This window comes from Hakea prostrata, unplaced genomic scaffold (genome assembly GCF_041222555.1).
Source record: "Hakea prostrata isolate BN-2017 unplaced genomic scaffold, UWA_Hpros_2 contig_41, whole genome shotgun sequence".
In the NCBI taxonomy this organism is placed as follows: domain Eukaryota; kingdom Viridiplantae; phylum Streptophyta; class Magnoliopsida; order Proteales; family Proteaceae; genus Hakea; species Hakea prostrata.
In genome coordinates this window covers 127,648-271,826 of record NW_028291160.1, presented here as the reverse complement: position 1 = coordinate 271,826, position 144,179 = coordinate 127,648, and the positions used below count along the sequence as shown (strand labels likewise).

General features: G+C 38.0%; 2 protein-coding genes across 2 annotated transcripts; one reads left to right on the top strand and one right to left on the bottom strand.

The window, feature by feature from the left end:
- Window positions 1-49,456: 49,456 nt before the first annotated feature.
- LOC148999113 (uncharacterized) lies at window positions 49,457-50,515 on the bottom strand. The gene has a single exon (XM_089141461.1). It carries the CDS (start codon window positions 50,513-50,515, stop codon window positions 49,457-49,459), a length of 1,059 nt encoding a protein of 352 aa, XP_088997587.1.
- Window positions 50,516-56,494: 5,979 nt separating this feature from the next.
- On the top strand, window positions 56,495-113,746 carry LOC148999112 (uncharacterized). Its single transcript, XM_089141462.1, has 15 exons — window positions 56,495-56,863; window positions 56,966-57,043; window positions 58,120-58,169; window positions 58,285-58,338; window positions 66,619-66,671; window positions 73,808-73,880; window positions 87,068-87,129; window positions 88,247-88,315; window positions 88,699-88,786; window positions 95,845-95,915; window positions 106,654-106,754; window positions 108,258-108,353; window positions 109,128-109,195; window positions 112,787-112,832; window positions 113,348-113,746. Exons 1-15 carry the CDS (start codon window positions 56,660-56,662, stop codon window positions 113,426-113,428), a joined length of 1,194 nt encoding a protein of 397 aa, XP_088997588.1. The 5' UTR covers window positions 56,495-56,659; the 3' UTR covers window positions 113,429-113,746.
- Window positions 113,747-144,179: the final 30,433 nt, after the last annotated feature.

Sequence of the window (144,179 nt, the reverse complement as noted above, 5' to 3'; positions counted from 1 at the left end):
TGAAAAATCCTTGCTGGGTGGTGAGAATATAGGCCAAATATACAAATTTCCTTTGTGATCTTAACACAAGACGACAGTGGTGGTTCGGGTATGACCCTACGAATGGAGATTATCAGCTAATCGACAATTCTCCCATAACTTAGTCAAATATTAGACCTTGGAGATTCATCTTCTTCAAGTTAAGGCAAAAACAAAATGGAGATTTAAGATTCTGTTAAATGGAGGGGTTTGATTTTGTAAATTAGTAAATTAATAAACCCTTAGAATGTAAAAAAAAAAATTAATATTAACAACTAAATCCCGCCACTTGATTTTGCACTGTTCGATTTTATTTTGATTACGTAGCATAATCTACACCATTGGTTGCATGTAACAATGGCTACTGCAAATAAAAATCCGTGGTTACAAGCTTGCAGCGTTGCAGGTAGTTCTAAAAGCTACGCAACCATGTGGATTTAATGCTGCTTAGTGAATTTTCATTGTGGGTCAACAGATGCATCTTAACGTGATGATATTGATCAGACAGTTTTATTGAGGTGGGTCTAGAGTAGAAATAATAACGGGTCGACCACATAATAAAATTATTTTCTACATAACATATATCATGTATATGAACCCCAGATCACCTCACCATCAGGGAGCACATTGAACCACACGAACTCAATTAGGAGTGGAGTCCATTTATAAAAATTAGATTTTTTTTTTACAGATGGTTTATTTTACTAAGGATGTAATATTTGACACTTAATTAGGGTGTCTAGAATTTTTAGTGATTCTAAAATTACAGATTACCCACAATTAACAATTTGTGTTTGGTTTTATTAAATGATTCAAATTTTGAAAATAAAATAACTATAATGCACTTAGAGGTAGTATAATAATCAAATTATCCTCCCATGCCAAACCCAAACCTTTAGGTGGGTGAAGAGAAATCTTCTTTCTACATCTCGTTGAAAAGAGTCCATCGCCACTGAAAATCACTACCTTCCTCCCTCCTTAGTGAAATTTCACTTTCCTTCGCTTTACTTTGCTTTGCAACCAAACAAAGCCCATGATAAAATTCCAATTTTGAATTTGTGTATCCTCACATGCTAGTGCTACTTGTCCTAGTTTTATGTGTATCCTCGTATTTCTCCATCAATCAATATTATATCCCCGGTTGGAATTTTAACACAAGAATTCCAACGAAAGTTACTCTTTCCAGATGGATTTATTTAAATTAATTTGGTTTCTCTTTTTCTTATGTGAACATATCTTGGCAGTAGGCCCTGAGTTTGAGGGTTAAAATACTAGTTTTATCCCTCCAAGACTGTGTCCTTTTCCAATTCTGTAACAAGTTTTGGATGGAAGATTATCACGTCTGAGCTTCTCTGTATTTACCATAACTTGCCATCTCATTTAGTAGTTTCATACAAAAAAGTATAAAAAGGAGTCACACAAGTCAACTCCAAAGGCTTGAGAAGAACATAGATTTAAACTCCAGACCCCAGCCAAGTAAGTAGTTAATAATGATATATATTTACCAAAAAAAACGTACTTAGTAATGATTAGGGGATTTTTTCTTTTTGGTATCTGAGGTTCCTCCATACCCCAGCCAAGCAAGTAGTTAATAATGATACTTACCACAGAAAAGCGTACTTAATATCAATTAGGGGATTTTTTTTCTTCTGCTTAGGGGATTATTTACTTTACTAGCCCACCATTTCGCATGTATATGTACATGATATAATACAATAGCTAGTTCACCTTTGGGAGAACAAACACGGTTTGGATTGAGTTGAACCGGGTGGAAGATACAAACAGACAGAGTTACAAGGAGAATGTTTAGAAATTAGATTAGTACGGAAGAACAACTCCCCCCCCCCCCCCAATTGGTCAAGGTTACTCAAACGGGAGTGGAATCGTACAGCTCGCTGCTTCCCTAATCACCTCGGGAAGTGAAATGCTTTCATCAAGCTTGATTTGTAGTAACCAACATCTCTTAGTGAAGAGGTAGTTCTTGTACCACACAAAAGAAGATGTTGTCGTCTGGAGTTTTTTCGTGAACATTTCAAATTCACCTCCTCACTGGGAGAGCACTTACATTTTTTTCACCACACTGTGTGTGTGGGGGCACATGTGGGAACCACTGAGATTCTACCTCTAAATTGTTTTTTTATCAATATTCAGACGCGAGTCCCATACAATATGAGTGGTGAAAAAATGTCAAAGGCTCCATGCAACGTTAAAATATCAACACCTGTTTGTTAAATCCAATGGTTAAGAAAAGGGGTTATTCACGTAAATTTACATTATATTTTTTAAAAATTATATCAAATTCACAACTTCTACCTCTCTCACTCAACTTTTTTTATTCACTTGCATAACCCTCGTTAACAATTGATTTCGTAAAAACTTAGATGAAACCCTAATCCTCCAGCTTTTTCTCCCTCTCCAGTGAAAGTTGCCTCATTCATTCTCCAGCAAAATACATCTTCCTCATTCTCCCTCAAAAAACCGAAAGAGCTAATCCATCGCATTATCAGTTTTATGAAAAGTCTTCTACGAACATTCCATTATCAGAGAAAAGGAAGATTACCTATCTGCTTAGGTTTTCTTAGTATTAATTTTCATTTTCTATGATGCATATTTAAAAGAAAGGAGTACAATAATTTATTCTTTGTTAAAAATGAAAAGTGATTTGAAAATTTTTGTTGATAATAAATTATAGAATGAAAAATAAGTTTGATATGTCAAAATGAAAAATAATTAAAAAATGATAATAATGTTATAAAATGAAAAAGATATTGAATACAAAGAAGAAAGACAAGATGAGTTCAACTCTTCTATTGAGTTAGTCATTACATATTTATAATGGAACTAACATTTTTTCTTTTCTTTTCTTTTTTCGTCCAAAAACTAACATCTTTTCTGATATGATAATATCAGAGTCTACAAAGAAATATAATATATGATTTTCACACATAATAAGATAACCTTGATATGGAAGAATAGATTGTCGCCCAAGATAGAAGGTGCATAGAATAGAAATATTGACTGCCAACATTGTGTGTTGCGATAACTGTGATCTTCAATTAAGATGGGAATGTGAATCACCAATGTTGCATCCTGAGATAGTTGATATCTTCAATTGGAAGTACAATCTTTTTTGGGGTAATGAACATCCATAAATAAATATTATTATAACACTCCCCCTTGGATGTCCATTAATAGATAATATACCTCGTTAAAACTTTACTAAGAAAAAACCATGTGGGAAAAAAATCTTAATGAAAGAAAAAAAGTATACATATCTAAATAATACATATTGGTAGCTGCTGCTTCATTAAAAACTTTACCAAGAAAACCCAGTAGGATAAAACCTTGGTGAAGGGAAAAAGAGTGTAGCACATATTTTACTTTCCCTGATAACAACATCATTAAGTATCTTTGAATACACACATTCTAATATCATATACCAGCTTCTCAAAAATTTGAAGTAATCAATACCTCAGTAAATAAATTCGTCAAATTATCAATTGCACGAATTCAATAAACATCGATTTCACCATTTTGTTGAAGATCATGAGTGAAAAGAATTTCGATAAAATATGTTTTGTTCTATCTCCTTTGAGGTATCATCCTTTCAATTGAGCTATACATGTAGAATTATCTTCATATAATATTGTTGAAACCCCTTCTTCTAGTAGAAGACTACATGCTTTTTGAATGTGTTGTGTCATTGATCTTAACCAAATATATTGTTAATTTACTTCATAAATCACTATTATCTCTGTATGATTTGAAGAAATAACAGCTATAATTTATTTTGTTGAACATCATGAAATAACTAACCTTCACTTATGAATAAATAGCCTGTTTGAAATCTTGTTTTATGTAAATCTGATAAATATTCTACATCTGCATAACAAGTTAATATCCACATTCATAAAAAACATCATATCAACAATTCCTCGAAGATACTGAAATATAAACATAATGTCAACAATGTCTCGATTGCATTAAGATATGATACTTCAAAACCAATAAATTCTTCATTGTTTCCTTGGGGTTGAAATGAATATTTCTTTATATTGAGCGATCTCACAACCATTGGGGTACTCAACGAATGTACTTTATCTATGTAAAATTACTTCCAAATATTCTCTGTATAAATTGATTGATGAACGAATATTTTATTATTTAAATGTTCAATTTACAAGTCAAGACAATACATTGTATTTTCAAAATTTTTCATTTCAACTTTCTTAAAATAATCTATTACTTTTGAAAACTCTTCTGGAGTTTCGATGATATCAACATATATACTTATTATAACAAAATTAGATCCATATCATTTAATAAAGGCACAATAATAAATTGGATTATTTTTATACATTTTATTTGGTAAATATCCACTAAGAAGATTATACCATATATGCCCTGATCATCACTGAATCCTTATTGAACAAACTTCCTAGGAATTTTTATATGCTTCAGGCATTTTGAATCCTTCAGGCATTTTCATATAAATTTCATACTCGAGTGAGCCATATACATAGACTATAATAATATCCATCAGACGCATGTCAAAATCTTCATATACTGTCAGACTAATAAGATATGTAAAGGTGATTGCATCAATCACAAGAGAACATACTTCCATATAATCAATACCAGGCTTTGCAAAAATTCTTGTGCCATAATTCATGCTTTATATATCACGATTTCATTATTTTTTTCCATTTCATTTTTCGCACGAAATCTCATTTGTATCCCCACTGGCTTTATACCTTCAAATGTTGGACTGCAGGTCCAAAAACTTTATTTTTTTCAAGCGAATTCAATTCTTTTTTAATAGCGTTTTTACATTTGGCCAATCATTTTTTCATTTATATTCATCAACAAATTTATATTCAAGATCCTCGTCTTGTTGCATTATTTCAACCATAATATTATATACAAAATATTGTCGATAACTTTATATTTTCGATTCCATCTTTTTCCTGCAATGACATAACTAATCGAGATCTCTTCATTATTTTCAGGGAACTGAACCTTTTCTGGAGTTTCTTAGAAAGTTATGTCTTTAGGATTTTCATAATCCATTGTCTCATATTATGATCATCTTGATCATTTGCTCATTTCCTATTTAATAGTATTTTATCCTTGGAACCAATTGATCTTCTACGTTTTAAACGTTGTTTAATTTCATTTGCACTGATATATTGTCCTACTGGGACATTAATCCTAATTGGAGCATTTGTAGCTGCAATATGAGATTTAATAACTCTTATTAGGTCAGTAAATCTGACAGTTGATTCATAATATTTTGTAAATGCATTATCTTTTGAACTTCAAGTTCACATTGCTCAGTGCGAGGATCTAAATGAAATAATGATAATGCATTCTAATCAATTTCTCTTTCCAACTGTTTATCTTCCCCTCCTTAATGTTGGAAAAAATAATTCATCAAAATAATAATCAGAAAGTCTTGCTTTAAATAAATCTCCTACTATTGGCAAGATATTGAATTACATAAGGAGATTCATATCTAACATATATTCCCAACTTTATTTGGGGATTTATCTTTGTGCGTTGTGGTGGAGCAATTGGAACATAAGCCACACATCCAAAATTTTTAAGATGAGAAATATTTGGGTTCTGACCATAAGCAAATTGTAATAGAGAGAATTTATGACAACCTTTTGGCCTAATGCGTACAAATGATGTTTTGTTCTCATAAACAATGGTTTAACTATTAATTTGAGACATTTAATAAATGACTTTATCAAATCATTTTAAATATAAACATGAGCAACAAGCTATTCAACTGTAATATCAACTGTTATACAAAAATCATAAAGCCTTGGATGTAAATTCACCAGCATTATCAAGATAAACTATCTTTATCTTATAATCCATAAATGGTGCTCTTAATCTAATTATTTGAATTAACAGTCTCGCAAATACCAAATTGCAAGTTTATAATGAACATACAAGTGACCATTTTATAAATGCATCTACTAAAATCAAATATTATCTGAATGGTCCACATAATGGGTGAATGTGCCAATATATTTTATCATGTATACGTTTAAAAAATGCAGAATGTTCAATCTTAACTTTAGTTGGTAAAGATCTAATAATAAATTTTCCTTGAGAACAAATAGCACGAGAAAAATCCACTTAATTGAAAAATCTTTTGGTCTTCAATAGATAACAAATGAATTTTTAATAATTTTTTGCATCATACTTGATCTGGGATGGTTCAACCGATCATACAAAATAATAAAAGGGATAATTATTGTTGTCCCCTTGTACTTTGATTTTATTACTACTTTATCCCCTGTACTTTTTTAAATTACTATTCCAACCTTTAACTTTGTCTACAATTACTAATGCCCCCTATCATTAAGCTCTGTCAGTTTACTGATGATGTGGCATTTATATATTTTTTCAAAATCCCAAAAATAACTCTGCAATTATCTTTTTACTTATTTGCTCTTTTTTTAAGTTATAATCCTACCCTTAATAGGAAAAAATTAATTTTTATTTCACTTTTCTTTTTTTAAAAAGAAACCACCAAATAAAGGAAAGATGTAATTTTTTTTCTCTAAAAATAAATCACCAAATAAAGGAAAGATGCTGATGGTTGTTTATTTTATCCCCCGGTCCAGCCCCCGCCCCCCCCCCCCCCCCCCCGCCCCCCACCAAACACACCACCCCCCCCCCCCCCCCCCCCCACCCCAGGGGGGGCTGCAAAAAAAAAAAAATACCCCCCCCCCCAGCGTGCCCTAATCTTACTTATGGATTAGGGTAATCACCCTGATGACAACAGACTCAACTGACGGCTGCGGATAATCGTCATCAAAGGGATAACTATCGCATAACCTAACGGTTATCTCAGGAGTCCTCTACTAGCCCGAACTAGTAGAAGTCTATCGCTCAACGGATCTTATTGATGAGATCCAACGACTACCCGAAGAAGGCTCGAGTGCATCCAACGAAGGAGATTCAAAGGTACACTCTATATAAACCTCACTACTATACAAGGTGAGGGACGGATCAATCGATCAAGGAGAATACTATCTGAGACTCAGGTTCAGATACATACTGATAGACCTCAACTATCAGCGTCTTGCTATCTAGATCACCTTTCCCGTTTCTTCATTCATTAGCTCTGTGCTTCTAGCGAGAGCCGTTTGTGATTAAGTTCATCAACTGACTTAGCCCTTCGGAGGTGGACTCCCGACCCCAGTGGTCGGGCCACATCTGACGCTTTTGGTTTGCAGGACATTACGTGGAGATCCAAGGGCTGAGCAGATTTTGGACGCATCATTTGGCGCCGTCTATGGGAAAGACTTGAAAAAGCCATGGTGACTAGATCAGCAGCCGCTGCACAACGCAATTCCGGTGTTTAGATACCTGGGGTGAATAATCCAGATATTCCCCAGGAAAGCCAAAATCCTATAGAAGTGGATAAAGGCCAGGGAGGACGTAATCTTCCTCCTGATACAATCCAAGATCAATTGGATCAGGTAAAGATTCAACTCTTGGAGGTGAGCCAAGCACTCCGCTTGCTCACCAGACGAGTGGTTTTACCACAAGAACCTGATCAACACGATTCAGGGAGACGTGCATTGCCACGTGACCAAAGAATGGCTGAAGACCGGAATTTTGATCAGAATTTTCGTGAAGGAGACCGAGGACTTCGGAGGATTGATGATCAACTAAGGCGAGGCGATCGGTTAGATAGACCGCAAGAGAGTACAACCGATTCAAATACAAGGTTGGATTCTGGGGTAAGAACTCACTCACCCACTGTCAGAAGAACCGTTCGTGATGATCGAGCAGTTCGTGACGAGAGAAACGTTCGTGAAGGATGGGTTGTTCGTGATGAACGAGTGGCACGTGATGATCGTGTTAATCGAGGTCGTGATCGTATTACTGAAGACCACCCGACCCAGATTGGTCAAGAATTGGCCAACATCAATGAGAAGTTAGGGCAATTGGCTAAGGGAAGAATAACTGAGGATATTTACTCAGTCATTCGGAAGACTCCTTTTGCTGAGCCAATCGCGGGATATCGGTTTCGCCATAACTTCCGTTTACCTACCTTCTCAACATTCGATGGCTCCGGAGATCCAACAGCTCATATTGGCTATTACCAACAGACCATGGCGGTTTCGGAGTAATTCGATGAAATTTTATGCGGGTTTTTGGTTCATCTCTAACTGGAGCGGCACAAAAGTGGTTTTCTAACCTTCCCTCGGGAAGGATCGTAAACTTTGACGAATTGGCACACCAATTCATAGGGCGATTCTAGAGTGGGATACGAGTCAAGAAAACGGAAGAAACCTTGTTTCTTGTCAAACGGGAAAGAACGAATCGATCGGAGAGTTTCTAAAAAGATTCAACAAAGTGACGATGGAGATAGAAAACTTGGATGAGCAGTAGCCGAACCGCTCTATTCACGGGACTCACAAATCGGAAACTCCTGGAGTTATTACTACATGATATACCCACGACTTATCTTTGAGTTGGTACGAGAGATGCCGAAGCGGTGAAGTCATGGAAATTCTAGATGCGCGCCAAGGAGATAATAAAGTCTCCAATAAGGAACAAAAGGCTCTGAGCGAAGGCGAAGCCAAAGAAGAATGTTCGTGATCGGGTTGGAAGGTCCCAACCTTGGCGCCAAAGATCCCCGGCGGAAGTGAGTACACTCCATTGAATGCTCCTCGGGCCGATATTCTGAATATCCTCAAAAGAAAAAATATTTTGAAGTGGCCGCCTAAAATTCTTTTGAAACCCGGAGAGCAGCAGGATCGGGAAAAGTATTGCCGATTCCACAAGGACTATGGTCATTACACTAATGACCTGTCGTCATCTCGAAGGCGATATATTGAGAGATTGATATCTCAAGGACATATGTCCGATTTTGTAAGCGAGAAGAAGGGAGGAGCCACGCGGGCCACGTGCGGCTGCCCCTAAAAGGAATCGTTCGGTCGGTTTAGAACGATCAAGGGAGGCCCCGAAGTCCAAAAAAGGCAAGGAGGTGATTGAAGCTGCTACTCGGTCACCGATCCTTACCATCTTCGGGGGTCCAGAGCCTGAATCATTCCGGAGTTTAAAAACCAAATCCAAATTTGTTGGAGCCGGAGAGGCGCGAAGAGCGGAAGAAGCTGAATGGTGAAGATTCTATCACCTTTAGCGAAGAAGACGAGAGAGATGTTTGTTTACCTCATGATGATGCTATAGTCATCAAGGTAGAGATTGCACGGCGGGAAGTGCATAGAGTATTGATTGATACGGAGTCTCTGCAGTGACCTAATTTCTTACGAAGTGTATCAAAAATTGAAGGTGGATCAAGATTTGATGAAACCTTCATCAACACACCTATATGGCTTTGCGGGGTCATCTGCGGTGGCGGAAGGATCGGTTCGATTGGATCTTTCCATTGGAAGTTTTCCCAAAGAAACAACTGTCCGAATCAACTTTCTGGTGGTTCGAGAACTACCAACCTATAATATGATTCTTGGGCGACCATCTTTATCCAAGATAGGTGCTATTGTTTCGACAAAGCACTCCGAAGATAAAATTCCCGGCGATATGGGAATCGGTCAAGTCTCCTCGACCGGAAGATCTCTCGGCGGTGTTATGTTGCCTATTTAAAAGACAAGGAGGGTCCGAAGAAGGTTCTTGCCCTCCCCATAGAAGTTCGAGATGATCGGGAAGAGATAGAGATGCAAAGGCCCGAACCGGTGGAGAAAGCTGGAGCAAATCCAGCTGTGTACCGAGGATGCGAAAAAGATTACTTATCTCGGGTGCGAGCAGTTTGGAAGAGTTTAAAGATGAATTGAAGTTATTTCTTCAACGAGAATAAAGATGTATTCGCATGGTCTGCCGAGGACATGCCAGGGATCGATCGGGCCATTGCAGAGCACAAACTCGGATAGACCCTAAGGCGAAACCGGTGATACGAGAAAAGAAGAAATTTCTCTATTGAAAAGTATGAAGCCGTTCGGAATGAAGTTGAAAAACTTAAGAATTCTGGTTTCATAGAACCAATCGAGTGCCCGACTTGGTTGGCCAACGTGGTGATGGTGAAAAAAGCGAATGGGAAGTGGAGGATGTGTACGGACTACACGGATCTAAACAAAGCTTGCCCAAAAGATTGCTACCCGTTGCCTCGGATTGACCTCTTGATAGATGCTACTGCGGGTATGAAACTTTAAGTTTCATGGATGCCTACTCGGGGTACAATCGGATCCTTATGAATAAGGAAGATGAGAAATATACGGCTTTTATGACTGATCGTGAAAGCTATTATTACAAGGTCATGCCTTTTGGCACTGAAGAATGCGGGAGCAACATATCGAGAGGGCCGTCAACAAGATTTTCAAAGAGCTGATAGGAAAGAATGTTGAAGCATATGTTGACGACATCTTGGTGAAAAGCTTTACAAAAGCAAATCACATTGCAGATTTGATTGAGGTTTTCTCGATCGTGGAAACATCAAATGAAGTTGAACCCCGAAAAATGTGCCTTTGGAGTCTCCTCGGGCAAATTCTTGGGTTTCATGGTATCACGAGAGGGAATTGAGGCAAATCTGCCAGAAATACAAGCTCGGTTGATATGGAGGCTCCCAAAACCGTTCGGGATGTACAATGTTTGACGGGGAGAGTTGCTTGCCTTAAATCGATTTATCTCCAAGTCCGGAGAAAAATGTTTGCCTTTCTTCAAGGCACTTAAAGACCTCGAAGGGCGGTAAGGAAGCAAAGTGGATGAAGAGTGCCGAGAAAGCTTTTGAGGAATTAAAAGAAGCACTTGGACAACCACCGATCTGTCCAGGCCGGAGAAGGGGGAAATATTACAGCTATATCTAGCGACATCCCTTTCCGCGGTCGGTGCGGTACTTGTTCGGGAGAAAGATAAGAAACGATGGCCGATTTACTATGTAAGCCACGTGTTGCTTTGGATGCGGAGACGAGATATTCGCAGATTGAGAAGCGAGCTCTGGCTCTCATGATGGCCGCCGGGAAGCTAAGGCCATATTTTCGGGGCTCATCCAATTGAGGTATTTACAACTTTTCCTCTTAGTAAAGTTCTTAATAAACCCTGATTTGTCCGGAAGGATGGTATCCTGGTCGGTTGAGCTAAGTGAGTTCCAAGTGAGCTTTAAACCCAGGACTGCAATCAAGGCTCGGGCATTAGCCGACTTTGTAGTAGAAACTACTTTGCACCAGTGGAACCCACCATTGAAGATCCTATTATACCAACCACTTGGGAGGTATATGTCGATGGTTCGAGTAATAAAGATGGAGTAGGGCGCTGGAATTCTATTAAAAAGTCCGGCGGGATTCATTATTCGATATGCTTTGAGATTCGCATTTGATGCGAGTAATAACGAAGCGGAGTACGAGGCCCTAATAGCGGGGACTTCGGTTGTCAAAGGCATTAGCTATTGCAGATGTTACTATTTATAGTGACTCTCGGCTTATAGTCAACCAAGTCCGGGGGAGTATGGCATTAAAGAATCACGCTTGCAAAAATATCGGGAGATAGTGCAAGCATTTCGAACCAATTCCGGAATTTGAAGATATCTCGGATTTCGAGGAATGAAAATTCGATGGCGAGATGAGCTATCCCGACTAGCCAATGCCAAGGAAAAGAATCTAGACCCTTCGGTCTACATTGAAGAGGTAACTTTTCCAAGTTATCATGAGAAAGAAATTTCTTATATTGAAGCGAACGTTGCTTTGGATGGATCCAATAATTGAATATCTAAGAGATGACAAGTTACCCGAGGATCCGGTAGAAGCAAGGTTGATCAAGATTCGATCAGCTAGATTTGTCATTCGGAATGGGAGACTATATAAAAGATCTTATGCTGGACCCCTTATGAGATGTATAGGCCCCGAAGGAGCAAACTTAGCTTTGGTTGAGGTTCATGAAGGAATTTGTGGCGCTCACATGGGTGGCGAGCCCCTGGCCCACAAAATTCTAAGATTGGGGTTATATTGGCCTAAGATCCAAGAAGCTGCTATGGACTACGTTTGTCGATGTGGTAACTTGTCAAATTCATGCTACGATGTCGAAGCGCCCGGCGGAGATTATGACTTCAATTCTAAATCCCATTCCCTTTGCAATGTGGGGAATTGATATCATGGGCAAATTCACCAAGGCATCGGGCGGACGGGAATATCGATAGTAGCAATTGATTACTTCACAAAATGGGTAGAAGCCGATTGCACCGGCGACAATTACTGAGAAAAAAGTGGAGAAATTTGTGCTTGAATCAATCATATATCGCTTTGGGATTCCAAAGATAATTGTCATGACCATGGTACTCGGTTCGATTGTCCACAATTTGAGCAATTACGTGGAACATATATGATCGAGCATCGTATGTCCTCGGTGGCATACCCCCAAAGCAATGGCCAGGTAGAGGTTACTAACCGAACGCTACTGGAAGGAATAAAGAGAAGACTCGAAGTTGACAAAGCTTCTTGGGTCGAAGAACTATATAATGTCTTGTGGGCTTATAGAACTACGGTTCGAACACCTACGGGAGAAACTCCATTCGAGGTTGGCATATGGATCCGAAGCATTAGCACTTGTGGAGATAATGGCGGGGACGTTGCGGGATCGTGAGTTCGAGGAAAAAGCAAATGAACAAGGACTGCTGGATAGTCTTGATTTGTTGGACGAAGTTCGGACAAAGGCAATAGCACGAACTCAACATTATCAAAGAAGGATAGCGTCTCATTATAATACTCGAGTGAAGAATCGTCGGTACTTAGCCGGAGATTTGGTGTTGAGAAACACCCTAGCTTCCGACCCGCGTCACCAAAGAAAGTTGGACCCTTCCCGGGAAGGACCTTATATGGTTGTGAAACCGGTCGGTTCGGGGAGCTTACAAGCTGAAGAACATTGATTCCCGTAAAGAATTGGATCGTTCGTGGAATGCTAGGCATCTCAAAAAGTTTTATCCTTGAAGATGATTTCAATTTTGTTCGCGATGTAATCATTTTCAACTCAATCAATGCAATTTTTGGTTTTCAACAAACTATCTTTTGATTGGGGGGCATCATACACCACATTCAAGAACAGGATCCAACTATAAGGCATCGGTTTAAAACCCGAGTGAGTTCCTTCTCAGACTTATTGTATTTCTCCGAAAATCCTTAAGTATAAGGCATCGGTTTAAAACCCGAGTGAGTTCCTTCTCAGACTTATTGTATTTCTCCGGAAATCCTTAAGTATAAGGCATCGGTTTAAAACCCGAGTGAGTTCCTTCTCAGACTTATTGTATTTCTCCGGAAATCCTTAAGTATAAGGCATCGGCTTAAAACCCGAGTGAGTTCCTTCTCAGACTTATTGTATTTCTCCGGAAATCCTTAAGTGTAGGCATTGTTTCAGACAACTAAGACCTAATGCAACGGCGATTCAAGTGGCTAGCAAAGTTCAAGATAAAGTAATTTCTTATTTCTTCAGAAGATCTAAAGAGGCCAGTATTAAAACAATTACAAGAGCTGGATACAATCTCTGATCAAAGAAGAAGGTCATTACAGGTGATCGTTAACAAGTTATACAAGATCGATGCGACTTTGCTAGAACAAACATATGAGTCAACCATTGGAGAGGAGTCAAGGAAAAGAAGAGAAGAAATGAGGATTACAAAAATATTCTAATATTCAGAAAATCCTCTGCAATTTCATACTCTTTGCCCAGCTTGTCCAGAGAAGAATGGTCCTCGACCAAACTCGCATTCGGCACAAGCTCGTCATAATTGACTTCTTCCAGCTGGAGAATAAACAGAGAATCTTCCGATATTGCATAATATCCGGATCGGAAGGTGGAGGATCAATCTTATCCTTGGTCCAATCGGGGAGGAGGAATACCCAGTGTTGGTAAATACTTCAGGATGGCAAACAAGACCGTAGGGAGTCGTATCAAAATGAGGATCTTTCCTTAATATTGATTCCCATACTTCGTTCTCACCATCCCTAAGACGCCTGCAAATTATAAGCATTCAGCATATCAACAAAAGGCTTACTGTGTAAATACTTGAAGACGCAGCTCTGCGAACATCGCTTGGAAGGGATTTGGGCAAAGGAACGACGGCTTGCCTTTCGGGTAATGTTTCAGATCCTTTAGCTCCCGACTTTCCAACTATCCGTTCCATCGCCGGATCTTCTCCCCGGCATCATCCAAATCCGACCGAAGACGACCAATCATCGAATTCTTTTCTCCTCGCCACCTCCCAAGCTAGATTCCGAAGGCGAGCAATCTCAACATCTTTAGCTTCGGAGATTCCCCGAAGCCTAGAAACTTCATTGCTCAACCTATCGAGTCTAGTAACCGCTTCCACTTGGTTGTGGAAGTTACCAAGCAAGCCTCCCGCAAACAACTTTCGAGTTAGCGAGGAGCAGAAAAGTAATTTTTCAAAATCGAGAGGATAATGAAGAAAGACTTACATCACCAGTGACTTCGTAAAGACTTCACCCGGAAGTTTGGAAAGAACTCGCGCTCTCGTAGTCATTCGAGCAGCAAGACACCATTCCAACGCTCTGTCAAACTCGTTTGACACTAATTCAGCGAAGGATGAGAAGGACGAACTACACCAAGAGAAGGATGAGCTTCATCACTTGTCATCCGACGACGCTTCCCGGTAGCAAAATCCTTCAACTCGAAGGAGAGGAGGAGGATGCCAAACAAGCACCGGAGTTAGAAATAGGAGCAGCACTGGCTGGGGCCACGCCTTCATCGACGCCAACATAATTGCCTCGGATGCCCAAAGAGTCTCCTTCGGGGGTGCACCGACAGTGCTCACCAACAAAGCTCACCAGCCAGGATTGCCGCCGGGACCATCGGCAACGGAGTGATCAAGATCTTCCCGGGAAAGACGAGCGGTCACTTCGGGCAAAGGAGGCGCAGGACGGCATCAACGTAAGCTGCAGGAATATGACTTGAAGATTCACCGCCAGAGCCGCCTTACGCTTGGAGGATTCACTAGCTGAAACCACCGCACCGGCCCCAATCACCACCGACGGAACGCTATTCTTGCGAGATTTTGCTCCGATAAAGTCCGGTTGATCTTGGGAGCCACTATACAAAAAAAAAAAAAAAAACAACAAGCCGTATCAAGATAGAAATAAACGACAAAGAACAATGGGGAAACCCTAGTTTTCTAAAGCATCCGACGGCACCAACAAACTAAACCCCAAGTAATAACTACTGTGCAGTTTACTTTGGGGGGAAGAGGGAAAGAGAGATGAGAAATCAAAAAACTCACTCGTTCAGAAATGGATAGAGCTGTCGTCGAAGTACGAGGAATACGGAGGCAGGCCGAAGGACGAAAGGTTGCTTTGGCACTTTAGCAAATCTATCTTGCAGAAGTCAGGATAGATGGAGGGTACCCACGAAGGCTTTAAATAGCCTCAGGTATAAGACGACGGTTGAAGGCTAAGGACAACCGACGACCCGATCGAAACGACGCTTCGAAATCCGTAAAAGCAAGATCAACGGTCGAAGGGATGCCACATGGAAACATGTGGAAGCGAGCACCTGATGCAGAGAAACCTCCAATCGTCGCACTGCCATTAAAATAATGGAGGTATTTCCGATTCATTGGAAACAGTGAATGGTACACAAAAGCAGGAAAACGTTTGAACTTCGCAGAAGGGAAACGTGCGGACTTTGCAATAAATGAAGTAGTGGGGAAGATTAACGCATCTTCCCGAAAAAATATCTTCACAATATTTCTACAAGATCATTATTCGGCGAGGAATGAAGAGTTAAGTGATAAGTTTTATCATTAATACTTTGATATTCAAGGCAATACTTCGGCAAGAGATGGGGAAATTTTGAGGCCAACATGAGTAAAGAAATGTCTATTCATTAAAATGAGGGTACATCTTTACAAAGGAACAACACCCTAAGCCTTTTCTTCATTGTTGCCCGAGGGACCCCTGGTCGGGATGACTTTTCTCAGATCCCGAGAAGAGCCTTCCTCAAGAATGGCATCGGCTGAATCCTCTACAAGCAACAACTTGAGACTCGGCTTGTGATTTCTCCTCCGGAAGTGCCGGCTCGTCATCTAGATATGCCTCATATTGAGGGTCAGCTGGAAAAGGATCATCTACTCCCTGGGCCCAGTCTGGGAGATCCATACCAACTTTCCCGAAGACCTCCGGGTGGCATACCTCACGAAAAGGAGCAAGAGTTGAAGTCGTGGATCGTTCCAAGGATCTGCTCCCAAACGTCGTTCGCCCCCATGCGATAAGCCCGAATATTGTAGAAACCTAGCAATTCGGAGAAAGGTACGCTGTCCGGGTATTTCCGGATACACTCCTTCCGAAGGTTTGGCTTTATATGCTCAAAGCTTGCTAGGGATTGCCAACTTCGATGTTCTTCGAGATCCCTACTCTTAATTTCAAGGCTGTCACCAAACAACGTGGCAGCTGCCTTTTGCTTCCCGGCTCGCGCTCGGCAAAGCAGAGACACGAATTCTTGAAGCTTCAAGGGCTTCCTTGAGGGAGGTCACTTCTTCCTCATGCTTTTTCTGCAGCTCCACAAAGAGCTGCAGCACACTGGTCTATTTCAGAATTGGCCTTGGCCAATTTCTCTTCACAAGTTTGCAAGCAAGGAGCCGGTGCGACCAACACGGCTCAAAGCTTCCATGTGTTGATAAAAGCTCAACACAAAGATTCCCGGGAAGACAGAAGATATCGAAGAAGTCATAAGAAATTATGAAAACATAAATAAGCAAGAAGACCGTTACCTTGTAGATTGACTCACAAGGGAGGTGTCATCCAGGGCTTCAAACTCCCGGCGATCGAAGGAGCAAGACCGAGAGAGCTCCACTCTGCAGCTTTCTCAGATCCCGAGTGACCCCGTCGGTCATCTTCGTGGTCCACCGGGGGAGGAAGACTTCCTCACCATCCGTCGAAGCTTTGGATTTTTTGTTGGAGGGAGCATCAATTATGTCATGCCTCCTCTTGGTTCGGACGGAGGAGGAAACGGTGGCCCTCTCCACCATTGGTTTCTTCCCTTTACCCGAAACATCAGCTACATGCCCGATATTCCCGATACCCCCGTAAGAGGGGTCGGGAGAGGGAAGAGAAGCCTCTTGATCTGCAGTCAAGACCCCGGGCGATCGTTGTTCGGCTGTCACAACGGCTCTAGCGGCCTTCACCCGCAGGCTTTCGGTGGTTCGCTCGGGGAGGCACCGCAAAGAAGAAGGACAAGAATCGGAATTCAAGACATATCACTTCACCAAATCAAAGGATGATGGTTAGAAGCTCACAATGAGCCAAGCCCCAAGATCGAAGGATGGAGTTATACTCCATTTCATATCCATGTATCTCTTGATACCACGGAATGGATTTGATCTTCAAGATGGCCGCCTCGCCTTCTTTGGATAAGGGAAGGCCCCGGTTACTTTCGGACGAAGAAGTAAACCTCCTCCGGTGGTCGGGAAGTTAAGATCCGATGGAGGCGCTCGACGTAAAAAAAATATCGTTCGCGCCATCTTTTGTGGTTAGAAGGGCAAGTTCCTTTGGCGAGGATGCTGCCCCTCCAATCAAGTTCAGCCCTATTGCGTTTGGAAAGAAAGACCCATCCGGGAGGATGGGAGATAGAAAGAACATGAAAATGTACAAAAAGAGAAAGAGATGGCGTGATGCCAAGCTCAAAACACAAACCCAAGAAGCCGACGATGAGACGCCAGCTATTGGGGAGGAGCATTCCGGGACAAATGTTCCAATGATTCAAAACTCATGGAAAATAAAGGATTAAAAAAGGGAAAGCGAACCCCGCTTTCCAAAGGTATCTATGTACAGAGAAAATTCACCCGAAAGGGATGAATCAACCCTCTCATCGTGGTGGGGAGCCCTAACTCGATATGAGGAAGGAAGGTCAAAATCTTGGACAGCTGAAAGAAGAGTTTCTCCATTATAAATGGAGGGAACAGAGCTAGGCCCACCATTGGACCCGGAGGTTTGAGGTTGCCTAGAGGAATCGACGATCTTGGAAGATCTAGACTCGACAAGAACAGGAGAAGTTTCGGTTTTTCTTTCAAAACCTTTTTGAGAAACTTCAGCGAACTCCCGCGAGGACGGTTAGGGTTTTGTTATCACTATCCGACTGTTCGGGGAGCAGGAGAAGCAAAAGCATCACCGCTATCACCAATATGGGGTACTAAAGAAGCCCTATCGTCCGCCATTACTCGTTTCAAGAAACTACAAAAAGAAAAGATCAAGAAACTTACCGATTCAAGGAGACGGAAGCTTGAGAGCAGGAAGGGGCGAAGCAGACTACAAAGGTTCAAATTCCAGACAGGAAGAATGAAACCTACGAAGACAACAAACCGCTTTTAAAACTCCCGCACGAGTGTTCGGGAATCTGAACGATCGAGATTGATTCAAAATCAACGATCAAGATTGAAAGACGTTTTGAAAGTTTGAACTCAAGAATCCGAAATAGGCGTTCGGAAACCGTCGCTTGGATGACGTGAGCCACGACAGATCAACTGCATTGGAGACATGTGGCCTTACACTCACAACGCTCGAGGAAAAGTGACCACCGCATTAAATGTGATATGACATTTAATGAAGCACGCAGAGATCATCACTCGACGACGAACCCGAGCTTAAAAACCAAGCCCTCGGGATCGACCGAACGCTTGGTCCGGGGGCTCGTGATATGGAGAGTTTATGATCAGACCGGGTTCATACCTGGTCCGACCCTCGACCCCGGTCGAGACGGAGAAAACCGAATCGCTCCCGAGCGAACCGGATCCGGAGGGATGGCTTGTCGAAGAAGAAAGATTATCTCGGCAGCAAGCGTGCCCTAATCTTACTTATGGATTAGGGTAATCACCCCGATGACAGCAGACTCAAACTGACGGCTGCGGATAATCGTCATCAAAGGGATAACTATCGCATAACCTAACGGTTATCTCAGGAGTCCTCTACTAGCCAGAACTAGTAGAAGTCTATCGCTCAACGGATCTTATTGATGAGATCCAACGACTACCCGAAGAAGGCTCGAGTGCATCCAACGAAGGAGATTCAAAGGTACACTCTATATAAACCTCACTACTATACAAGGTGAGGGACGGATCAATCGATCAAGGAGAATACTATCTGAGACTCAGGTTCAGATACATACTGATAGACCTCAACTCCCCCCCCCCCCCCCTTTCTTCTCCTCTCTCCTCTTTCTTTCTTTCTTTTCTCCCTTTTTTTGGCGGGGCGTTTGTGATTAAGTTCATCAACCGACTTAGCCTTCGGAGGTGGACTCCCGACCCCAGCGGTCGGGCCACATCTGACGCTTTTGTTTTGCAGGACATTACGTGGAGATCCAAGGGCTGAGCAGATTTTGGACGCATCAGATGCAATTAAATAGAAACTAAAATATTAAGAAATATCAAATTTAATTGAAAGCAAAGTTGAAAATCACCTAATATATGCTGACCATTATGTATGTTACCAAATTTTCTATCAATTAGATCTTATATGCTAATTTGTTTGTAAAACTTCCATCATGGTGATTATGAAAAATTTAAGTGGAATGTGAAAGTTTCAACAATCATAAGTATGTGGTCCCACCAAATCCAAAACTAATTTTAAAATATAAGATTTTAATAATATAAATTTACATGCAATATAGTTTCTATAAATGAGGATAATGCCATATTTTTACTTCTTAATTTAAGGGCAAAATAGACATATCAAATTGGATGTTAACAGCCACTTAACACCATTAGAAGTGAGGGGGCAATAGTAATTTCACAAAGAAGGGGGTTTGATTAGTAATAAAACCAAAGTATAAGGGGGCAATAGTAATTATCTCATAATAAAACTATTAGAATCAATGTTCTTTTGATTTACTTAAGCATGTGTTTTAACCATGCGAATATTCATGTAGTACAAACTAGGAGAAAATTTCTAACACTTTTGTAGTAATACATAAATATTCACTTTACCATCATTTATAGTCTTAATCATTTTGACATATATTCACTACAAAATAATGTATTATCTATTGCCAATTGATCTCCAATGTAATAATAGATTAATCATTCCAGAACCTTTAATCAATATTGTGCTATTAATTCTTGTATGAACATTAGCTTTTGTGTCATCAGATAAGATGAATAAAAAATTTTTTCTATTTTTTAATATACTATTTATTCATTTTTTTATATCATATGCATCGTAGCATATTAGAAAATATTCACATTATTCATAAAAATAAAACAAAATACATCAAAAGATATAGAAATCAAATAAAAAAATTAGAAAAAAAAATATTAAATTTAAAATAAATTAACATATAAAATGAGATTTGAGGGGAAAAGAATTACAAAGTAACATAATATCAATTTTATTTTTATTTGAACTCCAGTAATATAACCAAATATTCAATTATTATATTCAAATGAGTCTGTAGCATCTAGATGTGCTGTAAGATCATCAAAATCATCCACGTTATGGACATAATTTGCTTCAGTATCATTACTTTGAAAAGTCATATTCATCTCCACATTATCTTCATTCCTTTAATTAAGTCTTGACAAAGCTTAACAAAATATTGTGGAGTACGACAGATACGTGCCTAATAACATTTCATACCACATCGATGACGTAAATTATCTTTACTTATTGAAGAGTTACATTGAGAATCTTATTATTCTCTTATTTATATCCATCATAAAAACGGTAATTATTCCGTCTTTTCCTTGTCCACTTCCATAGTCATGCTCATAATTATAATTTTGCCTTCTTTTAGACATATCATGAATTGTTGTATTCACTTCAAGGAATAGAACTAAACCAATAAGACAAGCTTCATGACTTTTCATTAATAGTCCAATATTGTACTCAGCCACAAAAAATACATTATATCATTCAGAGTATTTTTTTAAAACTCTTTTTAATAATATTGCTGTTATAATAGCACATATGAAGTATCAAAAATTGGAAAATGTTTTTATTTCCAGTAAGTCATCATCAATAATATTTTCTCCACATAATTTCAATTGAGAATTAATTTTAAAAAATTGTAGAATTGTACTTATTTACAATTTTAAATCTTGCAACTGCATGTGCATCTCCAGAACTGTATTCAGTTACAGTTTTAAATCTTGCAACTTCATATGCATCTGCAAAACTGTATTCATTTACAATTTAAAATCTTATAGCTTCAAGTACATTGCAGAATTGTATTCATACAGTTTCAATATTGCAACTTCAACTGCATCTGCAAAACTGTCCTCTTTTATAGTTTCAAATCTTGCAACCTCAAGTGCATTAACAATATTTGTGCTGCAAAACTAACAATCATTATATACAATAAATAAAATCATTATGTTTAGATTGGTTAATGACAAACCACAATTGTTAATGCAACCTAATATCTTTTTTGATTCTTAGATTCAATAAAATACATATATTTTTATCACGATGCACTTACATTACAAGATGGATAATTTAAAATCCATTGTTTACAAAAACGCGTGAGGAGGTTGATCATTCATTTCACTTTAAAATAAAAAACATAATGATACATAGTCTGCTATATTTCTTCTCAAAACATTATACTTTGAGCGCAATTGTGCTGATACGTGTTATAAAATAAAAAAGATATTGAATACAAAAAAGAAAGACAAGATGTGTTCAACTTTTCCATTGAGTTAGTCATTACATATTTATAATGGAACTAGAATCTTTTCTGATATGATAATATTAGAATATACAAAGAAATACAATATATGATTCTCACACACAATAAGATAACATTGATATGGAAGGATAGATTGTCGCCCAAGATAGAAGGTGTATATAATGGAAAGATTGACTGCCAACATTGTGTGTTGAGATAACTATGATATTCTATTAAGATGGGAATATGAATCACCAAGATTGCATCCTGAGATAGTTGAGATATTCAATTGGAAGTACAATCTCTTTGGGGGTAATGAACAGTCATAAATAAATATTATTTATAACAAATAAAAAATAATATAAAAAATCTTATTAATTAAAATATTAACAATTAATTAATAGCAAATTGCACTAGCACCCCAAAATGGAGGCCTTAAAGCACTGACACCCCCACTTTATGTTTAAAAAGCACAGAGACCCCAAAATTGAATTTTCATTGGATATATTTGTCAAATTTATCATTGAAAACAGTTAAATCATTGTTTATTTTAAAAAATATCGTGGAATGACATAAAATTTTGAAGAAAAATTTTCTCAGAAAAAGAAAATTAAGCTAATAAAAAACAAAAGTAATTAAATTACATTTATAAAGAAAATTATTCAATGTACAAAAAAAAAAGTTAGTCAAAGTTCTCGTAAGAATTTTTTCATATAAAATTTAGATTATCTCATGTAAATTTCAACTTGAATAATTTCATGATCCACTTAATTCTGAATCAACCAAAATTTCATATATGCAATATATATGCAATATATATGTATATGCAACCCAGGAGAAGCTAGGAGTTAATTCCATATGGGCCTAATCCAATAGATTTTCTTTTGTAAGAGCCTTATCCAGTAGATGATCAAGGGCTTATCAATGATAACTGGGTGTGTCATATTATTTTTTCCAGTAAACTCAAATAGATGATATATCAAATTTTTTTGAGCAAATTGCACCGGCACCCCAAAATGGAAGCCTTGAAGCACTAACACCCCACTTTATGTTTAAAAAACACAAAGATCCAAAATTAGATTTTTATTAGATATATTTATCCAATTTTATCACTGAAAACAGTTAAATGGAAAAAAAAATGCTCTACTATACACAACTCTCTGTTGTGCACAGCAGTGCAAGTGTGCACTTAAATGCCAAACAATAGGCTGAAATTTAAAGCATGATTTGACATTTAAAAAGTTTAAAATAGACTTGTATTTCTTTTTTGTTTTTTCAGCCTATTATTTGGCATCTAAGTGCCTCTATTGCAGGCTAGAGAGGCGATATGTCTGCAGAGGATGTTTTCCCCAGTTAAATCAGTGTTTATTTTGTTTCAATTTAAAAAATATCCCTATAATAAATAGTATCTTGACTGTTTTTAGTGATAAATTGGACAAATATATCCAATGAAAATTCAATTTTGGGGTCTTTTTGTTTTTTAAACATAAAGTGGGAAGTCAGTGTTTTAAGGTCTTCATTTTGGGGTGTCAGTGCAATTTGCTCTTTAATTTATGGTCTCTTTAAGTTTTAACGTATAAAGAAGCAACAAGAAGTCAATTAATTAAAATTTGTCATGCAATTCGTTCAATAATGGTGAATTAGTGAACATTAAGTCAAGTGACTCTAATGGCATCTTACTGAAAAATACTCTAACAACTAAGAAAAGATGGAAAGCGGAAAGAAATTGAAAGAATTTATCGGTTCTGTTTATGATTTGAAGGCAACAAGACGAACCCACCTTGACACCCTCCTTAAGGAAAAAATAAATACTTTAAGATGGACTTTTCAACTCCAGATCTTCAACAAATCCCAATGAAGACCTTTTCTTTGTAGTTGTATGTTTTTTTCTTCTTTTTTTCTTTTTCTTTTTCTGGTAAGCCCTTTGTAGGCTTTTCTCACAGTGAAAGAGGAGCACAAGTTGTTTTGTGGGAGGCTTCATTCCTCTGCACAGGGGCGGACCTGCATTGGGGCCGGGGGGCCATGCTAATTCCTTTATTTTTTTTCAGCTTTTTCTCTTTCTACATGTGAAATGTCACTATTTGGCCCCCCCAATATTGATAACCATTTTTTAAAGGTAGTATAATGGATATAAATGTCATTCCAAATTAAAAACTAGTTCCTCAATCCCTATTTATTCTCTCCTTTCTTCTCTCTCATGTTTTATTCCTATTTATTCTCTTATCTTTTTATAAACGTGGGTTAAGGAAAATTTTTGAAAAAAAATCTTATTAGGTATTCAAAATTTCATTCCTAATTAAAAATTAACTCCTCAATCCATATTTATTCTCTCCTCTTTCTATTTATTCTCTTCCCTTTCTATAAGTATGGGTTAAGGAAAAATTGGAAAAAAACTTCTCCACAATTAGGTATTCAGTATTCTTTCTCTTTCTCAATTTATTTATCGTTTCTATTTTTTTATTATTTTTATTTGATTTTATACTATTTGTTTCTTTATTTCTTCTACAATTTTTGTTATTTGATTTTATACTGTGAATAAAATATCTATAGTTAGTAAGGTAAAACTACCATTGGTTTGCATCTACTAACAAAGAAAATTTTGGTTTGCGTATGACTTTCTAGGGTTGAATTCATTTTTTTTTTTGGCTTTAATTTATCTATATTTGTCAAAAAAAATTATTATCAATAATGGGCCCTACAAAATAAGCATTAGTGCTTCCCAACGGAAAGGTTATTTGGACTTTTATTCTTCGGCCCCCCCACTTTTGAATCCTGGGTCCGCCCCTGATAATATTATTAGGAAGTATTAGGCATACAGATGAAGCCTTCTCCAATCTCTTCGTCTTTCTACCGTACCTCTTTTCGTGTAGAGAGAAGACAACAAAAGAACTTGAAAGATTGGAGGGACCTCATCATAGTTATTTATAATAGCAATCACAAACCCTAGTCCACTTACACAATGGACCAGTTTGGCCCATCTCAAACCTAATGGCAGTGCATAGACCCGATCTGTTGAGACCCATCAATTATTAACCCCAGTAATTAATCCAAACCCATATATTGGCTAGGATAAACCTAACAGTCTTGGCCAAAGTTTTTGAAGATGATGGCATTCATTTGTTGGCAGCCGCTAGTTGATTTGAAATTATCTTCAGTTCTCTTGGATATTCAGAGAACGATTTGTCACCTTTGGATGTATTCTGAAGTTGCATGTGTAACTGCAATATACTGGTATGGGAGAGAGTACCAAATGCGATTTCCGGGGCATCCCAAATAGCAGGTGATGTAGAAAGACCAACAACGTAAGGTAGTGTTTCAGAGGACAAGCTAGAAATAATAAGACTCATAACATGCTGATCTTTTCGAAACCATTCTAAGTAAGCCGAATTATCAACAATAGTTGAAGTTTCAGATAGGTGATGGTGGTTGCTGGGCATGCATGGTATGGTTCCTTCAACATAACTGAGAAGATCTTGAGAATTTAAGATAGATACTATTTGAGTCTTCCGTAAGAGAGTTTTCAGGAGTAAGTTTAAGGGAAAGATGTTGCTGAAACGATGGGAGGGACGCAGACATTGAGGAGAAGAAGAGAAGGATCGGTAGAAGAAGTTGTGAAGCAGAGGAGATGATCATAGGTTGGAAGATTCAAACCTGGTAACTGATACCATGTTAAAACAAAGTTTAATGGAAGAAAATACAACCTACCCAACTTTTGGTTGTACTTTGCTTCTAAATTATGAAAAGAACAAACGTTTGGTTGTATTTTTATTTTTTTATTTTTTTGGTACAAAGGGGCTTTATTAAGCCTGTGAATGGGGATATTAATATTGCCTCAGCGAGAGTCGAACCCACGACCTCTTCACTAAAAGGTGTTGGTTTCAACCAAGGAACGAAAGTTCGTTGCTATAAGTGTTAGAATATTAATTAAATATTCCACATAAGTGTTGGGTTTAGGTGTCTTGTATTCTGTGGGCCCATGTAATTATGGTTTTGGTTGTATTTGTAATTGAAACAGGGTTTGGGTCAATTATTAGTACTGGGTTAAACTTGTAATTACATTGGGGTTAGGGTTTTAGGTTTCCCTATAAATAGTCTCTGTGGGATAACCTATAGGCATCAATCTCTGTAGGAGATTGGGGAATCAATCCCTGTAGGGGATTGGGGTACCCATCCTGATAAGGATGGAGTGCAAGCAAAGGGTAACACTTTGTGGGTGTGAGGTTTCCTAGAAATAGTGAAACTCTTTTTCTCTCTGGTGGACGTAGGCATGGTTTTGCCAAACCACGTTAAATTTCCCTTGTGTGCTTTGCTTGTGTTCTTCTCTGTTCATGGTTGTGCATCCATTATCCCTAATAAATGGTATCAGAGCAAGGTTCAGTGGATCGTCGTCAGAGGTGTGTGAAGATTCAGAAAGAAGAGGATAGGTGCCAGGAGAACGGAGAAGGCTTCGACGGATTGATCGAATGTTAAGTTTTTTTTTTATCTTTTTTATTTTTCTTATGCTTTGAGGGTATTGGATCAAAGAAGAAGAATAAAAAAAAAAAAAGTTTGAGCGGTGGAAAGGTGTCGACCGTGAGGAAGAAAAGGTTTTTTTTTTTAAGTTTTTTTTTTATTATTTTTCCTTGGTTTTAATGTAATACTCATTACATTGGTTTAAAGAAAAAGAAAAATAAACATTTAAAACTGAGAAGTGGAACGTGGAAGAACCGTAGAGAAAAAAAAAGCTAAGTGGAAAAGGGTTCCGTTGGTTGGAGAAAAAGACGAAAAAAAAGAGGGGGATATTTTTTTTGTTTTTTTTATTATCAGATCGTATCGTACAGATTGTTTCCACATGATTTTGTGTGAAGGTTTTTTTGTACAGAGTTAAGTGTTCCTAAAGTTTTTGGGCGTTCTGGACTTAGTGGAAGTGACGGATCGAGGAGATTTTGCTCTGTTGGTATTGATTTTGTGAGTTCGTATGGAGATCAATGGTGAGGTTCTTTCAGTTGATTGATGGGTACGAAAGCTACAGATTAGGTAAACTGTACAGGCTTGCAGGGAGTGTTAAAACAGGTGGAGCTCCAGTTGACACTTTGGCAAGGGGTACAGTAGACAGAATTTGCAGGTTGTTCAGGCGCAAAACAAGGGCAAATTTGGAAAGAAGCGAGTGACTTTCGCTTTGGATTTGGTGAGTGGCAATGATCTCTCGGAGTCGGTTGGGACAAGAGGGATGGAGCCACGTCACATCGTATAGCAGTGATGAGTTGTACGGGACACCCCAGGTGGGGGTGTGTGCCATGCTGGTTTAGTGATGGCGGTAACAAAAGCATTCCTGGAGGGGATGTAGGTCATGCGTGTATAGCGGCAATGAGCTGTACGAGACACCCCAGGTGGAGGGTGTGCGCCATGCTGGTTTAGTGATGGCGGTAACAAAAGCATCCTTGGAGGGGATGTGGGCCATGTTGTAAGGTGTGGTGGATACACAGAGACTAGTGATTGCAGAGAGACATCATCAACGGTTTTCTTCAAGGTGGTTTACAGAATTCTAGCCAAGGTGGAGATTGTTGGGTTTGGGTGTCTTGTATTCTGTGGGCCCATATAATTATGGTTTTTTGTTGTATTTGTAATTGAAACAGGGTTTGAGTCAATTACTAGTATTGGGTTAAACTTGTAATTACATTGGGATTAGGGTTCTAGGTTTCCCTATAAATAGTCTCTGTGGGATAACCTATAGGCATCAATCTCTGTAGGAGATTAGGGAATTTTTTTTTAACGTGGTTCGGCAAAACCATGCCTAAGTCCACTAGAGAGAAAAGGAGTTTCACTATTTCCAGGAAACCTCACACCACTCTCACACCCACAAAGTGCTACCCTTTGCTTGCCCTCCATCCTTATCAGGATGGGTACCCCAATCCCCTACAGGGATTGATTCCCCAATCCCCTACAGAGATTGATGCCTATAGGTTATCCCACATAGACTATTTATAGGGAAACCTAGAACCCTAATCCCAATGTAATTACAAGTTTAACCCAGTACTAGTAATTGACTCAAACCCTGTTTCAATTACAAATACAACAAAAAACCATAATTATATGGGCCCACAAAATACAAGACACCCAAACCCAACAATAAGATAGACTTTATCGATTGTGTTACACTTTGATTTGGTTTCTTATTAGTATGATATGGGTAATATACGGTTACTAAAACTCTTATATAGACTGGCTAATGTGGGCTAATAGGGACCGTTAGATCTTGATGGACGATCTAATGGATTTGCCTATATAAAGGATGCTAGGTCCCTCCTCTAATCCTAATCATAATCACATCTGCTTAGTCAGAAAGGATATACCATCAAGCCAATGAACAGGGAGGAGTTTAGAGGAGAAGATCCAACATCAAGTTGATCATAGAATCAACTTCCACCTCAAGTTCGTTCCTAGTGGGAGACATAAAGAAGATATTCCGCTGCGCTTCGTCTCCAATGAATCCTAGAAAGGTATGTTCATCATCATCTTGTGTCATTATCATACTAAGGTGTTTTTAGTCGATCTATGCAATCTTGGATAGAAATATTCTTACAATAAGTACCGTTTATGCATGATTATTTAGAATATGTGAATCATGAACATTTGTGATTGTTCTTTACTTAATTACATGGTGTGATATGATAAATTGTGTGATTTTGACATGAGGAATGCATAGGTTGGTATTTTTAGCCTTATACATCAGCGGCTATGGTCTAGTCCATTGTCTTTGGTGCCTTTAGTGCATCCATTAGCTGCTTTATTTTTTGGGTAATTTTCATCTGGACCCCTTGAGGTTTGGTCCAGGTCACTTTTAGTCCAGTTCAAGTTTTCTTTTGTATATGGCTCCCCTGTGGTTTCAATAAATGACTAAATAAGGACAAGCTTAACAGAAAACCATTAGTTTAATAATTTTGGTGACGAAAATACCCTCTCTTTTTTCCATTTATTTATTTTCCCTGCTTACATGTACAGGGTCTGTCGTAATCCTACACTCCTCTGCTTCTTTGAAGAATATTGTTTGAGAGAACTGAATTCTTTTTTAATCTTGATTCTCTATTACTCAAAACGTAAAACCCATTTAATGGTATCGTGTTTGTGACTTACAAAAAGTGGGTGACGTGAATTTTGCAGAGGGGACAGCGCCTTCTGCAGCTCGAAGTGTCGGCAGCAGCAAATGAACAAAGATGAGAGGAAGGAGAAGTGCACAGTGGCGTCAAAGAAGGATTCTCCAAATACGACCGGATCGGAATCTTCCTCCAGTAAAGGAGAAACAGTCGCGGCTGCATAGATTTCCAGGGGTGGAGAGAGTGCATCTAGTCTGAATTCTCAATGCATGACTTCGAATTTCATGGAAGCCAATTCGATGCAACATCTGTGTTCCCTTCCCTTTAGTCTATTAATAGAAAAAGGAACCAAAATCAGAATTTATTAAGATGTATTTCAATGGGAAAGAAAAGAGTTTGTGTTTGAGAAGGTAAGAGTGCATTTTTTTTCTTCTTCTTTTTCATCAACATGTAGAGATTCTAGGGTTTCTGGACTGGAGGAGGAAGGAGGTGGAAATATCTCTTCTCTGCTTAGTTCATTTGAGTGATTTTGAAATTGTCCCATTTCAGCAATTGTCGCTGCTACTTCCGTTTTCTCTCTTTCTTCATCTTCATGCTTTTCCTCTTCTTCTCCGAGCTCGTCTTCGTCTTCTCTTCTTGTAGGTATGTATGGAAGCGTCTGCGGCAGCTCTCCCGGCTGTCTCACCAGTGGATTACCAGGATATTCACTTACGTTTGAGAGGGAGTTATTTGTCACAAAATTTATTAAACTAACAGTTTTTGCTAAACTTCAGGGGGTCCAGATGAAAATTACCCTTATTTTTTTATGGTACTGGTGATTTTTTAATACTGGAAATGAAATGCCCTCCGCAAAGGTCGAACCCAAGACCTCTCCACTAAGAAGTATGAATTTTTACCACTCAACCAACCTTGCATGGCACATTAGCTACTATTTAGGAAGTTTAGATACATGGTTAGTATCACAGCCACCCAATGGGTATCCATTTACCCGAATACCTGAGGGAGTGATCCATAGTCACAAGATCTGGTTTCATTCACATCACATACCATTTCACATATAACATAATCATAAGCAAGAATAAATCAAATGTTTTAATATTAAAGAATGAAATTACAAGTAACCAAGGATCTTAGAAGGATCTCCAAACAAATAAGTATAAGTGAAGTTTAAAACTATCAAACAAATTCTCGAAGGAAAACTAACTGCAAAGGAATGAATCAATCTCCTAAGGAATTATATTAGGTAGGTATCTTTAACTAAATGGTAAATATGAAACTCCAAATGTTCACTCCCTCAAATTGTCTCTATCTTTTGAAGCGTGGGGCTAATCACGGTATGTGTCGTCGTAGTATGCACTCGTGTCATCATGCATGTCGTCATCCCTGTGCTCCGGTTCATAGTACAGATCGGTCGCTGGTGTTTCATATTCTTGAATTTCCGTGGCTTATGGATCTGCAACAAAATCTAAAGCATGTATCCACGAGGGTGAGTTCCGAAGAACTCAACGAGTAATTCATATACATATGCATATGTTAATTTAAACAATAAGTGATAACAGTAGTATGCTAACATAATATGAGAAGACATGATTATGCAATGACATGTGATAATGCTCCTATACTCTAGCTAGTGCAAGTCTCTATCTAGGTAGACACACATTAAGATATGACACCAGTCTCCTCTGAATAGGTCTTGTCACTGTGATCTCTCATGGGTTGGTTACCGGTCTTAAGATCCTGGGTAAGGAGTAAAGTCATCCCTCTTTGATCATCACCATGGTCGGAGTTTAGGTCACCACTCTCTCACCACTCCATTGGTCTGAGTACTAGCACGTTTCAGGGATAATCCTAGCCCAATGCATAGTCATCTATTTTAACATATTACTCAAGGTTCAGATACCTCCCCTCATGCTTCTTGCCTTCTTGGTTCAGTATCCTCCCAAGTCTAGGGTTCATGTATCTTATGGCACCAACCAACTAAGACTATGCTCCCGTAACCCTATTGGTCATCCACATAAAATGGGCGGGAGCTCTAGTATCCCTTCATGTTTCTCGCCTTCTTAGGCGCCCACGAGCCCAAGCCTATTGTATGCAACCCTACCAATGAATGGCCCTCACCGGAATGTTATGTTCCCTCATGTTTTTCGCATTCTTGGGTGCCCACTAACCAAATACCGCTACCATGGGTCACTTGGCCTCAATTCCCATGCCAATAAAGTCATAACATGTTAGGGGTATTCCTAACCATGCAAAAGACATCCTAAGAATGCATTTTATGTAACATGTCCATACTAAGGTTCCTAGGACAATGGTTGTACCACAACCCTAGGTCAAGTCCATCTTTATTTTGACACAACAAGGCACCAATAATTCATGTAAACAATCATAATTTATAATTCAGAGCATAACACAATAGGCTTCGAGATTTGATTCTAAAACTCAATCAAAGCAAATAGAAAACTTTAAAATCATCTAAGAACAAGTTCTAACATTGATAGACATTCAAATTATCTATTCAAAACAAAAAACTATTGAATCTTAATTTAGATCTTATTCGAAATCTATTCGAAAAAGGAAAAAAAAATGGATGAAGTAGAGTGATTGGGAAATCACTCTACAACAAGATAGGGATGGGGTTTGGGTCTCTTTCAAACAAAAACCCACAAGGTTTTTGTAATAGCGAAGAACAAGAAGGAAACATAATTAGAAGAAGAAAGACTATACTAACCTTAAAAAAAGTTCAGTTGAGGAATGGAAAGCTCTTTGGAAGATCTCCACAATGTTCTCCCTCTTTGCCACAAGTTCTCTGACATTCTCTGATGGCTTATGAGTGAAATAACATGTATTAGTTCGAAGAAACCATTAAATAGGGGTTTAAAACACCAAAATTTGCTCACGGGTAGTGAGTAGGGGTCGCTCGGGAGACCCATACCCCAACCGACTCAAACCCCTGAAATTAATCCTGGGCGGTTTTGGGGGTGGTTCTTCCCTTGGGTCTTCTCCAATATTTAAACCACATTTGGGGGGGGGGGACTTGGTCTCTAGGACCTTCCAAACGTGTCGCCATTGAACTCATGATCCACCTTCCATATCTATCAGTGTTCGAGTAAGATCTTCTTCCAAACTTCAACAATTCTCTAGCTTCATCAAGAACACCATCCACCTCCATTGGTTGTGGTCCATTCCAATTGTATCTATTTGGATGGCCCACAATTGCCTTCTACCCGCACTCCAGGTTTTCGGACCTACAATATGGATTTCTGCATCAAGATCACGGGGAATTTCAAAGTTAGGTTGTCACATCCCCCTAGCCAGTACCCTAACCGCGATACCCAGAGGTGTGATCCACAAGTCCCATGGTCAATTTTACGGCGATCATATACCCACATTACACAATAACATAATCACGAGCAAAGAGTAGCCAATGTATGAATAAATTAAGAAACAAATCAAAGAATAAATCTAGAAGTATAATCAGAGTGCGGAATAAAATGATACCAATCAAAGAATAACTATAGAGTATAACGGAAAATAACTCTATAGGTCAAATGCAGAAGAGTAGATCAAAACTCAAAAGTAACTCTAAATCTATTACAATTGAAATAAACTAAGAACAAGAATAAGACTATCCCATTCATACAACTTCATAATCTCAATTAGTGTATCTCTAAATTCAAAGACTTCCGTATCCAAAAACGGATGCACTAGCTCCAAGATAGGGCTAATCCTGATATGCTCCATGGTCACATGGGAAATTTTCACTGTTATGTTCGTCACCGCCAAGATCTTGCATGTGATACGAGTCACTCAACGTGGCCTCGTAGTTCTAGCTCTCACAGTCATAAATACTTGTAACAGAATCTAAAAACATATCCCCCTGAAGGGTGAGCTCAACAAAACTCAGCAAGTAGCTCAATCACAATGAACCACTACAAGCAGTTCGGAACAAACAAGATGTAAATGATATGAAACAATGAATGCAAGTATGCTTCTAACTCTATATATGTTGGTCTCTAGTGGCAAACACGCATTATGATAGAACACCATACTCCTCTGGGTAGTCTCAGTTACTCTTCCCTCACGGCTCTGATGCATGTCATTTGAGTTCTCCACCGTAATTGGGTAAAGGCATCCCTCTCAGACATTTCAATTATATATATATATATATATATATATATATATATATATATATCATACTTCTATAATAAAAGCATGTACTCTACCTTTTTCGCAAATCTTTTTCTGTCCTTTTCTATCCTTATCATTGTTCTAAATACCAATAATGTTTTACTATTTGCTATTTCTTTACTTATTTTGACAAGGATAATTTAGACATTTTAGTCATAAATTATTATTAATTTGTCATTAATTTTAGTCCCTCTCTTAATTTCTATTTCGATTTATCTCTCGACCTCTTTCAATCTCTCTCAAAGTCTGTCTCTCTCTATATCCCTTTCCCTCTCGAACTCTCTCTGAATCTCTCTCTAAATCTCTCTGACGACCTCTCTCTCTAAATCTCTCTGACGACCTCTCTCAAAGTCTGTCACTCTCTATATCTCTCTCCCTCTCGAACTCTCTCTGAATCCCTCTCGATCTCTCTAAATCTCTCTCTCAATCTTTCTCTTCCCGTTCTTCTAATTTTTCCGAATTCCCAGCTTTGGATTATTGCAGAATTTACATCTACGAGGGTCAAGCAGCAATTCATGTGTTAGAATTTGGATTATTGCAGAATTTACCTCTACAGAGGTTCAACAGCAATTCATGTGTTAGAATTTCTAGAGGTTCGAACGTCTTTCTCACTTTCAAGTTTCAATATTATAGGGTTTAGGCGCTCGGATGGTGGAGCTGTTCCATATAATATTTAAGAAATCTCCTGCAAATTGATATTCGGAAAGGCTGTATACCTTCAATTTCTGTATTTCGTCTCAAACTCGTCGACCGTTAGGTATTTTCCTCCGGTTCACTCTCGTTCTATATTAGTTATTCTCTTCTGCATTCTTTATCAGTTAAAATTCGTCTTCTCTGTTTCTTCTTCTCTTAACCATGATCTCAGAAGCTTAATGGACGGAATATACACGCTTGTGATGGTCTGTCACGAGCAAGAGCATAGACAATGTTAATTGTTTTAATTCAAAGTGCCAATGTTACTCTTTCTCCAGTGCTCCTAGATAATGGCGGTTTTGAAGGTCGACATGCATTGCGAAGGATGTGCCAAGAAAATAAAGCGGGCTGTCAAGGGTTTTCAAGGTATTAATCCACTCTCTATGTTCGTTTTCTACATTATTTTTTGAATTTCAACGGAGGAGTTTCTTATTAGCTCTTCGAATTTGCTACGGAACTCAAAATTTGGATTCTTTTGAATGTTTTCACTGATTTATTGGTTTCCGGATTGCAGCGGCGGACTTATAGAGGGGCCGAGGGGCCATGGATTTTTTAAAAATAATGTTAATTCTCTTATTTTCCATAATTTTCTCAGTTTTTTCTCTTCCCACATGTGAAATGTCACTATTTGGCCCCTTCCAAATATTGAGAACAGTTTTTAAAGGTAAAATAGTGGGCATAAATGTCATTCTAAATTAAAAACTAACTCCTCAATCCCTATTCATTCTCTTCTCTTTCTATAAACGTGGGTTAAAGAAATTTTTGAAAAAAAATCTTATTAGGTATTCAAAATTTTATTCCTAAATTAACTCCTCAATCCCGATTTATTCTCTCCTCTCTTCTCTCTCATCTTTTCTTCCTAATTATTCTCTTCTCTTTCTATAAAGGTGGGTTAAGGAAATTTTTGAAAAAAGAATCTTATTATGTATTCAAAATTTCATTCCTAATTAAAAACTAACTCTTCAATCTCTATTTTTTCTCTCCTATCTCCTCTCTCCTTCTTTTCTTCCTATTTATTCTCTTCCCTTTCTATATGCGTGGGTTAAGAAAATTTGGAAAACAATATACTTTACAATTAGTTACTCTTTCTCAATTTATTTATCTTTCTCTTTTTCTCCCCTTTTCTTTCTTCTTCTTCTTTTCTTTCTTTCTTTCTTTCTTTCTTTCTTTCTTCTTCTTCTTCTTCTTCTTCTTTTTTTTTTTTTTGTTTTGTTTTGTATTTGTATTCGATTTTATATTCAATGATCTTAGATGTAGAGTTAGTTACATTTTTGTTTGACACTTCTATGCATCTGCAATTTTGGAATGGAAAGATGGGATGGAGAAGAAGGAAGGTGAAGGAGGCCATATGCAAAGATGAAATACTTCAGAGGGAAGAACTGAAATTACAATCAAATTGAAGATGTTACCGTTAGAGTGATCCATGGTTGTTCCTATCAAAAAAGAGAAAACTTACAATTAACTGTCTTTGCATTGACTAATTGGTAAGCTGAGAAGTTTCCAAAACCTTTTGCAAGGACCTCCTAGCCAGAAGCAGGAAAACAGGGGGATTTCCAAGATGTGCTTCTACATCACTGAATGATTTGATGTGGATTAGTTAATTCCTCCAGAGTGAAAGCTGAATTAATTTCCTGGCTTATGGTGTATGATTTGGAAACAAATCCTCACATCTTATTTTTGGTTGAATTTTGGCTGTTAGAGGGTTTGATGAGACTGATATAAATGATATTGAAATACCTTTCTTCAGTCACCTGATATTGATACTAGCATAGGCTTTGCACATTTTTTACAACCGAGACTAAGGAAAATACCTATTACTGTTCCTTTTTTTTGTGGCCAAATTTAAAAGATTTACTGTTACTTGAAAGACCATAACAGATCTGTTATGGTTTGAATTCAATTTTTGAATTCAAGTTTGTAAATTTACAAGCAGCAAAACGTATTTTATGTTATGTCAAGCACACTATTGGTGCTGGTGTTCCCTTGAAACCAACCCAACTTTCTTTCATAGCTGCTTACACTGATGCAGATTGGGCAGGATGTCCAGACACACGCCGATCAACTAGTGGGTTTTGCACTTTTCTTGGGGATAATTTGTTATCATGGTCTTCCAAGAAACAACCTACAATATCTAGATCAAGTACGGAAGCTGAGTACAAATCCCTTGTTGTCACAGCATCTGAATTACTATGGATTTCTTATGTTCTACGTGATTTGCAAGTACAACTTCCAAGAGGAATGGACATTTATTGTGATAATATGTCTGCAACACAAATGGCTGCAAATCCAGTGCTACATGCTCGCACAAAACATATAGAAGTGGACTATCATTTTGTTCGAGACTTGGTTCAGAACAGCACCATAAAAGTGCACTTTGTTCGATCAGATGATCAAATTGCAGATGTGTTTACTAAGGGCTTAACATCACAAGCTTTCTTCAAGCATAGAGACAAACTCTTGCACCTGCCAATGCAGAGTTTGAGGGGGGATGAAAGACCATAACGGATCTCTTATGGTTTGAATTCAATTTTTGAAATCAAGTTTTTGAATTCAAATTTAAATATTGTAAACGAATCTTGTACAATAGCCATGTTTATTTATAAATACATAAGACTTACCCATCAAGTAAGCAACCTATTTATCAAAATTAGAGTTTTTCTTTGCATTCTTTCATTACTATTATTGATAATATGTGATGGAAGGTTCAATGGAACCTATGTGTAAGGAGTTGGCAGTAAAACTGTTGCATATTTGAGTCAAGAGGATTATGCTAATTTTGGGTGTGTAAGATTGATGCACTGCTGCACTGTTAAAATGCAGATTCCACTAAGAAATTAAGGGGGGGGGGGGAAGAAAAGGCATTTTCTTTTATTCTATCATTCCTTCTCCCTCAATTGCATATGTCTTTTTTGTTTTATCTTCTTCTCTCTCTCCCTTTTTCAGGTAATCATTTTTCAGACTTAACATAGGCTACTGAGGAAATCAAAGTGCCATAATTCATTCATACACAAAAAATTGGGTTTTGTTGGGTTTACCCAGCAATGGCTTTGACAGCCTCCATCATGATCCATATGCTCCATCGTCTTTTTTAAGGTTCTAGCAAATCCTACCCTTTCACTGAAGTTGACAATTATCTCATACCAATCCTTTCTTTTACTAATGCCTGTTTCATAAGAAGGGTTTTGGGGTGTGTCATGGCAACAAAACTTTTAAAGCGTGCCTTCAATAAAGCGAGCCCCTGGGCCTTAGGAATGAAATTCCTATAAGATCTATTGTTTCTACATGCATGTTTTGCACGTTCATGCTTTTGCTTGGTGGGATTCTGTTGAAAGGAGTGACAGAACAGTGTCTTGGGGAAGAGACAGCATGTATCAGTGGACCATCTGCATGAGGAAGATCCGGAAGAACCCACACAAGGGGAGATTCCTTTCTGGTGACAAAGAGTGAAGATGGAATGCAAAACTTGTCAAGGAATGCTCAGAGGTCCATTGGCAGATTCTTTTATGAAACTGGTATTGATTTCATCTTGGCCAAGTCACTTAGCTTCTGGAGAATGGTAAGTGATATCCTAGGTAGTGGTACTATTGCCTATAATACTCCTAGTTCTCAGGAACTTAAAGGGTGGATCATGTGGGAGGAGGTAATAGAGATTCAGTAGTATGTAAAGGAGGTGAGGCATTCATTGGGAAGTACAGGAAGTAAGCTTTTTATAAAATTTGATTGCTCTTATATTTCATGAAGGGTTTATTGCTAATTACCATTTGATTGTTCAATAATCAATATCTTAATCCAACTCTATGATTCACATATCCAAGACTGTCGTTTTAGTAGGGAGCATGGAAATGGGTGAATTTTTGCAGATTTTTCTCATGTAACCTACACCATTATGAGGTACTTATATTTCTATGTCTCACACATGCACTGCTGCACTGGACATGCCGTTTTTAATCCGTTACAATTTCTATTGCTCTTAAGACCATTTTCTGTAAAATATTTAGACATGGAAGTGTGGAATTATGGATTTCTGTCAATCTATTTACAGTGTTTTATGGGGACATATGGAGCTATCATAGTCATTGACAATGCTCTGTTTAATTTACTTCTCATGGCTAGGCCTCCTAGATTAAATTATTCCTCTTTTCTCTGAACTATTTGTCTATACTTTTTTGGAGAGTTTATCTTTCTTATGTGCTGCAACAAACTCTCACTCTACTTGATCAGGGTTTTAAATTTTTTCATGGATTCGACCTTATATGATAAAAGCTATGCTAGGGCGTTCCCCGACAAAAGAAGCGACGCGCTACACTATGGCCCGGGTGTAGTGATAAGTGGGCAAGGGTTAGCTAGGGCGTCCCCTGTAAGCGACGCGTCGCATCGGCGCCCGGATGCGGTGATAAGTAGGCAAGGGTTCCCGCGCCGTGGACGAGTGCGGGTAAAGAAGCTAGTCCATAAGCGTAGGATTAGATTGGCATCTTGGAACATAGGATCTTTAACTGGTAAGAGCTTAGAATTGATTGATGTTATGAGGAGAAGAAGGATTAATGTAGCTTGCATCCAAGAGACTAGATGGAGGGGTAAAAAAGCCAAAGAGTTGGATGACTTTAAACTTTGGTATACTGAGGATAAAACAAATAAAAATGGAGTGGCTATAATAGTGGATAAAGATTTAAAAAATGATGTGGTGGATGTTAAAAGAGTGGGTGATAGGATTATTGCTATCAAGCTGGTAATGGAGAAAGAATGCATAAATATAATTTGTGCATATGCACCTCAAGTAGGATTAAATGAAAGTCTAAAGCTAGAATTTTGGGAAAGTATGGATGGATTAATGCAAGGAATTCGTCAAGGAGAAAAGATTATCATAGGAGGTGATTTAAATGGACATATTGGAAAAGATCAAAGAGGATATGAGAGTGTTCATGGAGGATATGGTTTTGGAGAAAGGAATGAGGAGGGGATTTCAATTTTGGATTTTGCTACTGCTTTTGATCTATCTATATTAAATACTTACTTCAAAAAGAGAGATGAACATTTAATTACTTTCAAAAGTGGACAGCATAGAAGCCAAATAGATTTTTCCTAACTAGAAGGACTGATAGATTGTTGTGCAAGGATTGCAAGGTGATACCGGGGGAAAGCTTAACTGCACAACATAGACTTGTGGTCTTGGATATGTGCTTAGTCCCAAGAACACATAAAAGGTCCAAGGTAAACTATCCCAAAATAAGATGGTGGAATTTGAAAGGAGAGTACTTTAAATCCTTCATTAATGAAGTAGTCAAACAAGGAAAATGGGATTTTAAAGGGGATACCAATGCAATGTGGAATGAGATGGCTATGTGTATTAAGAAGGTGGCTAAAGATGTTCTAGGTGAATCAAAAGGAAAGACTCATTCTTATAGAGAGACGTGGTGGTGGGATAGTGAGGTTCAAGTTGCCATTAGGAATAAAAAAGCTAGTTTTAAGGCATGGCAAAGAACTAAAGATGTTGAGGATCTTCATAGGTAGAGGTTGGATAGAAATGAAGCTAAGAAAATTGCAAGAAAAGCAAGGGAAAGGAAATATGAAGAGTTGTATAATAAATTGGGCACAAAGGAAGGGGAAAAATCTATTTATAAGATAGCTAAGATGAGGGATAGGAAGAGTAGAGATCTTGACCATGTTAGATGTATTAAAAATGGAGATGGTAAAGTATTAGTTTGTGAGGAGGATATTAAGAAAAGATGGGAAACCTATTTCTCTAGTTTACTAAATGAGCATTCTTCAAGCACTTATGTTTCGGACGATTACACTTTTCACCAAGGCACCAAGGTCCGAACTTATATACGTAGAATTTCGATGTCCGAAGTAAAAGAAGCTTTAAAGAGGATGAAACTCGGCAAGACACAAGGTCCTGATGAAATCCCAATTGAAGTATGAAAGAGCTTAGGAACCCATGGACTAGTTTGGTTGACTAAGTTGTTTAATAAGATTATGAGCACAGCGAAAATGCCAGATGATTGGAGGAGAAGTGTTGTGGTTCCAATTTACAAAAATAAAGGAGATATTCAAAGTTGTAATAACTATAGGGGCATTAAATTGATGAGCCATACAATGAAATTATGGGAGAGAATAATTGAAACCCGTTTGAGACACTTAACTACAGTTACGGAGAACCAATTTGGGTTTATGCCAGGAAGATCTACAACGGAGGCTATTTACTTAATTAGGAGACTTATGGAAAGGTATAGAGAATGTAGGAAAGATCTTCATATGGTATTTATTGACCTAGAAAAAGCTTATGATAGAGTCCCTGGAGCGTTAATTTGGCAAGTACTAGAGAAAAGAAGTGTTGCAAGTAAATATATAGATATAGTTAAGGATATGTATGATGGTTCGGTGACTAGCGTTAGAACAGTGGGGGGACAAAGTAATGAATTCCCGATAACAGTTGGGCTACATCAAGGGTCAACTTTAAGCCCATATCTATTTGCACTGGTAATGGATGAATTAACCAAAGACATTCAAGATGAGGTCCCCTAGTGTATGCTTTTTGCGGATGATATTGTGTTGATTGATGAGACCCAAGTGGGGATTAATACCAAATTAAAATCATGGAGATTAGCTTTGGAATCAAAAGGCTTTAAACTTAGTAGATGGAAGACAGAATATTTAGTTTGTAACTTTAGTCATGATTGGCCAGATGATGAGGTGGTGATACTTGACGATAAAGAGATTTCTCAGAGTGATTGTTTTAGGTACCTAGGTTCAATCATAAGTAAAAGAGGTGATTTGGAAGATGAGGTTTCCCAAAGAATTAAAATAGGGTGGATGAAGTGGAGAGGTGCGTCCGGGGTCTTATGTGATCGGCGTATTCCATTAAAGCTTAAAGGAAAATTTTATAGGACCGTTGTTCGACCAGCTATGATGTACGGTGCAGAGTGTTGGGCTGTTAAAAAGAATCATATAGATAAACTCAGTGTAGCAGAAATGAGGATGCTAAGATGGATGAGTGGCAAAACTAGGATGGATAAGATAAGAAACGATCATATTAGAGTTGGGCTGGGAGTTGCTCCCATAAGTGATATAGCCGACCCCATTTAGTTGGGACAAGGCTTATTGTTGTTGTTGTTGTTGTACCTATCACAGATATTTGCTGTATGATTATATTAGATAATCCTAATGGCCTTCAACTTTGTTTTCTTTTCAGGGAAACAATTTGAGGTTGCAGATAGATCCAGGGCTGCTTAATTGGTTTAAAATCAAGTCTTACATTGTTTAATTTCATTTAAAATTGTAAAATAGTTCAAATATATTGTGGATGTGCAATAAAATATGGTTGATGTAGCATGACAAGACCACCATTGGAGTTCATACTGAATAAAGAGCTGGAGCTGGAGTTTAAAATCATGCTGAATGTGTTCTCCATTTTGTTTTACCGGTTCAAAGCAACTTAATAAAACACATTAATTGTACATATCCATTAATTGCACACAATGTTTCAGATATTAATGTAATGGTAATTAGTCTTTCCGAGCTTTTCTTTCAATGGATAATTGTGGCTGGTAATCTACAAAGATTGTAGATCCTAAGAATTTCGCATTGCAGTGTTGCTGCTTGCCTTCAAGTAAATTAGCAACACGCAAAGAAGTTAGATGAGTTTATAACACCAGAACTCCAATCACATGGACGTTGCAATAAGCACTGCTAGAGCCATTAAATGGCACCGATGTTGAAACCATGACCTCAATGACACTACACTTCACAGCTTTAATCCTTTCATGGTAAAACAACACCAGTTCTGATTCAAGTTCTAGCAGCAACCTGAGCCATGCACACGCCCCTGAATCTTTTTTTCCTAGCTTTCAGTTTCATGCGTTCATCAAAGAATCCAAGAACCGGTCCTTAAAAGGAACAATAACTTTTTAGTTTTTACACAAGGCAAGACTTCACAACACACATTACCCCAGAAATAAACTGACCCTTAGTTGTAGAACTTTCTAATGGAACTTCCACTTACAACGTTCAAAAGCTTTCCTTGTTCAAACTGAACTGCAATTACAAAATCCAATTTAACCCTGATTGTAAATACAAAGTGTCTTATGAATGCCACTAACTTAGCTCACTTATTAGTAAAATTACAAGCTGGCGGTGGTGAAAGGTTCCAGTCTGGCAAAAAATGACAATTCATAATATGTTCTATTTGTAGCCATCAGGAATATACATGACTAAAAATTTTAAATGGTAAACTCCTGATTTAAATTATTGTACATCAGCTGGGTTGGTAATAGCTCGGAACATTGCCTGTTTGAAAAGTTGACTTACGGGACATAGGTACAAAACTTGGTAAAACAACTGCATATCCATCCTCCAATAAGTGACGTGCATTTGCACTTCTTTTTTATTTTGTTTTATTTTATCTATCGCCCTCTCAAGCTTAATAGAATGTTCACAAAAGGCCTGGACGAAAGTGATATTCAGTGGATCAAGAAGGTATCCAATATGTGAATGCTTCAATGGCATTTTATGAAATTTTAATTTGCAAATGCCTTTTCTTCTAATCATCTCTGTAATTCTTATATGGGCTTTGATCTATTGTGTTCCATTTGAGATCTCTAATATTTAATGTAAATCTTGGTTGTTTGCATTCTTCCCGAAAATGAAGATTCTTTATTAGAAGAGAAAAAAGGAAAAACTTTATATGGCCTTTCGCTTATGATTCTTAGTATTTATCATCTATCCAAGGTTCATTTCATGAAGTTCTTAAGGAGCATTATTTTTATTAATTTGAAACTTTATTGGTACTTTGATATAATACTTGCTGAATCTTGCAGGGATCAGATGAAGACAAGCAGCTTCAATCTCCCTTAGCTAAGAAATTTACGTTTGGTAAAGCCCCACAATCTCCTTTGCACACAACAAGAATTATCTCTCTTCACCAATTCTGCCTTGATTGAAGTTCTATTTTGGATTATTAACAGCTAAGACTATATTTACTCTTGGCCTGAGTGATGACGATGATGAGAGTGGGGCATTGGTTAATATGGATAATGATTGCTTTGATGAATCTGACGACGCTTATGTTCTTTGCTTCTTCATCTATTGCATCATGCATCTAGGTTTTATGATTTATGTTTCTGTTGGTGGATTATTCTTTGTTTTTATTCACTTTGTTAATTATTTAGAGATAGAGAAAAAAACATGTCACGTTATTGTTCCTACAATTTTAGCTAGGATATTGAATTTAAAAATGGTATTCCCAATATTCGATTAGAATGAAGTGTTAGAGATTATAGAATGCACGACTCTATATTTCCTTTAACTATGATGCATGCCATTTTCCTTAGAAAATTATCGTTTATCCACTTGTGGTTGCTTTTATTTTATTGCATATCAAGATATCTCAATTACACAATTGCCATTATTTTTGAACACAAAGGAGTGAAAAAAGGATATTATTTTGAATGAAATTTCAAAAATTAAATTTGTTTAGTTTATTGGGGTGAATTTGTATCTTTTACCCATATGAAAAGAAAAATTTTCAATTCATATAGTTAGATTTTTTTATACATGTCTAATCTCAAAGTAAGATAGTTTGCTTTTGGTATAAATTAGCTAAAATACCATGAATCATCGTTTAACTAAAAAGAGAAGATTTTTCTTTAAGATTGAACACAGTGGATTTAAAATTTTCTTGTCCACATGGGTAGAGGATTTGAATTTTTTTCTTACCTGGTCTCATCATTTTCAAGGGATTTTATAGAAAACATAAAGTAAATTTTTTGAACCCACATTATGGGTTTCAATTTGGTATGGAAAATTGCCCATATAAAATGGTACCAATCCAAATTGTTTCATAAATGATTCATACTAGGTATGTTATATGGTAACAGTTTTGGGTGCAGTACTACGTATATACCCAAACCATACTACATAAAATCATTTAATATGATTTTTATGTCGTTTTGTACTGTTTTTGTATTATTTGTACTATAACCACACTCTAATGTTACATACCCCCCAAAAAAAAAGAAAGAAAAAAAAAAGTCATACTATAATGTAGAATACCATATATATATGAGCCCGATCATTCTAGCTTCTCCACCTCTACTCTGATAACTTTGTGCTTTTCCAATGAGAAGTTTCATCTCTTTTGGATGACCGGAATAGCCGATAGCATCCTTCTGAATCCGTAGTTTATGTTTAGCTACCTGTCTGTAGATCCCGGACATGTCCTCTGCTGACCAGGTGAAGACGTATGAGTTATCACACAAAAATCTGGTTAACTCTTGTTTGAAGGGTTTGGGCTGCTCAGACCTAATCATTGTCCCGCGGTCTGAGGAGTTTGGGTGTAATTGGATTCAATCTAGTTTTTCTACCAGCTCAGCTCTTTGCATGTTGTCTTCATCCAAGTCATCTAGAATTTTGACGGTGAGTGCATTTCCCGATCCTTCAGACCTTCGCCTCTTTTTCAAGTAGTTGACATAACAATGCCGACACATGGACTGGTCAAATTTGCATTAGCCTACTCCTGCCTCAGTCGGGAACTTGAGCTTCATGTGTCTGGGTGAGACCACCGATTCCAACATATTGAGTGTTGGCCGTCCGAGTATCACATTGTATGCTGATAAGTCTCGGGCCACCATGAAGTTTACTCGAATGAGTGCTTCCTTAGGTGATGTCCCGATCCTAAGGTCGAGCTAGATTGTCCCTTCTGCTATGGTTGAGACCCTGCAAACCCAAATAGGGGGGTTGCGCAAGGGGTAATCATCTCGTCCTCTAGCTTCAACCTTTTGAATTCTTCATATGATAGCAGATCAACCGAGGAACCGGTGTCTATAGGACCCGATGAACCTCCCAGTTGGCTAGTTTTACTTTTATGATGATTACATCATTGTGAGGAGTGGCTATCCCATCCAAGTCTTTGTCAATGAAAGTGATTGGCTCGAGACAAGATTGGTTCCTCCTCTTCCTCGGCAAATGCATGGCTCCTACTAGTTGGGATTTTTGCTTTGCTTTCTTGACCGACTTAACGGTCGGTCCCCCATATAAGACGTACATCAGAGTCTCTTCTCGTTCCTTCCCCTTTTCTAGCTTTTTGAGGGTTTGCCCGGGCTAGTTGATTGGGTGACTTCTCTTGGTTTCTCCCAGAGCCTTTGATGAACTGACTAAGTTTTCCTTCTTGTATTAATTTTTCAATTTCAGATTTGAGGCTACAATAGTCGTCCGTGTTGTGGCCATAATCTTTGTGGAAATGGCAGTACTTACTCATGTGCCGATCTTCTAATCGGAAGTGCATCTTTCCAGGCCACTTCAAGGATTTCTTATCCCAGATTTGCATGAGGAATTCTAAGGGCTTGGTGTTGAGGGGGGTGTTGGATTCTTATCCAGATCCCGAGTCTCTCCTCCATCTTCCTTTGGTGCCTTTCTCCCGGGTATTGAAGTGCCTGTCTCTCTCACCGTCCGACTTGCGCTTCTTGTTAGCTTTTACCCGAGTATCTATTACTTCGTAAACGCTCGCTTGTTTTTGGCACTTGCACAGCAAGGCTCCATAAGTCTTCGGTTTGTCTAAGAGCAGGACCTCCAGGAGTCACTTGTGTGTGATGTTGCTCCACAGGGCACTATATGCCATTTGATGGTCTAGTTCTTTGATCTTGATGGCTACTTCATCAAACCTTTTAAATAGTCCCAAATGGACTCGTTCCTTCCTTGTCTGATGACAAATAGGCTGTCAGATTTTTTTTTTCTCCCGATCGCACTCTTGAACCGAGCAATGAACTTCCTAGCCAATTCTCTAAAGTTGTTGATGGAGCATGGCTTCAAGCAATTGAACCACTTTATTGCCGGCCCCTTCAGTAAGGCTGGGAAGTGTGACAGAGTAACTCGTTTTCACGGCCCAGGACAGTCATGATGGATTTAAAGTAACTTACATGCTCTTTCGAGTTGGTCTTTCCCTCAAACGGGGTGAAAGTCGGCATAATAAAGTTTAATGAGAGTGGCATGTTTATTATCTCATTCGAGAAAGGCTCCTGGTCAACCACATCAAAGTCTTTGTCATGGTCCCGGTCATCTAATTTTCTCTTGTACCCTTTTTTGCAACCTATTATGTCCCCATCAGTTATGCTTGGACGACATAGTACTTGCCCTAGCCGAACGTAACCGATACATTGACACTTTTGATTGGGATTTGCCCGAATGTCCTCGTGGATGACTCTCTCCTCCTTGGTCATCTTCGCCCGGTTGACTTCTTTGGGGGGGATCTTGGGTTGTTTAGGGCCTGAGTGTGAAATCCAGCCCTAACCTTGACCCGGAAACCCTGTTGTTTGCAGATCTGAAGACCCGAAGTGAAGGAAGAAGGCAAATATGGGCCATCTTAGTGGAAGACATGGTGTTTGACCCATAACACGTGGAGATTGATGATGGTGCTCCATACTTGGAAACTTTGGCAGTGTTTGAGAAGAAACTACACCTTGATGAAGGAGTGCTTAGTTGATGGACCTAAAGCCTAGTTGGACATGGTTTGAAGGCATTCCTCTATGCTAGGTGAGTCATTTGTTGAGTTGGGAGAAGCCCACTTGATTTTGAGGAGGTTTAGGCCTTCATTTCCCTATTTGGCCTTGCTGTCCATGCCTAGTCGACTGGCCAGTCGACCAGCCAGGCTGCCAGCTACTGACAAAATTTGAGTAAGATCTTCTATTTAGGGTTTTTGGAACTCTATTTAATAGGACTTCATGTTTCTTAGCCTCTTTTGTTTCTAAAACCTCTAGAGAACGTGGAGAAACTCTCTCAAAGCCTCTCCTTGGTATTGTTAAAGGACTTGCAAGATCTCAAGTTCTTCGTCTCTTGTTCATCTTCAAGGTTAGTAATCTCTTAACTTCTCATTGATCTACTCCTATTGCTGTGATTATGTAAATGACATTGCAACCTTGCAAACACCTCTTTTACAATCTCCAATGTTGAGAATAAATCTCCATTCATTCCATTGATGCTATGATCTTCATGCTTGATTCTTAGCCATGATTATATGATATCTTCATGAAGCCATGATCATTCCTTTAATTAGATTTCTCTAGCATATTAGATTTGATTTCATGTTAGTATTCATCTCTGATCTATTGCTAATGATCTTCTTAAGTGAATTCTTAATTCTCCTTTGCATCCATGGTTGTTTTCTTTGAAAACCATGTTTTTGATCAAATTAGAAAGTCATGTTTTAAAATTAGAAAGTCATGATTTTGATCATTGTTGGTGTCTAGTCTATGCTAGATAGTCTTAGATTACTATTCCTAAGGTTCCTTTGAAATTTTGGAGTGTTTTGAATCTCGAAAGATGAGTTTCGGATCAAAATTCAGTTTTTGCCCCACCAACCCCCCCCCCCCCCCCCCACACCCCACCCCCCCACAAAACAAAAACTTTTTTTTTTTTCTCCTTTTTTCTCTCTTTCCTCCCCCCCCTCCACCCGCTCCTCCCCATTTTTTTATATATACTTTTCTAGGATTTTTTTTCTACCTTTGCACTTCCTCTCCTCCCCCCCCCCATTTTTTTCAATCTTTTAAAGTAAGGTTTCCCCCCAAACCCCGTTCATCCCATTAGCCGGTTGAACCTGCAAGAATGAGCTCGACCGTGGAGGTCGAGTTTTCACCTCCGACGATCTAGTTAGGAATCCGACTAAGGAAGACAAGAAAGTAATGAACAACAATGATACGAATAGTGATAGTTCTATTTAGCATACCTTTCTTTTGTGCTCCCTTACCTTTTTATAGGTTTTTCATGTATGAGTTCGTCTCGAACTAAAACATTACTTGGACTGCAATACGAACTTTAGTGATTGAGTCTTACTCAAATATGAGTTATTGAGTCCCAGTCGAATACTTTGTCTTCGGTTATCAATTTACTAGGATTCACTTTGTTATCCTACCTTTACGCTTGTATAACCGACCTTGACTTGGTATGTTCGAACTGGGTGTATCCGACCTGGTTCGACCTGGGTTTAACCGACCTGATTCGACCTGGGTTTAACCGACCTGGTTCGACTCCGGGTTTAACCGACTCGATTCGACTCTGGGTTTAACCGACCTGGTTCGACCAGGGTTTAACCGACCCGATTCGACTTCCGGGTTTAACCGACTGGTTCGACCTCGGTTTAACCGCCCTGGATTCAACTTGGGGTTTAACCGACTCCGTGCGTTCGGGTTTAACCGACTCGGTTCGACCGGGGTTTAACGGCTCGGGTCCGACCGGCTGGGTTTATCCAAACTGGTTCGAGCTAGTTTATTTCTCCCTTATCATAAGCCCCCCAGTCTCTGAAGTCCGAGCTCCATGCTGTTCGGATTTTAGAGATTTGTTGGCCGAACATGCTTGAACTTCCGACTAACATATTCAATTTTGGGAACAGCCCATGCTCATAGTTTGAGCAACGGGGGTTCAATTTTGGGAACAGACGAGCTTATGAGCAAGGGAGTTCAGTCTAGGAATTGGCCGAGCTTATAAGCAAGGGAGTTTAGTCTAGGAACTGGCCGAGCTTATAAGCAAGGGAGTTCAATCTGGGAACTAGCCGAGCTGATAAGCAAGGGATTTCAATCTGGGAACTAGACGAGCTGATAAGCAAGGGAGTTCAATTTGGGAACCTGCCGAGCTGATAAGCAAGGGAGTTCAATCTGAGAACCTGCCGAGTTGATAAGCAAGGGATTTCAATTTTGGGAACTGGCCGAGCTTAACAGCAAGGGAGTTCAATTTGGGAACTGGCCGAGCTTAACAGCAAGGGAGTTCAATTTTGGGAACTGGCCGAGCTAATGAGCAAGGGAGTTCAATTTTGGGAATTGGCCGAGCTGATGAGCAAGGGAGTTCAATTTTGGGAACTGGCCGAGCTGATAAGCAAGGGAGTTCAATCTGGGAACTGGCCGAGCTTAATAGCAAGGGAGTTCAATTTTGGGAACTGGCCGAGCTGATGAGCAAAGGAGTTCAATCTGGGAACTGGCCGAGCTGAACAGCAAGGGAGTTCAATCTGGGAACTGGCCGAGCTGATAAGCAAGGGAGTTCAATCTGGGAACTGGCCGAGCTTAATAGCAAGGGAGTTCAATTTTGGGAACTGGCCGAGCTGATGAGCAAGGGAGTTCAATCTGGGAGCTGGCCGAGCTGAACAGCAAGGGAGTTCAATCTGGGAACTGGCCGAGCTGATGAGCAAGGGAGTTTAATTTTGGGAACTGGCCGAGCTGATAAGCAAGGGAGTTCAATCTGGGAACTGGCCGAGCTGATGAGCAAGGGAGTTCAATTTTGGGAACAGCCGATGCTCATGATTCCGAGCAAGGGGGTTCAATTGGAGTTTCCTCGAGGCTTTTTTCGGACTTCTAGGAAAATATTTGCATTTCTATTTGAAAAGGTTGAATGTAACAAAACTTGAAAAAACTGAACGTAGCACATTTATAACAAAAATTCTGAAAGAAACAAAATTTGGAAGAAGATCCCTCTTTTTATCTATTTTGCTACTGATAATATCTCCTGAGGTTGCTCGCATGCCATGTTCAAGGAATTGTTTCTTCACTAACTGGATTGCATAACTTGTAAGCCCCGGGGGCTGCTTGTTGTATTACAACGTAAGGACCTTCCTAGTTGGGAGCTTAGTAAATAGGAGGTCGTTCGTTACTTCCTTCGTCTTTCTCTGATTGATTTCTATTTAGATCCTGATCGCTCTCCTTAACTGGGGATCTAGCTCTTTTTCTTCTTCCCATTGGTGGTTGGTAAGGTTTTTGGTCTGATTGGACATACTTCTTTAATTGTCCCTGAGATATTAGTTTTTCAATTTCATCCTTCAGTTGCCTACAATCATCAGTCCGATGTCCATGATCTTTGTGATATTCGCAATATCGGCTTCAGTCACGCTCCTCTGGTCGAGAATATAATTTGCTAGGTCTTTGAAGTATTCCTTGACTCTTGATTTGCATCAATATTTCGGACCTTCTTAATTTGAGAGGAGTATATTCTCCCTCTGGCTGCTTCGTCGCTTCTGGTCGTCTTCCTCTGGTCGGAAACTTGCTCGGTGATGAGTCACGACGACCACTGGTATCAGGTCGATCGTTGTTGGTCGACTCTTTCTTCCTCGACTCTAAAGTTTCTGAGATTTCCGCTTGCCTATTACATTGCTCAAGTAACTCAGCGTACGTTCCGGGCATGTTCAGCAGTAAGCGCTCGAGCAGTCCTTCATGAATGAGCCCTTGATATAGAGCATGAAAGGCTATCTTCTCATCTAGGTTCTCAATTTGAATGGTCGAATTGTTGAATCTTCGATGATAACTTCTGACCGATTCAGTTTGACCTTGCTTAATGGAGAACAAGGAATCTTCTCTTCTTTTAGCACTGATCCCGCTTTGAAAACGTGACAAGAATATTCGTCCCAAGTGGTCGAAATCCTCGATCAAACCGTTTTGGAGCCCCAGGAACCATTCAGATGCTGATCCAGTTAAGGATGCTGGAAAGATTTTGCACATAGCAACTTCACTGTGCTCATAAGAAGACATTACTGATTTGTAATGCATAATGTGGTGCCGGGGACATGTTGTTCCATCGAACATGGTGAAGGTTGGACATTTGAAGCTCTTAGGCCTCTCTGCCTCAACAATAGCTTTAACAAAAGGTTTTCTTTTCAGAACTGAGTACAGAGTATTTTTACCTGAATCTTTCATTTTCTTTAGCTCTTCCTTTAATTCGTCAATTTGTTTGTTAACGTTCTTCGTACTTTCAGCTTGAGCTCTTTTTTCTCCTTCTTCGCGTCGAACTTTATCCACATGATTAGTGCTGCTATGTTGATCTTCCTGCTCGAACTCCGGAATAGGGTCTTTTGACGTTCCTTCTCCGGGTGCTCGGATTTTATCTCCCACTTTGTCTTTGCCTTTGTTCACATCTTTTGATGGTCGAGGAGTTTGGTCGGGCATTAGTGGTTGGTCTTTTCTGGTTCCCCCGCAATGGCTGGGCTCTCCCGATTATCTCGCTCCCGGTGTAGTTAGATGACGCATCGTCACCCTAACCAATTCGTCCAAAGACGAGATCTGCTTTTGGAGTCCATTAATTTGATTTTCGGTCGATTTTTGCAGTTCATCGATCTGATTTTTGGTGACCAATTGCTCATCAACTTGCTCGAGCTGATCCTTCTGTTGAGGGTTTTCCGTGGTTTTTGGAGGAGGATTTTGTTTGTCGACCTCCTCTCCGTTCTCCTTGCCTTCCCCCAGCATTGATCTTGTTTGTATCACCATGACTTTTTGATGCGTTTCCCACAGACGGCGCCAATTGTTGCTACACAATCCTGTTCATCCCTTTAGCCGGTTGAACCTGCAAGAATGAGCTCGACCGTGGAGGTCGAGTTTTCACCTCCGACGATCTAGTTAGGAATCCGACTAAGGAAGACAAGAAAGTAATGAACAATAATGATATGAATAGTGATAGTTCTATTCAGCGTACATTTCTTTTGTGCTCCCTTACCTTTTTATAGGTTTTTCACGTATGAGTTCGTCTCGAACTAAAACATTACTTGGACTGCAATACGAACTTTAGTGATTGAGTCTTACTCAAATATGAGTTATTGAGTCCCAGTCGAATACTTTGTCTTCGGTTATCAATTTACTAGGATTCACTTTGTTATCCTGCCTTCACGCTTGTATAACCGACCTTGACTTGGTATGTTCGAACTGGGTGTATCCGACCTGGGTTTAACCGACCTGGTTCGACCTGGGTTTAACCGACCTGGTCCGACCCGGGTTTATCCAAACTGGTTCGACGGTTTTTTTTTTTTTTTTTTTAAGGAAGGGTTTTTTTTTTATTTTTAAAATATTTTTTTTGTTTTTTTTTTTTTTTTTTGGGATTTTTTGGATTTTTTTTTTTTTTTTTTTTTTTCTTAATATGATATTCTGCTGTAAGTACTACAAATACAGTAGGACCTTGTTCATGTATTCTTCATATTACTTTGATCATGCATGGATACTTACTCTTGTAATTTACATATTCGATTGATCGTGTTTATATGATATCTTTCTATATGTTGTAATATCAATTGTGTATGTTATGACTGAATTGGGAATATGATTGAGTAGGTATGATTTGGGATTGGGGAATGTCTTTTTGACATCTCTATCCTTAGACATTAGTGGAAGTGGTATGGGACATTTCCGATGGTGCCCTTTGACTCTTTCCCAGATTATTGTTTGTTATACCTAGGGCTTGTCTAGCGGTGTTTGGCTAGGATGTCCCCATTATATCAGACCCGATTCGGAAGGGTATTGAGACGGAGTAACCCGTGGTAGCAATGTGGATTTGTGGGTGCTCAAGACCGGTAACCAACCCGTGAGAGGACATGGATCACATTGTGAGAGCCATTCATTGGTAGGGTCGCAAGTAGTAGACTTGGGCTCATGGGCGCTGAAGACCTGTGTGCAATCCATGAGAGGACATGAGAGCTTCCCGTTTATTATTTGTGGATGACCAATAGGGTTGACGAGTCCGTAGTTCGAGTTGGTTGTAGCCATAAGATACGTTGACTCTAATGAGAAGGATACCGGAAAGAATCCCGAGAGGGGAGGAATGGAAGTATCTGACTCTAACTTGATATAACCAAGTAGATGACTTGCATTTGGGACATGCGCCAATACTTAGACCAATGGTGATGTGAGAGAGCAGTGACCTAAACCCCAGCCATGGAATGTCCGAGAGGGATGTAGGCCCCAATTACCACCGGAGAACCCAAGATACCCAGATGGTTGAGGGAGAGTGATTTGAGACCTATCCAAAGAAGTATGGTGCTATGACTTAAAGAATGTTTGCCTATAGAGACCAACATTCATAGAGTTAGACTCATACATGCATTGTCTGTCTCATATCATTTTGCATCATGCTATGTTTCTGCTATCATGTTATTTATGTTGTTATGGAATAACTTGCCTTGCTGAGTTCTTTCGAACTCACTCCTTTTTGCAAATATCTTTATTAGATTATTCTGCATGTACTGATGAGTATGAAGGCCAGTACTATGAAGCACAAACCGATGATGCATACTACTCTCAAGGTGCTAGCTGTTATGAAGATAACGGTGAAGATTCCGTTTGTCATCATGTTGCGTACTAGGATTAGCCCTATCTTGGAGTGGAAGCGGCCATGCTTAGTTTCTAAAGTTTATATTTATGAAGATATTCTTTATAAGTTAGAAGAGACCTTACTTTAGTTTGATTACTTATTTCTTTCCTTTCATTTTGGGAACCAATTGTAAGATCTCCTTTTTAGTTTCAAGCTACATTCCGTTGTGTTATGTGGAGTGATTTTCCGCACGCTCTACATGTGATTATTCAACATTGATTATTATATTGGTATCATTCTTTCCACACTTTGATTATATTGTTATTCTCTTCATCTTATCTTGATCTCTTTGTTTATCTAATGTTACATTGATTATGTTATTGTAAATGTGGGAGGATGATTTCCTTGAATACTGGATCTTCGGGGTTGTGGATCACACACTCGGGTATGCTAGGTAGGGTACCGGCTGGGTGGATGTGACACTGAGAGCCGATTGAAAGCGCTAACCCTCATACTGTCCTCGAGTCTATTGTCCACCTGGGTCTTGTGCTGCACCTCTTGCCAATCGTTAGCCTGATTTGTGCTCGGTGATCGAGTACCCCTTGCTGCTCTAGCAACTTGTTGCAATCTCCCTGCCTCGGTGTTGCGTGGAGGTCCCTGTTGAACTCCTACCTGATGCACCAGACCACACAACCCTCCCTGTAGCTGGAGCATTCCTCTTTGGATCTTGTCCAGATCTATGGCGATAGTAGGCCCTTGAGGCTCTACCAACGTTCCTTCTACTAAAGGGTTCGGGACAGCCCGAGTGTCATCCCGATCAACCTCCCCATTTGAGTGTTGGCCTCCATCGTCTTGGAGGTTTTGATCGTCTGGGTTTTTATCCCCAATTCCGGTGTTTTGCCGGGTAGTTTGTCTAGCATTGTTCGTTCGTCTTGTCATGTCTTATTTTTTAAAGTTTCCCACAAACAGTGCCAAAGACTGTTGCGTCTCAGATTTGACCTTAGTCCTGACTGAAGTGGCTTCATTCTCGATCGAAGTCTCAAGAGAACAAAGATGAAGCCTGCAAAAGAAGTTAGACGCAAGCCAGCTAGGATGTTGGGCAACCGCCTCCGGTGGCTAAGTCAGTCGGGGAATCGATTAGGATTCCAAGCAAATACAACTTATAGATTATCTAGAAAATGTTTGTGTCCTTACCCAATGATTGGGACCTTATTAAATAATGTGCAAGTTACCTTTCTTGGAACCGACAGAGTCCCATATATCTGTTCGTCCAGCCAATTTTGAGATGATCTCCCGATTAGGAGTTTCCATTCGTGTTATGTCCTATTTCATCTTAGCGTGTATGCAACATTCCTTATTTGTTCAACTCAATCGGGGAATGTCTCGACCATCCAGGTCAGTGATTGCCTGAGTTATATGCCGATCCAATACATGTGTGTGTCCACATGTGTCTCATTTGTAATAGCTCTAAAATGGAAATTTTTTCTCAAAATTGTAAGTATAAAAAGGGGAGAAAAAAAAAAGTTTCCAACATTGCTTGGTTGGGGAACCTAGCACCTCTTTTTCTCTCTTTCATGTTCATAGGAGACAGCCTCGTTATCTTTCTGTTTATGCCAATACTATCTCATGTACCTCACTGGATTAAAATTTTCTACAAAAGCAATATATAAAGAACACTACCATTTTGTGTGGTGAATGATGCCATTGCAGTTATATAAGTGTAAGCAGAATGTCTGTCACACCTTATAGATAGACAAAACGACTATGGTTGACTTAGTTGGCAATGATCAACACCTCTTAGTGAAGGGGTTATGGTTTTGATTTTTGCTAGTGATATATATAAATTAGTCTCCCCCCTTGATATGTAAAAGTTCCCTCGTACCAAAATGACTAGAAAACACTAGTTATTCCTTTACCTCTATGTGTGGATGCCATGGATTGAAAATGAGATGAGAGTGACAATGATATTGAAAGAATTCTGATATTTGGTTTTGAATGCTCAAGACTTCACATTAGCTTGAGTATTATATTTATAGTGTAATCAATTACATGAATAGGAAGTTGAGATATACAGGGAAACAAACTTAAACAGAATACCAACTCTTAAGTAACCAAGTGAAATATAATTCAAATTTTAAACTAAAGAGTTTGTCTTTCACTCAAACTCTGGTTTATCATCCCCCCGCAAACTATGGGGTGGTAGCCACAATAGTTTGGAGCGTAGCCGGAGAAAAGTTGTTGTAGGTAGACCTTTGGTAAAAATAAAAAATTAAAAAAATTAAAAAAATAAAAAAAATAAAAATGTGATACGCCCATGTTGTTGTTGGTAGTGCTACTGTTGCAGAGAAGATTGCGGTTGTTGTAGCCAGCGGTGCTGTGGTTTTGGTTGCCGAATCGGTTGTGGTTGTGGCTGCAAAGTCTGTTATTGTTGTAGCTGCATAATCGGTTGTGGTTGTGGTTGCATTGTCTATTGTGGTTGTAGTTGTGGCTGCATTGTCTATTGTGGTTGTGGTTGTAGAGTATGTAGTGTTTGTGGCTGCATTGTTTATTGTGGTTGTGGCTACTGCATAGTCTATTGCATAAACCAGTTGTGATATGATACCGTGAAAGAATGCAAAGAAAAACTCTAATTTTGATAAGTAGGTTGCTTACCTTGATGGGTAAGTCTTATGTATTTATAAATAAACATAGCTGTTGTACAAGATTCATTTACAATATTCAAATTTGAATTCAAAATTAAAACTTGAATTCAAAAATTGAATTCAAAAATCAAATTCAAACCATAACAGATCCATTATGGTCTATTATGGCATCTCTAGTAGATTGTCTAGCTTTGTTCATACGACACCATTATGGTTTTCACGAGAAACTACTGCCATTGAAAAGTTTGAAAGGGAAGAAAAAAAATTGCAGGGTATCAGTGGTTGTGATACCATAAAAGAATTCTGATATTTGGTTTTGAATGCTCAAGACTTCACATTAGCTTGAGTATTATATTTATAGTGTAATCAATTATATAAATAAGAAGTTGAGATATACAGAGAAACAAACTTAAACAGAATACCAACTCTTAAGTAACCAAGTGAAATATAATTCAAATTTTAAACTAAAGAGTTTGTCTCACTTAAACTCTGGTGTATCAGATATAGAAAAACTCGAAAATAAATAAAATCAATGCAAGTAGGATTTTTTTTTGGCCAAATAGAAAATACATGCAAGTAGGATGAAAGAGGAATATAACCTAACAAATCAAGAGAATCTCACCTAAAAGGTTTCCAATGCATAATCCATGCCATTCGACAAGCTCGATTTGAGATCATGGTAAGGAAAAAAATGTAAGTTATACATGTTTTCCCTCACAATTCTTCTGTGGTTGCTTGTTCCTCGTTCTTTTTCTCTAGTTACGTACTTTCCCCCTTAATTGTCTACTTGCCTTATTCAATTGAGAGCATGATATACTTACTTAAAGGGTGTGGTCCTCCACCACATTCAAGAGTGTCACCTCTGAATAAGTGGACACTCCATAATAGATGGTGATGGAACTCAAATAATGTTATTCAGTACCCCCTAGATTCAATGACCATACAGCACTTCAAATGATTTTTTTTTTCTCACCAAAAAAATTGATTTTCTTAGAACTTTGTCATTGATCAAGCAAGGAACTCCCAAATCAGTTACAATGCCTTCACTCTTCACTTTATCCTTCTGAGAATTTCAAGGGGCAAAAAAAAAAAAAAGTGTGGCTCAAGTTGGACGGTCTGGATCTTTGGCGTTTCGCGGCAAAAGATGCCCTGGAATAAAAATTGAAGTCGTACAGAAAGGAGCGCTAAAATTTGAGTCCATTAGTCTCAGGACTCTCAAGTCTCAACTGCTTCTTCTGTGGTTCCGTGGCAAATCCAAACTTCCAAATATATCTATCAGAGAAATATTCGATTCTCAAAACCTAAATTCTGATGTTAGGCATCTTTCCATAATCCATAGATGCGTTGTTGGGAGTGCCAGTAAACGAAGGACTCATGAGTTCCCAGCTTTCAAAAACTCCGATATTCTCCAATAAATCTTCTGCGTGTATATTTCCATCACTTCCTGCGCGTCTCCCTGCATCGTTCTTGCCTTGCTGCAGTTTTTCTCGTCGGATTTCGTGGCAGTATATGTCTTGCTCTTCGGAAGACGTGCCTCCGGTACTGCAAACTGTCAAAATCTCATATACGGAGCTCAAAGTGCGTTTCGTTTTCGTATTTCTGTCTCCATCAGTTTTTTTTACTCTTTTGATCACCTGAACTTATGTGACTCCTGTTTCTATTTGAATTCGGTGGAAATAGGACAAGAATGCTAACTTGTCAACGAAGATTGAAGATGGCTTTGGTCCAAATGGATTGGGGATACTATCTGTTTCACAAGTATGAACTGAATTAGTCAGAACACCCTCTGAAATTTGTTGACTTTTTTAACCTGTAAATCATTAATTATGTCTCTTAGCAATTATAATATGACATTTCAAATTTTCGATGACTAAATTATGAATACTTAAAATATATAATTTCGTATCTTTGTTGGCCTTTTGAATTTGAATTGACCAGCTACTATGTAATGCAAGCTACTTGCGTTACAATTTTAAATTGCATTCACCATTAATGATATAAAACCAGCACCATTGGAAATTTTGGTTGATTATTCGTTTTTATACTTGAAGGTGCTTGGATGAATATGGTAATAAGACTTCTGAAGCTGATATACAATTTTGTGGTGGCTGTTTTTGATCAGTTTGTTTTTTTTCTTCCGTTGTAATAATTAAAAATACCTCAAGAATAATGACTGAATAGATTGCCTATGGAGGGGAATATATGGAAGATGTGAAAAAGTTTTCTAGCATAGCATGTGAAAAGAGAATATGGATGTGAGTACTTATGAACTGGTTTTGGACTAAAGAACGACAACAATAATAAAATTATGGGTTTCTTAAGCCAGTTATCCTCTCCCTTCTGATAACAGTTATTCCTCTACTATCTATAACAAACAGTAATCTACATATTAATGAATAATATCTAACCCAATTTTCCCCTCCTAAGGTTTGTGCTGCTATTGTCAGATAATATTTGATTGAGCTATGCCATGTAAAGAAATAATTGGCTAGCTGGGATTTCTTTCTCTTCCAGCTGGGATGATGTGCTTTATGACTGATGTATCTAGTTTTATTTGGTAGTCTTTTGATGCACAGTTTTTGTATTTCTTGTATAGGGCCTGGGGTTATGATCTTATTCAGTCTTATTCAATACTCTGATGCATATACTGATTTAATGCAATCACAATCTTTTGTCATTGCTGACTTGAAAAAGAGAATCTTTGCTTTAAGCTTTAGAGATTTGTATATTGTTTCGATTGGATATGATGTTTCTTGGTTCATTCATTCACAAACAATTTCTGGGTATTCATGTTTGCCATCTCTCATTTATTTCATGGTGCTTCTTTTCATTAGGTTCCTGGCTTTACTTCATTACGTCAAAATCTTCTGCATCTTGCTCCAAGGTATGATTCTATTCAAGTGGAATGCTTGATTTACCACGTGTATCTAAGGGTATATTGATAGAAGAGTGCTAGGGAAAGAGATTTGAGGTTAACATAGCCCCTTTTCATTGACCAGGTTAGCAAGACTTCCTGAAGAGGTTAAGAAGGAACTTGAAGATCCTGATAGCAGGTACATCAAATGCTCTTCATTTACTTTATACTCAGAAACATTGATTATTTCAACCTTGCTTGCTCTCTTATTTATCTTTTTCATAGAAATAGAACCAACTTGCGTAAGAAACAGATCAGGAAATCGCAAAAAGGATGACCTTCAATATTGTGATCTGTGCAAATACAGAGCCACAATTATTTAGCAGAAAAATTAAATTCCATCCCAATCACTACTCCCTTTTTTTCAACATTTTTCTTTTGGTAAATGGATTTGTAAACCACATTGAGCCTTTGCACTAGACTGAGCCACTATAGTCTGTTTTTCAGATCCTCCATGAAACAAGATTACCACAAACAAACTCATAGGACCCTAAAATCTCTCCGGTAACCACCAGCACCATCCTAGTCTGCATCACCAACAATATTAATATGACTATGATGTCTACAAGTAAGTCTTTACGAGATGCTGCTTTATGGTGAACCTGTTTAGGCTTACCCATTACTTGACAGATAACACCAACAACAAACAACATGTCTGGTCTGGTAAGTATGAGCTATATTAGTTTCCCAATCCCTCATCTATGCTGATGTTTGTTCAAAATTTCCTTCCACAAATTTCAAGTTTGCTAGTATCAATATCAATGGGCTTACAATGAAGTATGCTAACTCAGAGAAAAGATCAAATACAGACTCTCTAAGATAAATTGACACATACCCTGTAATGGTGCTAGTTAGAGAGATCTGCCTTTCACAGAGATAGTCCAAATGCCTCCTGTGTTGAGAGAGAGAGAGAGAGAGAGAGAGGGAGGGAGAGAGAGAGAGAGAGAGAGAGAGAGAGAGAGAGAGAGAGAGAGAGAGAGAGAGAGAGAGAGAGAGAGAGAGAGGAGGGAGGGAGGGAGGGAGGGAGGGAGGGAGGGAGGGAGGGAGGGAGGGAGGGAGGGAGGGGGAGGGAGGGAGGAGGGAGGAGAGGGAGAGAGAGAGAGAGAGAGAGAGAGAGAGAGAGAGAGAGAGAGAGAGAGAGAGAGAGAGAGAGAGAGAGAGAGAGAGAGAGAGAGAGAGAGAGAGAGAGAGAGAGAGAGAGAGAGAGAAACTTCTTGCACAAGAGGAGAAAAAGGGGGGGGGGGGGGGCACAGGTGAAGGAAATCTCCAAAAACTTCTTGCACAAGAGGAGAAAAAAGGGGGGGGGGGGGGGGCACAGGTGAAGAGGAATTGAGGTGATTAACAACAAAATATCAGCAGCAGGCCTTGCAGGTCTTTGATCCTCTAAAGTTCTTACTCGTCTTTTGTGCATTTAACATAATCAGGAATAGTATCGTCTGAAGGTTAAGTGAGGACCATCCTTCAAGGAGGGAACAAAAAAGAAAAAAGAAAAAGAGTTTCTAATGGCTGTCTGACTTCATCAAACCGATGCATGAAAGTCGGAAAACCATGGAAGGTCTTCAATATGTTCTTTGATTTATTTGCAAATCATGATGCATGAAAGTCAAAAACCCATGGCAAGGTCTTCGATATATTCTTTGATTTATTTGCCTCACCGATCAACTTTTCACTTCAATTCATTTGCTTGGGTACTTTTATTTGGAAATCTGTTGCCAAATAACCTGTACAGAAGAAAGGTAAAGAAGATACAATTGATGGAGAAGAGGAATGTGCTTTAATCTTCACATGATATTTCTACTTAGTAGCATGGTAAAAAATTCGAGGGAAACTCAAGTTCGACTGGGTGAAAATGGGAAACTTAGGTGGAAACTTGGAAAATTTCGAGGAAACCGAGGACTTTTCCGTACAAGTTTCGACAGGTTTTAGAGAGTATTTTGGGGTGGAATCTTGTATTTAAGCTAATTAGAGTATAAAGAATACATTTGTTCATAGTTGTCAAGGCGTCGCCTAGGCGACGCCTTGGCGTCCTGGCGGCCTTAGAGGGCCTGAGGCGATACTCGCCTCAGTTGGAGCCCATAAGGCGGTTGCCTCAGGCTCTGAGGCGTCGCCTCGGGCTCGCCTCGGATGCCTTGGACGCCTCAGACCTTGAGGCGACCGCCTTATGGGATTTTAAAAAACCACCATTTTTTATTCCAAATCAAAGGCCAAAAATAAATTGGAAATTAGATTCCAATTGGGAATAATCTAATGGTTGAATGCTTATACAAATGTTACATGGAATACATGGGATCATTTGTAACATTAATTCATTAACGTTTTGCAGTGGCCTCCGGTGATTTTGTTCACCATCTTAGGCGACGGTATGTCGCCAGCATGTTTTTTTTTCCTTTTTCTTTTGAGTTTTAACAATGTTATAAGTTGCTACTCGTCGTTTAATTTTTGTTTGGAGATTATTAACTGATTATTTACTTCTTTGTGACTTGCAAATTGCAATTAAAGTTTCTGTTGTGGTTCTGGTGACATAGCTACTTCTCTGTGACTTTCACGTGGTTGTTATTCATGTAATGTTTTGATGTCATACTCTGAACCTGCTATCTGATTACTGCATCCTATCCTACTCCAAGTAGTATTTGATTACTGTTGTTTAAAGGTCATTCAACATCTTTCATACTATGAACTTGCTATCTGGTTACTGCATCCTATTCCTACTCCAAGTAGTATGATACTTGGAATTTATTTAGGACCTACTATGTGTGGTTTGTAGTATGTTGGATGACTTGAGGTAGGCTAAATGGCTAATATTAGTTTTTTTTTATTATATATAAGATATATTTATAATGAATTAGTGTATGAGATGTACACTAAAAAGTAAAAATTTCACTTAAAATGCCTCGATCGCCTCAAAAGCGCCTCGATCGCCTCAAAAGCGCCTCGGAGGGAGCCTCGTCGACTCATCGCCCCAACTAGCTAAAACCGCCTCGCATCGCCTCGTCACCGTGACAACTATCATTTGTTGTATTTTGCTAAAAAAATCAATTTAGATATGTCATTCAATGTACATAACATCAATGTAGAGTTGTCCAAAAAGTACATTATAAACTTAACTACTTAAGCACATAACATTCAATATATAATTTTAACTTCAAAATAGTTGACAATAAAAGGAAAATACAACTTAGTGTTAAGAGGAGTGCCAAGAGTGGATTCCTCCTGTGAGCTGAGTAGTACTATGCCTGTAACATCCTCTCCTCCAACCAACGAACATAGACATCCTATGACATTTTATGCCTATGGTTGTCAAGTTAATCGACAACTGTAACTTTATGAGTCTGGTCATCAATATGCTTAAGATAACCAACCTGAGGGAATACGCACTTTGGATAGGGGAGTCTTGATGGAGGGGGTATTTGGGGAAACATAAAATAAACAAAAAATTGAAAATTTGGGAAAGCTACAAAATTTATAGGAAAAAGTCCCAAGTTTCCACAAAATTTCCTAGGTTTCCACGAAATTTCCTAGGTTTCCATGAAATTTTCCAAGTTTCCACAAAATTTCCCAAGTTTCTACGAAATTTCCCAAGTTTCCCACGAAATTTGGGAATTTTTTTTCCTCATGAACCAGCTGGTCCAACTGGGTTGAACCAAGTTTCGACAGGTTTCGAGGTTTTGACAAGTTTCGACGAAATTTTGACAGTTTCGATCAAAACCGAGGACTTTTTTTTCGGTCCTCATAAGTTTCGTTTCGCATTTTCCAAAATGGAAAATTTCGGTGGAAATTTCGCAAGTTTCGATGGAATTTTGTTCTATGCTTAGTAGGCTTTATTAATTAGGATTGGTTATCCAAGTACCCCTGCCAAACAATAAAGATAAGATGGATGTTCTGTTGACCATCACACCATTTCTTGAACATATATAGAGAAGTACAATGTTCAAACTTAGGAGTAAATGAGCTCTAAGGAGGATGAAAGTAGGCAAGGCACAAGGTGCTGATGAAATTCCAATAGAAATATGGAAGAGCTCAGGAACCTATGAGCTAGCTTGGTTGACCAAGTTGTTTTATAAGATTATGAGCACAAAGAAAGCACCAGATGAATGGAGGAGAAGCATTGTGGTCCCAATTTACAAAAATAAGGAGATATTCAAAGCTGCAATAACTATAGAGGCATAAAATTGATGAGCCATACTATGAAATTATGAGAGAGAGTAATTGAAACCTGTTTGAGTCAAGATTCCATTATTTTGGAGAACCAAATTGGTTTAATGCTGGGAAGATCTATAATAAGAGCTATTTACCTTATTAGGAGACTTTTTAAGAAAAGTCTTCATATGGTCTTTATTGACCTAGAAAAAGCTTATGATAGAGTTCTTAGAGCATAAATTTGGGAAGTACTAGAAATGTTTGCAAGTTATTATGCGGACATAATTAAAGATATGTATGATGGTTCAGGTGAGAAGTGTCGAACAACAGGAGAGAAGGTAGTGAATTCTTGATTATAGTTGGCTACATTAAGGATCAGCTTTAAGCCCATATTTATTTGCACTTACAACGGATGATTTAACCATGGAACGCAATTTCGCCGAAATTCGGCAGTTTCGGTGAACAGCGAAACGATAGCTCCGGCGAAAACGAGATTTGCGGGATATCGCCGATATCTCGCCTTTTTCGCAGTTTATCGCCGAAATCGGCGATATTTCGTTGCTGATGAGGCCGGCGGCGGTCTCCGGCGTGTGTCCCATGCTTGCAGAGTTGGTGTAAGCAATTTTTGAGTGTTCCTAGAGAGAGAAAGAGAAAATGAAAGAAAGAAAGCTTGGTGTTGAGATTTGCTCTTGTTCTTGAGAAGAAATAGTTGCAGAAAGAGGAAAAAATAGTTGCAAAGATAGTTGCAGAGAGAAGAGAAAATAGTTGCAGGAGATACTTGTTTGGGACGAAGAGTGGGAGAGAGAGAGTATTTTGTTTGCACTTTAAACTTTGAATATGAATTTATTATTATTTTCAAATGACTGATTGATGTATTGCAACTTTTGCAAGGATATTTAATACTTTTTTATTAGCTTTTGAACTTTCACATTTATGGTGCATAGGGACTCGTACTCGATGTTTGATATATTTGCTTATTAAATACTTTTATTAGGGAAGTGGAACTGTACACTGCTGTAAAGGTCTTTTCATATATTTTTATTGTTTTTTATTGAACGAAATTGCATTTAGAGGTAGCGAAATCTCGCCGATATTTCGGCGAGATTTCGCCATATCGCCCAGTTCGCTGGGTAGCGAACCCATCGAACTGGGCGAACATTCGTTCCCTGGATTTAACCAAACACGTTTAAAATAAAGTTTGTTGGTGTATGCTTTTTGCCGATGATATTGTTTTTGTAGATGAGACTCTATTAGGGATTAATAACGTTAGGATCATGGTGAGAAACTTTGGAATCAAAAGTCTTTAAACTAGGTAGAACAAAGACAGAATATCCAATGTGTAACTTTGGTAGTGATCAAATAGATGATTAGGTGGTGAGACTTGATGAAGAGACCCCACAAAGCAATTATTTTAGGTAACTTGGCTCAATTATAAATAAACAAGGTGATACAGAAGATGATGTTTCCACATAATTAAAATAGGGTGGATGGAAGGTCCAAGGTCTTGTGTGATTGATGTATTCCTTTAAGGGTCAAAAGAAAATTCTATAGGACTGCCATACAACCAATTGTGATGTATGGTGCAAAGTGTTCGACTGTTAAGAAGCATCATTACTCAGTGTAGTGGAAATGAGGATGCTAATATGGATGAGTTGCAAAACTAGGAAGGTTAAGGTAAGATATGATCATATTAGAGCTGGACTGGGAGTAGCTCCGGTAAATGATAAGCTGTGAGAAAGTCGATTGAGTTGGCATGGCCACGTTTAAAGGAGACTTTTAAATGCCCCTTGCGGAGAAGCGATTTTAATCCATATCAAAGGAATTAAAGAACTAGGGGCAGACCTAAGATAACCTTAAGAGAAGTGGTGAGAAAGGATATGTTAGCTTGGGTCTTGCATCTAGTATGGCCTCAAATAGAGTTGATCGAAAGGCAAGGATCCATGTAGCCGACCCCGTTTAGTTGGGTAAAGTTTTGTTGTTGTTGTTGTCGTCATATGGATGATGTGTTGAGACAATTGATCTTATTTAATCATCCCAACCCTCATTTACTTTAACCCTCTTTTCCATCTTGAGTTCTCCAAGACTCCTACTCCTAGCATGGTCATATTGGAGCATTTATTTCAAGCATACCTAGCTTGTTACAGTTACCATGAAATTTTAATCTCTCTTATGAAGTTTCTCTTCCCTGATTGTGTGGATTTACAATAATTGTGAGGCATCCCCTCCCATGCACCAATTGACTTGCGACATAGATGCAATTACATGCAAGTGCCCTGTAGATCCTGATGTAAACCTAGGTTTAGGGTTTGTTAACCAGGACCCTCTTTAATAAGAACCAGCACTGGTTAGGGTTTCTAGGTGTTTAGCTTAGGGTTTTTAAAGGTTCTAATACTGTTTGGATATGCTGGGATTGAAGTTCCAGACCTGAATTTGTATTGGAGCTCAAGATCCAGATTTGAAGAGTCAAATCCTAGACCAGGTAGGAATAGGAATAGGTTTTGGTCAAGGCTGGAAAAGGGCCTAGGGTTGAATGTGGGTGGAGACTGAGCTGGAAACTACTCTGGCTTTAATTTCAGAAGTTATCCTAAGGGTTTAAGGGTTGAAATTTGAGGTACAAGAAATCCAGAAAATCTCAAAAAATTCTATAACTCCCTCACAAAGGAGATGAAGTGCAGGTTTTCCTTAACTCCAGAACTAGGGCTGTAATGGGTAAACTGAAATTAGAAGTCAATCCTATAGGCTAGGCGACTCCATTGAGGGTTGAATGGGGCTGATTTGATGAGGTAATAGATGAATCCTATTAGGGTTAGGACTGAGGATGTGGGGAAGAAGAAGGGTTGCAGGAACTTCTGGTTTTTAGGGCAAGAAGATTTATTTGGGAAGGGAGCTGTAAGGGGATGTTCCAAGGCTTGGTGTGACTCAAGGGAAAGTGGATTGGGGTCTAAGGGGGCTGGGGAAGTAGGTTTAACAGTGGGGGAGGGGTGCTGATATTGCAGGAAACAAGAAGAGGGGAGGGGAAGGCTACGGTTGTGTCTGGAGTACTAGGGGAAGGTTGGGGAAGGGATTGTACTTACTTGAAGTTGATTGCTGTTACAGGAGCTGCAGAAGAGAACTTGAAAAATTGCAGAAAACTCACATGAAGCCAGCCACAGGTTTCAAGGGAAACCCATGACCCTATTTCTCAACTTTAACTCAATTCATTAATCCAGACTGAAAAATTACATCAAATAACTAGGCTCTTTATAGTCTCCACTGACCTTCTTAGACTAATAGACTTAACTAATGAATTCCTACTAAATTGGGTTCCAATTACCTACTTGAATAGAACTTAACTAAATAGAACTCCTTTTAAGATAGGGTTCCTAAAATTAGGGAACCGTATCCTCACCTACTAACAACTCTCAGTAACAATCAAAAACCATCATTAACTCAGCAATTAGGACTCGAAAACAGGAAATAAAAACAGAATTATTTTCCCAAAATAAAACTGGACTTGGTCAACCAAATATGACTTGATTCAGGGGTAGGAAAATGACCACTCTACCCCTGGATAGAATTTGGGCCCCTTTGGTTTAGGTCATGTTTCAGATGGGCTTCGGCCCCTTCTAGGCTCTTTTGGGGCTTGGGGGCTGGATACTTCGGATCAGTTTTAATTTATTCAAGGTTCTAATGAAGCCATATGGAGTTAACCACCTTTTTGTTCAAAGTTGATTTTTTGATAAAAATCACAATTCGCTTTGACACATTTTGTCCTTTCATGGAATGCTGGGCTACTTGCTATGTTGATTGCTGCTTCACTTTCACAAAGACAGATATAGATACTCTCTTTGATCTCCTTTTCTTTTTTCTCATTTCTTGAGAAGAGATTTTTACCCCAATGTTTCTTCAACCAGTATGGGTGCCTTTTTTTTGATACAAGTATGGGCCATAGCCTTACCAACTCTGCACTTGACTCAGTGACAGAGCCTTGTTTCTTACTTTTCTAAGTGACAAGAGGTGCACCAATAAAGGAGCAATATTCTGAAATAGTACATCTATCATTTTGTATGCAGTCTAATCTGCATCTGAGTATCTTGTAATTTCAATTTTCAATAGATTTGTAAAAACTGTTCTTGCCATAAGTTATTTCTTTCACAGGGCCCCCTACGACCAGATGTTATTGTTTTACTTCTTATTAGTGTTTGTTTGATGTATATCCTTTATCTTCAAGTGTATTACTTGTACGGCAAGGTGACAAACATTAGAGTCGTAATATTGTTATCCTCTTTTTTCCAATTCATAGGTACAACTTTGGGTGGAGTCATGGGAAGGAGAAACTGGAATCTGGCAAACCTGGTAATATTTTTTGCATATTCCAAGCTTCAAGAACTTCAATACTCCATCAACAAATGTGCATGTCCTATGATAAAGTTGCATGCTTTTGCTTGAATATCAAAAAGAAAATAGTCATAGCTGGAAATCCAAACAATTTATGGGGGAGTAGTGATAACACAAAATAAAACACAGAATTTCATTAATCTGAAAATTATAGGCATACATAATGTTGGAAGCAATTTTTCTTTCCTGGTTGGGGGGAAGGGTTCCTGTATGCTCCTTAAGTTGGTGCTGCATTGTATGCTCCTTAAGTTGGTGCCGCATTGTAATTTGTTGAGGGCCCAAATTTGTGGATAAATTGTTCAGACCATGATATCTGTATATGGTTGAAATTTCCAGGCTAATGTGACTACCACAGAATGTCATTGCATAGGGAATGCCTGAATAAACATGAATATGCTGTGGAAAGCTATATGGTTAGATTTGAGGTTCAAAACCAATTGGATAAACTTATAGATTGTAGGTCATATGGGGTAAATCGGCCACCAAATTTGATAGGCGTATTGGAGAGGTCCTAAAGCCATCCAATTGTTAGCTCATCAACTTGTTGGTCCATGTTACCAGAAAGCTGGCCTATGTGCGGGAAAACATGCCAATAGTTCAAGTGAACAGGAATATTTTGCCTTTTTTTCCTTTTCTTTTTCTCTTCTTCTCCCTGTGGTGCAACATGCGGAAGGAGGAGTAAAAATTTGATCAGAGATCATAATGTTGAGCTATTTTAAGAGTAATTTAATCCCAAAACCCACAAAAATGTGGAGTACGACAAGGACATAATTAGAAGAATTGGATCTATAGCCAAACCTGTCTGTAGAAATTTGATCAGATATTGTTGGCATATTGCTGCTAGGTAGAAGCACCGCTGTGAATTTGGTCCAATTCCAATGGTTGGTTTGCAAGATATGACACGAAACACCAGATTAACTCATCTGCTTCAGGCCAAAATAACACTCCAGTTGATCGTTTGACTCCTAAGTTCCTAACTTGATTGAACAGTTATATAGGTGAGTTGATTTGATTTGCCTTGATTTCTGATGGTCAGAAATGCTGTTATGAAGATGTTGCCAAAATAGAAATAAAAGGTTGAAGATTTCCCAGTGAAATGAAGGGATGCACAGAGAGTTGAAGGGGAATGAGATGGTATGGAATTTTTAGAAACCCAGAAGGTTGGTTGACAGAAGTTATTGCTTACTGGGCAACAACGGCATCTGGATCTAATTGGAGAACCAGCATCAACTTCAACATAGGAGTTGGAGATTTGTATGTGATCACCAAGTAAGAAAACTTGACCTAAACAGGAATTTTGACCTTGCAAAAGGCTGAAATTTCGATGTTTCAGTCGAAATTTCGGTCGAAACTGGACACTTTTCTAGAAACTGAAATTGAAATTTCGGGCCTCATATAGACTCAAAATGATTTAGATTCTTGCATATTACCTATTTCAAGCATAATAAACACAATAGATCTAGTATTTTGCCAAAAAAAAAAAAATTATTGAAAATTTATTATTCAAGTATACTAACAAATGACTGGTTCCGACAAGTGCAAACTTTATTGCATACAGGCATAAAATCATCAGCATACATTAATTGTTTGGTAGAATGGTCACATATACAACTAGTCAACAATAAAATGATTGACTAGATCAAGTGATGGTGTCTCACATATATTAAATTGAAGCCTATATATCAAATATACGTACAATAAAAATACATAATTTTAGAAAATTATTATTAAAATCAGAAAATGAAAAAATGGTAGGAAATAATAAAAAGATAAGTAACAAACACAATCATAGATCATAGTACTACGCTAAACATATATTAATTTCAAGGCAATACAAGATCATTTAAGGCATGAACAAAACAAAAATAAAAAAAGGGGAAGTTTGGAACTGTTGGGTATGGCTTATGCTTCACATTCTATTGTTGCCGGAGTTTCCTTTGTAGCTGTTGTGGTTTAGGAGGCTGGAGGTGTTTGGATGTAAAAAAAATGAGCAAAAAAGGTGTTTGAAGGCAAAGGAGTAATGAAAATGGGATAGAAATCAACAAAAACTAAGGAAAAACAAATTGGAACGTTGAAATGTTCGAAATTTCGGTCGAAATGGTCGAAACCTCCAAAATGGTCGAAATTTCCGAAATTTAGGTCAAAATTTGACACTTTTCCGAAATAATTGGAATTTTGTTTCGTTTTTTAAAAAATGCACACATTTTGACAATTTCGGTCGAATTTTCTTCTATGGTGATCACAACCTATTGGCCTCTTCCAGCAGTAGCAACAGTTTCAAATCTTTACACATAAGGTTTGAATGAGAGAAGAAAGACAAGTACAAATAAGAAAGCATAGAATAGCAAGAAAAAAGTGTGCAGTTTTTTTTTGCAAGGTTCTTCCACCCTAAGAGCTTAGCCCTCTCAGTAGTGCCCAGGCTTTCTTATCACTCATGATGGATAAAAGAATATCAGGCTCCAAAAAAGAGAAAAAAGCTCCACTCGTTTACTTATTAAAATTGTGGGGTCTGTAAATAGCCTGTTATATATAGTCATAGTGTCATACAGACGAGGGCTCAAAGGCTTGCCTCAAATAGAAACTTTCTCTTGCTGAGGAATATAGATAATAACTCTTGTTGAGGAACATAGATAATCTATTTGGCAGACGCATGGGAATCAATATAGAGACTTTTGAAAATTAAAAGAAGAAACTACTTTTCTGAGAAATATGAGTGATAATTTTATCACAAAATCAAAATAGAGACTTTTGAAAATTAAAAGTAGAAACTACTTTGCTGAGAAATATGAGTGATAATTTTAACACAAATAAAACAACCAAATGTGGAAACTAAATACAATTTCCATTCTCCAAATATGCAGTTGAAATCCATGTAGGGCTCACCAAGATAAAGTATGGGTGTGACTGTGTTCACATGAGCAGTGTTTTGGCCTAAATCAGAAAATAAAAATTGAGTGAACTACCCCAGGATTTTGGGATTTTGAGACCTAGCAACTCCCAGCTCTGTTGGGCTGACCCAACCCGTCGTTGGTTGGGCCCATGGGGCTGGTTCAACAGTGTAGAAGTGAACCAGCCCATTCCTATGGGCTCTTCTCTCATACTACTTGCCAAACAGATTGGCATCTGCATCAATGGCAATAATGAAAATGAACTCAAAGCGAGAACAAGACAATTAGTAGATGTGATGCTTTTTTTAGTGGGAATTTAGATCATAATTCAACAGCATATATGTTCTGAAACTATAGGGATGCAGTTTGCGGTGAAAATTTTATTCTCTTCCAACGGTTCTGGTGAATGGTGATAAGCATAGACAGCCTGCCCAGCACACACTGAATTTTGGATCTGCTTGTTTACATTATCCTTGGTCCAATATTTGACAAAAAGATTTTCTGGCGCCTCTTCTCTCAGGTAAATCAAGGAATATCATCTAAGCAAGAAGCAATGCTTCATTGTCTAATAGTTTTTAATTGTGCATTTGGTTACTTAATTCCACCGATGTTTGCACTGATTCCGATTTCAATTACACAGAATCAGCATCCATAGGATTATAGTTCATTAAAATTAACTGTTTGGTTACCCTGATCCTGCAAACTGTTTCATCTTGAAAAACAGTTTGGGTACCCTGATCCTGCCAACTGGTTCAAGGGTTTTTATACTAGAATTTGGGGAATCTATGGATTTAACCTCAAACCATGAAATCCAAATGACTCCAATTTTTACGCAAAATTCACAACTCCACATGATTCTTGGTTCTGATGCGAACTACTTAACAAAAGTAACCAAAGCGTTGTTAAAAATTGGACTCATGATTCCATGGATTTAAAATCCGTCTAATTATGTACCAAACACACTCTTAATAAGCCCCATTTTCAGATGAATGATGTCAAATGAGAGAGAGAGGGAAAATGATTTTGGTCAAAGAAAAGAGAAGGACTTTCCTTACTTTGAGTGCTTCTTCAGATATCACCAATCTCAGAACTTCTACTGTAAGTTGGAACATATAGTCTAAATCAGAATAAACAACATGGATCTATGAATTAGAAGAATGTGGATAAACTGTTACAAAGACCTAAATGTGTTTGTACTTGAGAGTTGAGATCAAAGGAGATGCAGGTGATGAAGAGGATGCATCTAGTGTTTGCTTTTTTCCGTAGTGTGGACATTGTTAGATGGTAGGTTGTACCTTTTTGGTTGCTGTCTTTTCCTAGGTTTAAGTATTGTTATTGGGTGATCATATTAGAAGGGTGATCTTGGAGATGTATTGTATTGTATCACACATACATATTGTATGTATGTAGATATGCATGGGAATGGTCAAGATACACATGGAAACAAACTTTTGGGGCAAAAAGTATAAACAAGCAGTCATGAACACTAAAATGGAGAACATCGTAACCAAGACAAGACTTTCATTGATTTGAAAACAAATCCTTGCAAATGAAAAGGGTTGATGCATCAACTAAATTACTTATCTAAAAGTAATTGCTATGTAGCCCCCCCCCAACCAAAAAAAAAAAAAAAAAAAAAAAAAAAAAAAGAAAAAAGAAAAAAAAAAAAAAGAAAAAAAACTATGATTTAAACACAAAAATCAAGTTTTTCTAAAACCTACATTTTCCCTAAGAATCATATCAATACTTATCAAATCGAGCTGTATCAACTGATACAACATGATACCAGTTGATGTTCCCTCCTTTTATCTACTGGATTGAAGTTTGCATCTCCACCCCCTTCTTTTCAGTCATTACTAATGGCTTGCCGGTGGGATTTTTTCCCTTCAGTGTCGGTATCCGCCAAGGTTGTCCCCTCTCTCCCTTTCTCTTCTCTCTGGCTTTGGAGGTCCTATCCCGTCTCCTTCAAGCCAAGACTGATCAACTCTTGATTTCTCCCATTCCCAAGTGTAAAGCCATCAATTTGACTCATCTCGCATTTGCCGATGATCTCATGATCTTCTTTAAAGCTGACCCCAGATCCATTTCCACCATCACCTCTACTCTCTTTTTTTTCGAGTCTTTATCTGGCCTTAAAGTCAACCTTGATAAATCTACTCTCTTCCTGTCTGGAGTCTCGGAGCCCCTTCGTTCTAGCCTCCTGAATCTTTCGGGGTTCAAGCCTGGTTCTTTCCCTGTTAACTACCTTGGGCTCCCTCTCATCCCGGGCAGACTCACTCGTTATCATTGCTCCCCTATGTTGGATAACATTCTGAAAAGCCTCCAACTTTGGAAAAGCCGGCTTCTCTCCTATGCTGGTAGGGTTGAGCTCATCCGATCTGTGCTCCAATCTTCCTATCTTTACTGGTGTGGCATTTTCCCGATCCCTAAAGCCATCTCATCTGCAATGGAATCTCTTTTCTGTGCCTTTCTCTGGAAGGGCCAGGATTCCTCTCGATTCCTTCGTCCCATAAGCTGGTCCAAGGTATGTCGGCCCAAATCTGAGAGAGGCCTAGGAATCCGTAGGATTCAAGATGTTAACGCCGTTGCTTTGCTCAAACTCATTTGGAAAATCATCACCAAGGATGGTTCTATTTGGGTCAATTGGGTCCACTCATACTTTCTCAAATCCAACTCTTTTTGGACTGTCTCTATCCCCCCTAACCCCTCTTGGACTTGGAGGAAGCTCCTCCTTCTCCGTCCCCGAGCTCTTTCGGCCATCACCACCCACATCTCCTCTGGCTCCTCCACTTCTTTCTTGCAAGATCCGTGGCATCCGATGAGTATCCTCCTCTCTCTTTTTCCCGCCCGCACAGTCTATGAAACCCGAATACCCAAATCCACTTTGCTTTCGGAGTTTATCTCCAATGGTTCTTGGGTCCCTCCCTCGCACCATAGTCTCACGCAAGTTTGGAATTCCCTCCCCCCTATTTACCCCCTCCCTCATGATACTGTTATTTGGTCCCCCACTACCAAATCCTTTACTACGGTTTCGGCTTGGAACCTCCTTCGCTCCCCCTCCCTAGCCCCTCCATGGCCTCCTCTGGTATGGTTTAAAGGTCATATTCCCCGTCATTCCCTCATCCTCTGGAGAGCCCTAAACCTAGCCCTACCAACACAGTCTTTCCTTATTTCCCACCAAATCCCGGTGAACCCAAATTGTATCCTTTGTTGGAATGGTATTGAGGACACTGAGCATTTGTTCTTTTCTTGCCCTTTATCTAGTGCCCTGTGGAGAAAAGCCCTTAGTTACATTTGGCCCCGTTCCCGTCGTTCATTTCGGTTTACACGTGACTGGTCTTGGATTCTGAGCAAATTCGCAGGTACCTCTATTTGTGATCGTATTGGTAAGCTAGTCTTTGGTGCCACAGTCATCTATGGTGGGAGCGTAATCTCAGGCGTTGGAACTCCAAATCCCGCACTATCGATACCATCTGGAATGCTATTTATTTTGATGTTTCAGCTAGGATTTCATCCTCTCCCCTCCCCCCGGTTGTTGATTCCCCAAGGAACAGGCTCATTGTTGTCTCTTGGGGGCTCAACTCCCAAATCTCCCCTTCTAGCTAACGTTTGCCCGTGACTTTTTGTATTTTGTTTTCATCTCTTTAATAGATTATTTATTCATCCAAAAAAAAAAACATGATACCAGTTGAGTCATGCTATTTTCTAAAAATTATACATAGAAATTGTTCTACTGACCAGTACTAGCGTATTAGCTGATACGATATGAATATGTAACTAAACATAAACTTGGTTCCTGTTTACTATTCTCCAATTTGATCCTTTAGTTATGGACAGAAATGTAATACTGTCTGGTAATTTCATAGTAAACCCTCTAATGGTCGCTATAGATTCTGATGTTGGGGATTTGGTGGTTATTGGTTAATGGATTTATTAAAAGGAGTATCTTGTAATGAATTGGCGGGGAGAGCATTATATAACTGTTCAGAATATGATTTAAAATGTTGAATTAAAGTCTGAAAATGGAGATAAAAATTGGTGGAATCGGAAAAATTGTACTTCATTCCTCTAATACCAAGGAACAAAGTTGGCTACTGATTGTTTGTTTATCGTTTCATGGAGAAAGTTTGATGGGGATATTTTATCTACTGAATCTTTTTATTAGTCGAGTTTGAATTTTTCTGAAGTTCTTTTGCTTCTGGGCAGATATGTTGAAAGGTTCTTTTTATGCGAATCCAGTGTTAGATTCACCCACTACTGAGGGTTCTCTCATCCAACGGTAAAATAAATGTTTCCCTTTGTATATTTTGATTGTCCTACAAGTGCTGTTGTTTTATAAGTGATCTTATGTACGAACTTCCAATAAATGATTGTTACGTGTTGAATTCTCAGTATGTTCAAGATCTATTATTTGGATGTTTTATGGACTATAAAATTGGTAATTTGTAAAGAAATATGAGTCCCACTTTTGAGCTGAAAATCCCCCTTTTTTGCCCTGTTTCTGGATTTCTTATGTTTTTTTTTGGGAGACAGAAATGAAACAAAACCTTTTTATGTCCTGTCCCCCTTTTTTTTCTTTTTGTGTATTTTTGGATTGGAGTGTTAAGAAAAACTTTTTGGCTTAGTGTTCAGAAACATAACCAAAAAAACAGAATCAGAAATGGAAAGCTGGCACAAGGTACCCATGGAACGGCCACCACTAAGGCACTAACCATCACCACCTTCATTGCATTGCCACCACCACTTCCATTTCCACTTCCACTACTGCCACCAGAAGATATACTTTTTTTGGATGAATATATAAATATAATACAAACACCCTGAAGGGAAAAGAAAGTACAAGGGGGAAGGGGGGGGGGGGCAACCAGACTAAGAGCACCTCGAAGAAACAGGTAATGAGCTCTCAAGACCCCCATGTAAGAACAATGTGTCTATTCCTTAGGGTATCTACTAAGGGTCTAGGGTTCTATAATATAAAAGGAAAATTTTGGAACTAACGTCATTGTAGATGGCTTTCCAAATCTGATCTATAGAGCGAGATTTGGTGGTCCATCTACGAAAGTTACACTCCCATCCAAATGTGCGAGATGCGGTTTCTGAATTCGTTCGATTACTAATAGGATGCAGCTTTTGTGATACCCTTTCTGACCAATTATTATCTATCGGATAAAATTATCCGATTAAGTTACTTATTTTGATTTGTTTTTATTTTTTATTTTTATAAGTTTTTTACTTGAAATATGTGAATATTTTTCTAGATTTTCTACTAATATAATTACCAAAGTTTTTAAATTCTTAAATTTCAAACCTAACCCTCACAAATAAAATAGTAAAGATGTCAATAGGTAGTCAAAAACTTGTATTCAATCTGTATTTATATCCATTTAGAAGAATTTATTTAAAAAAATAACTATCTGATTATTATCCAGTAGCCCCACCCACTTCCTCCAATAGTGTAGCATACTAGACTTAGGTAGTGTCTTCACCTTTATTTCCTTCCAGTTTATCTCTAGACCTGAAAATCTTATAGCAGATTTTCTAGCCAAGGGAGTAAAGTCTCTCTCTCTCTCTCGTTCAAAAGTGTGGTGGCTTTAAGCCTTCAACCACCCCGGCCCCCAATGTAAGCTTCCCAATAGTATCGGATTGTAGAGCCTCTCAAAAGTAAAACCCTAGCAAAAACACTCTATATCCACAGGCTGGGGTGATGTGAACATATAGACCACCCTTGGCCAAACCGGGGCCCACTAGATGGCTCCAAGAAGCTCCCTTGAGCCTGTCAGACCCCCTAGTAGGCGTAATTAGGGCATTTTCAGCCCTCTTTTATTGTTGGAATTATTTCTAGCTTTATTTCTAGAGTTTAAGTTGGTTTTTACTTCTCAATTTGAGTTGTGCTTGAATTGGTTAGGTTGTGGATAAGATAAGACTCTTGTACAAAGATGGTTCCTATCTTTTAGGAGGGTTCTTATCTTGTAGGAGTTTACCTTTAATTACAAGTTGTCTTTTAAGTAATTGGTGGTTGAGTGTCCTAAGGAGTTTTCTTTCAAGTGAACTTCCTTAGCGAGAGTCTTAATGTTATTTAGTCTTTTATTTTCAGCATGTGTCTAATTGTTTAGATTCCAATTCAAGAGTCCAGACTATATGGTGGGATCCTTGCTTGTTAAGGAATCCCACATGGTGTTAAAGTCTTTTAGTAGGCAATAAATAAGCCTGGTGTTTCTTTGTAATCTCAAGTTTGATTGAATAAAAAGTTATTAAGGACCGGGGTTCCTGTTTTGAGGGGGCCACGACGGATTTAGAAAAGTTATTCAATATTCAGCACCTTCCTTCAAGTCTCTTCAAAGATCAAGCAATTCTATACAGTCTTCAACCAATTCCAGCAATCATTCATCTTCTACGGCGGCCATCTTCACTATCCAGCTGCTTCACCAAGTAAGTTTGTAACCCCATCCCCCTTTCCACCCCCTCCCCCTCCCCATCCCCTTTCCTCTCTTGCGCCACCCCTAGGAGTCCCTCCCCCCCCAACGCGCCCACTCCCTCTCGTTTTCCCTGTGGTTACAGCAGCATCCCACCCTTCTCCCACCTCCCCAAGAACCCCACAAGTCCACCCCTGCCCCTCCCCTATCTTGCACAACCCTCCCCCTCTCTGCCACAACTCAGAAGCAGCCTTCCCAATCCCCCACGGAACCCCTATTCCCTTTCCCTACCTCCTGCACTCTCCCCAGCCCTTCCCCGAATCATCCCAGCCCCTGTTAGCCCCCTAACCCCCACTCTCTTGGTTCTCTGTTTCTGACGGAAAAACAGAAACAAAAAAATTCAGAAAAGAAGAAAAAAAGAAAGAGAAGAAGAAAGAAAAATATAGAAAGAAACAAATATAAGGGAAGAAGAAAAGAAGAACAGAAAAGAAAAGAAGCTGGGAAAAAGAATTCAAGAGAGGTTCAAGATTTTTCCAATATTGTCCATTCCCTAATTTTTGCTTCAACCAATATCCATGTTTTCCACAATCCAAAACTTATTTACTTTCTTTCTACCAATCCTAGGCATTCCATAATATATTAATATTTTTATCATTATTTGCTAGAAGATTTTGGGCAAATCCTAAATTCTAGGGAATCTTCCTAAGAAACCCTAACCCTAGAATTGGATTCACATCAGAGGAGCGTCTGGATCTAAGCCAAATAGAGGAGAGGGCAAGGAGCTAGATGGACTGGGAAAAAGGGCAGGCAAAGAAGAGATGGGGAGTGGTTTTAACATCAATGCAAAAGATACATGATGGAGGGGTAGGGATGGATCTGTGCAGGAGGTAGTCTTGGGTTGGGAGGCAAAAGGAAAGGGTTTCCAAACGGTGAAGGCATGATGGGGGATATGTCCTTTGAACCAAGCAAGCTTAGCCCAGGGCCACAGGGGGGGCTATGGATATGGTTTTAGGCAGCAGCGGAAAATAGAGAGGATTGTAAGGAAGCCAAAGAAATCGATCACAGGGAGGGGTAGGAGATGAGATGGGGGGAAGGAGAGACCACACATGATCAAGCTCAAGTAGGAAGGGGGATGGTAGGGATCAAACCATTTGGGTTAAGGAAATGGGAGAGAGGGCAGTGTTAGGGATGCCAGAGGAGTTGGCAGCTCTAGTTCTGACCACATGGTAAAGAATGCCTAGAGGATGCCAAGGATCAAGCGAGAAGGAGATTTTGGAGCCGTCTGCTGTTTTGAAAGAAACAGTGGAGAGGCCAAGAGGGCAATGAGAAATAAGCTTGTGCCAAGTCCAAGATGGGTTGGAGGGGGTGGGGGCGTTCTAGAATGAATTGTTTTGAGAAGGTAGGAGTAGATCCACAACCCAAATGGAGTTTTCTTTAGAGGTGATTCTCCATATGAGTTTGAGGAGCCCAACAATGTTGAAGTCTTTGATTCTACAAATGCCAAGGCCACGTTCAGACTTGGGTTTATAGACTTTGGACCAGCTAATGGGGCCGAGGAATCTGGGTTTTCTTGGCCTTTCCTGAGGAAGCTACAAAAAGGGGACTCAATAGAGTGGATTGTGGATTTGGGCAGGGTAAAACACCACTCCAGTAGATATAAGTGACTTGGAGGACCAACTTAATCAGTTCTAATGTACCAACATAAGATAAGAACTTATGTTTCCAAAGTTGCAGCGTTTTTTGGATGAGGTCAAGCATGGGAGTGCAATAATGGGCATGGAGATGGGTAGGGATAAGGGGAAGGCAAAGATACTTGACAGGGAGGGAACCAAGGGAGAAACTAGAGAGCTGGAGGAGAGTGCAAGAGAAGGTTCCACAGACACTAGAGAGAGATTTTGGATTTGAAAAGTTGGTCTTTGAGGCAGATAGGGTTTTTAAAAGCTGGAGGGAAGGCATAAAGGAGATGGAAGAGGGATCCGCTTTGCTAAAAGTCATGAGATTGTCTGTGAAGGCCACATGGGTGAGATTTGAAGGTTTCCTTTAAGGTAAGGGGGAGATGAGTTGAAGGCCAGTACTTTTATGGAGATGCATTCCGTACATTTTCCCTTTTCCTGTAATAATATAAACATTTTTTTTCCAGGATCACCATACAAAATTTATCAGTGTAAAAATTACTCCAGAAGTTCAGGAATTGAAACGGTTTCTGAGCAATTCCCTTTTCCTTTTATTGCTTTGTTATTTACTTTCTGCAATTTACTTTCAGCATTTATTTATTGTTCTCCCTTCCCCTGGGTCCTTGATCAGAGATGCCTACAGTCGTGCCTCTCTTTAGTTAAGGTTTCCCTTTACATTTTATTGCTTTGATTATTTCTTTTCTGCAATTTTTTTCTTTAATATCCATTCTCCCGATCGGTGGACTGTAAGCTACGGCAAAGGGTCCACGGTCAAAGTCATTATAATTATACTCCCCTTCCCTAGATCCAAGACCGACACTCAAATCACTTCCCTTTTATTTTTATTTATTTATTGTTTGCATTTTTTCTGCCTTTTATTAATTATGCATTGGTTATGTTTGGCTGTTTGCCTTATTTTTTTGTCTCAATTCGATTGCATTAAATGTATGGATTAGGACTTCTCATTTAATATAATTAATTAGTTCAAATCTTTGAATCATTACACTTTCGCATTACCATTAAGAGATTAAATTCTAAGTGGCATATCTCCTTGAGATCGACCCATTAGCTACACGATACCGTGCGCTTGCGATTACTTTTAATTTCAAAAACAAGTTTTTGGCGCCATTGCCGGGGAATTATTAGTCCATTTTATTTTCTCATTCTTAGGTAAATCGAAGTGTTTAAAAAAATAAAAAAATAAAAAAATTCAAAGATATTACTCTTAAATAGAGTAGAAACAAAAACGTATATTAGTCCCCACTTTACTGCAGAATCCCTAGGATTTGATTGTATGTGGCTTCGAAGATTATACGGATTCTTTGTTGTCAAACCTATAAAGCGCTCAGCTATACGACAACCTTATGGCTTTGGAATCATTGTTTCAATCTTTGTGGTGGGGAAATTCACTACTTTCCCTTTTGTTTTTGTTATTTTCTTTTCTTTTATTCATTAATTACTTTATTTAAAAATAAATAAATTAAAAACTCATTTTTTCACAAGAGCCTTTAATTGCATTAGGTGGTTAGTGCATGCGTGTTTGGACTCATGATTCCATAAATAGAATTGTCTACCTTGACCATGGAAGACCTACCTCCACTTAAGAGTCTTAGAGATAGATTTTATCCAACACGATTTGCAAAACCCTCCTGTATACGTTTACCTGATGTGAGGGGTAATAATTTTGAACTTAAATCTCATTATCTTGCTCTATGTTACCCCAATTTCATGGGTTATCTGACCAAGATGCATATTTGTTCCTCAGGGAGTTTGAGGAGGGTTGTGTCCTTATGAAGGTACAACAACTCATTGATGATGACATAAGACTACGGTTTATTACATTTGCATTAAAAGACCAAGCCAAAAAGTGGCTTTATAGCTTACCACGTGATAGCATTACCACATGGGAACAATTCACTGTCTTATTCTTGAAGAAATTCTTTCCTTTTTCCAAGACGAATAAAATAAGAAATGACATTCTTCAATTTCGTCAGAAACCCAATGAGTCCTTTGCTAAGGTAATGGAGAGGTTCCAAAGCCTTCTCCAAGAATGCCCTCACTATGGTATAGAATTATGGCATTTATGCTAAATAATTTATGAGGGTATCGATTATCAAACAAAGCAACTTTTGGAATCTATGTGCCCCACACGATTTACATTGTTCACTGATGATTCCGAAGCTTGGGAATTTCTTTTAGACCTACCAAATAGAACTAGAGAATGAGAGTCAACCCAAGAATTTGAAAGGACTAGTAGGGGATATTTTGTTGATAGCAAAGTTCATAAGGATGCACAAATAGATAGTCTTTTGAAAAAGTTATAGACTTTGGTAGTTAAAGCTGCACCACCACCACCAAGTCAAGCACATTTTATTAACAAATCTATTGCTATGTGTGCATGGTGTCTGTCTCCTACACATGTAATTGAGGAATGCCCTAGCTATTCTGGAGGCCAATATGAAAATGTCAGTGCGATGTTTCCAAACCCGTACAATCCTGGGTGGAAGAATCATCCTAATTTTTTATGGTTTCAAGGGCAAAACCAAAATGGATTAAGCAATTATTCCACACAAAATCACTTTGGTGCCCCTCAAAAAACAAAGTGCACAATTTTCTCATAATCAAAATTTCCAGTTCCCTCAAGCCCTTAATTTTCAAAATGCCAATTTAGCTAGGCCTGCCAATCCACCTATATTGCCTCATATGCCTCATATTGCACAAAATCAATCACCACCTGGTTTCAATAGAGGTAATAATCCAGAGTTTTTTCGTCTTTCTACCTTAGAGAAGAATATGGAAGTACTTTCCAGCACCATCATGACTTCTATGCATAATATGGAAATACAAATTTCCACTCTTGCAAGTGCTTTGTTTGAGCGAGAAAAAGGTAAAATGCCTAGCCAGCCTGAGTTAAATTCTAGGACTCAGATTCAACAAAGATCACCAAATTTACCAAATCAAATCAACCAAGTTGAAACAACCTCTTCTTCTTTAGAGCCAATTACTTTTGCGTAATGCGTTGAGAAGTGGAAAAGGGTATTTAACAAGTGAATCTCCTATTACTGACTAGAGAAAAATTAGTGACCATCGTGATGCGGAGAATGTTCAAGTATCTCCTAATGAGGGTTTTTTCTGAAGAACCCTTAGAAGTTGAGGATGAACCAATTGCTTTAGAGGTACCTAAGTTTGATGAATCATTATCTGAAACCCTGAGAAAAGAACAAACTTCTAATGAGAGATCTTATGTACCTAAGGCCCCTTTTCTTAGCCGATTAGCAAATAATAAAAGGAATGAAAATGTTGACAAAACTTTAGAAGTTTTCAAAAATGTGAGTGTCAACATTCCACTTTTAGATGTTATTTCTCAAATCCTTTCTTATGCTAAGGTTCTTAAAAACTTGTGTACTCAAAAGAGAACCACGAATGTCCCAAAGAAGGCATTTCTAACGGAAAATGTGAGTTCAATCCTCTTAGAACAAGTCCCAATTAAGTATAAAGATCTAAGAAGTCCAACAATTCCATGTGTTATTGGTGATGAAAAAAAATAGAGCATGCTTTACAGACTTGGGCGCTAGTGTTAATTTATTGCCATATATTGTTTATAAACAATTGGGTCTTGGGGAACTCAAACCAACCTCGGTTACTCTCCAGTTGGCTGATAGATCTGTTAAAATACCCAATGGAATAATTGAAGATGTGTTAATTCGAGAAGGAGAATTTGTTTTTCCTTTTTATTTCATTGTCTTAGACACACATCCAGTTACAAATCTTAAGGACCAAATTCCTGTGATATTAGGGAGACCGTTTTTAGCTACAAGCAATGCCCTTATTAATTGTCGAAATGGTCTTTTGAGGTTATCATTTGGGAATACATCTGTTGAATTCAATGTCTTTAGGTTGGGGAAATAACCAAATTTTTTTGAGAATATTAGTATGTTGCAAAGCATTTTTGATGATATTGATTTTTCCATTGAAAAAGGTTTTGACGATGAATTTTACACTTGTTTGGAAGAACTAAAGGATATAGGGAGTGATTTTTTTTTTCCTGATATGATGAGCTTGCAACAATTTAATGAACCACTTGGTAAGTTATCTAGAAATCTTCTTGTCCCATCTATGGTTGAGGCCCCCCAACTCGATTTGAAACCTTTGCCTTCGACTCTTCGATATGCTTTTCTAGGCCCCAATGAAACTCTTCCTGTTTGCCTTTGATCTTACCAAAGACGAAGAGGATGAGCTTCTTAGTTTGCTTAAAGACAATCAAGAAGCCATAGGTTGGAAAATGGCGACATTAAAGGAATTAGTCCCTCCGTAGTTCAACATCATATAAATTTGATTGATGGATCAAAACCCTCTAGGGAGCCCCAAAGAAGGGCTAATCCTGTGATGAAATAAGCCATGCATTTCAAACTCTCCCATTATCCATGCATTTCAACACTTCTTTGTGAATGGCTTCTTTCATCACAGGATTAGCCCTTCTTTGGGGCTCCCGAGATGGTTTGGATTCATCAATCAAATTTATATGATGTTGAACTACGGAGGGACTAATTCCTTTAATGTCGGCCATTTGCCAACCTATGGCTTCTTGATTGTCTTTAAGCAAACTAAGAAGCTCATCCTCTTCGTCTTTGGTAAGATCAAAGGTAATGATTACAGGAAGAGTTTCATTGGGGCCTAGAAAAGCATATCGAAGAGTCGAAGGCAAAGGTTTCAAATCGAGTTGGGGGGCCTCAACCATAGATGGGACAAGAAGATTTCTAGATAACTTACCAAGTGGTTCATTAAATTGTTGCAAGCTCATCATATCAGGAAAAAAAAAAAATCACTCCCTATATCTTATAGTTCTTCCAAACAAGTGTAAAAATCATTGTCAAAACCTTTTTCAATGGAAAAATCAATATCATCAAAAATGCTTTGCAACATACTAATATTCTCAAAAAAGTTTGGTTGTTTCCCCAACCTAAAGACATTGAACTCAACAGATGTATTCCCAAATGATAACCTCAAAAGACCATTTCGACAATTAATAAGGGCATTGCTTGTAGCTAAAAACGGTCTCCCTAATATCACAGGAATTTGGTCCTTAAGATTTGTAACTGGATGTGTGTCTAAGACAATGAAATCAACAGGAAAAATAAATTCTCCTACTCAAATTAACACATCTTCAATTATTCCATTGGGTATTTTAACAGATCTATCAGCCAACTGGAGAGTAACCGAGGTTGGTTTGAGTTCCCCAAGACCCAATTGTTTATAAACAATATATGGCAATAAATTAACACTAGCGCCCAAGTCTGTAAAGCATGCTCTATTTTTTTTTTTTTTATCACCAATAACACATGGAATTGTTGGACTTCCTGGATCTCTATACTTAATTGGGACTTGTTCTGAGAGGATTGAACTCACATTTTCCGTTAGAAATGCCTTCTTTGGGACATTCGTGGTTCTCTTTTGAGTACACAAGTTTTTAAGAACCTTAGCATAAGATGGGATTTAAGAAATAACATCTAAAAGTGGAATGTTGACACTCACATTTTTGAAAACTTCTAAAGTTTTGTCAACATTTTCATTCCTTTTATTATTTACTAATCAGCTAGGAAAAGGGGCCTTAGGTACATAAGATCTCTCATTAGAAGTTTGTTCTTTTCTCAGGGTTTCAGATAATGATTCAACAAACTTAGGTACCTCTGAAGCAATTGGTTCATCCTCAACTTCTAAGGGTTCTTCGGAAAAAACCCTCATTAGGAGATACTTGAACATTCTCCGCATCACGATGGTCACTAATTTTTCTCTAGTCAGTAATAGGAGATTCACTTGTTAAATACCCTTTTCCACTTCTCAACACATTACGCAAAAGTAATTGGCTCTAAAGAAGAAGAGGTTGTTTCAACTTGGTTGATTTGGTAAATTTAGTGATCTTTGTTGAATCTGAGTCCTAGGATTTAACTCAGGTTGGCTAGGCATTTTACCTTTTTCTCGCTCAAACAAAGCACTTGCAAGAGTGGAAATTTGTATTTCCATATTATGCATAGAAGTTATGATGGTGCTGGAAAGTACTTCCATATTCTTCTCTAAGGTAGAAAGACGAGAAAACTCTGGATTATTACCTCTATTGAAACCAGGTGGTGATTGATTTTGTGCAATATGAGGCATATGAGGCACAATAGGTGGATTGGCAGGCCTAGCTAAATTGGCATTTTGAAAATTAAGGGCTTGAGGGAACTGGAAATTTTGATTATGAGAAAATTGTGCACTTTGTTTTTTGAGGGGCACCAAAGTGATTTTGTGTGGAATAATTGCTTAATCCATTTTGGTTTTGCCCTTGAAACCATAAAAAGTTAGGATGATTCTTCCACCCAGGATTGTACGGGTTTGGAAATATCGCACTGACATTTTCATATTGGCCTCCAGAATAGCTAGGGCATTCCTCAATTACATGTGTAGGAGACAGACACCATGCACACATAGCAATAGATTTGTTAATAAAATGTGCTTGACTTGGTGGTGGTGGTGCAGCTTTAACTACCAAAGTCTCTAACTTTTTCAAAAGACTATTTATTTGTGCATCCTTATGAACTTGGCTATCAACAAAATATCCCCTATTAGTCCTTTCAGATTCTTGGGTTGACTCTCATTCTCTAGTTCTATTTGGTAGGTCTAAAAGAAATTCCCAAGCTTCAGAATCATCAGTGAACGATGTAAATCGTGTGGGGCACATAGATTCCAAAAGTTGCTTTGTTTGATAATCGATACCCTCATAAATTATTTGGCATAAATGCCATAATTCTATACCATGGTGATGGCATTCTTGGAGAAGGCTTTGGAACCTCTCCATTACCTTAGCAAAGGACTCATTGGGTTTCTGACGAAATTGAAGAATGTCATTTCTTATTTTATTCGTCTTGGAAAAAGGAAAGAATTTCTTCAAGAATATGACAGTGAATTGTTCCCATGTGGTAATGCTATCACGTGGTAAGCTATAAAGCCACTTTTTGGCTTGGTCTTTTAATGCAAATGTAATAAACCGTAGTCTAATGGCATCATCAATGAGTTGTTGTACCTTCATAAGGACACAAACCTCCTCAAACTCCCTGAGGAACAAATATGCATCTTGGTCAAATAACCCATGAAATTGGGGTAACATAGACAGATAATGAGATTTAAAGTTCAAAATTATTACCCCTCACATCAGGTAAACGTATACAGGAGGGTTGTACAAATCGTGTTGGATAAAATCTATCTCTAAGACTCTTAGGTGGAGGTAGGTCTTCCATGGTCAAGGTAGACACTCGGACAATTCTATTTGTGGAATCACGAGTCCAAACATGCATGCACTAACCACCTAATGCAATTAAAGGCTCTTATGAAAAAATGAGTTTTTAATTTATTTATTTTTAAATAAAGTAACTAATGAATAAAAGAAAAGAAAATAACAAAACAAAAGGAAAAGTAGTGAATTTCCCCACCACAAAGATTGAAACAATGATTCCAAAACCATAAGGTTGTCGTATAGCTGAGTGTTTTATAGGTTTGACAACAAGAGAATCCGTATAATCTTCGTAGCCACCTACAATAAAATCATAGGGATTCTGCAGTAGAGTGGGGACTATTATACATTTTTGTTTCTACTCTATTTAAGAGTAATATTTTTTTATTTTTTTAAAAACTTCGATTTACCTAAGAATGAGAAAAATAAAATGGACTAATACCTCCCCGGCAACGGCGCCAAAAACTTGTTTGGGAAATAAATTATTACTCTATTTAAGAGTAATATCTTTGAATTTTTTTATTTTTTTCTTTCTGAAATAGAGGTTTTAGCATACAAAGCTTAGTATAACTATGCTTTAAAGTTAGATGGCTGAAACATTACTTGTTCTTGATCATATGGGTGTATGGCTGTAATCAGTGTCAAGGTTCCTCGACACCATTTAGGGATCTTGTAAAGGCAATATCTTTGTGGTTTATAGTGTAATGTTCTGGTAGATTACCTAAAGCATAAATATAAAAGTCAGTTATTACAACCCTGAACTTTTGTAGAACTTCTTCATGGTATACAGAGTAGGTATAAGGAAAAGGACAATGGCAATTAAAACAAAATCCAAATGTTCATCAACCATTTTTATAGTTACACATTGTTAAAGAGGGTGTACCGTCTGGATAACCTACCTGTATCTATCTGCTAGGGGATCCCAGAATGTGTAACATAATCGTGCAAAGCCAAATTAATGCAAATGATTATGTTCATTGCAAGGTCAATCTCAATCAGTAGGTAGCCCAAAGTTCTATTTATGTAACTGCACCTAATTGTGGGGTCACTTCTAGCAACAGTTATAACCAGAAGAGTAATAGCTTCATTAAATTTCTCCAAATCAAATAAAGTCAATAGACCAGAAGTTGTAAAAACAATTTGGCTTAAAAGAGAAGACTCAAGAAAAATAGGAATAATAAATAAGGGTAAAATTGAGGGTAAAACTCAGACTAAGAACAGTAAATTTAATGTGTCCTGTGGTCCACTTTTACTTAAACAGGAGACATGTAAATGAAACATACATCCCTTAGAGAAAAAATGATGAAGGGACAAAAATGGAGATTAGAAAATATGCTGAATCAAGATATTTCTATTAGGAATGCATGCAATGAAAACATTCTTTGTCATGGGAGCTTTGACTTAGGACCTTGTGATATGATATAAATATAATCATAAAGAAGCAGGCCTATGAAATGGCTTCTAGAGCTAAGCTGACACCCCCCCCCCCCAAAAAAAAAAAACAAAAACTTTCACCCTGTCAGTGCTTAGTCCTTCTCCATTGCTCAAAGGCTGTAAGCATTAGGGGAAACAAAATAAATATGCATGATCATTGTTGAAATTGTTGCATGCACCTTGTATCATAGAAAAATACACAAAGAAAACGATAAAGTCGAAAGAGGCAAAAGTAAAAAAGAAGAAGAGAGCTTCCCCTTGTCATCATAACCCTGCCACAAGAAAATTTACCCCCTCTCCCTTAACTGTAAGAACAATGCATCTTTTCCCCTGAAGCCAGCTCACGTTGTTAGAACTGAATATTCCAAACTCGCAAACTGATTATGGTATCAAGTACCAACAACAGCAATGATGGCTGTATGGTAGCAACATCAACTGCAAGGCTTTGAGCTTAATGTGCAAACTTGGTGTGCCAACTTCACCCTCTCTTATGGTATTAAGATCAATTGTGCACAGCTAAGAACTTCCATTTCTTTTCTGCATCTTGTTATGCTTTTCTTTGGAAAATAAGTAAACTATTTTCTCTAAAATATATTCTTACTTGCTAAAAGTAATGGTCTCTGTATACGACTAATACAAGCACACAATTCTCTTAATTGTGTTATTGCTATTTATGTAGTTACGCATCATATTGTCGACCAAATATATGGCCTGGAAATGCTTTGCCAGAACTTGAAGTGGGTATGTGAACATCTCATGGTGATCTTTATTTCAACTTGTGTTATTCCTTGTACTGAAAATGTCAAGAATGTATTTTTCGTTTCCTTGTTGATCTAAGTGGGCCATAAAAGCCAGTCAATGTGTGGAACTACCATGAAAACCCCTCATGATTGCTCAAGGGTTCGCCTAGACATCAAGGCTCTATCTTGGATCTAAGGAGATGAGACATCTTGTTGACACTTTCTTTAGTTTGTGGTGAAATCTATTTGCTGTTTTGTTTTGATCAGTATACTTATATCCTGAATATATTGTTGATTATATGCTGATTCTTCTCATATTAGGTGATTACTAGCATAATCATATCATCTCACTTCCATATGAGTTCTATTATCACTATTTGTAATAAATTTCAGTGCTATATTATATAGTCATACACTGCATGCCTAGGACACCTACAAAAGCATCTTGTTGCCTAGGCCCCTCCAAACCCAGGTTGCCTAGTTGCCATGACAACTATGAAATCCCTAGTCATGCTTTCTTGGCATATCTAATTTTGTCTTTTTTTATTACCACTGGTTATTCACATGGAATTTCATACTGTTAAAATCTTTGACCCTATTTGATCATATCATATGGTCTGTGCATCAGAATATGCATAGGAATGTGTGTCACCATGCTGCTTATCATGTGCCTATGTTTTAATCTAGCTAGTTTAGAACATCCACTGCTTGCAAGGGATAAACTGAAATATGGTTAATTGATATGAAAACTTTGGGCGAAGGAAGAAGATCTGAGCTTCAAGCAAAGATGGTGGGTACCACAGGACCTTGTAAAGCCAATGGTCTGACAAGGAGCTAGAGGCACCTTGATATACACTTTTGGCCCTATTCTGTATTTCTTATTTAGTTACATTTCCACACCCATAGGAAAGGCTTTCTCCTTCTTCAATTGTTGAGAGAGCTTATTACTTTTGTCAATTTCAGAGAGAAGCATGATAGTTGACTGTTTTGATCAACCAGGCTACCTTTCAGATGTACTGTTTTGTCAGTGTTCCATATTCTATACATTGAAAATATTGTACTTTGAAATAAACAATTTATATATTTATATTGGTTATTTAACCTTTTTATTGATGCAGCGTTCAAATCTCTGGGGAAGCTGATGCTTGATGTAGGGTTGATGCTGGCATTTCATTGCGATCAATATGGTATGAACTATTTTGTAACTTTTGTAGTTGTATCGTCTACGTCTTACTATTCCCAATTTTAAAACTCCTTATTGAGTAGTAGGATAAAATCTCTGGAATAATAAGCATCTGGGCATTCTTAAGTAAGTTCGTTATTTTCTGTAAGTTTTATCTGAAGCTAACCTTTTTCCTTTTTATTTTTCCTTCCCAAGTGCAAACGCTAGTATGTCTTTAGTGTTGGTTCTGTTTCTTTTCATTCAAAATGGAGTACAAAGCTACTTTTTTTTTCCCAGTGCAAACGCAAGTATGTCTTTAGTGTTGGTTCTGTTTCTTTTTGTTCAAAATGGAGTTCCGAGTTATTAACCCACCGGAACGTTCAATTATCAAGATCCGAAGGAGGGCAGTGTATGATGGCAAAGGGCTAGAGGAAATACTTCTGCATTCTCGGTGTCATAAAGGTCGTCTGCTATATTATTTTCCTGCCGAAGAGAGGTGATTGTTAACTTCCTTCATACTTATTTTCATAACTTGATCCATAGTTCACCAATGGCTTAGACTTGTATCAGTTTAGACTTTGATTGGATCACCCGTGATCTGATTCAAAATCAATACTTGAAATATGCAGATCCAATCCGATAACCGCCTAACTGGACCGATCCCTATATAAGTGATAATTGGATCCAATAAGGATTTTGATGTCTGATTAAAATCTGTTCCAATCTGATTATGTATTACTTCCTATAGTTTACTAGTCAAAATTTTACAGAAGATATGGGAAAAAATGCAAAAAGAAGGATTGTATCCCTGATAAAAGATAAAGGTTTCCAAAAATTCTAAAATGTATTGTTAACATGGATGTCACACACAATTGAAGTGGGTTGTCACACCCCACCCGCCGGTCTCGGTTACCCGCCCGACAACCCGTGGGAGTGATCCGTCACAGGATCCACGGTTTTAGTCTATCAACAATAATAAATACAAATAAAGACAATCAAAAGCAAGAATAGTTCAATTAATGAATTAAAGGATTACAGGAGTCCACATACTCCAATAAAATAATCAATGAAAGAATAATAATCAGAAAAATACATGTTCAGCGGAAGCAATTCAAAAAGAGTTAAATTATTTTCTTTCCAGTTTCTTTTTCTAAAGCTAAGTAATGTTTTTTATGAATTTCTAAAAAAGGAGTCCTCCAGTTCTTTTCCATTCGTTGAGCAAACTGTCTGGCAACTTGTCTCCTTTGCCCATCAATGGGTGCCATAAGCGCATTCCATGCACTCGTAGGAGCTCCAGCACAAGCTATCTCCATTTCCCATTGTCAATGCCACATCTTCATACGGGAAGGTTCCTTCATAGGAAACCAATCCATCTTCCGACACATTCCCTCCATTTGGGCAGACTAATAAAACATATACAAATAAAGGAATGAGTTCTGGAGAACTCAGTAAGAACAATAACAATTCCCATCCATATGTCCAACAAATCAGAAATGCATATATGATAAGTATGAGTGCAAAGTATGAATGCTGCTAGATCTAACTATGCAAGTCTCTAACAGTTGACATGCTTTAAGATATACACCAGCCCTACCTAGTTAGATCTAGCAGCATTCATACTTTGCACTCATACTTATCATATATGCATTTCTGATTTGTTGGACATATGGATGAGAATTGTTATTGTTCTTACTGAGTTCTCCATAACTCATTCCTTTATTTGTATATGTTTTATTAGTCTGCCCAGATGGAGGGAATGTGTCGGAAGATGGATTGGTTTCCCATTAAGGAACCTTCCCGTATGAAGAAGATGTGGCACTGACAATGGGAAATGGAGATAGCCTGTGCTGGAGCTCCTACGAGTGCATGGAATGCGCTTATTGCACCCATTGATGGGCAGAGGAGAGAAGTTGCCAAATAGTTTGCTCAACGAATGGAGAAGAACTGGAGGACTCCTTTTTTAGAAATTCATGAAAAACATTACTTAGCTTTAGAAAAAGAAATTGGAAAGAAAATAATTTAACTCTTTTTGAATTGCTTCCGCTGAACTCATATTTTTCTGATTATTTTTCTTTCATTGATTATTTATTGGAGTATGTGGACTCCTTTAATTCATTAATTGAACTATTCTTGCTTTTGATTGTCTTTATTTGTATTTATTATTGTTGATAGACTAAAACCGTGGATCCTGTGACGGATCACTCCCACGGGTTGTCGGGTGGGTAACCGAGACCGGCGGGTGGGGTGTGATAGAGAAGGCACTTGCATATTTGATTGATAGACCACTCTTAGTCAGATTAATCTTGATCAGATCATATTTGAAGATTCAGAACATTATTGATAGGCTATAATCTTGATCCATTGATAGTCCTATTAAATAATTTTATTTTCTAGACATTGAATTCTGTTTTTCAGTCGACATGATTCTGCAGACTTGTTTAATACTTTAGACTGCAGCATTGACATTTTATTTGGCTTGGGCTTTCCAGGTTTACTGTTTTTTTTTTACAGATTGAAGGAAGGTTTACTCGATATTATGTAAATAGAACAGCTTGTAGGGCCTTAAAGTTTGATCCATTCTTCAAGTTTCCCCAAAATTTTGGCAAAATCTTATGAAAATTTCCGATATGGGGAAAAAACAAGATGAAACCTACCGACTGAAATTTTTATTCCAGGTTTTGGTCCATGAGGGTTAAAATCTTGACCAGGATGGACCATCTTGCGTATATTGAACCGAAATGGACCATTTTGCTCATTTTTATAAATAAAGGGGCTGGTTCAATGAGATCTGCAGGTCTTGTCTCGATAACGTCCCTCTAGTTACGAAAATTAAATCAATTTTCTGGTTTTTTTTTTTTGGCCTCTTGATTCTCATTTCCTTTTCAAATCACTACACTCCTTTGTCAACAAACACCTTCCTTCTTGGTTCCTTGGGCATGAAACACACCTTGAGGTTAGGCATGTAAATTCATCACAAATTTTGATTTTTTTTTTAATGGTTGATGGTTTAAACCATGTTTATTTTCAAACTGATATATGCTTAGTTTAGAAATTTGATCTAGGAATGTGTTGTTAATTTTTTTTTTTTGAGTGCTAGTATTTTTTTAATTTTCTGGTTTTAAAATTAGTTTCATTATTTTGTATTTTGAAAGAAAAATAGTATTTATACATGATAGATGACATTGATTTTGATATATGTGAGATACCATCACTTGATCTATGCCGTAGTGGTGTTGAATTTATTTTTCTGTTGTTAACTATTTATTTAAATTATTTGAAAAACATTATATATATATATATATATATATATATATATATATATATATATATATATATATATATATATATATATATATATATATATTTTTCTGTAATTATTTAAAAATTGAAACGATACCAATTATTTTCTGTTTTATACTTCAAAATAAGAGGAAAATTGGTACAAGTATGTATGTAATTATTGGTTTGGTTTATTATGAGGATGTTTATGTTTTTTTAATTAAATCTAGTTGATAATGTCGTTGATAAATGATATAATTATAAAATAGTTCCATCGAATTGTATGAAACATTTAAAGTACTTATCAGTATTTGTTGGAACGGACACATGTCTTTCAAGTGGTAGGATATGAATAAGTACTTTTTGTTGGTTTTTTTTTTAATGCAAAATACCTCTTCCATTGTGCTATATATTCTTTAAATAGGGTGCATGCAAAAGCACCAAGTCAAGCACACATCGAAGTATGGCTGTAACTGGCCAACAAAATTTTTTGGAAACAAATCAGGTTTTGGAAGAGATGGCCAAGATTATCCACCATCTCGGTTTTGAGGCTGGCTGAAACTGCCTCGAAACTGAGATTTTCAACCTTGGTTTGATCACATAAGTGAGAATTGACATCTGTAGTTTCATGTTAAGTTGCTGCACATTTTTGCCTCAAATGTTAGCCATGCAAGTGTTAGTCAGCTAAACTGTAATGGTTTCCTTATTCTTTCTACATAGGCAGGTGCTGTTGGCCTCTAAGCCTGTCAATGTTTCATATTTAGGAACCTTTATTCAGTTTTCCCGATTGTCCATCATTAATTAATAATTTCCTTGCTCTGCTTTTTGTGATATGAACACGGTTGACCACCTTTGGCCGAAGTTGGACTCTTATAGATAAGTTAGTCTTTTATTTCAAGAAGAATTCTTTTAACTTAAGTGGTTGTTAATTAGCTGTTAAAGGGTATCTGTTGTAATGTGAGGAATTGCTCCTCTAAAAGTATTTTCTTCACAAGGCCCCAATAGGGTATTTATAGTTACAACCTAGTTAAGTCCTATACTAAGTAGGAAAAGGAAATATAGAAATAAAACTCTAGACTTATATGAGGAAATATAATCCTATTCTAATTAGGAAACCTCAGTCTATGTTTTCAACACTCCCCCTCAAGTTTGAGCATAGATATTTATCATGCCTAACTTGCTCATAATGTAATTGAATATCTTCGTGCTCAAGCTCTTTGTGAGCACATCAGCCCGTTGCTCGTTTGAAGTACCAAAGGTGATATGGATCAGCCTAACTTCAAGCTTCTCTTTGATGAAATGCCTGTCAATCTCCACATGCTTAGTCCTATCATGTTGTACTGGGTTATGAGCTATGCTGATTGCTGACTTACTATCTGAGTATAACTATATAGGAACCTCCAAATCTGTCCCAACCTTTTGTAGCAGCCCTTTAAGCCATAGTACCTCAAAAATGCCTTGAGCAATCGCCCTAAACTCGGCCTCAGCACTGGACCGCACAACTACAGCCTGTTTCTTGCTTCTCCAAGTCACAAGGTTACCTCCCACATATACACAATACCCAGAGGTAGACCTCCTATCATCTGGACATCCTGCCCAATTTGCATTTGTATATGCCTCAATCTTCAAATGTCCATGAGCTGAAATTAAAATTCCTTTTCCTGGAGTAGTCTTCAAGTATCTTAAGATCCAATATACTGCATCCAAATGTGAGGAATAGGGATCATGAATATACTGGCTAACAAGACTAACTGCAAATGTGATGTCAGGTCTAGTGTGAGATAGATAGATCAACTTTCCCACTAATTTTTGATACCTTATCTTGTTAACTGGTTCTCCTTCCTTTGCCTTCAAGTGTAGGTTAAGCTCAATAGGAGTCTCAACAGGCTTACATCCTAGCATTCCAGTTTCCTCAAGAAGATCCAATGTATACTTCCTCTGGGATAGAGATACACTGCTAGTAGAATATGCTAACTCTAAACCTAGGAAATATCTTAGTTTTCCCATATCTTTGATCTCAAATTCAGTTCCCAAAAGAGTCTTTAATGCTGAAATCTCATCCTTACTACTGCCTATGATCACAATATCATCCACATATACTAAAAGTATAGTAGTGTGGGAACCATCTCTTTTAATAAACAAAGTGTGGTCTGCATTGCTCTGCTTATAGCCATTAGATGTCATTGCCTTATGGAACCTTTCAAACCACGCTCTTGGAGATTGCTTCAGCCCATATAAAGCCCTCTTTAACTTGTACACTTTCCTATAAGTCTCTGTAGTAGAATACCTAGGTGTTATATCCATATATACATATTCTTGGAGTTCTCCATGCAAAAAGGCATTCTTCACATCTAATTGTTGTAAACTCCACCCTTTATTAATTGCACATGAAATAATAGTACGAACTATGTTCATCTTGGCAACAGGGGCAAATGTCTCCTGGTAGTCAACACCATAAGTCTGAGTGAAACCGTTGGCCACCAATCTTGCCTTGGACCTTTCAACAGTCCCATCTACCTTGTACTTGATCACAAACACCCATCGTATTTCATTAACGCAATATCCAACCCATATTTCTTAACCCACGATTTTAAGTGTTTATGCCTAGTCCATTCGACAGAATTATTTTGGGCCCATTATAGTTTCAAACCCAAAACCCAATCCCTTCAATCAAACCAACGATCAACCCATTTCTCTTCACCCATGGGTTTAATTATTTGGACCCCACCCATTTCAAATATCTATCATGGGCCTGGCCCATTTCGTTACACCAAAACCCATTTCCTCTCATTTCCATTATGGGCTTAAATAATCTAAAACAATCAACAAACCAGACTTAAACCAGTTCGAACCAAGCACTTACCGAACCAGGGTCTGACCGAACCACAAGAGGAGGAAGTGATCATCTTCAACCTTGCAGAATCGAGAGGGAAAACAGGCGGCGAAATTGGAGTTGCAGCATTGCGATGGGTGTGGGTTTCGTTGCGCCGACAGAATCTTCAAGACCGAGTGTATCGCTCCAAGCTTTGATGCTATTTCTCCAGTCTTGTCGCAGATCTGTTTTGGGGCTCTCGCACAAAGGACTGATCGCACGTTTGGGGCGGTAGTACTGAAGAGGTTGCTCGTGCGGCAGAAGCGCTGATGTTTCTCACGGGGTTAATTTCATTCACAAAGGTACAAGATACCAGAACCGCGATGCTTGACCGAACATTCCCCTACTATTCTCGGGCAACTTCTCTGAGATTCACAGCAAGAGCTTTTAAACCAAAAACTCTGGAATTTGGGATCGAGGGTATTCTCTCATTGTCCTCTTCAGATTTTGCTCTTCAGACCATTGCAGTGGACGGCGCTCATGGGGCCAACTTGGTAGTTCGCAAGGGTTTGCTGGAGGCTTACGGACAGATTGGGTCCATTTCCCCTGAGTCTGATGGTCGAGTGAAAGACACCTATTTCGTGGATTTTACCAGTCGAATGACTACTCCTCGTGTGTTCTTTCCATCAGCTCCAGTTTTCAAGGTTTTTCCTTCATATGGGCTACTTAAAATTGTGGGGGTACCCAGAGAATGGGATGCCAATGACGGCTATCATTCAAGAAGCTGACCTAGTGTGTTTATGTGGAAAGCATGTGCAGCATGACGACCAAACCTCAAATTTTCTATCACCTTGAGGACAAGGTGATTTTCGAGAGGCTGGTAGTTGTTATGACCCTAGGATGAGGCCATGTGGAGGAGAAAGAATTAGGGTTAGTTGGGAGTAATAAATAGAGGGACAAGTGAGTAGAGAGGTAGGGAATGTTTTGAGAGTTTTCTTGGGCAGCCGTAGGCTGAGGGACACCTTATGGGTGTGGGGGTGACTGGCACCATTAAAACCAGTTTATCAGTGTTATTTCTTGTAATTTTTGTATTGATTTTGGGAAGTATTAGTAGGGTTTTATCAGGTTCCTTTTGAGGCTTCTGAGGTCTGGTCTTTTACCTTTTTTTTCCTGTCTAAAAAAGTGTTCTTCAAAGGAGTTTTTCTTGGATGAGTTGGGGCTGGGGGCTCCTTAGTTAACTTGAAACTGTATATCCTGCAATGCTATTTTCAGGAGATCATTAAGGGTACCTTATATTTTTTCAAGGCAAGATTGTGATTTGCATAAACTCCTTTCAGTTGAAATATTTGAAATCAGGAAGTTTTGACAATATTATGCAGTTGGGTATCCTTTTTCGAGCAATTAGAAATTTGGTTTGAGCTTTTATATGAAAGCAATTTAACAAGTAGATGCCCATCTTACAGAAACTGTACCCAGGATAGTGGCTCCATGTCGTCGTGGTGTGGATGGCATACAGACCATGGCTCGCTTACAGGTGATCAATTTTTTTTAATTCCTACAGTTGTTTTTGTTAATTCTTTTCTGCTATAATATAATAAGGTTTTCTTGCTAACTTCTTACCTTACATATGTGGACTGTCCCATTATTGTTGTTAGAATTATGTCTTGAGACCCAAAGACAATCTCAGGGTTATTGCCTGGCACTAATTCTGAGATCGCCTTTTCGGTATTCTTGCTTCTCCTCCCATCTGTGGTTATGTAACTAGTATTCTCTTTGATAATTGAATCCTCTGTCATTTTTGGCTGCACCAGTTGTTCTCCATTCTTCTTCTGTGTATTACATCATTGTTCAAAAATTTACGAGTCTCATAGATGTACAATATATTCTTCCCAATTCTTCCATGTATGGCAGTAAAGTAGGAATTGTTTCAGAAAAGTTATAAAAATTGATTCTAGGTTAGTAAAGTGATCTCTTTTAGAGTACTTATAGAATCTTCTTCTAAATTATGTAATGACTTCTAATTTATTCATATAGTGAGAAAGCCCAGCATCTAGCCTCTTTTGGAATATATTTTCCTAGTTGCTGATTGGCTATATCTATGAGTGAAAACTCGTACCTGTTTACCAGCATAGGCATGTTAGTGTCAACATAACTATTTTTACTAATATTAATTTTATTACAGAATTAATATGCTTTCTGTTAGGAATCTTAAAGCAGTCTTCTTAAAATTAATTTGCTTCAAGTGGTCACCTACTATGGTTTAATAATATATTTTTCTTTTCTTCCAATTTTTTGTCTTTATTAGTTTAAGAAGGTTGAATTTCACAGTTTCTGATGTAAGTCTAAAATACTAGTGCCAGAATATCCCACAATCCAAAAAACAAAATGCAGGACTAGAAAATTTTGGAATCAACCAAAATAGCCTTGGAATTCTTAGAATATATTTTTTCAGGTTGCTAATTGGCTATTGTAAAGCTAAGTTCAAGGATGACTCAACCCCAATTAAACCACAAATCTGAAAAATCAGAACTAAGACATAATTGGAAGTTTAAGCAGCCAAATCAGATAGAGACTAACTAGATGAGGATTTGAATGTAGGACAACAATAGGTTAACACAGCAGCAACTTTAACACAGGCTTGAACAAGGGAAGAGAGTAAAATAAAGGAAAATAGAAAGTAAAGGGATAAAGGTGGTCCAACTCTCTCAGCTAGGTTCCCCCTAGGTATTTAGCTCTCAACAACATGGTCCTGACCTGTCTTATCAATCAAGCAAGAGACAAGAGAATAATGCGTACGAAAGCTTCTTTAATCAATTTCATAAAATCTATGGGTTGGGAACAGCCTATTACATTTTTATAGTGCTAATATTTGCTCTCCAAGTTATGTAGGATATAGAAACTACTAGATTTTGCTGAGCCAGCTAATATTCTCAGCAATAACGAAAATTTATTTACTAAAATTAGAAATCAGTTCTAGGTTTTATAAATCAGCCACATGCATGAATACTATAGAAACTAACTTCTATAAACTTAGGAAGCTCTAAATAGAAGCTAAATAAAATCTAATAAAGTCTTTCCCAAGGCTTCAGTCTTCAGTGTTCATAAAAGATCTTCACATGGTCCACTCTTGGCCCCACGAGATCTTCAAATAATATTCCTTCTAGGCCCAAAAAAAGGGCCATTTTACTGTTCACATTACTGTTCACACAAACAGTGTTTGACCTATTTTTGGTCTTTCTAGAAGGCCAGATGGGCTGATTTGACCTGGTCCAGTTGGTCTGTTAGATGCTGGTTCAGTGCAGCCCAAGTTCTACATAAATATTCTAGTTGAATGCCTGCGAGGAGTGATCTGAGCCAGACCCAAAGTAACTTCTTGGTGTTTATGTATTACTTGAGAAAAGTTCTATTGAGTTGCTGAATGGTGAATACTGAACTTGAAGTCTTGAACTATGGAAATAGAGTTGGAATGTTGCTCAAACAGGACCACTATGTGGGTAAAGAATTGTGAGAACAGAAATAGGAATAACTCCATAGATTCAGCAGATCAGAGCAGAAAGAACAATGTAAAATTACAAGAGATGGTATGTTGGGGTATGTATTGAACTAGTAGTTTTCCTAGTAATAGCATTACTAGGAAATTGTAAATTGACTGAATTGAGTAATTGATTAGTAAAACCAGAAGTCAAGTTGAGCCTTTAAGAATAAAATCAGTAAATATATCTGGAATTAGTGGAGTTACCTGAAAATTAGAACACAAAGCATATAGCACTGGTATTGTCACACCCCACCCGCTGGTCTCGGTTACCCGCCCGACGACCCGTGGATGCGATCTGTCACGGGATCCATGGTCTTACCCATCAATAATAATAATGCAAGAAATATATAATCAAGAGCAAGAGTAAGTTCAAATAATTAATCAAAGGGATTACAGGAGTCTAAATACTCCAATAGGGAAGATAGGAGGAGAGACTTAAACAGGCTGTAGCGCCCAATTCCAAAACGAACGTCGTAAGACTCCCTAAACTTGTGGAACTCGCAACAGCCCTATTAGAGGTCGATCTCTTAGAGGGCTGAGCGGCGAAGTTCGGCCAATCCACCCTATCCTGAATTCCGAATTGTTGCCGAAAAGGCTTAGCAGGAAAGAATCAAATAAAGGGATCAAATGAAAGAAATCATGAATCATGAATCCAAAGTTAACGAGTTCAGCGAAAGCAAAAATAAACTAAATAAATCTTCTTTCCAGTTTCTTTCTCTAAACTATGGTATTCTCTTCTAATTTAATAAGAATGGGAGTACTCCAGTTCTTCTCCAAAGACTTCTCAAAATGTCTGACGATATGCTTTCTTTGTCCATCAATGGGTGCTATAAGCTCACTTCAAGCATCTGCAGGAGGCTTCGTAGACCACATCTCCGTCTCCCACTGTTAGTGCCACATCCTCTTCAAATAAGAAGCTGGACCCATATAGAACTTCTCTGGTTTTTGACGACGTGCTACCATTTGTACAGTTTAATATAACATACAAAGAAAGGAATGAGTTCTGACGAACTCAGTAAGGATAACACATTTCTCATACATTTGTCAACACAATCAGCAATGCATATATGAAATGAATGATATGCAATAATATGAATGCTACTAATATCTAACTATGCAAGTCTCTAAACAGTTGACATGCTTTAAGATATAACACCAGCCCTACTCTCGGTAGGTCTAGTCACTCTGATCCCTCACGGACTGGTTACTTATATTGGGATCTCGGGTAAAGGGGTTAAGTCCTCAGCAGGCATCCATGGCTGGGGTTTAAGTCAACACTCTCTTACCATGACCATTGGCATGAGTACTGGCACATGTTGGGGTTTCTAATCCAATGCAAGGTCATACTGGTAACATACTATATGAAGTCCAGATACTTCCCCTATGGCACCAACCAACTCGGTTTCGTATCCTTCGCAATCTAGGAATGAGAACCCTCACGGATTGGCTACCGTTGTTGGACTCCACTTCCTAACCCTATGGTCATCCACATATTATTGGGGCGAAATGCTCTCATTACTCCTCACGACACCTTGGCCGCTCCTTGGACGTCCATAAGTCCAACCCTAACATATGCAACCCTACCATTGCATGATCAACAGTGGACCACTGAGTCTTCGCATGGACTAGTTACCATTGTAGGATGAAACAGAGTCACGTCACCATTGTCATGGGTCATTCGGCTTCAATTCCCCTACTGAAAGGGTAATAGCATGTAGGGTACCTAGCCATGCAATTTTAGACTCCCTAGGTATGTCATCCAGTAGTCATGATAGTGCTGGAGGCATCAATGAGCATGTTTCCCATACCACAATCCTCTGATATCTCAAGCAAGGATACCCAATTGGATACCTTTCCATCACAACTACGCCACATTATTCACCATCATAACATAATTAGTTGTTCAATATCATAAAGTAATAAAGTATATAAAAACATCACAGACAACAATAAATTATACAACAACAACAACAAGGTACATGATCAATAAATAATGTAAGAATAAACTGATTCATCATATAATGTTATTGCATATAAACAATATAGTGTGTCCTTACTTGTAATTATGTAAGGGCTTACTAGAGTGCAATCAAAACACAATTACAAGACTTCTAGTAGACTTAGGAACACCTAAACATAGGGTTACAAGAATACATTAAGGACATGAGTCAAATAAAAGCGAACATAAATCTCACAGCCACTGTGACTCAGCTAGTCGTTTGGGCCGGTCAGTTGGGTCAAGCAACTGCCCCAAGCGACCGCCCCTATTACAGACAGTCTTCCAGATCCGAAATTCAAACTTTTGATCATCCAATTTCAATCTGGTTTTGAGATGATTTTAATCCAAATTTCAATCTTAATTAGTCTATAACAAAGGTGCAAATCAATAACCTAAAATTAACGCAAATCCATAACCCAATTCATCTCCCTTGATTAGATCCATCCTTTATTCGAATGCAGGGATTCGTTTTCAGACAGGACCTTCTCAATATCATTGATTATGGAATATAACTAATCACAATTAGGTCACCCCAACATAAAGGAGATGGATCTACACCATTCCAAAACTGAGGGAAGAGAATGGAGTGAAGGGGATTCACTTACCTCAATTAAATTCACAAAACAGACGGGGGAAAGGATCCAGATCGCAATCCACACTTCTCTCACCTTCCAGCACGTGTCTTCTGCCTCCTAACCATCCACAACAACAATCTCGAATATAATAATGAGTTAAAAGGATGGGGTTGCTATTTATAGAGGACAGAGAGCAAATTAGGGCAATTTCCCGCAAGTAGACCATGGCGGTTGCTTGGGGCAGTTGATTAGCCCAATCAACCGCCTTAAGCAACCGCCCCCTAGTACTTTTAGTATATCGGTGCTTTGCTCAAGGGGTTGATTCCCAACCTCAACCTAACCCTAAACAACACATGGGGGAGATCTTACCTTCATCCAAACATCTTCAAACACCTCTTGACTTTCATTAGGGATCCAATTTCCCAACAAGGCAGGTTCTTCATCAAGAGAATTCAGATCCATGTATTTAGGTGTATGGATCATGGAATTCTATCCGGATACTCCACAACTTATCTCAGCTTGACCTTCGGGTTATCGGACCTGCAATATGAAATCCGGGTTAGAATTACGAGGGTTGTTACATCCCTCCCCTCGTAAAAGAAATTTTGTCCCCGAAATTACAACGTACCTTTAAGTCCGAAAAGATGGGGATATTTGGTCCGCATCTCATCTTCTTTTTCCCAAGATGCTTCCTCAAAAGAATGATTCTTCCATCTAATCTTCACCAAAGGTATAGTCCGATTCCTCAACTTCTTATCCTTTCGGTCCAAAATTTCTGCCGGTTCTTCATCATAGGTCAAATCCGCACTCAAACCGTCTGGTTATGTTGGAGCAACTACTCAGAGCTTGCTAAGCACTACCTTAGCATAGATACATGGAATACATCATGCACACCAGCTAGAGATAAAGGAAGAGCCAACTTGTAAGCTACTGGTCCAACCTTCTCAGTAATCTTAAAGGGTCCAATGTACCTAGGGCTGAACTTCCCTTTAATATTGAATCGTATGACACCCTTCATAGGCGAAACCTTCAAGAATGCTCGCTCACCAACTTGAAATTCCAGATTTGACCTTCTTTTATCCGCATAAGACTTCTGTCGAGACTGAGCAGTTTTGATCCTTTCTTTAATCATATCCACCATAGTACCTGTGGTTTCAATTAGATCAGGGCCAAGAACACGCCTTTCCCCAATTTCATCCCAATACATAGGAGTTCTACACGTCTTCCCATACAAAGCTTTAAACGGGGCCAGTCCAATCGTCGATTGATAATTGTTATTATATGCAAACTCCACCAAGGCTAAGTGGTCATCCCAGTTACCACTCATATCAATGACACACGCTCGAAGCATATCTTCCAGAATCTGTATAGTCCTTTTCGATTGTCCATCGGTTTGCGGATGATAAGCAGTACTCAAATTCAACTGATTACCCAGGGCTTTTTGCAAACTATTCCAGAAACGAGAGGTGAACCTCGGATCTCTATCCGACACAATACTAACCGGTACACCATGCAGTCTCACCACATTATTCACATACAGCCTGGCCAACTTGTCCATAGTATAAGTGATCTTCATCAGAATGAAGTGAGCTGATTTAGTCAGTTGATCCACTACCACCCACACTAAGTCACCCTTTGCTAGTTCGGGGTAGACCTGTAACAAAACCCATAGCAATGTCCTTCCACTTCCGACTAGGTACGGGAAGAGGTTGTAAAAGACCAAACGAAGGCTGCATAACAACTTTCACCCATTGACAAGTTCCACACTTAGCAATGAAATCTTCCACATCATTCTTTATGCCAGGCCACCAGAAATATCCTTTCATATCCTGATACATCTTTACACTTCCTAGATGAATAATGAAGATGGACTGATGGGCATCAGTCAAAATTTCATTTATGAGGTCTTCCATTGCTGGAACACAAATTCTTTCCCTGAAAACAAGAGCACCATCAAAGGCTAAGGAGAAATCCGCCACTTCATTAGTCTTCGAGGTAATCAAATCAATCTTCTTCTTTAATTCCGGATCAGTCGACTGCAAAGCAAGAGTTCTGTCTCTCAGACTCGGTTGAACTAATATAGCTGACAAAACAACATCGAAATCTTCTGACACAATTTCAAGCCCAAATCTGATAATAGAGAACAACAAAGGCTTACTCGGAGATGCCAAATCTACACTTTCCCGATTGCTCTTTCTACTCAAAGCATCAACAACCACATTAGCTTTCCCTAGATGATATTGAATATCACAGTCATAATCCTTCACCAGTTCTAGCCATCTTCGCTGTCTCATATTCAACTCCTTCTAGGTAAAGAAATACTCCATATTTTTGTGGTCAGTGAAAATTGCTATCTTCTCACCATACAAATAGTGACGCCAAATCTTCAGAGCAAAAACCACAGCGGCAAGTTCCAAATCGTGAGTAGGATAGTTATGCTCATAATTCTTCAACTGTCTAGACGCATAAGCTACTACCTTCCCATGCTGCATTAACACACAACCCAAACCAACTTTAGAGCCATCGGTATACACTATCAGACCTTCAGAGTCATCTGGTATTGTCAACACCGGAGCGTTAGTCAACCTCTTCTTGAGTTTTTGAAAACTCTCTTTGCAAGCTTCATTACACTCAAACGTGATTCCCTTCCTGGTAAGCTTCGTCATAGGGGTTGATAGTTTAAAGAAATTCTCAATAAAACGCCTATAATAACCAGCCATACCAAGAAAACTTCGAATCTCGGTGACTGACTTGGGTCTATCCCAATTTACCACAGCTTTAACCTTCACAAGATCAACTTTAATACCATCAACAGAAACAATGTGACCCAAAAAGATAACCTTGGACAACCAAAAGTCACATTTGCTGAATTTGGCATACAACTTCTCTCTCAATCGCTGCAAGGCAAAACCCAAATGCTCAACATGCTCTTCCTCACTCTTTGAATATATCAGAATGTCATCAATGAATACTATAACAAATTTGTCCAAGACATCCTGAAATACTTGATTCATCAGATCCATGAATGCTGCTGGAGCATTAGTAAAACCAAATGGCATGACTTTGAATTCTTAATGTCCATATCTGGTCCTAATGTAGTCCTGCAGACATCACTAGACTTTACTTTTAGCTGATGATAGCCAAACCTCAGATCGATCTTCGAGAAAACAGCGGCACCTTTCAACTGATCAAACAAGTCATCGATCCTAAGAAGAGGATACTTATTCTTAATCATCAACTTGTTCAATTCTCAGTAATCTATGCACATCCGCATACTACCGTCCTTCTTCACGAACGAAACCGGGGCTCCTCAAGGTGAAACACTGGGTTGAATAAACCCTTTGTCTAACAATTCATTCAACAGGGTCTAAAGTTTCATTCAACTCAGTCGGAGCCATTCGGTACGGTGCTTTCGAAACAGGGGCTGCTCCTGGAATTAGATCAATGGAAAACTTTAATTCCTTTTTAGAGGCAAACTAGATGAATCATCAGGGAAAACATCGGAAAAATCCCTGACAACCCCAATATCAGACAACTGCTTCGCACCTTCAGAAACATCTACAGAAGAGGAGAGGAGTCCAGCATCTTTAGTCCACCTTCTGACTTTCACACTCGCAGCAACAATCTTCTACTCAACTTCCCTTGATTGCCTTGATATTCAAAAGGACAAGCATCTTTAGGATGAAACAACACTTTCCTTTCAGAACAAAGAATGACTGCTCCATACTTTGTCAGCCAATCCATTCCGAGTATCACATCAAAGTCTTTCATATCCAGCTTTACTAGTCGAGCTTCCAAGATTCTACCAGCTATAATTACCAGATAAGACTCAACCACTTCATCTAATCTTACAATAGATTTGGTAGGAGTACTAATAACAAGTTCTTTGAGTACAATTACGGGAATAATGTCCCACCTTTCCATAGTAAAAGCAAGTCACATCCCTAATGCCAATAGAAGCTGCTGAGGTAGGAACTGCAAGTCTCTGATTACTCACCACTGGACAAGGATTAGCATACACAAGTCCAGTATCTTGATTTCCCACCACAGAACGTACCGGTCCACTGCTAGAACCATAGCTCGAGCCAGAGCTAAAACTAGAACTAACACCTCTAGGCTGAAAATTAGATGCAGGATAAGGAGCAGGCCTAGAGAATCTTCGGTTACGGTCCACCAGGTTGTTCCGATTAGCTACATATCTCTGGAGCTAATAATTTTCTCTCTTATTATCCTTCACTTTCTTAGCATTCTGAACCATCTGAACGTAACCCTCAATCGCCTGAATAGCAAGATAAGTCTTCAGCGACGGTCACAAACCCTTGAAGAATTTCTTCGCCTTCTCACGATCACCTCTTGATGCTTCCGGGGCAAAGAAGAACAACTCTTTAAATTTTTGCTAATACTCAAGGACTATACTAGATCCTTGAATGAGAGACATGACTTCAGATTCCTTTGCATCTTGCACAGACTCAGGAAAATAGTTCTTGCAGAAGGCTTCTTTGAAGATAACCCAGGTAAGATTCAGGTGCAAAGCTTCCAAATTCGCCGGGTAGCACTCCACCAAGCATCAGCCTCATGCTGAAGCCTCTACTCAGCACACAAGCGACTGCCCTTGTTATAGACAGTCTTTCAAATCCGAAATTCAGACTTTTCATCATCCAATTTCAATTCGGTTTTGGGATGATCTTAATCCGATTTTCAATCTTAATTAGTTTATAACAAAGGTGCAAATCAGTAACCTAAAATTAACATAGATCCATAACCCAATTCATCTTCCTTGATTAGATCCATCCTTTATTCGAATGCAGGGATTCATTTTCGGACAGGACCTTCTCATAATCATTGATTAGGGAATAGAACTAATCATGATTAGGTCACCCCAACATAAAGGAGATGGATCTACACCGTTCCAAAGCTGAGGGAAGAGAATGGAGTGAAGGGGATTCACTTACTTCAATCAAATTCGCAAAATAGACGGGGGAAAGGATCCAGATCGCAATCCACGCTTCTCTCACCTTCTAGCACGTGTCTTCTGCCTCCTAACTATCCACAACAGCAATCCTGAATATAATAATGAGTTAAAAGGACGAGGTATACTATTTATAGAGGACAAAGGGCAAATTAGGGCAATTTCCTACAAGCAGACCATGGCGGTCGCTTGGGGCGGTTGATTGGCCCAATCAACCGCCTTACGCAACCGCCCCCTAGTACTTTGCAGTACATCAACCTAACCCTAAACAACACATGGGGGAGATCTTACCTTCATTCTGGACATCTTCAAACACCTCTTGACTTCCATTAGGGATCCGTTTCCCAGCAAGGCAGGTTCTTCATCAAGAGAATCTAGATCTATGGATTTTGGGTATGGATAATGGACTTCTATCCGGATACTCCACAACTTATTCCGGCTTGACCTTCGGGTTATCAGACCTGAAATACGGATTCCGGGTTAGAATTAAGGGGGTTGTTACAGGTTTGATCATCGAAACACACACATCAGCATGTACATTTCAGATCTAGGTGGTAGTCTCAGGGGAAACTGTAAAAAGAAAACAAAACTGAAATATTGACATCAGTATTGCACTATAACTACAGGGATGTAAGTGTTCAGATATTGCATGTAGCTGGACAGATAGAGGACCACATAGAAAGATAAACCAGGGTGGTAATCCATACCCACAGATAGGAATCTACCAAAGGACCCACTTCTGGATTCCACCTTATACGAACAAAATTAACTTATAAGCACTACTGAATTAACAGCGGTAGTTCTGAAACCACCACACAAAGTTCAGAAATACTGAAGTATTTATTCATTCAAATTGATGGGGATGTCCTATAAGCCTTTCACTTATTGTTGCTTTCCTTGAAAAAGTTCTGAAGTAAAAAATTACCCAAGACTTGACAATCAAGAAAATGTCAGTCAACTCAGGCTGGAAAAGAAAAATTCTATTCTAGAGTAGCCTTACAATAAAAAAGGGGATAGAAAATGGATTTCTAGAAAAATATGTTGTCCATTCGATCCTAAATTTCTTTAGTGACAGTTGCAAGCCATTTGAACACGAGGTAATCTTTTTCCCTTTTCTTAGTAGAATCTCTGTACTTGTGATTATCATATGATCCTTTTTTGTACTTCTAATACCAAGTTGAATTCCTTTTGTAGGTCTCACCTGTGGCATGTTTACTAGAGATGCCATGGAAATACCTTGCCCTGATAGTGCTGCTGGCCTTTACATTAAAACACGGACTGAAAAGATTGTTAAAGTATAACTTCTTGTTCTTGAGTCTTACATGCCAGGATTTGCTGATGAACTAGGTTTTTTTCATAGTGAATATGAATGAGTAATATTATGGTTTCAATAATTTCCTCATATAGGTTTTGTCGCTTTTGCTGTCTTGTAATGGCTGTTTTGATAGTTTTTAGTTCTCCAGATGTGCATTGGAAGATGTTTTCTGATTATTGGTAACAATTGGTGAAACTTTATGCTACTTATTCTAATAATTTTCTGAGAAGTTTTTTCCATTACTTCAACTGGGATAGTTAGCATTCTTTGAACATACAAAAAGGGAAAGCATTTAGAAACCTAAAAATATATGTAATATTTACTTTTCCTAGATAACACAAATCAGCTTGTCTTAACAAGAGTCAAGTTAGGATTCCTAGAGAGGTCCAAATTTTAAATGTTATATATATATAACTAGAATCTCTGATGTGGTCCCATGTAATTTTTCTTGATAATGATTGCAACCCCTAACTACTAGGATGTTATTGTGGCAGATGATGGTCAGATTGATTGTATAAAAAGTGCTCCTGCCTTGACTTTATAAAAAAGGGAATTAATTATAATAGTAATTGTTTTGATGGTTGAACTGTGGAGTAATGTTATAAGGGGATTCCTGGCTGTTATAAATACTAATGACCTTTGTTTGATTAAGTATGGTCTTTATGAGATGCATATAAATTCCTTGATTTGGTATCTTACCTAGAACTTCTCTCCAGTGTTAAGAATTTGTAATGATGTTTGTCCATTAGGTTCCTTGTCTTCTCTTGAAAAAGAAACCATTGACCTTATCATGGATGCCTCTTTTGATTGCTGAAGGCTGAAAGAAAAGATATAATGGGTTATTAACTTTCCTTGTCTGGTAGTTGTTATGAATATTGGCTGAAAGAAATTTAATGCAGCCATGCTCTCTTGATCTTGTGATTTGTTGAAAATAAGAAAGCCATCCGTGGCTTTTGGTCTTTATGATCCTATCTTTAATATCATGTCAATTTTTTTCCTGCATCTAAATTTGTGTAGGGGCAAAACATCAATATAAGTATGTTACACCGAAAGCTAGGTTGGGGAAGAAACACTAATCAAAGGATGATAATGTGTCTGGTATGAACAAATAGGAGGCAATTTATTTCAAAGGAGTGATCATCCATATATGTTCGATGATTCTTTGGATTTGGTAGCACTGTTGGAAAATGAGTACCCAAATGTTCAGACCAAATCACACATGTATGCATATCTATTACATTATCTTTTGGTGCCCTAGTATTCTTGTATTTTATTAAGTTTTATAAGCACTATACCTTATTTCCTTTGCCTCTGATTGTTTTTTAAGTTTCTTAACACATTTTGTGTCCTTATGTAGTAGACATGAATAATAAAACCTCCACCATCTATATGAATAATAGCAAACTGGATGCTTTTGAAGTTTCTAACCTGACACGTGGATGCTTGAACTTTGTGTTGCTCAGACTAATTTTTGACGCCTCAGGTTGTCTTTGGAGAAGATGAAATAGCATACCAAATTGGGGAAACAACTGAAATACTCTCAAGCGGTTGTCTTTGTGCAACTCCACATTGTGTAAGGGTAAGAACATTTTTGCATTTTGATTATTAATCAAATGTGTAGTATGCTTAAAAGCATGCCATTAGGTGTGACTCATGAATAACTCAACATAGTTATAAAGTCCATTTCAGTTCAGTAAGTTGTTCCATTTATTGCTTTCTCAAGATTTTTGTTTACTCTTTTACTTGTTTACTCATGAGTCACGCCTTTTTCATCAGGCGTGACTTATGAGCAACTCAACATAGTTATAAAGTCCATTTCACTTTAATAAGTTGTTCCATTTTTCACTTTCTCAAGATTTTTGTTTATTCTCTTACTTGTTAACGTTGGCTTGTGCTTTTGATATTCCTGTAACCATAAGTAGTTGCTGGAAATTTTATCTTGAGGAATTCTTGTTTATCCTAGTTTTCAAGAAATTTCTAATCTTATCTATGTTTATCCGTATGTCCATCCGTAGGTCACAGGTGGTGGGATTAATTCATTGATCAATACAAAGTCATTTACAATGTGGAATTGTGCTCTCTTGAAATCTTTTCATCATATCATAACATATTCAAATCATCTTTATAGTTTTGACTTGATGGCTTAAGTCTTATCCAGAACTTCTATTTTTATTCATTACAATAAAAGAGAGTAAAAGAACAAAAGAAGATAATTAGCTCAGCATTGGACCATAGACTGTTTGCTTATGCTAGATAATTTCAACTAGAATTTCTTCTTTGTTGTTTGTCCTTAATTCCTTATGGTCATACTTTCCTAGAAAATCTATCCTAAAATTACTGCACTTTTAATTAGGCACCGAAAGGGGAGAATGCTTTTGGCGTGGACCGTTCAACTTTTGCATTATTCATGCAACCTGACTGGTAAGCTTATCCTTTTAAGGTCCCTTTCTTTTCTGCTTTTGTATGTAAGTAGATTCTTTGCATGGAAATACTTTGATAGAATTTTCTCATTTCTAGACTGAAATGAATCAAAAAAGAATCTGCTCTAGACTGAAATAATTCCTTGCAAGATCCTACATAAATTGATGTTTGATTTGCCTGGCTGCATGGTTATTAAAGTGTCAATTCTGCTTGTTAACTGATGTTTCACCTAAAAGCTGAAATTTGTAGCGTAAATGTATGAGCAACACTCCCCCCCCCCCCAAAGGTGTAGGCTTTTTGGTCTTTGTACGTGATACATTCATGTGTCCACATGACATTGAGGGAAAAGAAGTGGGGAAAACTACATTTTTGTATTTCCCAAGAGTCAAACACTAGACCTCTCTCTGTTTTGATACCATGGTTTGCTACGATTTCACTTAAAAGCTCGGACTTGTAGGGAAGGCTAGTAAAATGTATACATCAACGCTACTGATGTGGTTATTGGTTGACACTCAATATTTTAATATTTCAGTTTGTTTGTTTGATTTGTGTTCAAACCTTTTCATCTGTAGGAAAGTTTCCTTAAAAATGGAGTCAATTTAAATGTGAGGAAGGTTTAAAGTATCATTATGTGTACCCCAGTGCTAATATATACATGTCTTATTTTTAAGGAACTGAATCAGTACCAAAAGAAAATTTGTGCAATTGCATGTGAGAAACCACTTCCTCTGTGTGCAGCCAATTAAATGTACTTGTCTCTTCATACTTTGTTCTCCTTTACATATTAGATATTTAGACTATTTCATGCTTCAAAGCTTAGCTTGCATACATCTAAGCATTTCCATATGTTTCCTGACCATTTCGATGTAGATGTAGCATATCTTGCATCTCCAATGCAATACAACAGGTTCTCTTGAAATCAACCCGTCCCATATGATACATGGTGCTGACGCTTTAAACCTTGTTAAAAAATCAAGTACCAAAATTTACTAGATATTCATTTTTAAATCTCTACTTTGTTCTTCCTTGTGCCATTTTCTGCTTAAAGGTTTTCCTATTAATTTTCTCTTGGTGAATTAGAGAGTAAAACATAGGAAAACAATATGAAAAACAAACAATATGTTTTCCTCTGACATTATCTCAGTGGAGATCCTGATGACTCTGCTAAAAGGAAAGCTGTTGGCCAAGGTCTTCCGTGCTCTTTGAGACAATAAGCATTTATAAACATTGGTGCATTGGTCCTGTGGATGCATACCTCGATGTCAGGTTCCTCTGGCTGAAGAGGATTCTGAGTCCTAGCTCCCTTACAAGAGATACTGAATGTTGCTGACTTCAATGATCATAATCCAATCACAGTCTAGCTTTAAAGCTACTGACTCACCAATGATCCTAGATGCTTCCTGTGTTTGTAGTCCAAGAATCTCCACTCCTTTGTGAAGAAGTGTGAACAATCTCTCATATGTTTTACACACATGCACCACACACCTCCTGAATGCTTTTGCTTCTTTCCTGGTGGGGCAATCATCGGCATGGCCAATGACCCAGTGTATGCAGCCAGACAATAACCTGGTCCACCTCTAAGTGCTTCTAGAACTTTGATTATTATTTTTTTATTTTTTTATTGTAGAAGTTAATATAATAAGAAGATAACAAACATTATCTTTCTTCAAGCTTATCTGTTTCCGTGCTTATTGTTACTTCAGTTAGCAATATTCAGCAAACTTTTGATTGGTCCAGGCTATTATTATAACTGTCACCGTTTACTCCACATTCTGCTTTGCACCAGCATCCTGTGCTTGTTAGTAATATATCCAGCTTACCCGTCATTCATTCCCAACTTTTGTTTGGAGCATCTAACTTGTAGAGTTCACTATAGAGATGAAATTGTTATACTAAAATTGGACATATGAAGTGGAGAGGTATATTTAGGGTTTTGTGTGATTGTTGTAATTTTAAGTTTCTGGAAGCACTGAGAGGGTTGGGCATGTAAGAGGCATCATATAGATGGAATTAGTGTCGTAAAAATGAGGATGTTGAGATGGATGAGTTGCAAAATTGGGAAGGGTAAGGTGAGGAATGATCATATTAGAACTGGTATTGGAGTAGCTCCAGTACATGATAAGCTACGAGTAAGTCGTTTTATGTGGCATGGCTATGTTCAACAGAGGCCTTTAAAATCCCTTGTATGGAGTATTGATTTAATCCAAATGGAAGGAACTAAAAGAGCTAGAGGAAAGCCTAATAACCTTAGGAGAAGTGGTGAGAAAAGACATGCATGGCTTAGGCCTTGTTTCTAGTATGACCTTGAATAGAATTGATGAGAAGGCAAGGATCCATGTAGTGGACCCCATTTAATTGAGATAAAGCTGAGTTGTCATTGTAAATCCAATCATAACAGCTAGATCTTTGTGCTGAAATTTGGGTTGGTGTTTACCAAAAAAAAGAAAAAGAAATTTGGGTTGGTGATGTGAACATCTGCAAATAGGTAATACATGCATAAAAAAAAGAGCCAGACCGAACCCTAGGAGGAACGCCATGCCTCTGTCAGATCTGCTTAACAGTTGAATTTGTAGAGAGGGAATGGAGAGAGCAATAAACCAAGATAACTGACTTAAAGACTGAATGAATCCGTACCGGCCCCTTGCCTAATTTTATTATGCTTACTTTTCGGTGGCAGCTGGAGAGTCCTAGCATCGAAGTCATACGCGTTGTGGAAAGGGCTTAGTTTGATGTTTTTGTGATGGTGTGGGGGTCTTTTATCTGTCTTCTTGAGAGTTAGTTTCTATCCCATTAGTGGGATAAGGCTGTTATCGAGTCCACCTCTGCTTACTAGGAGAAGTGGATGATCTTTTCTCTTGACATGGTCTTGCTTCCTTAAGGGAATTAGTCTCTCTTTGGGTGCGGCCACTCTGATGGTGCAGCCACCTAAATTCTATCATCAGGCAAGACTCTTGCAGAGGTTCTCCACGTCCCATGGTAGGGCACTCTGTTCCTCATTGGTTAGTGTGATTTGTACTATATCACAGATCATCCTTAGATACTCTCTATTCATTTGTAGGTATTTATGGTTACCTCTCCTTGTGCTAAGTGAGGTGATGGTGTGATGCTAACCTTTTTGTTGACGTTAAGTGAATTGTTGATAGGGTCAGTATTGGAGATGATGTATCCAGCATTGGTTGCATAGGATTAGCATTTATGATGGCATGAGATGAGCATTATTGGTGATGAGATCAATCAATTATAGGCTTTTTATAGCTTGATTCTTCTTTGGAATTGGTGGTAGTATCAGGCTGCTGACTCACTTCAATAGAAGGAATGTTGATTTGACTAGTAGGCGACTGTCACAGTTGGGCTTGTTGGGATGATAGGTCACTTGTGTGCCCATGGATTGGGTCTTTCCAGTGCCACGTGTTGTTGTATACTTGGTGTTATTGAAGTAAAACAATACTCTTATAAAAACTTGAATCTAGACTTAGAAAATGTTTTTTACCGCATGCATCTTCATACATAATTGTTTTTAATGAACCAGAACCAGTGCAAGAGTGGTGGTAGGTTTATAATTTGATGGTTGCCTGTTGTTCCACTTTTCAGGGATGAAAATCTCAAGTTTCCCAGGGATGTGCATCTACATCAGGAGGTATGATTTACTGAACCATAAATTTCTTTTCACGGCCATTGTCAATGGAGGCCTGTAAGTGCCCCCATATGGAGGAACGATGTAATCCAGATGAAGGAATTAGAAGAACTAGGGGCAGACATAAGATAATCTTGAGAGAACTGGTGAGAAAGGATATGCATAGCTTAGGCCTCATATCTAGTAATGACCTCAAACAAATTGGATTGGAAGGCTAGAATCCTTGTAGCCCTTTTTAGTTGGGACAAGGCTGCTTCTTCTTCTTCTTGTTGTAGCATCCACTACCACATCCCATGAATGTGTGATATCACTTTCCAGATCACAACATCAATGCTTAGTTAAAATTTTGAGTTGCCAGCAGTTCTGCAGAAAAGCAAAATGTGGGATAATTTTAATCAAGTGGACTACTGGCCAGACTCAAAATGAGTTTCTTGGGTTCTCAATATCCTGATGGTAACAATGATAATGTATTAGTGCCTATAATGCTCAATTAAAGATTGGCGTGTGTTGTTTGACAGATGATCCCCCCAAATGGAAGTCTTACCTTTGGAGAGTATTCAGAGAAGCTTCTTGACAAATATTACCACTTGAAAGCATGACAAAGCTGTTTGGGATTAGTACTCTTACAAAGAAGAGGAAAATCATTCAGTTGTAAGTTATAAAAAGGTTTACCTTTGAAAAACTCTATACCATATTGTTAGCATATTTTTGGCTTGCATAGATGAACCTCATCTCCTTTTCATTTTTTATAGAATAAGAAAATTTCATCGGGTGCATGGGTAATAAAACTGTGTATATCGTTGGAGAAATATACATGAATGTACAGAACATCACAGATAATATATTTTCCATACATTTACAGCTAACATTCATTAGAATTTCATTATTTTCTTAGTGAGTTCTAACTGTTAATAGAAACATAAGACCGTTTTCATTCTATCCAAAAGAAGAAAAAAAATTTAAGATTATTTTCACAAAGAGTTAAAATAGGATGAATAAAGTGGAGCTGTGCATTCTAAGTATTGTCTAATTTGTGTATTCTTTTAAACTAGTGAGAATAAAGTAGCTAATTATTAATATTAAGCTAAGAGTTTGAGTTTTGCAAGGTGACAGGTGTTGTTTCAATGAATCTGGATCATCTCCCCATCAAGCCCCCGACAGTTTTAAAACCACAAAATATAGTGGGGTCCACAGGTGAAAAAATGAGATTTTTTTCTTCAAAATGTTCTTTTTTTTCCACCTGTGGGCAAGGTTTAAAGTATTCCACGATACCATACGATACTAGCCGATACATATCCATATTTGACCCAAGCGATACGATACATTTCAATATGTCTCTCTATTGAATTACGTTAAAATATATTAGCCAGAGTGATACAATACTTGATACAGAACGATACTTCTCTTAAAATCACTATACTGATACGATACTCAATACCGATACTTTAAACCTTGCCTGTGGGCCCTACTATATTTTGTTGTTTTAAAGCTGTTGGGAAGCACAGAGTGCTCCCCCGACGGGTATCAGATCCGGACTCTGATTCAATCTGTTTTGTTATCTATCCCTACCTTTTGTTTGGGTTGTTTATCCTTACCTAAACAGGTCTGCTCTAAACTAGAATTTATTTATAGCCAATTCTGAAATGATAAGGTTGGACAACAACATGCTCTACACTTAAATGGATGGGATAAGGTTTGTAAGCCAAAATCGGAAGGGGGTTTAGGTTTCCGAACGGCTCAAACTCAAAATAAGGTGCTTCTCATGAAAACTTGATGGCACCTTGTCTCTTAACCACAATCTTTATATGGGCTCGAGTTTTGAAAGCCAAGTATTTCCTTGAAACTTCTACTTTTGACAATCATCTTAAACTTAGACCAGGTTTTAGAGTTTGACTTTGTTGAGATATGTTATAATTAGGGGTGTAAATGGATCGGATTGGGATTGGATAGTGGTAATACTATATCCATATCCTATTATATTCAGACGTATTCGAATAATATCCTATCGGTTTTCGGATGGATTCAATCAGATTCGAAAGATAATCGGATAATTATTTTATTAAGTAAATTATTCTAAATGGACATGAATATAGATTGAATACAAGTTTTTGACTACCTGTTTACATCTTTGTAATTTTATTTGTGAGTACTAGGTTTGAAATTTAAAAATTTAACAATTTTGATAGTTATTTTAGTAAAAAATCTAAGAAAATAGTCATATATTACAGGTAAAAACTTTATAAAAGTAAAAAAATAAATCTAAATAAGTAACTTAATTAGAGTCAACACAAAGTTGTTCTAGTGGTGAAACTAACACCTTTTAGTGAAGTGGTCGTGGGTTCAATTCTTGCTGAGGTATATTAATATCCCCATCTCCCGCTTAATAAAGCCCTATTGTACCAAAAAAAAATCTGATAATTTGTAAGAAAGCGACATACCATATTCATATACGGATTTGAATATCCCTAAACGAATGCGGATGCAAATTTAAAAACTGATTTCGATTCCCTTTTTTTTTTATTTTGTTTTTTTTTTTTTAAAATAAGAGAGGCCCCTCCTTTGGTTTTTTGCATTTTATTTTTTTTTTTTTTTGTTTTGTTTGGAAATTTTGGGAGGGGGGTTTTTTTAGATTTTTTGCATGAACTTTGGATTGGTTGGCTCTAAATCCCTTAAAAATCTCACCGGGACTAATAAAGAAAGGTGGCAGGATATTTTTTCTGATCCTCTTGGAGCCATAATAGACTTTTGTCTTCCCTTCCCACTCATTGGTAAGGGTGTCGATTCGGTACGGTAACGATAATTCGGTACGGTATGGTACGGTATTGAATTTGAAAACCTCAAACCATAACCATACCGTACCATATTTATACGGTACGGTATGAAAACGGTAATTTAAAAAACGGTACGGTATGAAAACGGTATAAAATCGGTATGGAAAAACGGCACGGTTCGGTATACGGTGCGGTTTTGTTACGGTATTGTCTTGCTTCTCTGTTGCCCTCTTTTTCTTGTTTTGTCACTTGTAATGGGTTTTTTATATGGGAACAGTTCTTGCTTTTTTTAAAGTCTAGATATGTGATGGTGGAAGAAGCCACATATGCTGATATGCAATTGCTAAAGCTGCTGAAATGCTTGAGCTCAGCAACATTGCCATGATCTACAAAAACCCATAAAAGAGCAATCATTAAATCTATCCATTATTTTCTGTCTTTGCTTGTCAACCAAGGGAGAGGGAATTCTTCTCTCAAGACTTCCAATTCATTCACTAGATTTCTGTCTATTCCATTGCCCCTTCTGACTGAGTCTATTTCAGTTTACTTGACTACAATCCATGTCCACGTTTTCAAACAGAATAAGAAAGGGTAGTAAATAATTAATTAGATCTATAACATTTGATTAGTTTCTTACCTCAAGCATTATATAATATCACTCTCTATGCTCCCAACACTGGCAGTGTTCTCTATCTTTGTGACTCTTGTCCTCTGATTCTTCGAAGTGAAGCGTGACTCTCTGAGATAAGTTTAGGGTTTAAACTTTAAAAGGGTTAATATCTTTACGGTATATGGTACGGTAAATGGTAATCGGTAATCGGTAAAACGGTACGGTAAACGGTATTTACCGACGGTATGACACTGTTTACCGTAACCGTACCGTACCGAATTACCAAATTCGGTAACGGTAAAAACCGTACCGAATTTGGAAACGGTACGGTACGGTAAGGTTTAAACGGTTCGGTACGGTACGGTTTAACGGTTTTTTAACCAAATTGACACCCTTACTCATTGGGCTAGTCTAGTGGCTAGCATCTCAATTTCTGGTGGGTGGCATTTCAACGTAACCAATTATGGGACCTTGAACACTACAAGTGTTGTCAAACAAGCCTCTAGTCCTCTTCTTCCCAACCCTAGGGAGCATTCGACCACGCTATAAGCTGTTTCTGTTGGCGTCTTCTTTGTAGTGGGCTCTCTGTCAAAACAACCCTTAGTAGATACTTCCATGTTGACACTATTTGTGTGTTCTGTAGAAATCTTTGAAGAAACTAGTTGGCACTTGTTAAACATCTTTGGCTTGCAGGACCCTAAGGCTTTCGACCTAAATTTATTAAGCTTGCTGCTTCGTTGAATTGGGAGGCTTTGGCTCTGAATCATGTCTTTAATATCGTTTTTATAATTTAACTTGTTATTTTATGTGGGATAATGTTTACTTCACTAATGAAAGGCCTAACCTAACCCAAACAAAATTTTTCTTTCTACAAATTTCTGGATGTATCAGGTAGCTTCCAACTCATGAACAACATCTTTACCTATAGCTTTGGAAATTCCATGTTCTCAAGTATCTCATTCTCTTTTAAATGAAGTTATGTTGTGCTTGGGCTTTTGTTTTCTGTATTCATGAACAACATCTTAACAATATCACTTTTGGAGTTAACTAATAAGAAGCATACTCAACTAGGGGTGCTACTAATAGCAATAAATAAGGAAGGATGAGAAAAGGCTGCTCAGCTGAGCCTCCAAATTAATTACATACCTGTGTTCTGCTGTGGATTGGGGGAGATGGTGTTACCTTATTCCTAATCTATTTTGGTTATGTACTAATCCAAGTAGCATTAAGTTTAGCTGTTCTAAGACATGGATTAATATCCACGAGTTAAATGCTAAGCGTTTTATCCTCCCAAAAAAAAAAAACACACTTGATATCCCTACGGCAAGAGACAAAAATTCATATTTCCTTCATACACCACACCATTCCAACCCAACACCCCTCCTCCCCACTAAAATAAAATAAAATAAAAATTGAATCTAATATGTTAAAACACCAAAATTTTAGGACTCATAGCTAGAGATCCCAAATCTTTTCAATGCTAATTGACAACATTTCTACTGTGTTGTGCAAAATACTGGCTCGGTCTTGAACAGGTGGTCTAAATTGAATCAATTAAGAATAAATAAATTGAATCGATCGACTAAGGGGCTTGACTCTATGTCCTTGGGGAAGGGATAGCAAGTATGAGATTCGAAATTAACCAGCATGAATAATCGATGCCCCCAAGCAGGAGAGGAATGAAAGATGAGAGCTTGAGAACACCAATGCCATAATAAGAAACGATTTGGGGAACCATGTCCATGAAGGCAAGATTCTCGAGAAAAGCTAGTATGGATTATGCACCTACTAAAAAGAGTACAACCCGGTTAAGGAAATTGAGTATCAGGCCGAGACTTACTCCAACTGGGACAGTAGTGTGTAAACATGTAGAGAATCGTAGAAGATCCAACTGATGTCCATCCACAAGTTAATTATATCTGAATTCTACCCACTTAAATATACTAAGGGGTTGTATGGTAACGATTCTGGCACACTTATTATGTGTCATTTGTCCACTTTGGCACAGAAGTCAGTAAAAACATGTATGGTAAATCGGTTAAACTTTTTGTCATCTTTTAATCTGTAATTCTCTACTTCAGGATCCTTTGTACCCTATTGCTAAAGGAAGGTGCTGGTTTCACTTATTGATTTGATTATTAGAGATGGTTACCCAATCAATACAGGCAATTCTCTTGCCACTTGTCTCATCAAACAGGTGCAAGTTCGATTTTCAAGGCCAATCCCTAGTTCATCTAGAGAATCAATTTCGGATGTAACATACACTAATTCCAAGATCCTTAATCGCACTAACTTCTATGCTTAGTAGCATGCTTAATTTGAGGTAAACAAATCCATATAGTTAATCTATCCTTTTGTAAGAAAAAATTCCACATAAGCCAACTCCAAGATCTTCAATGATTTCAAATTCTAATCGAGATTTGTTTAAACCTTTAGAAAGGACATTTCACCATGGCACCAAAGGCATAAAACCCACTATTTGAACTTAATAATTTCATCAGAACGTGTGGTGGAAGGAATCATTATAAAGCACAAACTACAAATCATATCTGAAAGCTTAAATTCCCTTAAAAAGTCAAAACCTAATGCCCTCAAAATCAGTTCTACCGTTGTCTTAATCAACAACTCTTGTCGCCTTATACAAAAGAATTTTTAAATTGACTTCTTTTTATAGTTGTTTTGTGTTTCTCCAAATTAATCCATTTTGCATTAACTGTCTCTCCAATTTGGTTATTAAAGTGAAACAGATAAGAAATAAAGGAAGGACGGCAAGACAAGCCCACACGACGTGTGCTCTCTAACAGAAGACATAATGAAGATGACCCATTAGCAACCACCATTGTAAAAGCGACATCATTTCAGATTTGAAGATCACCTGTAGTGAACCAACCAGACCAGACCGATCACCAGATAATGATGAATCAACCACCAAGCACTGTTTGATTATTAGGGGTGCTAGTGTGGGTTGGACCACCGGTTCATCTTGAGTTTAGGGTTTGGTAATGGTGGAAAACAGTAGGGTATTGATAATTTGGTACGATATAGAAACTTGGCGCCTAAAACCAAAACCATTTACCCATACCGTAAGGTTTTCATATGAAAATGGAACGATACGGCTTTTGTATGAAAATGATACAAAAGTGACATGAATATGGTACGGTATGTTTTGATATGTAAGCGGTACCAAAACAGTATGAAAATTATATGTTCATATATACTGTTGGTATGGCTCCGAAAACCAATAGCGTACCATACCGAATTAGAAGCCCTTTTAGTAAAACCGTGTTGTACTATTCTTAGAGACGGTTTGGTACAACATGATTTTATACGATCAATTTTGGTACCGGATTGACACTCTTAGGTCTTGGGCTTAAAATTTTGCTCTTAAAAGTGACTTTAGCTTAGGCTAGAGTCAAGCTAGTCCAGGTTGAATGTTTGACCTTCTAGGTCATCCCAGCCTTCTCGATCTAGTATTATCGCCATGTAGGATATTTTTGGTAAACATAGAGCAACAATTTGGAAGATGGATTACTTGCTATTTTGTGGTTAGGGTTATGGTCCAAGGAGAAGTGTTTAACCTGGCTCAGCCTAACAAGATTAGGGTGACGCTAGGATTCATATTTAGGGTCAGGTTTTTAGAAACCCGCCATAATCCGATCCTATTACATCCCTAGTTTGTACCATGAATGCAAATTATAGTGCACTTATGATACTTCAATGGCATTTGAGCTTGTGAGCTTGTTCCAAGGGTAATAGTAGAGCCACAACCCAAGTTCAAGTCCAAATTCACATAAGACTATCCAACTCATGTATATCATAATCAAACAATAGCATTCTGTGATTTCAGAGCATTAAGATAAAGATAAAGTCCTTAGAGAGTAACATACAAATCCATACGCAAGTTCTACATTTTTCGAGAATTTAATGATGATTATATGCATGTGAACATCCTTACCTTATGATTAAGTTTGCACCTTCCAAAGAGAGTCGTAGGACAATTTCACACTTCCCAAAATAGTCCTATTTACATGTTCGCAAAAAGTTAGAAATAACCCTAAAAGTCCCAAGTTGGATTTAGGATAAAAAAAATAACACTGTTGGAGGTGGGATGATTGAATAGTAACTAGGTGGGTCTTTTGGGGAGACCAAGCCAATCGACCAAGGGGTGGTTGGTTGAACAATACCTAGCTTGGGTCACCCCAGGAGATTAGGCCAATCAACCCATGCTCGAGTACAGAAAGAATCATTTCTGATCATTAGATAGTTGTGGGATTGGGTTCTAAACTACTTCTAAAGCATATAGAAAATGTTAAAATCAATAGAGAACATGGTCTAACTTTAATAGGCATTCAAAAATTCAAGAGGAACAAAAAACCTAATAAATCGATAATAGGTTTTTTTTAAAATCGATCAAGAAAGAAAATGGATGACATAGAGTGAATGGGGATTCACTCAAAAATACAAGGAACAAAGGAATAAGATTTTTGTTTGCAAAATAAAAATAACCGCAAGCGTACAGTATCGTGTAGCTAACGGGTCGATCTTAAGTAGATATGCCAATTTAGAATTTAACCTCTTAATGATAATGCGAGAGTGCAATGATTCAAATTTGTTAACCAATTAATTAAACTAAACGAGCGGTCCAAATCCATACATCTAATGCGATCAAATTGAGACTAAATATAATACAAATATAACCAACGCATAAATAAAAGGCAGAAAAAATTGCACAAAGGAAATAACAAAGCAATAAAAGGAAAATGGAAACCTTAACTAAAGAGAGGCAAGACTGTAGGCATCTCTGATCAAGAACCCAGGGGGAAGGGAGAATAATAGGTAAATGCGAGAAAAATAAATTGCAAAAAGTAAATAACAAAGAGAGGCATGACTATAGGCATGACTATAGGCATCTTTGATCAAGGACCCAGGGGGAAGGAAAAGTAATAAATAAATGCTAAAAGTAAATCCTAAATTAAGAATATGGAGGGGTAGATAGAAGCGAGAATGGAGGGGGGAGAGAAAATTATTGAAGAAGGTTACTTACTTGCATCTTTGAACTTCAAATAATAAAAAAGACTTGAACGAATGATTCAAATCTCAACCAACCCTAACAACTAGATCTAGAATGAGCTAGATCTATACAATTGCTAGACCTAGAGAAAAACAAATCCTCAAACTTGAAACTTGAACTTGAAATTGCATTACATAGAAAAATTAAATCTAAACATTCAATCTAAAAATTAGAATCTCACAAAATCAATCAAGAAAACTAGAGAAAGCCTAAATAAACTAGAGAGAAAAGAAAGTGTGCTTCTCCTAAGCTCTAAAACATGTTCTCCCATGCTAGAGTATGCTTTCCTTTTATAAAGTTTACATGGGATATGATTCTTGACAGAGTTTGAATCAAACTCGAGTTTTTATCCTGACTCAACCAAGGAGGGTTTTGGCGTACTAATCGGACTGACTTAAAGAGATCAAATGTACAATTCCACCTTTGGATTTGAGGATCAAGAAGTCATGAAGCTCTCCTCCAAAAATCAGCTCTATTGGACACCGGATAACCATTCGATGAAGGGTTGATCAAAACTAGACAGAGATATTGAAAAACGGGATTTTTCCCTCTTCCTTCTCTGAATATGATTCTTTTTCCTCTTTTTCTTTCTTTGATCAAGTCCCAAATAGGAAATAAAATATTGAAGTATGCAATGACTTTTTTTCTCCATGTTCTTTTTTATTTATAAAATATTTTGGAGTTGGCCTATAATCACATCTCCAGCCCATCATGCTCCAGATCAAGCCCATTTTTGCACTTGAGAATTTGAACGGACCTCTTGACGTGTAAAATTGCATGTTTCATACCCAAAACTCCAAATATTTGCTTAAATCTTGAAAAATTCTAAAATCTGCAAAAACAACATAAAACCCAAGGTAGTTCCACTCTAAGTGTGTAAAATGCATGTTTTATGCCCTAAGCTTTCACACATAAATGTGCTCATCAATTTACCAGTACTAAGAAACCCTCTACAAGGTCTATTAGTAGTGAAGAAAACAAGCACGAACAATTACTAGATTGACAGGGAAGAGTGCTAACCTTAGAATATCGCAAACGCTGCACGAAAAGCCTTATGGATGATCTCCACATTGCCCTTCACGTTCACAAAGCACTCCCTAACTCCTTCTGACATCCTTTAACAACTACAGAGCATAATGACAAGTTTAGTGTTGAAAAACATATATAAAGGAGTCCAAAAATCAAAATACCAGAAATGCCCTTTTTTCATTGTGCCAGGTGGGCCGCCTAGGCTGGTCGACTGGGACGACCAGGCCAATCAACCCACCCCTGAAACTTCATTGGAGTAGGGTTTTACCTAATCTTTGGGACGTTCCAAACATGTCATTAATGAACTCTTGATCCAACTTCCAAATCTGTTAACTTCTGAGTCAGATCTCCTTCCAAAATCCAACAATACTCCAATCCCCACATCATTACTATCCACTTCCATTGGTTCAGACTCTGACCCAATTGTCTCATACTGGATAACCCACAATTGCCTTCTACTAGCACTCTGGGTTCTCAGACCTACAACACAGACTTTCGGGTTAGGATTCTAGGGGATTTCACAAACAAGATTATACATTGTGGTATAAAAGGTTTGGCCACACATCTAAGGAAAGAGTGGGAATGTTGATAAATTCAAGCATCCTCCCTACCTTGAAGGTGACCTAAATACTTGTGTAAACTACTGTAGGGGTAAGTTGACCAAGACCAAAAGAAATCTGTAGTTTGTAGTTTTGACCTTTTGGAGGTCATTCAAAAAGACATCAGTGGTTCCTATTCAATCACATTGTATAGAAATTATTAATCCATCATATTTATAAAAGACTACTCCGTATATGGTTTATATATTCAACTAAGGAAGAGTCTGAATCTCTTGCGAAATTCAAGATTTTTAATGCTGAAGTTGAGAAATAGTTAGGAAAAATCATAGAAATTGTTAAATCTGACCGAGGTGGAGAGTATTATGGTAGACAAGAGGATGCTAGGTAGCTTAAGGGCCCATTTGCCAAATACTTGGAGGATTCGAGTATAGTTGGTCAGTTTGCTTGCTTGACAATCCTGAGCAAAATAGCCAAAAGACTTTATCACACCCTTATTGTGAAATCCAGCCCTATCCTAACCCTGATCCGGAACCTTTGATGTTTGTAGGTCCGAAGACCCGAAGTGGAGGAAGAAGAGACTTGTGGTCCCTCGTAGTTGAAGACTTGGTGTATGGTTCCGAGCCTATGGATATTGACAATGATGCCCCTTACTTGGATACACTGTCAGTGTTCGGTGAGAAACTACACCTAGAAGAGGGGTGAATTATTTGAAGTATCTAATGCACTTCCGGACTCGATTCAAAGGTAATTCTTTTATCTAGACTTGTTGATTGACTTGTAGGAGAAAGCCCAATCGAATTTGACCCCATCTGGCCTTCCAATTCCCTGTTTGAAGTTCTTTGTCACTACTTGGTCGATCGCTTGGTCGATCGACCAGCTTGACCATCGATCGACCACCAGTTATTAAATACGAAAATTACAAATTTCTTGATTATTTAAGCCTACTTATTGGGACCTCGTGAATAGAACCCTACCCTAATCATTTGGACTCCAGAGAACGAGGAGGGAGCTTCCCAAAGCACTTTCTTGGGTTTGGTGAAGATCCTCTTCAAGAATCCTTGCCTCTTTTCTCAAATTCCTCTCTAAGGTATGATTTCTCTCTCTCATCCTCTATTCTACTCTATTCTCTTCTTCTTCTTGCTGTTGTAACCTTGGAGTTGGTGCTGCAACCTTGCAACCACCACTTCAAGTGTTCATACCTTGCTAATACATAAGCTTATTCCATTTCTACCTATACTATGCTCTCATTTTAATCCTTGCATACACATTTCTATGATTTTCTTCTTAGCATCTTGTATTCTTGTCCTAAATTGATGTATGAAGCATGCTAAGTGTCACATCCACCCAGCCGGTACCCTATCTGGCATACCAGGGATGTGATCCACAGCCCCGAAGATCCATAGTTTAGAGACCACATTAGCCACATCGACAATAACACAATCATGAACAATCAATATTAAGCTATAATCAATAAAATAGAATTCAGGAATAAGATATCAAGGATAATCAGAGTGCGGAAATAAATATCAAATCAGATAAATAAGAAGACAGTGGGCGGAATCCACTCCTTCACCAAGCGGAAGTGAGGTCAAAAATTAGTTAAGTACAAGTCTCAAGTTATGAAGGTAAGTTAAAGTTATTACAATTCTTCTAAGTTTAACTGTCACAAAAAGAAGTGGTAACTACTCATAAGTCTCCTCCACAATGGATATGTCCTCCTCAAAGGTGAGGACCATGGAGATCCAACATGACTGCTCCCATACAACTCCAGGGCTAACCCTGGTACGCCGGGTGATCTTCTTCGGTATGGTCACCGAAGTCTTCAGTGTAGCTAGCCTCCGGATAGTAGTATGAGGTATCCGGGTCCACCTCAGGGAGGATGCCATCAGAGTAATCACCTGTAGAATAACCTAACAAAATATTGCAACAGAAAATGAATGAGTTCAAAAGAACTCAGCAAGGAAGTTATTCCATCACACATACACCACAAGATAATCAGAACATGTTGCAGATGATATGAAGCATATAATGCAATATGATTTTATTCTAAGTATGCTGGTCATCTATGGTAGACATGCTTTAAGTCATAGCACCATACTTCTTTGGGTAGTCTCAGTCACTCATCATCGGGGGAAATTGGGTCCTGCATCCCTCTCGGACAAATCCATGGTTGGGGGTTTCGGTCACCACTCTCTCACATCACCGTTTGGTCTAAGTATTGGCGCATGTCAAGGTATAGCCTAGCCCAATGCAAGTCATCTACTTAATCATATCATGTCAGTTCCAGATACGTCCATTCCTCCCCTCTCGGGATCCTTTCCGGTATCCTTCACACTAGAGTCACGGATATTACTCATCGGACTCATCAACCCTATGGTCATCCACAAATGGTAAACGGGAAGCTCTCACGTCCCTCTCACGGATCATTCCACCGGTCTTGAGTGCTCGTGAGCCCAAGTCTAGCCATTTGCAACCCTACCAATACATGGCCCCTTTCGGGTAACCGTCATGCAATTTATGTCCTCTCATGGAGTGGATACCAGTCTTGAGGGCCCACAAATCCACACTACTACCACGGGTTGTTCGGTCTCAATGCCCTTCCGAATCGGGTCTGATATGATAGGGACATCCTAGCCATACATCTAGACAAGTCCTATGTATGTCATTCAATAACCCGGGAAGCGTCGATGGACACCTTCGGAGAACATCCCATACTATTCCCTCCGATGTCCAAGGACGAAGCACCAGTAGGGTACCCCTCAATCCCAAGTTATACTTAAGCAATCACATGCCCAAGTTCATCATATCAGTTCACAAGATACAACATCATAATAAACATTCAATTCATGACATTGACATAAGTCATCATATATTGAAATCGATAAACATGATAAGACATTGAAATAACATAATGTAAACACAAAGCTACTGTTGAAAGCCATATGTAGCAAGTCTAACATGATAAGAATATGAAATAGAAACTATATTTACTAAGTTAGGGATACCAAGTCAAAATTCCATATCTTAGGTAATTATATCGATAACTATCCTTACCTTGAATCGGAGATGAGAATGGTCCAAGATCACAAGCAAGTGGCCCAAATAGCCTTAAAGTCCTAAACAAGCATATATGAAAGGTTAGAGAAGAAATCGGAACAATTGGAGATCAAACGAATCGAACTAGGCAAAAGTTGCTGACAAGAACTCTATTGGTCGATACATTTGGTCGATAGTATCGACCAATAGTATCGACCAAATCAATTCCAGGACAGCAAGCTAGCTTTTTGGATTCTTGCCCGGATTTGGTCTTCCGGGTCTCGGATTGACACGAAACTTGGAGGATAGTCTAAACACAACATGGGGACACTAATTATCAAGAAACTTTCATAATCCAATGGTCCATTTGGAAATCCCCAAATCGACATATTAAGGTTAAGAGTTGTAGGTCATGGCATTGGCTACATCTCAATGCAAATTAGGGGAAAACATGGGGGATTAGGTAGGGAATCGTTTAGAAGTAACATGGAACACATATGCAAGGTATAGATTAGGTTAATCATGAGCTTCATCTCAGTTTTGGTAAATAAAACAAGTTGGTAAGCAATAAATCATGGAAATGTGTAGCTAATGATCATGAGGTGAATCAATCATAGTCATATCGGTGAAAACATCATTGTATGGGGTTTAGAAGGTTCATGGCAAGGTGTATGCAAGGTTGCAGCACCTTGGCCATGGTCCCAACAGTGAAATAGAGGAAAGATGAGTGAGAAAGTGATTAGGAGAGAGAGAGAGAGAGTCATACCTTTAAAGTGGAACAAGAAAGTATAAAGGAGTGGTTGGCAATGATTGATGAAGAAGATGCTTCACCACTACCAAGGAGGAGTTCTTGGGAGGCTCTCCCACGTTCCCAGATGTTAAAAACGCGAGAATAGGGCTCGAGTCTCGAGGAATAAATAATTAGAAAAGAATATTCCAAGAATCTTTAAATCTGGGTTCAGCAAACTTGTCGGTCGATACATTTGGTCGAAGTATCGACCAATAGTATCGACCAAAACATATTTCTGCAGAATTTTACAGAATAGTTCAGCAACTTTAGGTGTGGACTTGGAGGGCTATACAAGGTCAAATTGCATGGGGTTTTCTCCTACAGTTCACTCAAGAGGTCAAGTTTTAGGGAGTACCTTCGGATTTTGCACCGGAGTCCATTTGATATCTCAACTGTCTCACTCTTCATCAGTGCGCAGATTCTAACTTAACACTGGTAATGTACTCAAGGAAGGAGCAGCATCATCAATGTCCATAAACTGGAGTTCCAACATTACGTCATCAACCAGTAGGGCCCATAAGTCCCTCCTACCACCACTTCGGGTCTTCGGACCTACAAACACAACAATGACCGGGTCGGGTCAAGGTTAGGTAAAAGCTGGATTTTACACTAAGTCTGATTCCTATGCTACCATATGATCCTAATCCATTGCATATCATCTCCCCTAGCTAATTCCCTAATTTCCCTTGCAATTGCATTTGATTTCAATTTATGCTGTGATTCTTGTCTTTAGAACTTAGGGCTTCAATTGGGGATTCCTAATTAGACCATTAGATTATGTTAATTACTTGTTAGATAGTTTTCTTATACTGTTACTAAGAATCCCCCCATATTTCAGAGTGATCCGAGCTCCGAAAGATGGGTTTCCAACAAAAAATCACTATTCAGCCTCGTTACTATTCACTTGGTCGACTGAGTCAGTCTACCAGTCATTCGACCAGATGTGTACAGCAACCTTGTATTTGCTCGATTTGATCCGTTTGACCTCTGATTTGATTGTTTCTTTCTCTAATGTTGTACATATGTTGTCTAGGGTGCAAGCACTGATTTGGGGGCTATTCTAAGTGATCCTTGGTATTAGTTTCGATTCGATTAAGGTAAGGACGGTTATTGTCATAATTACATGATTTGTGTGAATCTTGCCGCTATGTTGAAAATGTGGTAGATTTACATTCCTTGAAGTATTTTAAACATCATGTGATTGTTGTATACACTACATGATAGTAGTACCATATTATATATCATTTTGGATTACCATGCTTACTTATTTTGATAACGACATATGTGATTGATCGTGTTACATTATATCTCTTTTTATATGATGAAATATCAATCATGTATGATATGATGGAATTGAGCATGTGATTGATTAAGTTTGATTTGGGATTGGGGAATGTCCTTCCGATATTTCTGTCCTTGGACATCAGAAGGAATAATATGAGATGTTATCCGAAGATGCCCATTGACACTTTCCCGGATTATTGGATGTCATATATAGGACTTATCTAGATGTGTTGGCTAGGACATCCTTGTTGTATCAGACCCGAATCGGAAGGGTATTGAGACCGAACAACCCGTGGTAGTAATGTGGGTTTATGGGCGCTCAAGACCGGTAACCAACCCATGAGAGGACATACATCACATTACGGATACTCGTTGAGGCCATTTATTGGTAGGGTTGCAAATAGCTAGACTTGGGCTCACGGGCGCACAAGACTAGTAACCAACCCGTGAGTGGACGTGAGAGCTTCCCGTTTACTATTTGTGGATGACCAATAAGGTTGATGAGTCCATAGTCCGAGTTGGTTGTAGCCATAGGATATGGGACTCTAGTGTGAAGGATACCGAACTGAGTTGGTTGTAGCCATAGCGGAAGTATCTGAATCTGACTTGATACGACTGAGTAGATGACTTGCATTGAGCTAGACTTTACCGTGACATGCGCCAATACTTATACCAATGGTGATGTGAAGAGTGGTGACTTAAACCCCAGCCATGGATTGTCCCGAGGGATGCAGGACCCAATTATCACCGGAGAACCCAAGATACCGAGATGGTTGAGGGAAAAGTGATTTGAGACCCACCCAGAGAAGTATGGTGCTATGACTTAAAGCATGTCTACCATAGAGACTAGCATAGGTATAGAGTTGGAATCATATTTGCATCATCTGTTTCATATCATCTTGCATCATGTTATGTTTTGTATCATATGACTTATGGAATAACAGCTTTGCTGAGTTCTTCGAACTCATTCCTTTCTATGCAATTGTTTTGTTAGATTTCTCTACAGGTGCTGAAGAATTTGATGGCTCCTTCGTCGAGACGGACCCGGATACCTCATACTACTCTGAAGGTCTTGGCTATTATGAAGGTCACGGTGAAAATCCCGAGGGTGGTTACACTCCGTACCCGGATTAGCTCGACTTTAGTGTGGGAAAGGCCGTGTTTGGTCTCCTATGTTTATGATTATGAAGACATCTTGTATAAGATAGAGGAGACCTTAGTTTAAACTTTTATATTGTTAGACTCTTTTAAATTTTGGATCTGTAAACCTTAACTTTGATTATCTACATTCTGCTATTACCGAGGGAGTGATTTCCGCTCACTCTCTCTCTTATGAATTATATGCTACATTGGTATCTTTTATTCTACACTCTGATTATCTTGTTCTTATCTTATTCATGATTTCATTTTATTATATGCTTTAACCTTGATCATTATTGTTCATGATTGTGTTATCGTGTATGTGGGAGGCATGGTTGCTCGATACTTGATCCTTGGGACTGTGGATCACATACCCGAGTATGCTAGGTAGGGTATTGGTTGGGTGGATGTGATACTTATGGACAAGGTTTAAAATATCCCACGATACCATACGATACTAGCCTATACGTATCCATATTTGATCAAACCGATACGATACATCTCGATACATCTCTCCATTGAATTACACTAAAATACATTAGCCAAAGCGATACAATACTCGATATAGGACGATACGTCTCTTAAAATCACCTGACCGATACGATACTCGATACCAATACTTTAAACCTTGCTTATGGATATGGTGATGAGTATGATTAATAGAACTAATTTACTTGAATCTTTATAGGGTGGAGCTTTGATAACAACCATTTATATCATTGATCGTGTCCCTTTCAAATTTGTTCCTTTGACTCCTTTTCCATTGCGAATTATTCATAAGTCTAACTTGAAAGATCTTAAAGTTTGGAGTTGTTCTGCAAAGCTAAGGTTATATAATCTAGTATTGTAAAAGTTGAAACTTAGAGGTATTTATTGCTATTATGTTTCTTACCCAATTCCTGTTTTTTCCTTCTTTATCGAGACACCAAGATTGTGGATTCTTAGATAGTTAGGTTTCTGGAGTTTGATGTAGCCAAGAACAGTAGGTTTTTCCCAAACTACTTGGTATATTTTTTGTGAATATGACTATAATGTTGACATTATGGTAACCCAGTTACTTATTAGGAAGTTGTCTTTAATCATTAATTAGATTTGTAGTTGGATGCAACGAGTATTATTATATAATTGATGAGACATAATGATTTTTAGGAAAACTTGTTAAGTTGCCCAAAGTTTATAACCCCATTAGTGGGTGTTTAAAACCAACAGGGATTTCTAAGGAAATATTGAGAGATTTAAAGCGAAACTTGTAGCTAAGAAATTTACTCAAAAAGAGGAAGTTGACTAATGAGATTTTCTCACATGTCTCTTTTAAGTACTTTTACAAAGTTACACTGGATGGATGTAAAGACTATCTTTCTGAATGTAAAAACCTTGATAGGGAAATCTGTATCGTTTAGTCTGAGGGTTTTGTGGTTCGGGTTTTTGATCATCTTGTGTGTACACTCAAGAAGTTTATTTGTGGTCTTCAGCAAGATTTCAAACAATTGTACTTAAAGTTTGATAGTGTTATGGGTTCATTTGGAATATGCCGATCACATAAGATCCCGAACGCACCTCTCCACTTCATCTACCCATTTTATACTTTGGGAAACATCATGTTTTATATTATCTCTTTTATTTATAATTGAACATAGGTACCTAAAATAATCACTCTGAAGAATTCCTTTATCGTCAAATATCACCACCTCATCGTTTGTCCGATTATGACTAAAGTTACAAACTAAATATTCTGCCTTCGTTTTACTTAGTTTAAAGCCTCTTGCTTCCAAAGCTACCCTCCATGATTCTAATGTAGTATTAATCCTCATTTGAGTTTCATCTATCAAAATAATATCATCAACAAAAAACATACACTAGGGGACCTCATCTTGACTGTTTTTGGTTAACTCATCCGTTACAAGTGCAAATAGATATAGGTTTAAAGTTGATCATTGATGTAGTCCAACTGTAATTGAAAATTTATTACTTTGTCTCCCTACGGTTCTTACACTTGTCACCAAACCATCATACATATCCTTAACTATGTTTATATATTTACTTGCAACTCTTTTTTTTTTCTAATACTTGCTAAATTAGTATTCTAAGAAATTTATCAAAAGCTTTTTTTAGATCAATAAGTTCCATAAAGGTCTTCGCCCATAAACATTTCATATCATACAAAAGTTTGAAAAGAAAAAAATACAAAGTCCACACCTACTTTAAAGGCTCAATACACTTTTTTTACTTTTTTTGGAATTAAGCCTCAAAATTTATGCTTTCGTACATGTCTAGCTTACATAGACATTCATAAGAACCTTTCCCTTATAATAAAAGGGCAAAGCCAATGAAAATTTCGTAGAAACAAAATTTGGGGAGTAATTTTTCTAAGCATTCTTACTCTAAAAATCTCTATGGATAGCCTTTCTCTTATGATAATGAAATTTTTTTTTTCAAATAGAAAGAATAGTTTGATTGGATTTTGATTTTTTTTTTTTTTTTAACTTCTTCAGCCGCTACCTACGGCCAACTTTGTCTTTATTTGTGAAGGGTCATGCGGCTAACACAGCTTTATAAGCTTTGCTTGTATATAAACAAGAATTTAAGATTTCCTTAATCATGTACAACCATTTGCTAATCAAGCTAGAAATTAAGATTTGTTTAATCATGTGCAAGCATGCGCTAATTAACAATAGATTATAATGAATGAACTTACACACTTTTGCATTAATCAATCCTTAAAAAGAATTAAAAAAATAAACTTTAAAGAGATCATTAGTGTAATAATTTTTCTCATGAATAAGATAACACACACACCCAAAACAGAAAACAAAAAAGATGGAAACATCATATGCACAGCAGGTAGAAATTTATTAATGGAAAGTAAATTTATTGCCTAAAAAAAGCATTACAAGCAATGACACTAAAAATATATTGGAGTTACAGATTAGAATATGAAAGAAATGAGTATGAAGAAAAGGCATACTGCAACTGTAAAATATCAAATATGATAAAATCCAGCTCAAACAGATCAGCAGAACCTTAATTCTGTTAATGGATGAACTACAGGCAATTTGATTCAATGATAATGTTGTCTAATCCCAAACTCCAAGCATGAAGTAAACCTGCTATTTGGTTGCTAAATGAGTTATAATACTAGTGTTGTCCTCTCATTTAATTTTGAGTTTCAGTGTAATCTAAACCTTTTTGCTAAAGAACCTCTAGCTGTTTGATAAGCAAAAACAAGCTTGTTCTTCAATTAATAATTATGCGAATGAACAAACTTTCAAATTGATCGCTTTCCATTGTGCATTCATACTTAAAGATGTGTTTAATTTCGTTCAAGTTTGGGGAAGAGAAGATTGTTTTTTCGAATCCTACTAGAATGTTGCATTCTAGTTGGTGTTGCTTGTGACTAGGGATGTAAACAGATAGTTGAAAATCCGAATTTGATTCATAGTCGTATCTGTTTAAGAGCATCTAAATCCGATTTTTTCGAATTCGGATATAACAATTTTAAGTCGGATATTATCCGATTTTATTAGATATTTGCCAAACACTATTCGTATCCGATTAGAAGTTTAATTTTGGAGAATATATCATTATCCTTTCATTAACATTCGTTAATAGTTGATACAGGAGGATTTATACCCAACTGGCTTAAGGAGAGTGTAAGGCTGCTCGAGATAAACTGGTTGGGAATTATGCCGACCGGTTGGGCTAAAGCGTAACGCACGCTAGACTTATATGGCAACTACTCTCAAGATGGAAGGTCAACTCAGCAGCCAATTGAGTGAGACCAACGACAAGGAAGCATAATCTTAAGAGAAACAACAGCCCTCATCGGGTAAACTTGCCAAATACAGAAAAGGTAATACTTACAATATAAAAGCAAGGACACGCCCCTTTAGTAAGCATCCAATACATTCTGAACATAGCCTTGTGTAGCCCTTGCACGATATCTTAATCTGTTCATTGTCTGACTAAGCCATTGGAGGCGGCTGCCCAGTACGAGCCGGCCCGCGTCTAACATTTCTTGCAGGGCTCATCGTTCCGAGAACGAGAGGAGGTTTAGTCGGGATCAGAGATATAACTGTGACACATCAATAGTAACTAATTACATTAAACTACCAATAGTTACTCTTATCAGATGTTGGATATTTAAACTACATTCGAATATTTTTATCCATCCGATTACTTTGAATTCAAATAGGACATTATCAGAAAATCCAATTAACTAAACAAATTCAAATTCGGTTATAAATATACATATCCGATAGATATTGGATTCGAATTCGGATAATATGTTTAATTATCGATTCAGATTCCAGACATTACCATATTTCGAGCCGAATTCGATCCATCTACATCCTTACTTGTGCCACACAATGAATCTATTTATGTTAAATGATCCTTACATAAATCCAATGTATAAGAACCAAACTGAATAAAATAAAATTAAAAAAAAAAAAAGTTCAATCCAATCAAAAAAATCAAACCAAAAAGAAAACCCTAAATCCCCAAACTGAACTGTGTGTGGGGTAAAGTCTCTATTTGTCAATAACCCAAGAGACAGTGGCACTCCACTGACATCATGCTATAGTCTTATAGCTGCTAGTCATATCTTAAATCCCAATTGAAGTTAATTAGTGAGAATTAAGATTGGCTTAAAAGTCAAACCAAACACCCTTAAAGTCAGTTCCACCGTTCGTGTAAATCAACTACTCTTGTCATTGTCTATCATTGCTCTCAATATTCAATCATCTTGTGCCATCTTTATCTCTCTAATCTCTAACTTAAAAACTGAAAAGAGCAACTTAACCTTAACAGATTGGCTTATTGATCTCCACTCTAGTGTCTAAACTTAAATTTATTCTCTTAGCTGAGAGAGAGAGAGAGAAAGAACATTCTAAAACTATTACAAGACAAACCAAAACTGCCCTCTACACTGACTCCTTAACAATGATTATTTTACTCAAGTTCTTGGTTGGATAATAGAGAATAATCTTTTCTTTGTCTTTTTACCATCATATATTTAAGGGAGATCTATCTTGTTAGTGTTAGTTAATCTTATTCTAATGGGTAATTATATATTTAAAAGAAAGTTCACTATCAATATTTAAAAGTTAACCTTCCTTCAAAATGTATAGTGAAGAAGAAGCCAGGAAGGGTTAGTAGAGGATCCCGGATTTTCAAAACACGATTAATATTGTGAAAAAGAAAAGCACCAAAAACGTCTAGTAGTCAAAGACATTTTCAAATGAAAGAGTATTGTTTTGTTTTTACTTCTTCGAGTTCGAGTACTACTTGAATTCTACTTTTGTTGTTTATTGTCAAAAGTCATATGCGGCAACATAATTTATTAGTTTGGTTATATACAATAATTTTTATTTTTATATTCACCAAAAAAAGCACTAATGAATAGTTTATATTGAAATTTATGTAGTTTTGTGTTAATTAAGTATATGCAACATAATCAAAATAATTGTTTTAATCATTCCTTGATATACAAATCATTGTGAAAATAGAATAAAGGGATAAATAAATAATTAGACTATTGTGACAAAGAGAGTATGACAGTGGAGAGGCCAAAATAATATCCTCCAATCATAATTCAAATAATTTTTATAATTTCGATACGTTTTATGCAGAAAGAACATTAACTAGTTGTGTGCCTCCTGGCATGGTTCCCACACTTAGAGAGAGAGAGAGAGAGAGAGGCTTACTTTGAGATTTTTTTCTTTCCGTGATCGTGAGTTGAGTCATGTTTTTCTTTTTTGTTTTATGATTTTGAGACTTAATTATTTTTTGTTTGTAAAAACAATGAAACAACTCAAAGTTATTTTACAAAAGATTTTCTCAAACATGAAAATTAGACCAGCTTGATTCTGGAAAACAATAAAATGACTCGAATCGTCAAATGAGTTTTGGTCTTTTTCCATACTCAGAGAATGAACGATGTCGAAAATAGCTTCCTGTCTCATTATCAAACAAGCTCTAACACCTTAAAAGTCATCCAATATCTCTCCCCTCCTCACCCAAAAAAAAAAAAAAAAAAAAAAAAAAAGTAATAATGAATGGTTTCAATGTGTAGAATTCACCCATGTTATTATTTATTAGTCATAATTTTTTAAAATAATGGTTTTATTCTTTATTAATTATATTCAGTTTATATTTTGCTTGCTCTATACAAGGGACCACCATTACATTTGATACGTAAGCATTGGTATTTAGAAGACCCACAGGTGTGATTATTTAAATAAGTTGGGTTGGTCATGGATATCTGGATCTGAGTCAGCTCAAGCTCACACCACCTAAATACTTTTAATACTAGGAGGCAAAGCTATGACGCTTTGTGATGCAGTGATGATTGTGACTTTGAAGAAGAAGAATCCCATTAGACAAACTTAGCATTGTTTTCATACATCAATGATCACTCAAATGGATTTGGTTCGATTTTAGGATTTCAACAGCTGAGAGAATACTGTTGCATGGGTTGTGTTGTATGTATCTTGATATGCTGGTATCTATATAATTTATTATCTAGATGTGTGTAGTATAGTTCAACAAATGATGGATTCTCGAAGGATACTTGGCTTTCTGGATATGAGATTGATCTTAAATAGAACTGACAGAGCTCGACTGAGTTAAACTTAGATTGACTCCAACAACAAGATGCACTCTTTGGGGACACTAGGCTTCCTGCAGGAGATGATATGAATCTTAAATAGAACTGACTTAGGACGATTGAGTTAAACCAGGATTGGCTTGGCCTGTTTACTTAACATGTCGTACTAGGTCTAGCTTTCTTCGCCCGATAAGCCAACTAGGCTCGTACATAACTTGAGCCGAGCTCGTCTTGGTCCAATCAATAAGCCGTCAAACCCAAAAAACCAATATATGAATCCGGTTCATTCCTATGGTGGAAGATTGAATAAAATAAACCAAAACCCATTTTATCAATTAGATAAACGCAATTAGGCAGAATTGTGTTTGCATGATATATTATGGTTAGTGACGTATGAGATTTCTCACGAGATGGAATTAATTTCTCGTTGGTTGAATCTCGTATTGGTTGTGGGCCATGTAGTGCAGCATTAATGGGAAGTAGTAGAATATATTTATCGCGAGAATTAATTATTGCGAGAGACGAATGAGTTTCGAGAAGGTCGGCGCCAATTAAAAAAAAACGTGGGAATAGAGCCAAGGGATAAGGCAGCCGCGTGGCTTTCCTTGACTATGTACCCACCCCCATACGTACAAAAACTTTAAGAAGACACAACGGCTTCCATTATTCATTATTTATTATAAATCTTTCAAATTTAAGTTACCAACTTACCCTTCACAATTTTTTTTGTTACGTTCAGGTAAAATACCAATAAATTTTTTTTCTATTCTAATTCTCCGACTTGGTTTTATTTATCCATCGGGGTGGTGTTTTAGTGGTTTCAAGCTCACTCCCAAGTGGTTTGATAAACTTCATATCAGTTGTGTGTTTTTTGGGTTGGGCATGAGTACTACCGGCTTCTGTGGACTATACTATGCCTCCGGTGAGGCTTTGCTGATGAGACCAGTGTTTGTGCTGATAGTGCACAAGGCTAAAGCTTGCATAGGTCTCCACCTCACCATTAATTAACATTAAATTTTTTCTTGCTGCAACTGCGTGGGTGTTTCCCGCAAGGCTCTAAAGTTGCTATATGTAGCATTTTAGTTCCAACCATTGAGATCTTTCTCGCCCTAGTAATTACATATGTTGGATCTGAAAAATACCACGTGTGGTGAACAAATGTTGATTAACACCTGCAAAATTATTTATCAACAAAAGAAGTAAACTTGTTATTTACACAAAATGCCCTTTCATGGGACGAGACATTATTTGTTTAAAAATGGGACCCACCTTGCCCAAAGCTCCTTGAGCTTATATAAACCAATCCTTTCCAATTGACTGATGGCTGGGTCTTTCTTTCTCTTCTGTTCATCTCACTTCAATTCTATCCATTCTCCTTCTTCTTCTTCTTCTTGGCTAGAAAAGAATATCTTTCAAGATTTCTAGAATGGCCATAACCGTTGCTTACAGATACAGCTTTCCAGCTTCTTCATCAAGTAATTCAACTTCGCAGAATACTCGGCGTAAGAGTTGTTGCAGGAAAACAAGTTTCAGGAAGAGATGTGTAAAGATGGTGAAGCAACAGAGAACCAGAGTTTATATTCTCCAACGTTGCGTCTCTATGTTACTCTGCTGGCGTTCTCATTCTCTCTCCGACGATTGATCTTCATCTTCAGTGAGAGGACTCGATGATCACCACACAGATTTTCAATTGCAGAAGCCATTAATTAAGAACTAATTCTAGATTGCTCAAGCTCGGTCTACATAGATCAAGAATCAAATTCTGTATATGCTGCAGGTGAGCCCACATAGGGAACTTGGCATCAATATGAAGAGCATCAAGTAGAATTCAATTTGGTGAAGACGAGAAAAGCTAAAAAGCTGAAAGAACCTTTCTGGTTGCTGGTCGGCCGGTTCTGAAGATATCTGGTTCAAACAATCGAACCCGGAAAACAAGAAGAAGGAAATGAAGTGATTATTGGATTTAGATCGTGTTAGCGACTAGTTAAGCTTGATTAGAGTTGGGTAATTAGTTCTAAACATGTAGCTAGCTAGAGAGAACAACAGCAAAGAAGAAGATAAGGTGATCGGCCGTATCTGACATCTCTAATGCAATCGCCACCACATATTCTTCGTATTCGGTTGTTGAGGCAATTTAATTTATTTTCATTTGAACCGTGTGGCTGATGACCCCACACGTTTCCATTCATATAAGAAAACCACCTCTCTCTTTGTTTATTTCCTCGTTTATTATTATTAATTTTTTTTTCATTTTCATTTGCTCAATCTTAACAATGAATGATGTGGAAAAGCGTCACGTAATAAACAGAACGACTCATCTCTCCCCTCAACTGCCTTAAGTCCTCAGTTTACACTGGCATTTATCGATTCTAATACTTTCCACCCAATCCATATGAGTTTTCATATTTTCACACTCACATAAGGCTTGACATGTGATATGATATTTAAGTGAAGGGTTCACCTTTGACGTCTTACAACATAGACCCGTGAATGTATGATGTGGGGTACAAGTTAAGTTTGTCCTTGATGTCCTGAACTTACCATGATGGCCAATCTTTTACCTGAACTAGGATATCGGCTCAAAATTTTAGTCCTGAGAGTAAGTTAGGGTCAGGCTAAGATGACCCTAATTAGGAGTCCAGATCCACTCCACGTAGCCTGTCTATAAGCCATACATCCACACTCTAGTAGTACTAGAGTGTGGGTGCATGGCTGCATAGACAGGCTAGGTGAAAAAGATTCAATTTCCTAATTAGAGCCAACAAGGCTGGGTCAGGGTTAAATGTACGACTAGAGTTGACCTTGCTCAACCTGCTTGATCTTATCTACTTAAAAGGCCACACTAATGAACTATACTATTATTTTGAGGCAAGGACAACACTAAGGTTAACTATCTAATCGACTGAAATAGGTTTAGGGTTGGAACAGAGCCAAGTTAGGATTAGGGTTAGAATCCTAAAAAACTCAACCTAATCTTATTTATCACTTTCGGATGGGAAGTGAAAATAGCATATGCACCATTTTTGAGCAAATTTCTTTGATTATCGTGCGAGTATCTCTCGTGTAGCTCTTAGATCGTATTACGTGACACTTTTGAGACTCAATAGTTGTTATTTTCATATGTCTATTATTGCAATCACAATTGTTGGGTTTAAAAAATTCAACGTATTATGATCTAAGAACCACACGAGAGATACCTGCGTGACAACTAATCACTCATTGCTCCTATTAGGTTATTTGACTGGTAGTCGTGCTGGTCCCACCACATTGCCTCTGAAAGGACCATCTGACATGAAATTGTAATGGCTGGAGCAGTAAAGTTTGAACAGGTTTGGTTGTCTGGAATCTAAAATTCGTTGAACATGCTTTTACCACCAGAGAAACTGAAAAAGGAAAAGGGTTTCATTGTTCTTGGACAAATTTTTTTTGTTCATGTAGTAGGCCCACCTCGACCAGTCTTCTTGTTTACATGTTCTTGTGTCTACTCATCATGCTGTGGTGGGCACTAAAAGGAGTTTTTGCTTTCAGGTTTCGTGGCAACTGCGTCACTGCAAATATCCATTTGACACGTGTTTAATTATAGATCAGTATTCTCCCAAAGAAAAAACGAAATCGTTGCTTTGCTAACTGATCACAATTGCAAGCACGTATGAGTCATTCATTATTCATGGTTTTCAAGTAAGGAAATTGCATGGAAGAACCCACTACAAATGTCGTTTATCTTTTATTGATTTGATCGTTGCAAGTGGCTTCTCATTTTCCAAGTAGTCTGGATTCGTTGTTTCTCTTGCAAATAAACTTTAACAAGTCCACTCAAGAGGTTGGATTTGGACACAATAACTAATAACACCTTCTTGATGTTGTTAAAAGCACTATGTTGGTGGATCTATTAGAGTCGATGTTTAAAGTATCGGTATCGATTATTGTATCGGTCAGGTGATTTTAAGAGATGTATCATCTTGTATCGAGAATTGGATTGCTTGGCTAATGTATTTTAGTGTAATTCAATGGAGAGACGTATCAAGATGTATCGTATCAGTTGGGTCAAATATGGATACGTATCGACAAGTATTGTATAGTATCGTGGGATACTTTAAACCTTGATTAGAGTTAGCCTTATAAAGTAGGGGTTGAAACTATTGAAATCGAACTGAATTGGTCTATTATGACCCAAATCGGCCAACCTAGGCTAATTGAATGAGGTATGTGTTGGACATCGGAAAATCTATTAGTTTCGAGCTGGTTTGGTTCAACCCTTTAATAGCCACTTAGCCCAAATCAAATGGACCAAACGAGTACTTGAACTAAATTCTTATAATCAATTTAAAGAGGTTGGTTTATTTGGCCTTAAGGGAAGATCCAAGACCCAAATATAACTATTAGATAATGAGTTGATAGTACCCTCAAAACCGATCCAACCTAAAACACAAATCACAGAAGCCCAAAAACGAACCATAGCCCAAATCTTGCTGATGGTCCATATTTGAATCTGATGCTTTGAACCTAAGTGGAAAACGGTTCAAACCGAACTGTTGTCAACGCTATAAGAGAGTTACATGCAAAAACAATGGTTTATTCTAAGCAAGTTTTTTACCAAAATGATTCTAAGCAAGTCAACTATTGTATTCTAGCTTCAACCACTAGTGATCTTTGAGTTGGGCCTTCATCCTGGATTACTCATGATCATTGAATTGGGCCTTAATCAGCCATACCCTTCCTAGCAAGCCCACAATTACATTGCAAAGTAATTTTTTTATGGGTAATTTTCATCTGGACCCCTTGAGGTTTGACTCATGTCATTTTTAGTCCAAATAAATGAATACTTTGCATCTGCCTCCCCTGAGGTATCCAATAAGATTAATTAAGGACAAATTTTAATTTTAATGACCAAAATACCCTCACATCTATTCTACCATAAGATTTATATCTTGTCTTTACAATTAAATCCAACGGTGAAAATAAAAAGAGTGGGATATTTACGGATTTTAATTTGTCAGATTTTTGCCACATCATCTATTTTGGATTGAACGGTTGAGATCTCAAAATGATGGGTTTAAATGTAAACATAAAATTATTATTTTACATATTTTATTTTAAAGTTTTTAAATTTACAAAATTATACCTTCTAATCAGCGAACAAGCAACCTGTTCTTGTGAGCCCAAGAATCTCGTTCTGGGTTGTACTTCTTCAACAGCCCTTAATCTTCATCAACAATATATATCACTTCCTCTTCCATCGCCGTCGCCTGCCATTCCATCCCAAAACCATTCCTTCTGGCATCTCTTCCCACCGATCATTCTCAACATCAAAGATAGCTCCTATTTAGGAGCATTCCCCTTGAGATTCACCATATAGGGTTTCCTTCTCCACCCAACTACTTCCACAACATCTCTACTGAACCTTCCATCTTTCAAGGATGCAACTTTCTCCCAAACCAACTCTCTGTTTCTCAAGTTGCATCGTTTCACAGATCTCGCGACTTCTGGGCTGTAATGAGAACCCATACCGCTAACCATATATAGTGTGCCGTTGGTGGCTCCGGCGGCGCACCGCCGTGGGGTGGAGAATGGTGGGCCGATGAGCCACTAGTTGGATTCTGGGTTGAAGATTTGAGGCTGATAGAGTGCTGGGAGAAGCTTAGGGTTCATTCAACAAATTATACCCTCTGAATCAACAAACAAGCAGACATGTTCGTTGATTCAAAGGGTATAATTTTGTAAATTTGAAAACTTAAAAATAAATTTTGTAAAATAAAAATTTTATATACCACTCTTTTTATTTTCATCATTGGATTTAATTGTAAAGAAATGATGCAATCTAATGGTAGAATAGATGTGAGGGTATTTTGGTCATAAAAATTATAAATTGTCCTTAATTGATCTTTTTGGATACCTTAGGGGAGGCAGATTCAAAGTACCCATTTAATTGGACTAAAAATGACATGGATCAAACCTCAGGGGGTCCAGATGAAAATTACCCTTTTTTTATTAATTTTTTTTAAGAGGAAAATCCTCACAATGCGAATTACTCTTTTTCTCTTTAGACCAAATTATACATTTTGTCCAAGTCAAATGATATATAAACCCTCTAAATTTGTGGACTATTTAGGGGTGTAAGTTTGGCCCTGGCGGCACAGACCCGCCCTACGCCCGCCTAAGCCTGAATAGAGCTTGGGTTAAAGATTTTGGCCCTAAGGGCGGGTTAGGGCCAAAATATTCGGACCCTGAACTAGGGCCTAGGGTGGGCCTGGGATTACTCTTTGGCCCGCGCAGCCCATCACCGCTCGTCCCTGATTTTGGCCCTAATCTTGGCCTTGATTTTGGCTCCGATATTGGCCCCGATTCCCGCTCCGATTTTGGCCCTAATTCGACCCCCGATTTTGGCCACGATTTTGGCCCCGATTTTGGCCCCGATTTTGGCCCCCGATTTTGGCCTTGATTTTGGCTCTGATTCTGACCTTGATCTTAACCCTGATTCTGACCATGATCTTGGCCCTGATCCTAGCCCTGATCTTGGCCCTGATATTGGCCCTAATCTTGGACATGATCTAGGCCCATGATTTTGGCCTTGATTTGAGTTTGGACCCTCCACCCATATGGAGATGAATTAATTATAATCCACATGGGTGAATATTTGACACCTGTCAAATTTTAAAAACATGATCATGTTTTGTAAAAAAATTAATAAAATAAATTATATCTTCATTACCAATGTAGTAAACATTCACTTGATTTTGGTACGATCCTGACCCTAATTTTGGCTCTAGTCTTAATGTTAATTTGACCCTAATCATGTATTAGATTTTTACTCTAATCTTCACATTAACATTAATATAACTACAAGTCTCGACTTTGACCTTCAGTCATTTTGATAACATTAGACTATGAGTTCACTTTTTATATTATTTTCAAAATAATTTTTATTTTCAAATTAAGTTATTTTTAGTTCAAAAAAATCATTGATTTTTTTTTTGGACTAAGGCGAGATAATATATTATAAATAATAAAAACTAATATATAGAGAATTAATATCTAACAAATCTACACCCCAATTTCTCATCATGAATATTGACATCTTTCTTTTGCCTCCAATGTGATATTTTAGAGAGAGAGAGAAAAAAAAAAAAAAAAAAAACTCACTAAGGATAGATAGCTATATTTGTAACTAAAACATAATTTTCTTTAACTAAGAAAAAAAATATCAATACTAAATTATCGTTGATTTACTTGTTAACAAAGTTTTGAATATGATTTTTTTTTTTGTTAATAAGGATATCAATGGTAGGGGTTTTCAATTTCCATCACCAAAGTAATGGGAGAGGTTTTCAATTTCCATCATCAAAGCAATGAGAGACTTTCAGAGATCAATATAGAATTATGGAGTATGAATTTATTTATGTTAAGCAACACTATCAACTTATTGACTATTTTATCATTTTGTATGAGCTTGAATTATTTTATATTTCTATGAATTTTATTTTTAGTTTACTTTTATTATTATTATTATTATTATTATTATTATTATTATTATTATTATTATTTTATGAATTTACATTTGTTATTTTAGGTCCAATAATATGATCAATTAAGGCTAGGGCCAAGATAGGGCCAAGATAGGGTCAATCAGGGCTAATCAGGGCCAACCCATCCCGACCCGGCCCAATTAGGGCCAATTAGGGTGGGAATGGGCTTGGCTTGACCCTGTAGGGTTTAGGGCTAGGGACAATAATCCTTGGCCCTGAACTAGGGTTAGGGCGGGAATGGGCTCAGATTAGAACATATAGGGCTGGGCTTGGGATTGCAAAAGCCCGGCCCAGTTACAGCCCTAGGACTATTACATTAACATGCTTGAAACGTATTCTACTTACATTTCAAGTATCTCTAACTATTATAATTGTATTCCACCAAAAAAAACTATTATAATTGTAAGATTAAGTGATGACTTAGCATTTATTGTATTTTTTAAATTTTCAAATTGCATTCCTTGATCCTAAATCACTTAGACTTTCAAAAAAGAGGGAAAAAAAAGAGAGGAAAAAGACAGAGATCAAAGAGGATGAAAAACAATTATGACTGATTTTTGAGTACTTTTTTAGTCAATTTTTTTCTCACTTACAAGAAGATTCAACTAGAGTGAATATGTTTTTTTTTACTATTTGAAAACTTACTGATGCGTCCAAAATCTGCTCAGCCTTTAGATCTTTGTGGATAATTCTGTAAAACAATATTAGATGTGGCCCGACCGTGGGGTTGGGAGGCCACCTCCGAAGGCTAAGTCAGTTGATGAACTGATCACAAGACTTTGGCTAATTGCAGAGTATAAAATGAACGTAATTGTAAAGGAAATGATTCAGATACCTCATGTGGGCGTAGGATACTTGCTTATATAGGTTTTACCTTTGATTCTCGATCGTTGGATGCGTTTGTGATCCTTCTCAGTGACCGTTAGATC

Coding starts and splice junctions, on each gene's coding strand:
- LOC148999113 (XM_089141461.1), bottom strand. CDS start 50,515: ATGCCCGACCAAACTCCTCGACCATCAAAAGATGTGAACAAAGGCAAA.
- LOC148999112 (XM_089141462.1), top strand. CDS start 56,660: ATGAGTTCCCAGCTTTCAAAAACTCCGATATTCTCCAATAAATCTTCT. Junction 56,864..56,965: donor TCTCATATACGGAGCTCAAA/GTGCGTTTCGTT, acceptor CGGTGGAAATAG/GACAAGAATGCTAACTTGTC. Junction 57,044..58,119: donor GGATACTATCTGTTTCACAA/GTATGAACTGAA, acceptor TCTTTTCATTAG/GTTCCTGGCTTTACTTCATT.